This window comes from Anopheles ziemanni, chromosome 2 (genome assembly GCF_943734765.1).
Source record: "Anopheles ziemanni chromosome 2, idAnoZiCoDA_A2_x.2, whole genome shotgun sequence".
In the NCBI taxonomy this organism is placed as follows: domain Eukaryota; kingdom Metazoa; phylum Arthropoda; class Insecta; order Diptera; family Culicidae; genus Anopheles; species Anopheles ziemanni.
Genome location: NC_080705.1, coordinates 34,797,104 through 34,935,440, shown reverse-complemented (window position 1 = coordinate 34,935,440; position 138,337 = coordinate 34,797,104). Strand labels below are relative to the sequence as shown.

The window sequence follows — 138,337 nt, the reverse complement described above, 5'->3', positions numbered from 1 at the left end:
GTTTTTTAACACTTCTTAAATTTTGAAATACTTCACTGAAGGATAAATATAACACGGCATACCGCTTAGAATTTACATCATCCACGAAAGTCACACAAACAATATCGGATCAAATATCCAATCAATTCATCCCCCAAACCATAGATTCCGATTATGCACACTATCATCATGGTGTCAATTAATTTAGTTTTGTTTTACCAGACAACAAAGCATAGTTTTCCAATCGGTATCAAATATTGATGTGCTTTTATTAGTTCGAGTTTGTTTTTTTCGTCTCATCGCTCGAAACATTATCGATTTTGCTCCACTCGACAGAGAGCCGAGTTTTCCATTTTCCTCCTCGGCCAGAAATGTAATCTCTCGAAACATGTGAAATAAAAAGCCGTCTCAACACAAATAACGCGGCTCGCTTTGGGGAAAAAATAATTTGGTTCTCCATGTCATATTCTAAAACCAACAGAACAAACAACGGAAACTCTGATCAGGAAAACTAACAAACGAAAAATGAAAACAAACAATAACCCGAAAAAACATCAACCTCAAAGCAACCAAACCAGACGAATCGGGGAGAAAGAGGCAGAGGGGTTCGGTTAGGGTCGCACACCGGCAAACCTCATGGCCCGTGGTTATCGTCAAAATTCGCCCACCGAGTCTGCGACCATGGGCTCGTTGGCATGTGATTGATGATGACCGGCGGGAGCAAACAAAAGAGCACTCTCGCCGACCGAAAAACCGAGTGAAGGAAGTGGAAAAAACCAATGGAAAATTTCAAAACACATGCCAAATCGAAATGGCCGGAAATCCGTCAGTAGCACTTGGAAGCTTCGGCGGCAAAAACAACAAAAGTTTGCGACCAAAACATGTTCTCCTACCTTCTTTTTTACCCGTTCCACTGGGCAGAACAATATGGGAAACCTTCCCCCGAAGCAATTAGCCCTGTCTGGGTTTGGCGGCCAGGAAGCGCAACAGGATAAAAACGAACGAACGAACTCGATTCGATTCGGTCCGGCTGGAAACGACAAAGCCCCAATGCGCTCCCTCTGACGCTCTCCCGCAAAACCAATGCCCGGACCCTGCCGACGGAAACTATTCCCCTTCCGCTGGGAAAGCTGTGCTTTGTGCATGAAATGCCACAATTTTCCACTCGACCACGCGCAACGCAAAGCAGGATGTTGGGTGTGGGATCATCGTTGGCCACAAATGAAAATGATTCTTGTCACCACGTCATCGGCGGTTCGGTCGACAATCGGAACCGCGTGGAAAACAGATGGCGAATGCAGTTCCACAACGGTGCATTCCGTATGTAAATGGTCACGGTGTTTGTTTGTTTGTTTGTTCGTAAGGAACAGACACCATATGATACACTATTATCCATGATATGGCACATCGTTGACATCGTTGCCAAATGTTAACGTGTAGCATAAATCAATGCCTACATAGATCATGATGATTTATGTGCAACGGTTCCCTTTTTTCCCCGTTTGAAAAAAGAGTTGTTCAAGCTGAAAATAAATCGTTTATTAAAACTCAAGCATCAAGCGCCAAGCAGATAAAAAACGTAGAAATTTTCATTATAATGTTGCCACAAATTCACCTCTAATGCCTCGAAAGTTTGTGTTAAACATAATTATACCATCGCCATCTTCTCAAACGCATCCCTCCGAGCTCCAGTCCGGTCGGTAGAGAGGACTCAATGTTCGAACAAGTTCTTTACATCGTCCGTTCGGCCTCGGAGCAAAAAAGTTCCTAATGAATTGAATCCACTTAGTTCCGAGCGCTTTTGTAGTGATCTGATGTCCAGACGGCGTACGGGGCGATTGTAGTGGTGGTGGTGGTGGTGGTGGTGGTGGTGGTGGTGGTGGTGGTGGTGGTGGTGGTGGTGCAGATCTCTTTCACAGACTCCAACCGGATGAGGAGAATAGGGCTAATTTTTCTTCTGCTACGACATCCTGCACACGAACCCTACGGACCCAAGCGTTTCCTTCAAAGGACGATCGAACGGTTATTATTTTTTTGCGTGCTTTTTGTTCCCCTTCACCGATTCTCTTCATAACCAGCAACGTACGAAAAATGGCCAACTGAGACCACTCTACGTCGGTCGCCAGCAGAAAAAAACCAGCCACGCGTTCGGTCTCCGCGCTAATCGAACTTCCAATGTGGAAAAGTGTGCACGTGATTTGTTTTATTCGCTTTGCACCGTCCGTTGTGTGCGGTGTGGGGAAAAATGGTTGAGTTTCGGTGGAAAAGTTTTACGTGCGAGCCAACGGGAAGGCTGAAGGAATGAACACATTTCGAGAGCCCTTTTTCGGGGCCTTATTTTTGTGACTTCTTTTTTTCTCCCGCGTCCGCGCGCTTGGCTTGGAAAAACTTCTTCCGCAGCCTTTCGTAAACTAGCTGGACAGCCGTTTCGCTCCGAGGCCGGCGCTTTCCATTGCACGAAGCCAGACGAAACCGCAAGCAAACCGTGCGGCCACGGTCACAACGACAAACGTGGACAAATGGAGTGAGCGAGGAGGTAGGGGGGAAAACTGTAACGCAGCTTCCCGAACATTGCGGTTACAACACGGCACCATTTGGATGGCGCCCGCCCCATCGGGTTTTGATGTGGGAACTGAGGGCTGGTGCTGTTTTTTTTTTCTGCAGTCGCAAAACTTTTGCGCTTTAATATTTTATGTTTCTTGTGTAAACAAACTCGTTGTTTCAGTGTTTAGTTCAGTGTTTCATTTTTTCGTCGTTTTTTCTTCTCTTGCCGAATCATTTTTTCCATCCTCTCCAGGGTTATTACTTCGCTTTTTTTTTCGCTCCAGTTTTCCCTTTTCCAGCATCGGTGGCCAATTTTACGACAACAGCAGCCGTAGCTTTCTCTTCCACCCCATCTCAGCGCGCGCACCGCTGCGGCCTAACACTTCGTGGGCCAGCGATTTTTGCGTATGGGATATGCCTGCACACGTTTGCTCGCAGGTAATAAAAGTTGCAGTTTAACTGCAAAACTCGTCGGGCGTCGGGTAATGAAACGAGGGTTCGGGATGGAAACAAACCCCCATCCCCCCCCAGTCCGTTCGCGGGGAAGTTGGCAAAGAAAACAGTGCACGGGAAACAACAGGGCAACAAACAACAACTGGCTCGGGAGGAGGCAACGCTAGCACGCGGCGGTGGTGGTGGTGTTGAGTACGTGTTGTTGTGTACGGTACTGCTTATGTTGCAATAAGCCCCGAGGGGTCGTGAATGCGGCGCGAAGGACGTGTGGCAGTTGCGTAATTATTCATGTAGCTAAAGTTTACTTTGTGAAAAATGTGCTGCACTACCCGAGGTAAGTGCTGGGAAAGTGGGAACATTGTTCGACCAGAGTGAGGTAGGTGAAGGAGGGCACTCACAGCATTAGATAGAGGGGGTGCTTAGAAGACATTCACATTTCGAGTGTCGTGGCTTGAATTTTGAGGAAATCTTTGCCACTTTAAATGTCAGTCTTCTTTCGATTTAAAAGTTGCTAATAAAGGCTTAAAGAGAGTCATTTTTAGGGAAACGCTAATCGAACACGGTGCCAAATCGAAGCTTCTCATCTTCAAGCACATACAAATACCAGCATAAGTCGTAAACGTAACGAACCAAATTGCCAAAGGGTAGCCGGTACGGTGCTCAGCCAGCCCCCGAAGGTACCCAATTAAAAGTTTACGCTGAAAATGCGGAACGGTACCTCTCGGGGAGTCCTTATTAATAAGGCGTTCAATTTCGCTTTGGAAAACAAACATTTCCCAGAATCCTTCCCTTGGCGCGTTTGCCGAGGGGCCGACACCGCCGCCGGTTTCGCAAGGTTTCATCAGTTTAATGAAGTGATAGTCGAGTGTTGCCATTTTCCAGGTTGTTTTCCTCGAGTACACATTGATTGAATTCTAGGTAGACGATTCATTCGGGATGTAGTCGACTTTTCACATCATATTCGTACCACTTGTACATCTGAGAGTTTAATTTTGTTATCGGGGTTCATTGCTCGCTGGTATTTTTCATACTTATCTTTTATCGAGCATAGCTGATATTCATGTTTTCCCCCTTTGGCCTAGATTGCAGCCCAGGCAGGAACCCGGGCTAGCGTAAGAGATCAAAAGTGGTCTTTGTTTAACTTTCCGTTACGCTCGTTGAATTTCCACACCATGAAGGTAAGCAACCAGGCGCCTCCATGTTAAAAATCCAGTGGGAAACTTTTACCGCGCTCTCGCGTCATTTCCATTGCATGACAATTTTCAGCACATCGTTCCCTACCTTGCCAAGGTTGACAGGTTGTTCCGGATTCTTTTTCCCTGTTTCCACACACACATACACACCTACACACTCACTTACTCTGGTCTAACTCGTTGCTTGTGTAAAAATGGCCGCAAGCATCATGAGCATACAACACCATCCATCCGCACACAAACACTCGACGGGAAAGGTAACACAAAGTGACAAAGTGAAAGCTAGCCCGTCCAAGCGAAACCATCTCGCAACGAAGCGGGCGCTGCACCGACGTCGTATCCAAGGCAGCCATTGCGTTACTACCATGAAAGTTGTCACCGTATGGCGCTCGTGTGAAAAACTATTTACCTCGTTTTCTGTTCGTTTGTTTTGTAACTTTCTGTTTCTGCTGCGGAGTAACGAGTTGTTGCGCATTCCGGCACAAACGCAGCCATCAACGTAGTCCCGAGTTAGTTTGTAAAATTTACAGATTGAAAAGTTTTTCCCTAGCACTCATACGCCATGGGAGGAAATGGAGGCGCCTGGTGTATTGTGACCCACTTGATGTTACTGTTTGGGTAACGCGTGACGAGTGACCCGTGGAGTTGTCATCGTTAACCCATCATCATTATCATCATCCACATCCCCGAATGGATTACAATGTTACCCTATTTTCCAATTAAAACACCATCACGACACCAAAATGTGGATGCTGTTTCCACGATGCGCCAGAAAGCTCCGCAAAGCTCATCAAACAGCATTCAGTTGGACAAACAATTGCTACCAAAATCTAGTTATAGAAATTTCGGGCACTAAAACGCGTTGCAGAATGTGCAAAGTTAGAAGCGGATGGAAAAATCAATCTTCATTAATAATAATTATAACGCACCCCCGGCCCGGGAAAAACCTGCTCCGAACAGTGGTCGGGAAACCGCCGTTTTGCACGCCATCATTATCGGATGCTGGGCGGCCGTCGGGTTGCCGAGGGTTACTTCAACCCAACCCCGTAGGGCAACACCTCCCCCATGTATGACTGCACGGAGAGTGTTTTAATTAAATTTTAATTAGCAGCACATCACAATCATCAGAACCACGGGTTCGGCGGCGTTCACGGGAGCGCGCGACACGCTTTTGTGATTCTCGTGCCCCGAAGTTAAGCAAACAAAAACATGCCCTCCACACCGTAGGACGCCACCGGGTGTTTGTGCCTCCCTTTCGCAATCACCATGGTGGGCGCAACGATACAAACGGAAAGCGAACGCTTTTCATCAGCTTCATGGCTCGATGCCGGGCACGATTGTTTCGCACGCAGTAACGAAACCGTTTCGATGGTGCAATCGTGCAGAAAGGACCCAAACAGTCTTGCTGCCCCGTCCAGGCCTCATGCATGTTGTATGTGCGAGCCGCTTCGGTCACCCATTTCGTTGCGTATCGTACTAAACGATAACGCAGACCGGGACCACCGTCAGCAATCTGTCCTGGTTGGGCTTTTTTTTGTGTTCCGAATAAAAAACAATAACAACAACAACAACGAGGTCACTTCCTTCCTTCAGCATCTCATCTGCCGAACACGGGAGGGGGACGCAGCTCGGACGGAGCCGGAATTCCGATGGTCACGATTGCCAATGAATTATTAATTCCCGGTAGCATATTTTCCTTTCCGGTCCAGGTCACTCGCAACGGTAGATGATTGAAGCGGGCTTACGAACCATAAAAGATATTTCGTCCATTCTCCTCCCCGAGGCCGACAATCTTTCTCCCGTGTGCCATGTCTCACGGTGTTATCTTTTCCTTTTAAATTTTTTGCCCGAGCCCAACTCGCCCCGTTTCGTTGTTGCGAAAAGTGAAGGACAGAAATTTTATTTTACTCTACACAGTCACAAATATTAAGTTGGCGCGATCGTTCGTTCGTGTCCTTAATTTTCTTCAGCCACCTTGGTCTTCCCTTGGATGCCTCGAGAGGGTCCTTTTCGACAGCCGACACGTCCTTTGGCGTTGCTACTTCCAAGAAGCGCTACAGCGGAAGTTACGCCAATGCCCCAACCCGGCCGGGTGAGTTCATTTTCTCCGTCTGCGAACGTTTTTCTTTCACCCAATTCGAACGAACGCATATTTCCTGCGCGAAACCGAGCCAAAGCACGACACTGAACCGAACACTTTTTGGGAATAGCTCACCCGGGGCTCAGGTTCAAAAGAATGGTAAGTCAAATTTGATAACGTTGGTAGGTCACTAATTATTTCGGGTGCTTTTTTGTTTTACGGTCAACATTAATTTGGCAGAAGCATTACGTTCCATACCGTTCGCCATTTGAAAATCCCAGCAGAGTTTCGTGCAACGTGTTAGCTGGAAATTTAGGTAAATTATTCTATGCTCGCTGCTTCGCTTGAAATATTGACGAATAAATTTGGGTATTTTAATTTTTCACAAAAAAAGTGGCAGAATATTGACTCACTTTATTTTTTCCCGAACCATTTTATGTAAATTTATTCTGTTCTCTTATTTCCTTTACAACATGTGCATCAAAGTGCAGGCGACAAAACCCCGTCCTGTATTGTGGTGTGCAAAAATAGCGGCATCCAAACGACGGGCAGTTAATTTGAAGAAAGAATGGGAACATTCTTTTCCAAAAGAAAAAAAACCAAAATGACCACACATCCCTTGAACGTTACTCATTATCGCATGCCCACGCTGTTTTCTTTTTATGGGAAAGAAGAAACAAAACACAATAGTGAATACTTTGTCAGCACATTCCTGCCATTAGGCGTCGTTTCGACATTTTTTGTCGGCGGAGCAATATTTCCACAACACTGCACCCATCTTCCAGTAGCATTATTTTCCGCCGCTGTGTTGTATCTGTGGGTGTATGTCAGCAATCCTTGCAACGGAAAAGGCCTCAACTGGCGCTCATTTGGGTTTTCCACCAGTGTAGAACTTCACGCTCATCGTATTCACGTCACCGGACGCAAAGGAAAACGGTTCGCGGTTGGTTTCACTTTTCTTTCACACTTTGCACAGCCTTGCACTGCCACAAAACACTCTGCGCACATTCACACATCCTCATGGCCAGACCACACCGACACACAACACGCAACACTTGGGGCGTGCTTACGGACTCTTTTCACCCCTTCCGCCTTCTTTCACTATGTGTTCCGTTTCAGTGAAACGCCGACACGATGCAAAAGCAAAAAGCACGGTGGCGGCGGTGGTTTCCTTTCCGGTGATGAGGAAATTTCTTCCACGTTCCGGTTTCCGGCTTCCGGGCGGAATGTCGGGCAGTCCCATTGTCTCAGCGTTCGTCGACGATCGTCGCTTCGCGCTTGTCTATTCTTTCCGATTGCGAGCGTTTATATTCGCTACACCGATAGTGCTGCTTTGCACTGCTTGTTTGCTGCATGTTTCACTTGATTTTCCTAGCATTTTTCCATGCTTTGTCGCGACGCGCAGTGTTACGGTTTCTTTCGGTTTTGTGTGGGGTTGTTTTTTTATGAACAAATGTATCACGGTGTCTTCCTTAAGACCACTTTGTAGCCAACAAATTTGAAGGCGCCTCGGTGAAACACCTTTGTGCGCGAACGACGTCTTTTTTGAGTTTATTCCTCGACTGAATCTTATCAGCAAAATAAGTTGGTTGAAAATTGCGGAATTTAATAGCGAAGCAATGTCGTGGTTGTGCAAATGTTTTTTAAATAAACGATTTTCTAACATTTTCATTTGATATTTTGCTTTTTGAAACGTTTTAAAGTGTGAAAAATAGCTTTGTGGTATTTTTAACTGACCATACTATTGTATCAAATGCAATGATTTCATAAGCTTATGACAATCTATTTCCGAAAATGAAAACGGATTCCAGTGAAACGAAACACAATTAGGCTATATTTAAATGGAAAATAATAATAATGTTTCCCCGAACCTTCTTGACTTCGTGGAGGATCATAAATGTCCTTTGCATTTGGCGTGACATCCAAACCACAAGAGAAAATTGACTCGAAAAAAAACTGAACAAACAGCGACCGAAAGAAGAATGGAGTTCCCAAGCAACAAAATTAATACAACAAGATTGAGCACAAATGGCCGTTGGGTATCGATTTTTTCCAAGGGAAAAGCCATAGTCAAACAAAATAAAAAAGCATAAACGCTGCCAAACAATGTCTGCCACGGAAACAAGCGGGGTTTTGGGAATGGGATGGGAGACCGAAAAACGTAGCAGAAAACCTGCTGCAGAACGGAAGAAAGATAATTTGACAGCTACCCCCGGACCGAAGTTCGCTCTACGCGGGCTTAATTTGTTTGTCCAGGAACGTTTAAGTGGGTGAGGAAAAAAAATGCTCCTTCTATTTGTTTGTTTGTGTTTTGCACGGTGAAGAAGGACTACCGCCAATGCTGAAGCTCGTAATGATTTGGTTATGTTGAAAAACATGATCAACAAGTTTTTGGCATCCAAATCCTTTTCTGATTCTCTTTTTTATCTGTAACGATTACGAGCTTCTATAATATGTTTTACATGATCGCAAAGTTTTTTTGATCAACAATCATTTCCATTAATAGCTTTAACCGATACCATAAGCTTCATAAAAAGAATGGAAAATTAATAAGAATCTTGGATGGTTTCTTCTCAAAAAATATTTCTTAAAGCCTTCATGTATTTACTAGAGTATAAAATCAATACCATTTGTCATTCAGTCCATCAAATAAAGTATTTTTATTGTATTAACATTTTTTCATAGTATCAAAGTTTTCGACAATTTCCATGAATTGTCTTGCTCATAGGATTATTTTTACGAGAACATAAGAAAACCCAAACCTATCTTATCGATAATCAGCTTGCACAAAAAACCCTTCCATTGCCGGGAGAGCCAGCGGAAAGGTTCGCTAAGGCTTCATTTCACTTGATCCTGTCGACGGTTTCCGTCCCAGTGTCCCCGAATAGGGAAAATGGCTACATAATACACAATAAAATCATCGATACTATTCAACAGGGAATGCTATTTCTAAATTTGTATTTATGTAGTCACGATGTCGTTGTTTGTCGCATTTTCTTTTCAATCTAAAAAATGTCTGTCCCTCGTGAAAGCATGCCCTTCCTGCGGGCAACAACCACAACGCTCGATGGATGTGCATAAAAAAATATCCGCTACCTCGTTGCGGTATGAAAATTGCGTTGATCCCCTTGAGAGGTATTGTCCATTTTCCGTCGTTTCCAACGTCGGCATGTTTTCCAATTTCCAAAAAAAAAAAATCAATAGTACGGTTTGTTTAGGATCCCTCGGCGGCCTGGGAGCAGTTGCGAACGATGCAAATGATTTTATTTATTGCACCCCCACTGATGATAGGATTGGGAAGGCCATATCGGCAGGCATATGCCACCGTATGTCAAGAAACAACATTCCTATCGTTAGTTAATTATTCACTATATATTGCTTCCAGTTTGTCAGGTGATAAAAAAAACGGAATGTAAAAGGTTTGTCCAATTCGTTTCCCCGTAATCCGGGATCAAGATCACTATCGGTCGTCACGTCCTCCTGGGAAAGTACTGCTTGATGTTCGGAGGGTAGATCCAATTTAAAATACTTCCCTGCACCTCGGACGTGCCTCCCCCATGCCACCAAAATGATGATGATGCTCCGGGGTTTCCTTTTCAGGAGAACTTCAACGTATCCGAAGGAAGGATTCAAAGCGCAGAAAAAACTGTTATCTCTTGAAACCATTCTATCTTTTCCATAAGCTCTCGAAACTATACAATATGCACCGCTTAGGGCATGTTCCAGCGTACCATCCGGAGCCACGCGCCACGGTGAATGCGGGTGTGCGAATTATTCAGATGAAATAAATTTCCACCAGACATTTAGTGCCCTATTACCATAGAAAGTGAACGGATCACGAATCGAATTTCGATCCCGTTTCTCGGGCAAAAGGAACCCATACGTCCGTATCGAGGCAGTGGAACAGAAACAAGATGATGGTGTTCTTTTTCCTCATTCTACCACTTTCCCATAAATTGATCCGATATCGATGAAATAGATAAGTTTCACAGTTTGCCATTCATGGAAGAGATCAAACATTACAATTCATTTTGATTAGTTTCCTCATGATAATATTTCCTTTCATACGATTACAACTCCTTTTGGGATGCAAATTGACTGGATAAGTTTATCCAAAAGAGAAATGGAAAATAATATTGTCAAAAGAAAATTGGCATCAATACCATTCTTTTTTTTTATAGGAATAAAAATGATACATAAATCTACTGAGAAGCGTATTCTGAATATCGTTATTTATTTTGATTTCAAAAGCCTGCTATCATTTAACACTTCAGCAAACAGAAATGAAAACTGCACCAGCATCTTTTGCATTGCTCTCTTTCTGCTAATCGTTTCTCTGCTACAGCTAACAGCAGTACATTTGTAGATTCTTGTAATGTCGCATGTCCACAAGTTGTCTTGCAATGTCGCAGTCCAACACAAACAAACTAACCTATCAAATGAAATGCAGAACACGCAACGCCGAACTTGAAAGTGTTTTAGTAAACAGCAGTAGTCTTTGCAGCGGGTGCACGGAATATTGCCAAGTGCACTCTGCTCTATCTGCAATCAGATGATTCTCTACAATAGCCAGAAGTTGATAAACAAACGCAACGGCCGTGAAAGAAAACTAGAGAACCTAAGCTTCATGAAAGTTTCACTTCTGATTGAGGTTTTGTAATTGCTCATAAACACAATTAAACCAAAGCAAATTTGCATTAAATTGAACTAGAAGCAAAACTTCTAGACCTGTCTCAGTCCATTATGCTACAGGGTATCCAATATGGTTATGTTAATCTTGAGTGGGGTTTATTTTTTATATCAACCCCGAGATTATTCTAGTTTGGATAGAGTTTCACCGCCATTATTCTTCTTTTATGCTTCGAAACTATGGACCCTCCGAGCGTTTGCCTTCTACTTATAATTGCCTTTCGAGGCTCTCCTCTCCGCTCCCCCTCGTGTCGTTGGCTCCCACAAAAACCCTTCTCCGTTTAGCCACTCCGGGGGTTATCCCGCCGGTTACTATTCGCCGGCTTTAATAACAGCTCATCTTTAATGCTTGCGATAATCCAACCCTCTTTCCGTCCGGGAAGCGGGAATGCTTTGTAGCTCCCGGGCGCACCCCCACTGGGAGGGAATGGAAATCCGGGAAAACCATTACAAGATACACACTTTCTTCTTGTCCGATGGTGACGATCTGATCTTTGCACCGTCTCGCACCCCGTCCTTCGGGTGGAAAGCAGCCCATGGGGCGGTCTGCGATACTGTCTGACCCGCTTAGGCTCTGCTGTCCCTTTCACACACCCCCCCCCCTTTCCCCCACTTTTTTCCCCGCCCATACCGACGTCGTCCTACCTTGGATACTAATTAATGCCGGTACCCGTACATGGATTTAATTAACATCGAAACTCACTCCCCCTAATGCCATTACCCCAATGTCGGTAGATGGGCCGGTAAAGGAGGGTGGTGGTGATGGTGCGGGAGGGATTGGGGGTAGGCATTAAACCTCCAGCGAAGAGGAGGCCCATCCGAATGTACCGAAAAACCGATATTATCCAGTGTGGAATAAAATATTCACAAGCTTCCTGCCGACAAACGTCCATCCAAAGTGCAAAGCCCAAGGTTAAAGGTCGGCCAGGGTCCCAGGAAACCCAACCGGTAGGCGAAGGGGCGAAAGGCCTGTGTATATGGATATGTGTGGATTAGCTCCCTGTTTTTGCTCCCTTCCGCCCGTCCGGTCGCTTCATTTCCTGCCGCCCGACCTCAGTCGCTCTCTCTCTCTCTCTTGAGGCCTCGAATTATGTTCAGATTTCAGCCGTAAAGTGAACCGGTTCAAAACGGGCGGAAGGGAAAGATTCCAAGGCAGGCCAGTGGGGGTAAAGCATTAAAATGAAAACGGCAAACGTGGTGCTTGTGTGTAAACGACCAGAATCATTTACATACACCCAGCTGCACACGGGCGGCAAACAGAACGCTGGAAATTCCTGGTCTGCCGATGCCATCGTCGGCAATCTGGAAATTTTCCACCAGATGGTTCGGCCGGTGCTCATCGCGTTCGCTTTCCTCTGCCCCGTGAAACGCAGTGCACCAGCAACTATCTCTCCCCATTGTGAGGGCCGGCGCGGAGCACAACTCTTCGCAATCACCAGTTGCTTGTGCGGGATGCTTCACGTGGTGGAAAACTCCCTTGAAAAGGAGCAGAAACGCCGGTGCACCAGTTGGCAGAAATTATGATTTTCCCTAGGTTCGGTTTTTCACCGTTCAGATACATCACGGTTGGAATAAATTCAGAACGGTTCGCAAAAAAAAGCGAATCCATTTGCAAGCCGCATTTTTAATGCTCTCCAAAATGGAAGAAGAGTTCCGAGGCATTCAATATTGTTCAACTCGGTGCAATTACTTGAGGTTCATTATCTGAATTAAACTACTGCCAGAAGCATAACGAATCTCAATGCGAATTTACCGACGTGAATTTCCTTTCCTCCTTTGAGAGTGAACCATAAAGAAGAAACAAGTCAAGGCGATGCCAGAAGTAAAAAATCAAAAACCGATGAAGTATGGTGGAAATTTTCCCAGGTAGAATAAATTAGGTCGCACATGTCGATCACAACCGCGAAGGCATTAGAAAGCACCACCGGATGGTTGGAAAATCGTAACACGGATAAAGTGGGTGCCCATTTGCGCATGCAGACCATAATCCCGAAACACATCACGAGGCCGACGAGGCACTTTGAGCAGACTCCGCCAGGTGGCACCACCGTTTCCTCCAAACCCGGCAAAGATCGATACGGTGGAAACCGAGTGTCCTGGTCCGGTCGGAAAACGGGAAAAGAGGGGATCTCTTAACGTTTCATCGAGTCCGTGAGCAGCGTGTGCTTTAAAGGTTTCCCCCTGCGCTCCTTCTACTGCGTATGTTTTTGCGCGCGCGTGTGTGTGTGTATATGCGCAAGGCAAGCTATATTTCAAGATGTGTACTGGTTTTCCTTCCTGGGAAGATCAGCTGCACGCCACCCTTCCTAAGCATCGCATGATTCACACATCGCAGCTTCCGAAAAGACTAGGCTTTTCCGAGAGGAACGAACGCCTTGTGCTTGTTCTGGAGATTGCTTTCATTCCCATCACCTACCAAAGACGAAGTATTTTCCCACCATCATGCGAAAAATATTCAGGTGTGCCTATTTGTATTTTCTTTTCGCTGTTTCAACGTTATATTTTCCACATGTTCACGCCACTTTTGGGTTTTCGGTAGACTTTTCCTCTTTGTCACAGCTCACTGCCTACTAGACACCGCACTTTTCCGCTTCCTCTCACTCGCTCGGGCACCATTTTCACCGGTCCACACTGTCACTTTCGCACACCCACTCTCTCACTCAGCTCACCGGGAATCGATTCGGCGAATGCAACAGTTACTCACATTACTCACTGCCGTGGTCGTCGCCGCCTGCTTAGCGTTCCGTTTCCATCACCGTCGCCGTCTTTGTTTGCTTACCTTTTTTTTTGTGCGCCATAGAAAAACTTCAAAAGAAAATCTCGTGGGGAAAAACAGCACAGCGGAAAAAGAAAACGGAAAGAAAAACAAAACTCCGTTGCGTAAGGCGGGAGCGTACAAAAAAAACCATCATAGTTCGAGGAAAACCTTTGGCAGGGGTTTTCCAAAGATAGGAAAACACAAACCTCCCCTCTCGGGTTGGCCACCACCTTTCTTTCCTACCACCTCCCTTTTGCCCAGTCACGTCTCTCATCCCGTCCAACATTCCCGGACCACGTTGACCACGACGTACGTCGATTACGGGAGGAAAATATTGAAAACGTTTTCCACCGAGCGACAGCGCAGAAAAAGGACGACCACTCGCTTCCCTTGGCGATAAGTATCGTATCGGTTTTTGGTGGAAAATTTGCTTCATTTTTTTTTATATTTCTCCTTTGCAGTGGAATGAAAATTAATATCAACCATAAATTGATGAGTTTTATGACCACTGTCCGCGAGCTGAGCTGGTTCCGCCGTTCAGTTTTCCATTCCTTGCTCAGCCCGCTCACGCTGTTGATCTCTGTTCCTCGCTCCCTCTTTTCCCTTACCTCACCCGGTTTTCATCTCCCTGGTGAACGATTTTCATGGCGCTCGCGCTGGAGAAAGGCAAATTGAAACCGTCATAGTTTATTAAGAAATTTACTTCCAGTGCCGAATGATTATTATGAGGTTTTTCTCTTTCGGTTGATTTTACGGTCACCCCGCGGCTTTTCCACCCACCGTGGGGTGTTTCGTGGTACTGGAAGCAGTTGCAAAAATTCGTCCGTCCCTCTGTTCGGTCCATCGACGCCTCGGTTACGGTTGGGCTTCGGAGCAGGGTAATAAACTGGCAACAAGTGCCAACTTGCAGACGTTCTTTCCTCCCGTACCCACCAATTCCCCAAAGACCAGACCCATTTTTCCCGTACCTGCAGACAGCAAATTTCCTTCCAATCCCTCGGAAAGCTATCTTCTACATACACACCGTGGAAAGTGTCAACTGTTGAGAAACCCATACGCCGCTTCGATACTAGCTTAGCATCTCTCTCCCGACCCCTCTCCCTCTCTTCCTTGCTTTTTCTCCCCACTCTCTCATACACACCCGTCCCGTCGAGCTAGTTTAATGCATTTTTAATGAAAATTGATCCCTTCTGGTATGGTACTAACTATTGGTAGCTCCTATCGATGCGTTCGGGTGGTCTCTCGACCTGGATGAGGTCGGTCCTGCTGGCTTTCTGCTGCCTCGATGTCTGGACCTTCCTGTTGAGCCGTTGGTTTCGGTCGAATTCACACTTATTTCGCAACCTTTTACGCACGGATTCACGGCTCCACCAATCTCGATTTTCACTGCACTCGACTTTTATTTCCAATTTATATCATTAATTTTTTGTGCACGGGTGCAGATTCACAATGCCACTACAGAGTGGACACACACACACACGCAACACACTCACCTACACAGGCACAAACACAGACACACACTCGCTCACACACACACACACACTAGCCCGCGCATACACAAACGCGTACACTTCCTCTGGGTCAAGTCTCCTCGAAAGGACGACTTCTTTTTTTTATATATTCCGATTTCACAACGGTGTGTAGTACGGGAAATAAATCACACAACTTCCGCATTCAGCGATGCGCAATTATTACCATAAATAAAATTTTGCCTTCTTCTGCCTACGGTTGCGGGCCGCTGCACAAATGCTTGCTTTTCATCTTCACACGCTTGTGCTCAATTTATTTTGATTAACACTAACCACTTTACTGAAGGCATTATTCACCTCCGCACGCACCTTCCACACTGCCGCTGATATGCTGTGACGAGTATCGACGCACAACTCCTTCAGTTACTACAACGTATCCTTCATGCTGTTGTGGTGGGCAGAAAAGAACAGAAACTTTTTTTTTTATTAAATCAAAATCGACTGTTTCGAAGCTTTGGATGTGTAATAAATATGGTTTCTAAGTTTGAAAATAATTTTGTTTAAATTATATTACATAATCTTTCTGATAGCCGGTTGGCAAAAGCATACATGTTGCTATACAAATGTGATCTTTTAAAATGCAGGCAGTTTTCTATCAATTTTACTCTTTAGTTAAATAATTTTCGACGCACTCTACTCAGCTTATCTGTTTTTCAAACACACGTCCACGAAACTGTAGCCCAACGAAATGAATCACTAGACATATTATACACGCCTTAAATATATTTTGCAAATCACTAGAGGACCTTCTGGTTGGGAAATGGCGTGAAAATTTCCAGAATTTTCAAACTCCACCGATTTTCCTCCATGCAGTCACCAATTGCACCGTGACACTGTGCGCACAGACACGTCAGTAATACATCACCTTCGACACCTGCCACAATCGACGTGGGTCGAGACCGTTACACCTACGCTCACATTTTCACGATTTTCCCAACTGCACCGTTGGGTTTCGTTGGTTCTGTTTTCCAGCATCATGGCGAACTAACTCACGCACGCAAATTTAACTTTACGGAATCTTCTAATGGTGGTAACGTCCAAACAGTCCACTTTAGGTGCTTTGACTTTCTGCCTCAATCCCCATTCCCGGATTCACTTCCTCCCACCCTCCTTCTAATCCTTCCTGCAAGCACCTTCAACTGTGGACCCCTGCGAAAAACGGCCTGTTGATGCTGTTCCTTCCCTCCTTCCCTCCTTCCCTCCTTCCGTTATTGCTGCCCCTTTGCTGGCTGGTATGAGTGAGGAAAATTTACGGAAAAACCGAAAGCGGATGGTGTGATGTTGGCCATACAAAAATTCTAAAGAAACTGAGCACGCTGGGGTCCCGCAGCAGAACGTATCGCCAGGCAGCAGCACTGCACAGCACAGCATTCGCCAGATACCTTTGGCTCCACACCACACGCGCGAAGTCGCAGAACGAAACCGACGGTCGGCTCGGGTTTCCCGATGCGACCGACCGCGTTCGGGACTCACCACCGGGCTGGCAGAATCAACAGCCGTTCGGTGGTGAGTTTGCGCAACTGCTTTCGGAGATGAGAGTTTCGAAAGTAGCGCGAGCGAGCCGTCCCGGAGGCTGCTGAGTGAGGAGGGATTTTTCGAAGGAAGCAATCAAAATGGAATGCTCTTGCTTATCTCTTGGGTAGACGATGTATTTGAATGTTATCTACCGGACATTTGAAGGAAAATAATGTACTACACAGGAATGAGTTGCTGAGGAAACTAATTTGTAAATTTCTTAATTGTTCATTAAATAAATATTCAATTTGTACAAACGCTCTTTTAGGTAAAAAAAAAGAAAGCTTGACGTTTGGCGGGAAATAAGATAATCTTAACGTCCAGTCCAACTTTCACTCATTGATTTAGAAACCTCTCAGTCGCCTTTGCAGCTCCTTTTAAACTCCTCGCAAAGGATACGGAGTGCTTACAAACGTCCGCTCTTTCGAACAATTTTTTCCCTCTCCCTATCGAACTCATTCTCATCAGAACAGATCCACAGAAGCTCCTGCTACTCGTTCAGAACGCAATGTTGACCGGGATCTCGGGATAGAATTTTTCCCGCCTGGGAAAACCCTCCCGCTGCTAAAGCCTAACTGTTCTCGTGCGGAAACAAGGGACTCCAGCCAGCAAAGTTTCTCACCATCCTCGCTAGAACGCCCAAAACACCGGGAACGTGAGCAGTTCCGACTCGGGACATCACGCATGAGGGTGGATTAAAGTTTCCATCTTCTACCGTTGGAGGCTGTTGGCTTCTAACCCCCGTTCTTCCCTTTTTTTTTTGGTGCAGAGCTCGCGCTGCAAACGGTCGGTGAAGGTCAATGTAGTAATTTTAACTCCTACGCAATGGAAGGTAGTCGTCTACATTAAGCTCGAGGGTGAAGTAGCCGCCTCTGACCCGCACCGACCGATTTTTCGACCGTCAGCCGAGCCAGTTATTGACCTAATAACGGCCCACTGTTGGCTAAATGAAGGCACCGACAAAAAAAACACACACACACACACACACAAAAAGGGACAAGTACATTGGCTTCCGAACGGAACGGTTAAATGGTAATGGAAGTGGTACTAACACGTCGGTTTCGGGGACCGAAAAGTAAAAAAGGCAAATAAAAACAGCATCCTGCAAGGGATTACAACGCCAAGGGAAGCAGCATGCCAGAAGAGGGAAAAGAAAACACTAATTTTCTATCATGCCAAAAGGAAAAGAGGGGACGAAAAATAAACGCACACGCTAAACTAATTGCGATAATTAATTTTTACTGCACTTGCCGGTGGAGCCTCGTTCGGGGTTGTTTATCGGCCGCCAAGGGGACGAACAGTGCCCCACGGGAAAGGGGATGCCTAATGTCTTTTTCCCATCGTTGGCGAACGAGGTTGGTGGTTGGTGTAATGGGTTTCAAATCTTTCCCGACCGATGGTGAAGGTGTGAAAAGACTGCTTCTTCGAAGGAACGAACCTCTAAGGGAAAGTTTAATTAAGGGGAACGGTTTAAATAGCTTGTGTTCAAGAGAAAATGTGTAGCTACGAACAAGTCCTTTTTGTACAGCAAAGAAATTACAATGGATTATGGCTTCAAAACTTCTTACATATCGTTAAACAAAGGAGCAAAGTCGAACGAACAACAACCCTTCAATCACATGAGCGTTTCTTCATTTCCAATACGATTCGATTTTCCCGGAAATCGGCAAAAGAAAAAAAAAGAACCAAATCAATCCGTGGATCGCGGAAAATGTCAACATCAGAAACCGTTCGAACGCGGTACGCAAACGCATAAGCATAACGAATATTTAATCGGTCCAATCTCGTACGCTCAATATCTAATCACAATCCCATCCAATCGCATCGCGTTCCACTTGGGCCCGGAACGAGTTCTGCGTCGGAATACAATCCTTGTACCCCCTGTCATCTCTCTCCCTGCCGCTTGTTTGCCTTTCCATACACTGCAGGGAATGGGAACGCCATCATTTCGTGAAAGGTTTCCGACAACTGACTTTCGCAGCTTCGTTTATGGAGTCCGACCGACGCAATCGGGCGCGGAAAGCACGTCACGTTGATTCATAAAAAGGCTTTACAGGAGTATTTCCCAGTATTTTTTTGTTCTGATAACGAATCTCAAGCACTACCACCCAATCAGACATCCTGATTGCGACCGCGATTCGTGAAGCACGAAGAGTTTTCGAAACGACACGTCCGTTGATTGCCGACCGATATCTGACCGTACCGAGGTTCGGACCGTTTTCCAACCCACCTTTATGGTGGGGGCCTTTTATCGATCTGCGGCACTGCCTTGTATCGATTTCGAGCGTAAATGGTGTTGACTGAGGTGCATTTAAGGACCCTCGCCGGAAGAACCGCTCCCCGGAACGGGGCAAACAAATGAAGCACGTCTTTCCAATCGCTCATGGTGTGAACAGTGCGTGTGTGTCGTTGGGCAAACAGGACTCTTGGAAGCAGGAAAAAGCGGGGGAAAACGTACCTCAAGAAGTGCGAACATACGGGACGAAACTTCAATCACTTAAGAGCTTTCCCAGTCATTATGCCTAAGTAAACAGGCCCGGTGACGGGGGATTGGGGAGCAAAGGAAGAGTATGTAAACAAGTGTCCCTTCACTGGCCCACGGTCCTGTCATCCTTATCATGTCCCCACTCTACTGTACGCTTCACTTGTTTGATGTTTTCCAGCGCCATCATCTTCGTCTTCGTCGAGTGGCAGCTTTTTCCCGATAGCTTTTCTCGTAAGAGTATCCATTTTATGAGCCGCTTCTTACAAGGCACGCCTAATTTCTCCCCACAAGTCCTTCATTAGACCGTGTGTCGGTCCGTTGGCCATCATCTGAACCAACCAACCAACCACACACATACCACACACCTCGCGACCTCATTCCGGACCCCATTTCGGTAGCCGTTCGTACATCTTAATCAGATGGCTTGGCTTCGGAGGCAAAAGAAACGTCTACCGGTGGCGGACGGATTTCTACACGTGCCACACGCTGCCTCCTAATTGCCGTGTAAGGAAAGCTGAGGCAAGAGAAAGACAAGGAACGAAATTGTACGGAAGATGGTTGGGCGTTGGGAAGCTTGGGCTCGCTTGGAAGAGGTGTTAAGTAGCAACACAGTAATTACATTCACCCTCAGTACGGGAAAAGCCGGACGAGCAGGTACAGGGGAGGAGGGTGGAAAACTCATGGCCATGCTCGAACGTTTCCATTCCGCACGAACGTGCAACAAGTTCCGGAAAGCCGAACAAGGCAGCTTTTTGTCGGAGGAAGCTCGAAGCTGAAAGTGCTCCGGTTGAAGGTTGGTTTATGGTTATGCACTTTTAGCGATATTTGCTCGATCAATCTAGATTAGCCAATCGTTATTGGATGCATGATTAGTTGGCGTGAACAATAAAGAAAGTCATCATATGAAGGAGCGTGAAGAGAGTCAATATTTTTGACTATCTGCTGGCCTTCTGCAGGACGACGAAGATGTTTATCTTTATCTATACGATAAGTTATATCGAGTCTTGATTTTTATGCATTTTATTCTTCCATATCGTTTTACTAAGCAATTCTAATTAACATTCACATATAAAGTCTGGTATAAAAATTGATAGTTGAAGATACCAACGGAAAAAATAATCTTAAAAAACTAGTTTTTGTATTGGAAAAGATACGTAAGTTTAAGAAAGTTGTAATGAGTATGTGTTTTGCTGTAGATTTTTCAGCTAGTTTTAGAGAAAAAGCCTGATTCTCGCTCATTTCTCAGTCTTAATTCATTTTGCTAATTTAACAAAGTGTATCAGCAGAAAATAAAATATTGTTACTATTGAATAAACCAATTTTTGATTATTTTGATTTAAAATTACTTTACTTTAAATACACTGGCGCCAAGCGCAGGTTACCAAAAATGGCACCATTCGAAGAACCCACCACCACAGTAACACACCTACATCAACCTATAGATGGTATGTTCTTTGATAAAACCATTAAAGGAAGTTTGCGGCACTTCTTTGTTCGACCGCACCCGACTTACGGGTACTTCCTCAACTTGTTTCTTATAAGCCTCGGCTTGCTACTCTACACAGCCATGATGTTCGAGCGTGGGACCAAACTCGTTCGTTGTTTTTTGGCCGGCGCTTCTAATCCTTCCTCTCCCACCGAAAATAGCAGACGAGTTCGTTGTGCTTTCGGGAGCTCGCTTCCGGTTGCTCTTCTCCGGATTTACGGTCGTGGGCTGCATGTGAAACCCGAACCTGTTGAGGGCTGTCTGGGGGCCTTCGCTAACACGAAAAAGAAAGGAAAGTAAACGAACACTTCCACTAAGCCTTCCAACTCAAGCTCCCGCACTCCAGCAGACCATGCCCGTGGTCGATAATTCTTGTTTTGCTATCTTGTCTTTTCCTCCATCTGACCCTTTTTTGTGGGTGCTTAATTTAAAGTTGCGAAGGCACACAAGCTGCTTGCGGCGATGATGAACACATACTCTTATCAAAAATTACCTCACACGACACTGGGATGAGGTCTTCTTGGTGGAGTTGACTTTTCTTTCCGCAAAGTTCGGTTGACACACGCTGTGTTCCACGCGTCGTTGGTCGTAATGCCTTAAAGTAACAGCCCTACTTATTGGGTGCCATGAGTTGCTCTAATGAAAGAATCCTGTACCAGCCCGTCTGGAGTACATTTTCATACAGGTACAAATTAGGCAGCATGTTTCTTGCCTACCGGCAAGCATTTGTTCTGGTTTAAATGGCGTGATGTGTGGAGAACAGTGTTCCCAGTATGAACTTATTTAAACTCTCATTTAAACAAACGTAAACTTATTTGTTATTGGGAAACTCTTTTTCTGTTCAAAATACACCATTTAAATAAAGTGACTTTTTTTACGTAGTCTTTCAAATTCAAATCTGATTTTTTTAAATCATAAATAATTTTTCCTGCATACAATTTAATTTTTTGTAAAATTTGTTCTACTCTCACCACGACAACTTCTCCAAAAGTCATACTTCTTATAATGCAATATATTTTCAAACAAAGTACGATTTTAAAGAATAGAAATACTGAAAACAAATTCTAAAGGAATATAAATATTTGAGAGAAGTCTTGTCTGAAACAAGTAATTTAAAAATGTAGCTTGAAAGCTAACAATATTGAGTAACTTAAAATCGAGAAATGTTAAGCTATATAAACTGATAAAACAAGCGTGATTTAATATTTGATGCTAGAAAATAATCAATAAAAGGAGTATGCAAACAAAGGATTCGATCGAAGGTTCTTAAATCAAGTTTCAGAATTAAGCGTATCCCCACTGAACCAACACAAAACATGGCTCGCGCGCTCGTCCAACAGATTGTCCGCAGGACAGAAATGTTACTTCCTTATCACGGCGACCATGATTCCAATCAAACCGCCATCATTCCTGCGCAAGGGGGCCAATTGTTTGCCAAAACAATAAAATATTGAAACGAGCCGACAAGTCGGGCGTTGGACGTTCGGCTTTGGGAGTTTTGCATGCTTGCGCGAGGCAAGCAGAAGCACAAGAAGTGCGGCTTTTCCACGAGCATGACTCGCGGGTAGTCGTTTCCGTGATACGGTTGGTTTGTTGAGGTTTTCCGAAGGAGACAGGAAAAAAAACACGCCAAATAAAATCGCAACCAAGTGGAGGGGGGCCATTATTTGTTCAATCGAGTGAGAAACGGAGAATAAAATCATTGATCGCATCGTTAGCTACTAGCGAACGGTTTCCCGATGGTCTTGAAGGGTGTGTTTTTCATGCAACTTTACAAGTTTGGTTGTTTTTTTGTTGTTTTCCTGTTCCATTCGGAAGTGTGTGTGTGTTTTTTTTCAACTCTGCCATTCACGAGATAAATCGTTGGCAAGGATGGATATGGATGTGCGGAACGTGACACACAATGCATACGTTCGGTAGCTGAACGTGTCCTTGTAATACTTCACCTTTGCTATATGCACACGCGTCACCATGCTTTCTCACATTTCAGTTCCCTCGCCCGTGCGCTTCTCGTACACGACATAAATCGAAACGTACGCCGTTAAATTCTGTCTCCCGCGTCAAATCTCCGCTTTCCCCACTCACCCCCTTCTTAGTTATTGCTGGAGGGAAAAAGGATTGCAATGGAACGGCAAAAGAAACGGCAAAATAGGGAAAAAAAAGTGGAACCCTCTTTTTGAGCCCGGGAAAATGCGGAGTTTTACAACCACCATGTGTGCATGTGTTGATGGTCGTCTTCAATCGACCTCGACTAACTCGCAGGATGCTAAAAACCCTTCCCCAACTCCATCCCACCCCCCACCATCGTCTTCCATTTTCATCATCATCAACGGGTTTTGAACCGCCACGTGTTGGTGGAGGCGCCAAGTCACGGTTGCAAATGATAAATATTGATTTTGCCCCCGGACGGCCTGCAGGTAAATGAGTTTCCGCGGGGAGTTTCCACGGCAGGAGCGGAAGGCGATGATGATAAGGGGGATAAGGTTCCGTTTCGCTTCTTTTTTTTTGGCATCTCAATTCTATGGCGTTTCCTGTCGATTCCGACTGTTCGACGGTAGGAATTGTTAAAGCTGTTCTGGTGGTGGCTTCTTGCGTACTGCAACACCTCTACCGATGACGTGCCCCTGGTGTACTAGGGATTGAAACCGGCCCCGGTTTCCCATTTTATCAGCTGTTCAGCGGTGCGGAAGAATGGAAACTCCACCGGCTGGGGAGAACTTTAAATCGATCACCCGACCGAACGGTTTTGAAGGATTCCCTGGTCGAAGGGAAAGCGTGGGAGGGCACAGGGGGTGTCACTTTAGGAGTTGTGTTCGCATTGCGGTATCATCTGCTGGTGGCGGTGGTCTCTTCTGCCTACCCTACGGTGTATTCATTATTCATGGCGAAAATTGCACAAAAGCCATGACATGATTATTTAACTAATGTCATACTTTGTGTCAGCGTCGTGTGGAGGATGGGCGGATCCGCTTGCCTGCAGGTTTGGAGCTCACGTTCGGGGTCATGGCACACAATGCCACCGCGTTCGTACGACTGCATCAAGGGAGGATGTATGTATGTACGAACCACCTGCGGGTGGTGCTGCACATACACAATCATTTGTGCTGGAGTTTCGCGAACCCCCCTCGTCACCTTCCAACGGAGCGGTTGTGGTTGGTCTCATCGTTCCGTTGTGCCACCGGCTCTCCCTAGCCCTCCCTGGCCAGGAGTCGCACAAGTCAGCAGGGTGAGAAAGCCGGTTTTCCAACTTCCGTTCTGGTGCTTCTGCCAACGCTCGTTCTCGTGGCACGTTGTCGTAAATTGAAACGTCTTCCTGCACAGACAGCCGACCCGGTTCCAACCCGTTCCAGCTGTTAGTGTCGGGGTTGAGCTCACGGAAGCTACCGACCGTGGGAAGCAAGTTTTTCGCAAGTTTGCCCGAGCGAACAAATCAAGAACGAAGAAATGAAACGGATCCCCGGGTGAGTGGAGCGTGTGCGTGCCACGTCTCCCTAGAGTGAGCGAGCCTGACATCCGCATCCCAGCAGCGAACGATTGAATAAGCTGCTCCCGGGGCTCTCCCGTTGCTCGGGCACACGGTGGTGTGTCCCATCATCCATCCTGCTCGATGATTATTTTCCCCTAAATTATTCATCCTTCAGCTCGGGAGTGTGTGAGTTTGGCCCCGAACAGGATGGCGGTGGTAGATGATGGGACGAGGGTGCTTTGTGATTCCCATGAATTTCTTAATTTTCGACTTTTCTTTTGGCGGGGGAAACAGAATGGAACGTAAACGGCAGCATCAGAGAGATGCCCTCGAACGAGTATCACCAGAAGTTGGTTCTATGCATGGTCGTGAAAGGTTTTAATAGGCACGCGTTTAATGGGTAGCGAAGGAAGTTGTAACGGCTTCCCGCTCTTGACTACCTTATGAATTAATACGGAAGTTGCATTTATTGGGCTTCGCGGACTTTTTGATGACAACGCAAACTAGAAGCCGGACTCCGTTGTCCTGAATGGGTTGTTCGTGGGACGGATTCAGTGAAGTATGTTAAAAAAAATTATTAAATCAAGTTAAGTTTTTAGAAGACGCTTAGGGGTTACCTATGGATATTGATTTGAAAAATGATAGTTATACTATAAAAGGAAAAAATCGGACAAAGTTTCAATTATCAAAATGCGTTTAAAGTAGTTTAAATTAAATATCAATCTTATTGGTAGCGTAATTCTATACTTTACAACACAGTCCACATGCTAGTATCGGTACTTCGTGGAGTAATCTTTCGGTGATACCACTAAACCTCGACCCTTTCTCGCCCCACGGTACACCGTCTCGACGATATCGATCATCTCCTGTTTGTCCTCGAGAGGCCAGTTGATTTTGTTGTTGTTACCCGTCCCCAAATCGATCATGATGTGTTTATTGCGGAAGAAGAACATCACCGTGCAGGGGTCGTACAATTCGTACATCTTGTTGAAATCCGGAACCTTCGTAATGTCCACCAGATAGATGACGGCAAAGTTTTTTACCTTCTCCGCAATGTTGTACAGCACCTCGTCCATCTTCATGCAGGTCGGGTCCCAATCGTGCCCGAAACGGATGACCTAAAGCCGGGGAGGAAAGGGGACTTCAGCATGTTTTGCGATGCTCAATTTGTGTTCCAGAAATTTCTCACTCACCACAACTCGGTCCTCCTCGGAGAGTATTGCCTGGTCCACCTGCCATCCATTGTGTAAATGTGCTAACATATACGACATTTTGCTTTTGTAGTATTAAACTGATCGTGCAAGTGAAAATAGTTCTATAACAATTAATATAAATTAAAAAAGCCGATCGGTTCGCAAGAGAAGCGCGTTATTTAGAAAGTATGTAAACAACTCTGTCGACTGACAGTTCCAGGTGTCATATTTGTTTTGAAATTTCACGTTTGCTCGATTCGAGCAGTCAGGGCTGAATCGAAGATTGATTGAAATCGCTGGAAAATATTAAAATTAAATTAAAAAAAATACCGGATTAGTTTTAATGATTTAGACAGAATTCCTTTGGCATTGCATTTATTTAATCAAAGTTCAAGAAAAGTAAACACGTATCGCGTTCATATAAAGTAAGCTGATAATGAAGATAAAACTCATTTCCATTTTCAAATGATTAATTGATATCACACCACACATTATTTGAGCCCTAGTGGTTTTATCATTGAGGCACAATTACGTTTGCATTGTATTTAATTCATAAATGTTCAAGATAAGTAAACGCGTATCGCATTCGTTTAAAATTAGTTGATAATGTAGATAAAACATGTTCCAATGTTCAAATCCTTGGACCCAGCATTGTTTAGCAGAACTTGCTTTTCCTCCGGCAGAACTTTGAATCCTCCCTCTTCAAGCGTTACTTTGCCACTCCGATAGTCCTTGAAAGTAGGAAGACTTCGTGGGCCGAGAATCGGATCTTCAAAGCGCATGATTTCCAGTGCCGATAGGTCCGCTGCAATAAAAGAAAAGAAACAGTTACTCCTTCCGGAAACGAAAATAAGAACGCTGAAGTTCTCACCTTTGAAGCCGATTTGCTTCGCAACCTTTTCCTTGAGCGTTTTGCTCGTATCGCTGTCCGACAGATTCAGTGTCACCGTAAACAATCCCGACCGCTCGACTGGATTCTCCAGCGTTACCGTCACAAACGGTTTCACTGTAAAGGCGATGAAGGGCACGCCGGGTCGAACCTCTTCTCGCGTCTTTTCCGGTGTGTCATCTTCGTCCGTGTAGCGGAGGGTAAGGTTCTCGAGCTCCAGCGACTTACGCAGATATTCGGCGTTACGCTCCAGCACCTCCCGCTCGTCAAAGGCCAGCGTCGGGTCCATCGCTTGCCTGCCGACCGCTTCCACGCGTTCACGCACCATCTGCGCGAAAGGCATGACACGCTTCTTATACTTATCAAGCATTCGATTGTTAGCCAGCGCGCTCGCAATGTCCTTATTTTCCGGCAGCGCTCCACCTCCGTTATCGTACAGCACGCGCATCGTATCGAGCACGCACAGCTGCCACGGTGGGAACGTTTTGGCCACCCAGATTGTGGCATCACTCGGTTTTACCGGTGGCCCACCAGCCGGAGCCTTTCCTCCTTTACCCACCACCTTCAGTTGGGTGAAGTTCTTCAGCGCCAAACGGAACGAATGGACCGCTTCCATCAGGTAGGCCGAACACTTGATCTTTCCCTCGTCGATAACGCCAACCGACGGCCAGGAGGCGTGCAGGATCGACTGCTTGTTGCCCAGGAGATTGCACCAGATGTGTTCGGCGACATGCGGGCAGATCGGAGCAATCAGCAGAGCCTGCCGGCTAATGAACTCCACCACCAGGTCCACATGCATGCCATCCGCGCCGCACAGCTCCCGGTACTTATCGCGGGCCGTCTGGAACTCGAAAAAGCCCGTTCGAAGTGCCTCCTTGAACAGCATCGCCTCGTAGTGGTCACCCGTTTGCTTGGTCAGGAGGTTCATTTCGCTCGCGAACACCTGATCGTTGAAGGTAGCATCCTTGGGGCCCTTTCGCAGCACCGCCTTCGAGGTGAGCGTTTCCCGCACCCACTCGATGAACGTGTACAGGCGTAGAATACCAGCGTCCGCGTTGGCCACGACAAAGTTAGCATCTTCAATACTATCGCCAGCGTCGGCCAGACAGAGACGAGTGCCGTCCGCGCTGAACTTTGCGATCGACTCGTAGAGCGTGAGGAAGTTTCCTTCGGATTTCGACATCTTGGCCGAATTGAGCAGCAGGTGGCCGTTGCAACGGACGCCGCGGGGCCACTTGGATGGTTCCTTCGGCCAGATGGCAATGTGGTTGTACAGGAAGAACGTCAGATGGTTCTGGATCAGATCCTTTCCGGACACACGCAGATCGACCGGATACCAGTAGTTGAACTCACGCTTTAGCTGCTCCCAAGCATCTCGCTTGACGCGACTCTTGGACGGTGGCTTTGCGTCGGCGAAGAAAATGTAGTCCCACACTTCCGGCGTCATGTCCGCGGCCTTAATGCCCAGTGGGCTCGGGTTTTCCCCGCGGAACGATCCGGCCTGCAGCAGATGCGCCACCGTGTAGAACGCCATGTAGATGGTCGAATCGGACAGCGACTCGATGAGCCACTGTTCGTCCCAAGGCAGCTTCGTGCCGAGACCGTACGTGCGGGAGCAGGCGTACTCGTGCAGCCAGCCGAGACAGTGCTCGAAATTGCGTGCCACCTCGTCGTGGTAGAGTTTCATCGTGCCCAGCAGATCGACCGCCTGCTTCTGCCACACTTCCTCGCCGTAGTTTAGGTACCACTGGTTGCACAGGGCCACCACGCACACATCTCCCGAGCGGGACATGATGGTTTTCTCCGGCTCGTAGTAAACGTCCGCTTCGTTGCGATCGACAAGGTACTGTCGGAGGTCCTTCTTAACGTCCTGCACCTTCTTGCCCTTGTGCTCACCGACCAGCATCACTCCGTCGTAGAAGCCTTTCAGATAGACCAGCTCTTTCGCTTCGATCAGCTTGTCACGATCGTTCTGGCTCTGGATCTTAAACTTATCGTACGCGTACACCGCACAAAGGTTACCCAAACCCGGCACTTCGATGATCGGGATCGGTTGGTACGGCAGCACCATCTCGTCCGTGATGCCATACTTCTCCCGGAACGGTTGCTTTTTCTGCAGATCTACCAGCGCCGCATAGTCATCGGGCGAGTCGGACGGGACAGACGTTACGATTCCCGTGCCCTTGTCCTCTTTGATCGACAGCATCGGCAGCGTGTAGATGGTTTTGTGCGATGTAAGCGGAGCCGAAAGCGCCAACCCCATAATGTCCTGCCCGACCAGCTCGGCGAGTTCCTTTATTTCTCCCTCGACCGCGCTGAATCCCTGGTACGCCATGTTCCGAGCCGCACGGCGTGTACAAATCCACACCTCTTTCTTGACCGTCTCGAACGCGATGTACTTAATGTCCGGGTGCACCCAACAGTTCGTCTGACCATACATCGTCTCCGGACGGAGCGTACCACATACCAGATACACCGGTTGCTTGCTAACAACGGTGGAAAGCTTCTCCGGCAACTTTCCTGTCACTTTCATCTTGATCAACGTGTACTCCTGCGGTCCGACGCCCTCACCCGTTGCACGATCGTGGTCCATGCACGGTTGGCCATCCTTTGGCGAGTAGATGGAGTGACGCTTGCCGTACATAATCTTCCCGCGAGCCCGCAGATGGTTGTACTGCCAGCGCACGAACGAATCGAAGAACGGATTCGCGTCCGTCGTGATAAACGTGCGCCTCCAATCGACATGCGTTCCGAGCGCCTTCAGATCGCTAATTGCAAGTGGAGGAAAATAATCCAACCAGTGGTCGGTGTTGGCAAACTTAGCAATCTCGTCGTCGGTCAGTCCTAAACTTTGCATTATCTGCCACTGAAACTTGGCAGCGCCAGCTTTTGCAGTCGCCTTGCTTTTCTTGCCCTTGCTCTTATCTTTCGGCACCACGTCGCGATCTGCGGGCACTTCAACCACCACCGTGTCCTCGCGGGGAAAGACTGGCGGACAACCGTACAGTTCGATTTCGCGCTTCAGCTTATCGGCGCACGCTTTGATTGGCATGCCGGTGCAGTGGAAGCCGAACGGAAAAAGCACCTGCTTTCCTTTGAGCCGTTGGAAGCGAACGGCAAATTCCGCCTTCGACATGGAGAATGCATGACCAAGATGAAGGCGACCGTTCATGTAGGGAAAGGGGAAGGTGACGAGAAATTTTTCGTCGTCCCGCTTGCGTGGCTGTTTCGGTGCATCCGCATCGTACACTTTGTCGCGCTGCCAGCGCTCCTGTACTTCCCGTTCGATTTTCTGCAGGTATTCTACCTTGAAAGTTCCCTTCCTTTCGTTCGCCTGGAATGTAAAAGGGTGATGATATCGCTGCTCTAAATTGCATCATGCAGTAAAGTGCATTGTTACTCACCATCGTGGCCGGTTTACGGAATGATGTGTACGGCTAGCAGATGCATGCGATGTTTCGCAAAAACGGAACAGACGGATCTGACAGCTTGACTGAAAGACCAAGGTTCATTAAACCAAGCAACCTTGCTTACGACCAAGGTTAGATGAACAAGCTTCAACATTTTGGTAACAATTTGATATCACAGTTGAAGTATATTTTTTGATATTTTTTTCGCCAATTTAACGATCGACCCCCCAAATGAAGGTCTTGTTTGAGAAAATCGTAAGGGAAGTAGGTTGAAAACCATGGTTTGATTTTAAGAACAAAATAGCTAATTTGATAGTTACTTTGCATTTCCTGAACTGATTTGGAGAGCACCAAACTCGTGTTATCATCATGTACTGCTTAAGAAATAACTTAAATAGTCCCGTTTCGTACGCCACATGTTGCCCAATTAAAATATCAACTCAGAAAGCAGTTTTCATTGCTATTCGATTTGTTTTATTCGATCATATTTTTCCGAAGCTTGTGTTATGTGGTTTTCTTACACTCCGCTGTTCTCGCGCACCCACTTGCGAACGGCAGCGACACGAGAGTACACTCCCGGATATCCGGCCTTGGCACAGCCGTATCCCCAGGACACGACGCCGACCAGCTTGCCCTCAGTTACCAACGGGCCACCGGAATCACCCTGGCAGGCATCCTTGCCTCCCTGCTTGTATCCGGCGCACAGCATGCGGTCAGTAACTCCTCCGAACGATTCGTAGGCGTTGTCGCACTCCTTCTGGTTCACCGTAGGCACATTGGCAGCTCGCAGAACTTCATTAGACTCGCTGGCGCTCTGGGTGTTACCCCATCCGGACACGGTCGTAAGGGTGCCATCCTCAACCTCCTCGTCCTGTTCCGGAAGAGCGACCGGCTGAACTGATTCACTGAAGGTGACCTCGCTCTCCAATTCCAGCATCGAGAAATCGTAGTCGATCGTGGCAGAGTTGTATCCTGGATGCATGACGACGCGCTTTACAGGGACCACAGTACCTCCGGTAGCGTGCTTTGAAGATCCGTATCGCACGGACAGGGCGGACTCAGGGGCTCCGAATGTGCAGTGAGCGGCAGTCAGCACCCACTTGCTGTTCAGGACGGAACCACCGCAGTTGTGACGATTGTAGTACTGTAGAGACACCTGATACGGAGCCTCGGACACGTCGATCTCGAATCCACCGACGACACGTTGTCCACCGACGGCATATCGTGGCCGTGCGAAGAATCTCGGCAGAGGTTGAATAAGGCGGTTCTGGGCCTCAACGCTGACGGCCACCACGGCCAAGAGGGCTAGTGCAGCTGCAATCTTGATCGACATCTTGTCCTACTACTCGTATACCGTTTGTCCGGAATATGCTGCGTATATATAGCAGCAGCAAATGTTGTCAATGGCAGTGAACTTCAGGCTTATCTGATAATGGTATCAATCAGAGATCATAAGAACTTACGGTTTTAGCGATTCTTTCAATCAATAGCACTTGAGACAGGTAATATAAAAAAATGTTTGTCCGATAAGCGATTGATTAACCACTTCATGTCTGGGAAGGAAGCAGGTACATCTTCGACTGAAGGCTGATAACCTTCTTGGGCTAGCATATCTTTCAATTCATGGCCATCGTGCTTAGTCAACTTCGTCTCCATTAATCATCCACTTAAAACTAGGTTTGCGAAGAGACTTAAAGAATTTTTGGATCAGCGAAAAGTGCAAATATTTAGCCAGTATGTTTGATGAGGAGAATTATTTCCATCTTGAAATCATCAAATGGGTATCTTCCTCACTCCACTCGAATCGTCCCGCTCGGAAAGTACTATTTTAGTACTAATCAAATTTTTCTTTTAATGATAAGATGTTCGCTAGTATCGCATGAGACCAGAAATCATATTCAAGTTTGATAATAAATGTTGTCCATTATATGAAAAATAAAATTACCAAAGCTTTACAGGGGATCCTTGAATTGAAGCATAGGATTGGTTGTAATCTTGCATAAAGGAGCTGGAGAAACCTCCTCACTACACCAGCGAATGAGAATAAGTTTCGTGGATATTTCTTTTGCGACAATTCCAAGGCTATCTGTCCCTTGCAAGTGTTTCCAATATTATAGGTTTTTATTTTATCCTTACAAGGACGTTGTTTAGCAACCGTTACTACTGTCAGGTCCTAGTGTGCTGTTTTAATTTCCTTCTGTCAGATTAAAAAGCGTGAAAACAAAAATACCGCAAAATCAAATCTGTCCTCTGTTGTGCAAGCTCGAATTGTTGTATCCCCCGCTGTGGAAAAACAAACGAAGTAAAAGGGATGGTATTTACAATGTTCAATACCGCGGCAAGACACGCCGCTTCGAATATTGCTATAAGCAACAGGCTGCTAATAAAGGTCGCCTCTGTAGTTAATTTACAGCCGTCCCGAGGTGCTGGTAAATGGTTCCCGGATGAGGAGTTTATTGGTCAGTTCAAGGGCCCAGTCATGTACCCGGACCAGGTGACATCGCGCTGGAAGTTGCCGCCCTGGAACAGCAAGATTGCGCCGGTAGAGAAGACGGTTCGAAACCTTACTCTCAACTTTGGCCCCCAACATCCGGCGGCACACGGAGTGCTGCGGTTGGTCCTCGAGCTAGACGGCGAAACGGTGATGCGGGCGGATCCGCACATTGGGCTGCTGCATCGCGGGACCGAGAAGCTGATCGAGTACAAAACCTATACCCAGGCGCTGCCTTACTTCGATCGTCTTGACTACGTGTCGATGATGTGCAACGAGCAGTGTTACTCGCTCGCCGTTGAGAAGCTGCTCAACATCGATGTTCCTCTGCGGGCCAAGTACATACGGGTGCTGTTCGGTGAAATCACTCGTATCCTAAACCACATTATGGCCGTCGGAACGCACGCCCTCGACATCGGTGCCCTCACACCGTTCTTTTGGTTGTTCGAGGAGCGCGAAAAGATGATGGAGTTCTACGAGCGTGTCTCCGGTGCACGCATGCATGCAGCTTACATCCGTCCAGGCGGTGTGTTTCTGGATTTGCCGCTCGGTCTGCTCGACGACATACACGAGTTCGCGGCCAAGTTTGGCGAGCGGTTGGACGAAGTTGAGGACGTGCTGACGACCAACCGGATCTGGGTGCAGCGCACGGTCGACATCGGCGTCGTGTCGGCAGAAGATGCTCTCAACTATGGCTTCAGCGGCGTGATGCTGCGCGGTTCCGGCATCAAGTGGGATCTACGTAAGGCGCAACCCTACGACGCGTACAATCTGGTCGAGTTCGACGTGCCGATCGGCACTAAAGGCGACTGCTACGATCGCTACCTATGCCGGGTGGAGGAGATGCGCCAGTCGCTTCGTATCATCAACCAGTGCCTGAATCAGATGCCGGCCGGGGAAATCAAGACGGACGACGCAAAACTGACGCCACCCTCGCGTGCCGAGATGAAAACCTCCATGGAAGCGCTTATTCATCACTTCAAACTGTTCACGCAAGGATATCAGGTTCCACCGGGTGCTACCTACACCGCGATCGAGGCGCCCAAGGGAGAGTTCGGCGTCTACCTGGTGTCGGATGGCTCAAGCCGACCGTACCGGTGCAAGATCAAGGCACCAGGTTTCGCCCACTTGGCCGCGCTCGATAAAATCGGTCGCCATCACATGCTAGCCGATGTGGTCGCCATAATCGGCACGCTGGACGTTGTGTTTGGTGAGATCGACCGTTAAACTAGCGTAAAATGAGTGAATAACTGCTTCATATTCTCCTACTCGTCTTAACGATCACGGTCTGCAGTCCAAATAGGCGGGTTTCAAAAAGATCCCAAACCTTAATTGTCATTTTTTATTGAAGCCTAAATGAATCCGTATACCATTTTCATTTTAAATAATAATTATACTTTATTTGAGTATCTTTATGTCTAGTAGTCTTCATAAAAATGTTCCTTAGACTCCAGTGTTCTCGCGTACCCAGTCGCGAACACTGGCCACTCGAGAATATACTCCCGGATATCCGGGCATGGCACAGCCGTATCCCCACGATACAACTCCAACCAGCTTCCCTTCTGCAACCAACGGACCACCGGAGTCTCCCTGGCACGCATCCTTGCCTCCCTGCTTGTATCCGGCGCACAGCATTCGATCGGTAACGCCTTCGTGTATAGCGTATGCATCGACACATTCCTGTTGATTCACAGTGGGCACATTGGCTGCCCGCAGAACTTCGTTTGATTCGCTATCACTCTGGGTATTTCCCCATCCGGACACGGTGGTTAGAGTTCCATCCTCAATGGATTCATCTTGCTCTGGAAGAGCGACCGGCTGAACCAATTCACTGAAGATGACTTCACCCTCCAATTCCAGCAACGAGAAATCGTAGTCAATCGTTGTGGGGTTATATCCTGGGTGCTCAATGACCCGTTTTACAGCAACCACAGTACCACCGAAGGCGTGCAAAGAAGATCCGTATCGTACGGACAAGGCGGACAGAGGTACTTGAAAGGTGCAGTGAGCGGCAGTCATAATCCACTTGTTGTTCAGGACGGATCCACCGCAGCCGTGATTCTCGAAAAACCGTAGGGATACTTGATACGGAGCCTCGGCCACGTCGATCTCGAACCCTCCGACGACACGTTGCCCGCCGGTGGTGTACCTTAGTCGAGGTAAGAAACGACTCTTATTCTCAACACTAACAACCACCACCGCCAGGAGAACTAAAACCGCTGCGATCTTGAACGACATCTTGGCCGAGTACTTGTATGTCGAATGAGTTAAAAGTGCTGGCTATATATAGGTGTTCAACCAGAAGCGCCGAATTTCCCTTCAACCCAAATGAACTGATAGTGGAACAAATTATTTCCCCATGCATTACCGATGTAGGTCAGTGGTATAATCTGGTGGCTTATCGAATTTTGGGATCTGCTTTTTCGATTCCGGTTTTTTCGAGCTTGAACTCCGTTTGGCCGATAGTACAACTTTTACGACATCGTTATCTAAAGCGATTTCGTTCGACTAGTTTTTAGCATTGAACGGAACGATTACTATCGTATCTATTGATAACATTTTGTCAAGGATATCATGACTATTATAGTTTCATACATGACATTCAACATAAAGGTTTCTGTCCGCTACATGGCAGCTGTCTTTTCAAGGCAACTTAAATGCGTAGCATAAATAGCACATTACAGAAATTGTTACCTAAAACATTCAAAGTTCTCATCAAATGTCTAAACTAGCATTTTGATTAAGTTGCGATACCCAATTGGTTGGCCTGCAAAAAGAAAAAAGTAAATATACTTTTATAGAATGAAATAAATCTTCCTTTTTTGTCGCTTATCAGCTCGAGCAACCAGATAAAGTGGACAAAACGCTACAGTTTCTTAAAAACTTTCCAATTAAATGCTGAAATTCGATTAACGCAATTTTCATCTAAATTTTGCATATTATTAAGTTTAAGTATGGGATTTTGAAGAGCCGCATCAAGATAGCCATCTATAAGTCGTGATGACTTCGAATTTTCCTTGTGGTGTTGTGCTAACTTTTTATCCCTGTGTCCTGAGAAATGTTCTATCATTTCTTTCTCCCGTTCCCAATCTCCTTTTTGTGCGACTTATTCTGTGTATGGTTGCCACTTTCAACGTGTAGAGTCATTTCGTGACCTTGGTGTTATTCTTGACTCCAGGCTTACTTTCAACCTGCGCTATGAAGCGGTCCTAAGTAAAGGTTTCAAAACTTTAGGCCTGATCAGACATCTGCCTCAAGGCTTCCAGGATCCTCTTTGTTTAAAAGCCCTGTATTGTGCTCATGGACATTTTTCCCAACCAAATCATTGATAAGATGCACAAGTTAAGCTGAAGACCGATGTTTTATTTTATTGGTACAATTTTTTCGCCGGCGAATTTTTTCAACTCCTTTGGGATCGTTTAAACTCCACTGTTTTCGCGCACCCACTCACGGACGACAGCGACACGGGAATATACTCCAGGGTATCCAGGCTCGGCACATCCGTATCCCCAGGACACGACTCCGACCAGTTTGCCCTCTGCAACCAACGGACCACCGGAATCACCTTGGCAGGCATCCTTTCCGCCGTGCTTGTATCCGGCGCACAGCATGCTATCGGTGATTCCTCCGAAATCCTTGTATGCCTGGTCACACTCCTGCTGGTTGACGGTGGGAACGTTGGCAGCTCGCAATACAGCGTTGGACTCGGCGGCACTCTGGGTGTTACCCCATCCGGAGACGATCGTCAGAGTTCCATCCTCAACGGGTTCATCCTGCTCCGGAAGAGCGACCGGCTGCACGACATCACTGAAGGATAGCTCACCCTCCAGTTCCAGGAGCGCAAAATCGAAATCGGTAGTCTCTGAATCGTAGTTCGGGTGTTGGACGACATTTGACACCTGCACCACCGTACCACCGGAAGCGTGCCTGGAAGATCCGAGGCGCACGGTCAGGAGGGAAAGGACTATACCGTCCGTGCAGTGAGCGGCAGTCAGGATCCACTTGTTGTTCAGCACAGATCCACCACAGCGGTGACTATTGAAGTACTGCAGAGACACCTGATACGGAGTCTCGGACACGTCGATCTCGAACCCACCGACGATACGGGCACCTCCAAGGTTGGGATAGCTCGGGCGGGGCAGGTATCTCGGTAGTGGCCGCACATGTGCCTGAGCACAAGCGATCACCGCAGCCAGGATGGATAGAAGAACTACGATCTTGAACGACATCTTGTCCGAAACTGGTATGCTGGATCATCGGAACGTGCCGTCTATATAAAGGTCTCAATCCACTCGATTGCTTCAAGAGAGATTATCTGATAACAATCGGTTTCCACTTATCCTGGCACACCTCAGTTCTGGCATTAGATGTTCTTTACTGAATAATGCTCGAGCTGGAAAGTGTGTATAGCCACACGTTTTTTCCATCAAGGAGGTATTCTCGTCATGAAATAACTCTATTGGAATCGTAAATCTCGAAGATGGGAAAAACAAGACGTGATAACTGTTTCAATCAATACGCTATTTGTGAAATACTATGTAAGCATGACGAGGGAGGGGCGTAGAAAAGGAGTAAGAAATTTGCGTCGGAAAAGTATAGAAGTTTAGAATATGTTTAGTACTCACACTGTATTAACAATTGCATGTAATGATGAAGTGGCTTAGTCTAACTCAGTAAACGTGACTATTTTTACAAACCATTGCTGTACAACATACATGGTGTTCTACGTAGTGATAACCGAATGTTTTTTCCATATCTCTATAATTCCTTTTTGAATATTAAACCAACATTCCGCTCAATTTGCTAGACTACTTTGTGAAGATTATATTCTCATTATTTTTCAATCTAAACAGTTTCGGGTTGAATAGCAGCTATTTACTTGTTTAGTGTTGGCAATGGCGATCAGCTCCTTTACCCTGAACATAAACCCCAATTTGAACTAATTTCACTCTAGTCAATTGAGAAAACTAAGCTTTACCAATAACATAACAGAGACTTCACACATATTTTATTTATTATCATGGCCATTATCTCTTAACCAGAGTTTCTTCAAGTTCGCAATATAAAAAAGTCTTACTTGATAAAATTATTTGTTCGTGTTGTTATGTGACTTATTTTACAAAATTACTTGACGAATTTTCAACTTTGTTTTGAAGTGTATTTAATTATTTCGTATGTTTTGCTCAACTATTTGTTTCTTTGGAGATACCATAAGGTGTAAATATAACGAAGTCTTTTAGGGATTTGTTCCATTTGGTTCAATTAAGATTGTAGCACAATGAACAATAGAAAATTTCAATTGAAAATCAGAAAAATTGAAAAAAGATTTGTTTTCATAAAAATAATTAAATTTATATGAAAATGAATGTTTATTTGTACCGCTAAAAATTAACATCGGCTGAGCCAATCTTGAATATGTCTTCGAATGACTTGTTCCTTTTTATCCAAGATTTAGAAAAAAGAAAAAATTCCCTGAGGAAAAGCTGAAAATGGGGAAGACAAGATTTTAATCAGATCAAATTGCGAAAATTCCAGATCCAATGGTTCATGGAGCCTGAGGGCTCTACAATCCCACTTGGTTAGTATGTTTTACAATGAATTCACAAAAAGCTACTCATGTTCTTTTCTTTCTAAAACACAAACTTCATATCATATTGGCCCATATTGTGTAAGGCATTCAAAACATGTATTAATGTCGAGTTTTTAAGTTCAGTGACATCGATCAAACAAGTTCACAAGTACGTCGCCATCGCATTGAAGGAGATGAGATAAGTATCAAATGAGCCGATACGTTATTGAGCATCCCGTAGTTAGTATTGTTCTATTAAAGTGTTCAGCTTATCATATTTGAAGAATGGTTGAAGAATGCACGAAGGACTCTTGAGTCAGGAGTACAGCAAACTCCAACAAAAACCACAACTAACAAGAGTCTGCATATAAGTAGCAATCTATTGGCTGAAATTCATATCCCAGCTTCAAATCGTCAAATTGGAGATGTTCTGCATCGTGAATAGTATTATTATGCCCAAAATCTATGGGTCTTTCCTTAAGTTCAAATGATTAGTTTATTTTTTTTATCAAATTTTAGCATATTACTAATGTTGGACAAGGCGAATTTCGCTAGGTCAGCTTGTTCTGAATATGTTTACAGCTGTTAGAACAATTAGTACATTTGTAGTTATTGAGTCATCGCTTTTTAAACGCAGGTCATTAAAATCCAGAAAAAATGTAGGTTAACAATCGTTTAATTTATAAATATCTTTTTTTCTTCGAATAGTTGCTTTTCCCATTAAAAATCATTTAAACTCCACTGTTTTCGCGCACCCACTCACGGACGACAGCGACACGAGAGTATACGCCAGGGTATCCAGGCTTGGCACATCCATATCCCCAGGATACGACTCCGACCAGCTTGCCCTCGGCAACCAACGGGCCACCGGAATCTCCCTGGCAGGCGTCCTTTCCACCGTGTTTGTATCCGGCGCACAGCATACTATCGGTGATTCCTCCGAAAGACTTGTATGCCTGGTCACACTCCTGCTGGTTGACGGTGGGCACGTTGGCAGCTCGCAGTACAGCGTTGGACTCGGCGGCACTCTGGGTGTTACCCCATCCGGAGACGATCGTCAGAGTTCCATCCTCAACGGGTTCATCCTGCTCCGGAAGAGCGACCGGCTGCACGACATCACTGAAGGATAGCTCACCCTCCAGTTCCAGGAGCGCAAAATCGAAATCGGTAGTCTCTGAATCGTAGTTCGGGTGTTGGACGACATTTGCCACCTTCACCACTGTTCCACCGGAAGCGTGCTTGGAAGATCCGAGGCGCACTGCCAGGGCGGAAAGGGATATACCATCCGTGCAGTGAGCCGCAGTCAGGATCCACTTGTTGTTCAGCACGGATCCACCGCAACGGTGGCTATTGATGTACTGCAGAGACACCTGATACGGAGTCTCGGACACGTCGATCTCGAACCCACCGACGATACGAGCACCTCCAAGGTTGGGATAGCTCGGGCGGGGCAGGTATCTCGGTAGTGGCCGCACCAAGTGACTCCTCAGACTAGCATGTGCCTGAGCACAAGCGATCACCGCAGCCAGGATGGATAGGAGAACTACGATCTTGAACGACATCTTGTCCGAAACTGGTATGCTGGATCATCGGAACGTGCCATCTATATAAAGGTCTCAATCCACTCGAATGCTTCAAGAAGGATTATCTGATAACAGCCTGTGTCCACTTATCCTGGCACACCTCAGTTCTGGCATTAGATGTTCTTTGCTGAATGATGCTTGAGCTGGAAAGTGTGTATAGCCACACGTTTTTTCCATCAAAGAGGTATTCACGTCATAAAATAACTCTATTGGAATCGTAAATCTTGGGGATGGGAATAACAACACGTAATAGCTTTTCCAATCAAAATAGTATTTTTTAAATACTATGTAAGCGTGTCGACGGATGGACGTAGAAAAGGAGTAAGAAAGCCGCGTCGAAAAAGTATAGAAGTTTAGAATATGTTTAGTACTCACACTGTATTAACAATTGCATGTAATGATGAAGTGACTTAGTCTAACTCGGTAAACGAGACTATTTTTACAATAGTAGTACAAACCATTGCTGTACAACATAAGTACATGGTGTTCCACGTAGTGATAACCGAATATTTTTCCTTTGTTTATAACTTTATCATTCTTTTTCAAATATTAAACCAAGCTTCATTCGTTAGAACACTTTATGTAGATTATATTTCTCATTATTACTCAATCTAAACCGTTTCGGGTGGAATATCAACTAGTTTATGGCTTACTTACTAATTTAATGTGGGCTGAACCAATCGTGAAGATGTCTCCGGATGATTTGTTCCTTTTTATCCAAGATTTAGAAAAAAAGAAAATAATTTAAATTCTCTAACGAAAAGCTGTTTTTTATGGAAGGTGGACAAGATTTCATCAGATCAAATTGCGAAACTTCCAGATCCAATGGTTCATGGAACCTGAGGACTCTACAATCCCACTTGGTTAGTATGTTTTACAATGAATTCACAAAAAGCTCCTCATTTTACTTTTGAAGGAGATTAGATAAGTATCAAATGAGCCGGTACGTTGTTGAGCATCCCGTAGTTTTTATTTTTCTATTTAAGTTTTCAGCTTATCACATTTGAAGAATGGTTGAAAAATTTACGAAAGGCCTCTTGAGTCATGAGTACAGCAAGCCCCAAAAACCACCAGTAACAAGAGTCTGCATATAAGTAGCAATCTGAGATGTTCTGCATCGTGAATAGTATTATTATGCCCAGAATCTAAAGATCTTCCCTGAAGTTCAATTGATTAGCTTTTTTTTATTTTTTCAATTTTAGCATATTATTAATGTTGGACAAGGCGAAGTTCGTTAGGTCAGCTTGTTTTGAATATGTTTACAGCTGTTAGAACAGTTAGAACATTTGTAGTTATTGAGTCATCGCTTTTGAACGCAGATCATTAAAATCCAGAAAAAATGTAGGTTAACAATCGTTTAATTTATAAATATCTTTTTTTCTTCGAATAGTTGCTTTTCCCATTAAAAATCATTTAAACTCCACTGTTTTCGCGCACCCACTCACGGACGACAGCGACACGAGAGTATACGCCAGGGTATCCAGGCTTGGCACATCCATATCCCCAGGATACGACTCCGACCAGCTTGCCCTCGGCAACCAACGGGCCACCGGAATCTCCCTGGCAGGCGTCCTTTCCACCGTGTTTGTATCCGGCGCACAGCATACTATCGGTGATTCCTCCGAAAGACTTGTATGCCTGGTCACACTCCTGCTGGTTGACGGTGGGCACGTTGGCAGCTCGCAGTACAGCGTTGGACTCGGCGGCACTCTGGGTGTTACCCCATCCGGAGACGATCGTCAGAGTTCCATCCTCAACGGGTTCATCCTGCTCCGGAAGAGCGACCGGCTGCACGACATCACTGAAGGATAGCTCACCCTCCAGTTCCAGGAGCGCAAAATCGAAATCGGTAGTCTCTGAATTGTAGTTCGGGTGTTGGACGACATTTGCCACCTTCACCACCGTTCCACCGGAAGCGTGTCTGGAAGATCCGAGGCGCACGGCCAGGGCGGAAAGGGATATACCATCCGTGCAGTGAGCGGCAGTCAGGATCCACTTGTTGTTCAGCACGGATCCACCGCAACGGTGGCTATTGACATACTGCAAAGACACCTGATACGGAGTCTCGGACACGTCGATCTCGAACCCACCGACGATACGGGCACCTCCAAGGTTGGGATAGCTCGGGCGGGGCAGGTATCTCGGTAGTGGCCGCACCAAATGACTCCTCGGACTAGCATGTGCCTGAGCACAAGCGATCACCGCAGCCAGGATGGATAGGAGAACTACGATCTTGAACGACATGTTGTCCGAAACTGGTATGCTGGATCATCGGAACGTGCCATCTATATAAAGGTCTCAATCCACTCGAATGCTTCAAGAAGGATTATCTGATAAAGATCTGTGTCCACTTATCCTGGCACACCTCAGTTCTGGCATTCTTTGATTCAATGATGCTTGAATTAGAAAGTGTATATGTCCACACGTTTTTTTCCGTCATGGAGGTATTCACGTCATCAAATAACTTTTTTAGAATCGTAAATCTTGAAGGTGGGAAAAACAAAACGTGGTAACATTTTCAATCAAAATAATATTTATTACACACTATGGGACCACGTCGATGGAGGGTCGTAGAACAGGAGTAAAAATATTTTTAGTAAGTTTAGAGTGTTTTTAGTACACTTTATTAACAATTATTTGTGAATATTTGCGAATTGATGAAGTGGCTTAGTCTAACTCGGTAAACGAGACTTATTTTTTACAAAATATTGCTGTACAACATACATGGCGTTCAATGTAGTGATAACCGAATGTTTTTTCATGGAATGTATCGCTATAATTACTTGTTAAATATTTAAACAAGATTCAACTCAATTCGTTGCAACACTTTTTGAAGATGATAGTTTTTATTATGTTTCAATCTAACCAGTTTCGGGTAGAAAAGCAGCTTGTTTATGCCATAGGCATGTCCGAGATAGGGATGCTGGATTGCTCACCAGCTCTGGAGAGGTGGTTGAAAGATGGAGGCAGCACTTCAAAGAGCACCTAAAGGGGGACATAATGAATTGGAACATGGACGCGGAAGTCTTGGGGCAGCTGGACACGATGACGATTATCCAGTCCCATCTCAAGTCGTGATGCGTGATGCGAAAACTTAAATGCAACCGAGCTGCGGTTGATGATCAGCTCTCTGGTGAGTTCTTCCAGCAGAAAAGGGAAAGCCTAGTTCTAGTGATGTATCTGGTGATAGGCAAAGTTTAGGATAAGAATGAACTGCCCCAGGACTGGATGACTGATGTCGTTGTATCAGTCTTGAAAAAAGGGGACAGACTACGAGAATTTCCGAGATTTTCTCCTCCAAGAATCTCCTTCTTCTTCTGAGAACTTCTGGTCCAACGGTTCGGTCCTCTGGCTGAAAACTTTGTAGGAGAGTACCAAGCCAATTTCATGGAGGGACCCTCGACAACTGATCAGCTATACACGCTCCGGCAGATTTTACAAAAATGCCATGAGTACAACTGCAGGATACATCACGTCTTCATTGACTTCAAGGCCTCCTATGATAGCATTGAATGACAACAGCTGTGGATGCTGATGAAGGAGTTTCAGTTTCCGAACAAGCTGATAAGGCTGTGTAGGGCGACTATGGGCAATCCCTGTGCTCCGTAAGGGTCGATGATGTCGCGTCCTTTCAGTTTGCTTCCCACAGAGGACAGAGGCAAGGCGATTGCCTTTCATGTATCCTGTACAACGTGACCTTAGAAGATGTGATAGGGCGAGTAGACATCGACACGAAAAGTTTCATCTTCAGGAGCTCCATTAAACTCCTGGGCAAGGACAACAAGAGGACGGCTGTGGAAACGCAGAAGTTTTGTAATCATTTGGTCATCACTTTCTTACAAAGATCATAAACAACCAGAAAAAAATGTATGTTAACAGTCGTTTAATTTATAAATATCAGTTGTTCTTCGAATAGTTGCTACGTTCCATTAATAATCATTTAAACTCCGCTCTTCTCTCGTACCCAATCGCGAACACTGGCCACGCGAGAGTATACGCCAGGGTATCCAGGTTTGGCACATCCGTATCCCCAGGACACGACTCCGACCAGCTTGCCCTCTGCAACCAGCGGGCCACCGGAATCTCCCTGGCAGGCATCCTTTCCACCGTGTTTGTATCCGGCACACAGCATGTGGTCGGTAATTCCTCCGAAAGCCGTGTATGCCAGGTCACACTCCTGCTGGTTGACGGTGGGCACGTTGGCAGCTCGCAATACAGCGTTGGACTCGGCGGCACTCTGGGTGTTACCCCATCCGGAAACGGTCGTCAGAGTTCCATCCTCAACGGGTTCACCCTGCTCGGGAAGAGCGACCGGCTGCACGACATCGCTGAAGGACAGCTCACCTTGCAGCTCCAGGAGCGCAAAGTCGAAATCGGTAGTCTCTGGATCGTATTTCGGATGTTGGAAGATATTCGCAATGCGCAACACCGTTCCACCGGAAGCGTGTCTGGAAGATCCGAGGCGCACGGCCAAGGCGGTCGGTACTAACACGCTGTCGGTACAGTGAGCGGCAGTCAGGACCCACTTGCTGTTCAGCACGGATCCACCGCAGCGGTGACTCTTGAAGTACTGCAGAGACACCTGATACGGAGTTTCGGAAACGTCGATCTCGAGCCCTCCGACGATACGAGCGCCTACACGTCCAGGATAGCTCGGGCGAGGCAGGTATCTCGGTAGTGGTCGCACCGAACGACTTCTCGGACCAATTTGAGCCTGAGCACAAGCGATCACCGCAGCCAGAAGGGATAGCAGAACTACGATCTTGAACGACATCTTTTCCGAAACTGGTATGCTGGATCATCGGAACGTGCCATCTATATAAAGGTCTCAATCCACTCGACTTTTTCAAGAAGGATCTGATAACGGTATGTGTCTTCTTATCATCGTACACCTCAGTTCTGGTATTAGATGTTCTTTACTGAATGATGCTTGGGCTAGAAAGTGTGTATGTCCACACTTTGTTCCCATAAAGAAGGTTTTTACCCATTTTAACATTTTTATTGGAATCGTAAATCTTGAAGGTGGGAAAAACAAAACGTCATGGCGTTCTCATTCAAAATGTGATTCATCACTTAGATTGTAAACAACTCGACGAAGGGATGTTGTGTTCGATGGCGTAAACTGTGCCTGAGGTAAACAAGCTGCGTCGGGCAAAAGACATATAAGTTTAAAATATTTTAAATAACGATACTTTATTAACAGTTTCAGCTAACGATGCGGCGCCTTAGTCTTACTCGCTCGTCGCCGCGTAGGAATCGAAGAAGCCAACCTCTCGCCTCTTATTTACAATCACAATCCCAACCATCGCAGCGATACACTTTCGGTATGTACAAAACACATTCTTCAGCCGTCCATCATTTTATGGCGCCACCAAAGCCACCAAGCTCCTCCAGGACCGCGGGTAACGATCGGTGTTTCTTACCACTAAGTACAAATGAAGCGGAAGAGAGTACGTGCGTTGCGTTGGCTCAGTTGTGGTTATGGCCAAAGGTGAGCGGGCTCGGCAGGTGCTTGGATTTTTTCCGCTCGATCAGCTCGGCCAGCGTTTCCCGGTGCTGCTGATGGCTGATGTAACCGAGCGAACCCGACCCCACGGTGACCCCGTTCGGTCCGTGGATGTACCCGAGCGAACCGGACCCCAGCGCAATGGGGCCGTGGTTCTTGGTCAGCAGTGGCGATCGCTGATCGTTGTGCTGGGCTCCGAAGCGCGGATTGAAGGTGGACGACAGTTGGGGCAGCTGGGGAAGCGGAGGAGCGAACCCGGTCGGGCCGTACAGGGGATCGTACGGCGTGGGGAACCGGTTGAAGTAGGGCGTGACCGAAGTGTACGGTGGGGTGCGGGTGGACGGACCACGGAAGGCCGCCGAACCGTGCAGCAGATGCTGCTGCTGATGATGCAGCTCGCGTTCGCGCTCCTCGGCGTGGAACTCCATGACGGCGTACTGCTTCAGGATGCGTCCGTCGGCGATGTAGGTTTCCTCGCCGTCCAGACTCAGGTGGTTCCCGCTCAGGAAGGGAAACGGTGAGCCATAGTTGGAGTACTGAAAGAGGTTTCCGTTGAACAGGCTCGCCGGCTTGAGGGGCGACACGACGCCCGTGGTTTGGTGAGTGTGGCCGTAGGGCGTGAAGGATGATGCCCGGGAGGAGGGCGCGTAGAATGCCGGCCCGGAGGAGTAGGTGGTCGTCGTCGGGCGGGCAAAGTACACGGAGGGATCGGTGACGGTCAGCAAAGGATCGCTCAGATCGATGACGAGGCGTTTCTGCTTGATTCCTTTCGCCGAAGCACCGAGGTGGCAGGCAGGACCCAAAAGGAACAGGAGAAAGCAAGTCGCTAACGGTGGCTTGCGGGCGTAAAGGGAAAAACAGGGAAAAATAAAAGGAAACGCATGAAACGGATAAACCATTGAAGAAGCAGATAGTTGTAAATGTCGACCATAAAACCGTTTGCTTACACAACTGTTTGTCGGAACGAAGCGCGAGATAATAAACGTTTTCTATTGCACGCCCATTAAATTGCCGTCTTGCGATTGCCATGCGCTGGGGCAATAATATAAAATGTCAATGTCAACACCGTAAAGTGCACCGATGGGCGTTGCATTGGGCTTGGTTGTATTAGAAATGGGCTGTTAGGTTAGAAACCAAAGGTTGTTGCTTAGCGAACTAAGCTATTGAAGTAAGTTGTTGTTAATATAACTACTAAACCTTAGCAGTGCGAGGCTATCTCGTAACATTCATATGGTGCATTAAGTAAGAATCGTATTTTTTCATGTATAACATCAACTGTTTCATTCACATTTTGATATTCCTTCATTCGTTGATTGTTTCAAAAAATTGGAATGGTTCTATACGCTGGGAATAATTTGACTGTTATTTGTTCATTAATACCGTTTTCTGAAAAAACAGTGGTCAGCATACATTTCCCAAAAAGGGCCAGATGAACAAAAGAACCATAAATGCGATACTAACTGCTTTGAATGGAGTATCAACTTTCTATATAGTAAAGTTACATAAAGGATACATATAACTAGATAAGATATTTGAAATTGTATAGTTTAAATTTTTTAAAAATTTTCGTTGACTTTGGGACTTTTTCAACAGTTAAATTTTGGTTTGTTGTATGCTTTAATTTTATTTAGTTGTACTTGAAATTAATCTTCGACTCAAATTAAATGACAATATATTGGTTTTAATGGCGTACTCTCAGTAATTAAAATAACCCAGCTTCGAGAAGTTTTCACTATTGTCAGCCAGGTTTTATTCCGTAATTGAGTTAAACATTGCATTCTAGCTATTTTGGATGCAAATTTTATAACAATCAATAATCCAAATACGATATACAAGTCGATATGTAAAGAAGTCTAACAAAAAGTATGCTAGGCAGTCTCCTGGTATTGAACACCTCGTTCAACAATTCTAGTCTTAATTTTTGCGGAAAAACAAGCGTGACGCCGTAAAAAAGTCCGAAAAGATTTGGGATGGGTTTTTCGTATGTAGTAATAAAATGTTCATACGCGCCAGATAAAATCAGTTGGCAAGCCGTATTTAGCCCGCGGGCCGGACTTTGCCAATCCCTGGTCTAAAAGTAAAATGTGGACTTAAAGGCTCCTTCAACGAGAAGCAGACTTATGCAAAATGACTTGTTTTGTTCTGCCTGTTGCGGACAAAAAGTTTTGCAAAAAAGCCTGTTGTGCAAAAAGCACTGTTTGTGACACAAACGAGATGATATGACCGAAGCCATCGAAAGCGCAATTAACTCCGATAAGGGTCTTCAATCAGTTTTGGTTGTAATATAGCTACATTTCTTTAAAAAGAAGAATTCTCACAATAATGTTATTTCTAGAAAATCGAATCAAAAACATTTGTGTGGTGTTATGCAAAGATGATTTACTACTCATGAAGAATTTTCGTTATAGAAATAGTGGTAAAGTAATAACTAGCATGTAAAAAAGCTCATCATAGCATTTCCTTAATTGATTGGCTCAAGGATACGTCTTCCTGTTTCAAATTATTTGATTTTTGTTTTATTATATGTTTTATTCTCTTATTATGTTTTTCCGTATTTTTTTCATTACTTTTTGAGTAGTAATGTAAGGAAAAGTAATGAATTAGTCATGATATTCAATATTAGACTGTTTTCACCCTTTTTTTGATTCATATTAACTACGCTGAATATGCTCATTCACCTAATTAGAACACAAATATTGATGATTGTACACAATGGTGTAAAAATAAGCGTATGATTACGTCAAAAGGCGTGAAAAGTCCTCCGTGGAGCAGAACATCTTTTACAGAGTTTACATTTCCATTCCTGAGCCTAAAGCATGCTCAGTGTTGTATCATTTTCCATAGTTTATTTTTAGAAAGGTTATAGATGGATTCAATCGCTCCACCGCACTCGACGTCCTCTTACTACATCGGTGTTGATGCTCAACGGAACGGCCAGAACCATTGAACAATACCGAAGCCGTACCGAGCCCGTCAGTAAGGCAAAGCACGCCCCATGTGTGTACATTCGATAGCATCAGGCAGAAACCGAAGCCAAACGCGAACGTGCCTCCCCAATGGCATGGAAAATCGGAAACCATCGCAACGATTTCCACGGATTTCATCGGTCTCCGGTGGGTACCGTCATCATCAACATCGGTTGATTTCTGAGATCAAATATCGCATCATCCGATCGCATGTCGGCATTCGAGCGCCATCGAGCGAACGTTTCACATCTTCATTTGCGGCCGTTCCGACACATCGGGCCGGAATCTATGAAGAGATTCCATTGTGGATTCCCCGGCGGATCGCGGGGTGCGCCTTCGACGTACGTGCACTTGACTTTTCATCCGATCCGTCCGTCTACTCGGGGCCGGGGATGGTAAATCACGACGACGGGCGATGGGCATGTTTGCTGCCGTTTGCACTTCTTGCCACTGCAATTACGTCTAATGAGATGATTGTTAAATGGAAGCGATACATCGGTTCCTGATAGTGACCCGGCGGCACCCAAAAAACCCCGTCGATGGGTGCGATATGAGCGCCATGGAATTCCGCTAGCAACGTACGTGACGGTCGGGGATTCGGTCGAAATCGATGCCTACGGAGTGGATATCATCTGTGCCACATTATCTTCCCTCGGGTGGGCAAGTTATGGGGCTCTAATGTGAAGTCAAGTGTCATTTATGGTTCCATTCATTCATCCGGCGGTTTCGAAAGCTCTTGCAGCAACGTTGACTTCCTTTGGCATCGTCTGGAGTTTTTTGCACAACTGCCTTTGAATGGATCCATAAAACCAAATGACTCTAAATTATTAGTTCAGAAATTGGCACAGGCTTGCGGATTACAAATCAATCTACATTAGTGTGAAATTTGAAATAATATTTTCACTAACAGCGCGCCATAGAAACAAGTGAACCTTTAAATTGGTTCCATTTAAATGATGTCAAGTTTGCCCAACCAATTCTTGGCCATTAACGCCATATTTTCCGCGCTTCAAAGTGGCATTGGGCCGAAATAGTACCTCCAAATGTTGAGCTGTTGCCCAATCCGACGAGGTGCGATTCGAATTGGTCACAAATTTGCAAAATTTTACGGCAAGGACCCCCTGGGACGCGCGGTTCCATTTAGCGCCGCAAATCTGGCCCAATTTCAATTATGCTCCCTAATCCCTCGTTAAGCCCGCCGGAGGATCGGCCGCTCTCTCTGTCTCTTTGTCTCTTTGTCTCTGTCTCTTTGGTTGAACCAAAACGAAACCGCGTTGTCGCGTGCAAAAATTGCGTGCCCCGGGCTCTGATGCCCGTCGTCGATGTGATTAACTTTGATTGACTATTTCAACACACGCTCCGTTAAGCGCGGAGTTTTACTTTCGTTTCGTTTAGAGCCCGTAGTCGGCTGTAGGTTGACTCCACACTCTCACACCGCGCTGGATGCTGACCACTCGAAGTGGGAATCTCGGACGGGGTGCAGAATATGTCCATTCACCGGCCGAACTGACCCCAACTCACGCTTTTCGGATGATTGGCTTCTGGGCACCAATTAAGGGTTGTGTCGAAAAAACAGTAGCCACCGAAGCACGTAAAGAAGCACGCACGCACGACTTCTGTCACTTTGGCGAATCCTTTCCCGGTCGATGGGAACACACACACACACATGATCATTCTCCTTGTCTTCCCTCGGGGGAGGGATAATTAAGCTGACGGGAAAACATTTAGATTCGCACATTTGACATGCGGCCGAAGGGGAATTTTTTTCGATGCTACCGCGTGCGCACCTGTGCGCGTTTGATGCGTTTCCCGACGCGTGAATCGGTGGGCACGGAGGAAGCGGTGTGGGAAAACGTGACCCATGGGAGGAGACGATGAAAAAAAAAAAAAATTAACCGTCTCACAAAACCTCGATTAGCATCATCCGTTTTGAATTGCAGGTTTTCGGTTTTTGTTTTTCGTGCAATTACAAACGTTGGTCCACGAATGTACCTTATTTGTCGGATTATAGCGAGCACGCAACTGTTCGCACCAATGTTGCAGAGGTAGGAAAAAAAATAGTTAAGGAGTGAAGTAGAATTGCAAGATAAGTTGGTCCCTCAAATTCAACAAGAAATTCATTTGGATTTGATTAATCACAATAACATTAATCAGCCATAGGTTTTCTCTCTGTACTTATGTGCTTTATCCGCTTTAAAATTTGACATCAACAATGTGTTTGATATGGGACCGTTTATTTGCAAAAGCCTAGTGTTCAATGAAGTTTTCTTGTATCTGTAGAATAAAAGAAAAGCATCTGGCTTTAAGCTTATTTTTGTAAAACATTCTTCTCGTAGTCGCGAATACCAATGTATAATTTATTTTTGAATAACTCTTAAACGGCGTAATATAAATCAAACATAAACAATGTTTGTTTTAGAATTAAAAGTGCATGTCAAATTACGTTTTTCATTTTTTGCTGGTTTTTTTCGAGAAACAATGGAAACATTTCCAAAGATCACTCCGCTTAAAAGTCGTCATTTTTTAACATTTTTCTGATCTGTACATTTAATTTCAATGTTTGTCTTCTAGCCGCTTTTAGCACGTTTTATTCCAATGTGATACTTTTGTATCTTGTTTCCAGTTGCTCAAATAGGCAACGTGTTTTCCTATCTATGTATACTACAAAGTATTCTCTAGATCTTCAATTATTAACTGGCATCAGAGATATTAAATGACACAAGCCATTTAAGTGAAATGGAAGGTTGAACGATTGAGACGAAGACAGTGAGCTCACTACCAGTCAAAGCCATTTTCTGGGTACAAAAGTTGCCCACTATAATTGGCAACATACGGTACTTCAAAGGAGATGCCTTCAATCCGGCGCGTAAACGATCGGTTTTACCGTCCGATTATCCGAACGGCAGCACAATTGGACCACTTTCATTCATCAACAGTCCGCGGTCCAGAAATACTGGTTCCGTGGCGTCTAGTCGATCAAGTTGCCCCTCGTTCTCGGGCCTCTCCCTTCCCTTTTCCGTTCATCAGCAGCAAACCCCGAAGGCCTGAGGGATGGTGCCCGGTTTTCTGTAAACTTTTCTCTCTCTCCCCTCCCCTTTCGGGCTCCTTTCTGGTTTTGTGGCCCTTTCTACTCCACACTGACCCAGTGCCCGCGGTGACCAGGCCCCAGCCGCGCGGTGAGTGATTCAGGTGAGCGCTTGGGCGTCCAGCCCGGGCCCCCGGGAGCCTCGCTCGAACTGGGTCGGCCCGATCGAGACGCGTGCGCGCTTGGGCCCGTCGTTGCGTAACGTAATTCAATTTATCGGTACGCACGCGGCCCTCCCGTCGATCCTCCTGTTTTCCCGGGCGAAAGTGCGACCCCCGTCGCGGTGGACGCCCGATCGTATCGGAATCTGCAGATTCATTGGCCGGGCGCGAGCATATAAGGACGACCTCCGCCCCGTTTGGGTGGTTTTCGGACGCGAAGAACCTTTTCACGCCTGCGGTGAACCGGCCCATGGGTTGACATGGCCGGGCTTATGTCAGCGCGTCGTCGCCGTCGTTGCCGTCGGTTTTAATGTTCTTACGACAGCGGACAGCGAGACCGATGACCGCCGATCAACGTCGGACGGGTTAATCAGCCTAGCGAGCCGGTTTGCTTGTCGCTCCGGTCCAACCTGCCGGTTCAGCGCCGTCTCGGTAGACGGTTTCTTTTCTTCTCTCGCTTCCAAAGCTGTTTGCTTAACGCACGGCCGGCCACTCCCTGCGGGTCAGCAAAATCACCGCCATTCGCTCCGGTTTCGGCTTTCGTGGCGGCTTTCTTGAGGTGAAATGCATGCAGCTGACGCAAACTGACCGTACACAACGCTGCACTCTGTCCTCTGCACTCTGGTCTTGGCGTCGGTCGATTTTAATAAATTGTCCTCCGTGCGTGAAAACCGAACCGACCGAGACCCCGGCACGCGGTGGGAAATGTGTCACGTAAATCACCTCCTGGGAGTTTCCCTGCCGGCCAGGACACCCATGCCCATGCGTGCCGGTGATGAATGTACCGCCGAACGGTGTAAGGTTACGTGATGGTAACACATATATGCACGAGCCAACCTTCTCTCCCGTATCTCGGATTTCGCTCGATGGCGGCGCGTGGTAGATCTGCGTGCGTTAAAATAAAACAACCCTACTTGTTGGAACTAGAAATGTCCGCAGGGCACGGGGCCGGGACACATATAAACCTAATGGTATTTTATTTGTTTTTCCTCGCAATTCAATCGAAATGGCCAAGGTTTGGATCGAGGCCATGCGTTGTGTAATTCGCACGGGGAATACTAATCAATCACAATTCGTGCGAGCAAACATTGTAAACGTTCTATACGGTGCGGGATTATTATTATTGACACATTTTAATAATTTTACTTTAACGTAACCGTTTCAATATTTACAAACTGGCCGATGGGTATTTATTTATCCATAGCGCCATCGAAAATCAGCCCGTCGTACTGATTGGAGCCTATTATCAGCTCGTTACTCAACGATTGCCAGCCAACACTTTAAACGGTAAGCTTTGGTAAATAAATCGTTCGATGCAGCAAAAGTGACCCGTTGAAGAGACGTTTAAAATGCCGCCCTTCCCCTACCCCAAACGATAATGATACAATGTAATTTAATCCACCGCACCAAACGGATGGAGTAAACCGACGTGCTCTCGTCGTTTGGTGAACGAAACGATAAAAATAATCAATACCCTAAAGGGCCACGAGCCCTTCCAGTGCAGTTGTGAAGGGATTTTTATCGACTCCTTCCCTCCCGATGCTGGGGACGCGAACCCAAGGCTTCATTTTCGAGCAGCACTGGAGCGTAATTTGCCAGAGGCGACCACGACGGAGCTATCGATGATCTCCGATTCATCGATACTTGTTTACTGATTCGAATCAAATTCGTTTGTTTCGTTTCGTTGTTTATGCTCCACTGGTGTCTCGTTATCTCCCGCCGGCGATTGACCGCAATCCCTCAAGTGGATGCCAACGCGATAAATTAGATGCAACCGACCGGACGACGCCAGGGATGGGTGATGGTTGGATTTTTTAAACGAAGTTTTATGCTTTTGCCGTAATTTCTACTTGGTTGGGAATTAAAGCGCAAACCAGCGGAGGGGTTCATGGTTTTTGGGTCATTGAGGCATCAAATTTAATTACCAATTATTAAGCTAACCACACTCACAAGCACTCTTCTTTTGCCGTTTTTAATCCAACGACATTCCATGGGGTTATGCATGCGATTTGAAGCATGGAATGCTTATTAAATAATTAATGTATCCAGTCATCATGGTCATCCATAACATTGAACCGTTTCAACCACTGGAAAAAAACACCAAAGCATGAACAAAATTGGCAAATTGTCCTACTGATTCGTGACACATAGTGGTTCAATGTTGTCCGTGGCATTTTCTTGCCGTTAGAGTTTATGTTTATTGCTCTCAAAAACTCATCGATGCATCCTTCAAAACGAATTCCTGAGGTCTGTCCCCCCTCATCAAACGAATCTCGCAGATGCCAACACGTACAAAGTATGGACTGTAAATTTCCTTGTCAACATCCGTTCGCTTCAAACCATCGGTCTTACGTTTATCACCTGCTTGCATTCGGTTACGCTCCAGCGACACCAATGTCACTGCCAGTGGCCATATGCCGAAAGGCACAAAAAATGGCACTCTCTCCTTCTTTCGACACCTTCACCTTCAGCGGCCAAGGGGGGGCAGTATTTACACATTTCGGATGTGCCGCCGAATTGGACTGCGGGGTGATTTATCGACGACCAGCCATCATTCGCTCGCACGTTTCGATAGGACGGGTGAAAAACACGTTCCGAACGCAAGTGGCAACATCGTCTCCCGTGTCGTGCTGCGATTGGAAATGGAAAGATTCGAACGCCAACGGAAACACTCAAGGAAAGGCAAAACGACCCCCGAAGCGATGCTCCAGTCGTCATCGTCGTCGAATGACTTATTAACGGACGGAGCAAACACTTGGCACTGAATGTGTTGCCAGCCGATGTTTGCTGGTGTGATCGATGCATGTTGACAGCCCTCTGACATGATTAGCATACACACATACATTCGCACTTCCGGTAGTATGTTGTGTGATGCCCGGAAAGGAGCCTACGAATCCTCACGGTAAACTCCTACCACCTCAAAGGAAGATGAAAATTGGATGTTGTTCCGGGAAGAAGGTGAATAAATTATGCGGTTTAAAGTGGAGTGTTTCTGCCCGCCGTGAATCACTCTCAACGTATTTTGATTATAACGATTTCCTCGAATCGAATCGTGCAACAATTTGAAATCAATCATTGAAATTTAGTAGTTTCTAGGAACTGGCGTGGTTGATGAGAACGATGTTTTGTTAATTTGTTTCATTATGTTTCACATTATTCTGGGTTTTTTTTAAATAACATGTTAGATAAACTGAGCTTTGGGAAAATATTCCTCTAATTTCCACTCTATCAGGGGCGGACCATAGGGTAAGCAAACAAAACAGCTGCTTGAGGCCCCGAGCTTGCAAGAACCCCGTCCTTTTGGCCTCTTTTTTCAAATTTTAACGTATGAATTATTTTGATTATTTTGAGACTAAGTTGATTGCTTTATCAAATGCGTAATTAGTTTGTGAACTTTTTGAAATTTTTTGTGAAGAATATGAAATTGTGAGAACGCTTATCTGAATTGTGATTTTGATGCAGAGAAGGTGCCGTGTTTTTAAAGAGATCTGTGTAAAGATTTTACTAAAGATGAGAAACATTCTCAGAACAGTTCAAGGATAATGGACATGAATTATCAAAAGTAATATCCTGCACATTTCCCAATGAAGTAATATTACTTAACATTGTTTTTACTTTTTTCTTTTTCAAATATTTCACGATTATCAACTTTAATCCGACTATAAAAATATCGAATTAAAAAGCAAAACAAAAGAATTAGTCGTCAATTTGGTTCGCCGAAAAAGATATACGAGGAAAATGATTCTCTGTTAACATGTTTGATTGTTTCGCATGAAATAAAGCTTTGAAAACCAGGCTTTTAGCAATGAAATCTTTTCAATGGAATAACGTTAAGGAAAATTGTGATTTAATCTAAATTTGATACCTTAAAAATGTGTGGTTTTATCTAAATTAAAATGTAACAAGTTTTGATATAATAAATTGCATTGCATTTTTTGGGGCCTCTAACTAGAATGTATGTGTTTGGAACCATGCCCTTTATTTCTCGGTACTCGGGCATAAGACATAATTCAAGCAATATGTTTCGAACCAGTTTTTGATTCTTAAAAAGCCTTGTTAGTTTTTAGAAAAATATTTCATTTTTACTTTTGGAATATGGACCCGTTTAACTGGTATTTTTCATGTATGATAACTAAGATCTAGATTTTTTAAACTAGTTTTTGGAGTTTATTTTAAGGATGTTTTGGATTCCACACATTGGATGTAATGCTATTACTCATGTGAAATGGGCATTTTATTTAAATGTCCTCGAGTCTAAAGAAGGGAAAAACCCAACAACATATTGCGTGACTTCGGATGGCAGGTACCGGACCTTTCTAAATCCGTCCGGTACCTAGTTCTACCGTGAATAATGTTGTGTTATTTAAAAAAGAAACTATTTAATGCTGGCATTAAATCCCCTCGCCGAAATTGAATATGTTGCAATAACTATTCCAAAATTAGATGAAACTAATTTTACATTTTAATTTATCTTTCACCTCCATCAGGCCACGGCGTGACCCAAAGGGCCAACGGCTGGAAACACGTGGTAGCGAAGAGCGGCCCTATTTATTTATCCCTTTGCTGCATCACCGGATCAAGATACGCGCGCCATCGTTAGACGAAGCTAAATTGGAACAGCATTAACACTCGCCCTGTGGCCCTGCAATTGTATCTTTGCATCTTTTCCATTGGACCAATTTGCCTTTCACCCCCAGTTCTATTTGCGTCCGTTTGCTTTGCGGCTGCTGCATCGACTCGGTTCTACGGGCATTCTATAGTAACCGAACCTCGAAGGTACGACCCGAAGATTGGTCGGATCCGATGCATCCATATAAACACGCACCCTCGCACACGTGAAGCATAAGCCCCGAAATGGGTTCGTGCAACATCAAATTACAGCACCACCCACTCTTCGCTTCGGGGGAGCCCAGAACCGCAGCAGTGACACTTCATTATGGTCCCGGTGCAATGGTAGATAAAATCCTGACACGTACCACGTTTACCGAAAGCAGGGACACTCGGCTGTCTGACTCGCTCAATAATATATCGGATTAATAATAACCACGAGCCCTACCCCTGAGTCACGAGGCAACGTAAGGGCTGCTCGGAGGACATGACCCGTGGGAGAATTGTGGCGAACTGCCGACAATGTTCCTTCGGCCCATCGCAGAACGGCCCATGATTTATGGCCGTTCGTCGCTTGATCGACGCTGATCATGTTCGCGCGATAGCTTTATATGATTCCCATTATGCTATTTGTAGTGCCCGAAGCGGAGCGGCATCTCAAGCTCGCCTGTCAGCAACCGCATCAACGCTAAAGGTGCGATTGAACATTTTATAACACCGACATGGCTCGTCTTGAGGTGGTGTTATTGTAACTTTTTTTTTGCTGGGTTCGTCTTCTTCAACGGTTGGAATTACCATTATGAAAAGCCTAGCGAGATGATCTTGGAGCTTGTGGTGAGGAGACGTTCGAGCCGAACGGTAGCGGGCAGCAGGGGAAGATGTAGAGTAGAACCGACGAGGCAGGTAGGGCAGACGGCAGTGCAGCTGACAAGTTCTTCGTGAGGACACACAAGACACCGATCTTAAGCTTCTTGTTTGCTTTTCAACACGACCTTTGTGGGGTAATTTTTCTTTCCGAAGCGGTTTCCGAAGCAAAGTTCAGGCACAGATCTGGCACAGAATTGGTTCACTGGTCAGTCAGCATCGGTTTGAACCGTACTTCCGTCCATTACCAGCGTGTATACACAATTGTCTTCACTTGAGAGCACACACACGCGTTATGCAGTTACGAAACCATTCGCCAAAAAATCAGCCAATTTTAGGTTCGCACTTGCCGGATGCCACCGCCGGTTTCACGCACGTTCTCACGGGCATCTGCACGAGCGTCTCGCACTCTACATCCAAGCCAGCAAACAGCTTCAGTCCAGACTGCGCGCGCGAGTTCGAGCCCGCACTAAAGGCTAGACGTACAAATTTGCACTGAAAACATCCGACCGAAACAAGTTCACTTTATAATAGTTAAACCGCTCGGCATTTAGTCCACTGCCTCCCATCCCCGCCCGTTCGGTGCTTCACATTTTGAGCTTTACCTCTGAGAAGCCCATGGTGCCCCCTACTCCTTTTCGGAGGATCGAATCGAACGAAGATCGTGTCTGGCGCGCGCAGGATCTGGTGTGCCGAACGCTGACGGGGAGGAGAGGGCGTGAGTCCAGCAGTGACTTTTGTTTTATTTGCTCTGTCGGTAACTGTTCGGTGTTTCTTGTTTTTCCTCTTCTTTTTCTCCTTTAGCGCCACCCCAATGGGGGCCACCTGCCCGCTTGGCTGAGAAGACTTGCACTTTCGAGAGCGCGCGCGCGCCCGCGAACCCGGCATGATCACGACCGGCGACACGATCGGGCACCACGATCGGCTCGGGTTCGGCTGCTGCGAGCGCGCACAAGAGTTCTTCGTTGGCCCAGCACAGACGCCCGCCAAAAACCCCGCGATCCACTCGTCAGCTGTTTTTTTACGCGGGTTCGTCGCTTGCCCGGACCCGTGCCTCGTTGAAGTCTTTCATTCATCGATCGCTCGCAAGGCGGTCACTCTTTTGGTTTTGTGCTTTATTTTTCACTCTCGCCCACTTTTCTTTCGCACGCCAATTCGACGGACAGACCTTTCGGCGCGGGCATTGTATGGCTATTATTATTATTGCAATGAAAAAAAGGAACACACCAAACAACAACTATAAACGCCCGCCCTTCTGATCGGTTTTCGCCGTTCGAGCGATCGCGATTCCCGCTGGAACCGGGCGTCGTGCGGCCGGCGCTCCGGGAACGACAAATGATGATTATGATTATTGAATTGCTGCTCCCCCTCCCCTGCCCTCTTTCCCACTCCATCCGCTTCTTTTTCGGTACGACCAGCAGAATTTTCTTTCGTGCCCGTTTTTTTCTATGATTTTCGGGATTACAAAACGCCGATCGAACGGGCACGATCGGCTGTAAAGGTCGTGCTTCCTTGCAATTACCTTCGATCTGCCTCATCGGGCCCATTAGCTCCCGTGGCTAATAAAATCAGTCGGCGGTTGGAAAATAATATTCAATTTGGCGATTAAATTAAGCTCCATTTTAATGGAAAAGAATGGGTATTTCGTGTGTTTGTGTACTGAACACATTCTACCGCTAATGTTAAGGATCAGCAACGGTCAAAGCTTTTCCCCTCACACTATTATCGGTTGGGAAAGCGTCAAGCCTAACCCTAGTCGCAACGCTACTGAATAATGGTCCTCTTTAACGGCCACCCCAGCAGAGGCGATAAAAAAGTCAGCTCCAGTTTTAAATACTCCGCGATAGATTTATTGCAACCCCGCTCCGCGCCTCGCGTGGCCAAGGGGACGATTACCATCGCCAACCGATCGCCACCCTGATGGACTAATTCGACCCGAACGGACGGCTTCCCCAGCCCAGCCCTGTGAAGGTTTGGGTGCAGCAGAAATAATCTACAGCGACAACCACGGGGGTAAAAGACACCCAATCCAAGCCCGGCGTGAGAAAAAATGGCTTCGACATTGGCTGCCTCTGACTTGCCGACCATCTTCTCCCTTTGTGGAGCGCGATGACTTTCCGCGCCAAAGGTGAGGTGAGAAAAAAACGCGGTTGATAGGGGGATCGAAGGCGGGAGGGATGCTTTTCTGTCACGGTCGGATGCCTTTGACACGTGCATTGCGTCGCTAGGTCGTGGGCCGGCAGGTGGAAACAATCTCTCCAAGGTGAGCAGAAAGCAATTCGGTTGCGGTATTCGAAAAATGCACCATACGTTGGGATGAGTGCGGGTGCGCATGGGAATGTTTGGGGTCGGGTCAGGGTTTGATCACTCGCACGTGATAATTCTGTTGCTAATGTCGTTTCCAGGAAGAACTTGTAATCTCCATACACATTAAGAAGTGTCGGTATCTTTGCTCAGACGGACGAAAATTAAATTATTCTCCGATACGGGTCAATGGAAGCACAACATCGTTAGATTGTTATTTCTTATTTCAGCACCATTCATCCGAGCTTCATCAACCTACATCGTCCCACGGGGCATAGCCCCGCGTCCCTTTTTCGACTCCTGTTCCTAAACAAAGTAACACTCACATACTTTGTTGAAAAACTCGATGAATATATTAAACGAGTCCCACGCACCGGGGGTTTTTCTGCAGCCCTTTCTTTCCGCAAAAAAAAGGTATGCAAATATTTTCTCACTTGTCTCATTTTCTTCTTGGGCACATATGCCACATGAGCAGTTCCAATTAAAAGCCAAACCATTGCCATTGACATTAGACGTACCCAAAGCAAACAAACTATCGTCGGCCGGGTTCGTCGGTCCAGTAAAACTCGCAACAGAACGCTCGCAAAACAAAAAGTAAAATAAAACACAATTAAAAGTTTTGCAACCCACAACGCCACACACACACGTCAAGAAAAAAGGAAACGGTTAAATTAACTACCGAAAATTGGCACTGGCGGTGAGGTCGGTTGCGGATTAGATCGAATTGATTTTTGAGCCATTTTCGAACGACATTAGAGTCGCCGCCGGTGTGGTGGGTCCCTTGACCAGATGTCACCATCTGTTATTTTTCTTTTGGTTTTTTGGCACAACCAGCACTATCGCGGGCGGCGCAAAGGTCATCCGTTTCGACGGGCGGCGATGGTGCCATGGCGTCTGCGGGAAGACAAAATCCTTTCGCCCGCCGCAAGTCGGTTGCTTTAGCTCTGGCGGGGCCAGGTCAATTACCGCCGGCCGGTGGTCTTGTGTGCCATTTTTTTTCTTCTTCTTCTTCTGTTTCTTCATAACGGCCATTGTAAATGTTATCCAAACCGCGGCAAACAATTGTTCGTGCCAAAAAGATAGCCAGCATGCGAGCGTTCCGAGGAGAAAAACAAAGGTGGGTGGTAAGTAATAAAACCGTTCTGGTGGAGACCGGAGAAGGAGTGTGTTTCTAATTGAAGTTGGGGCTTAATGAAATCTCCATGAAATAATTAGAAAGCCGTAGAAGTTGCGATATTTATAAGATGATTTAGTTTGATAGTGTCTAATCGGTGTTGAAATTTTTAAAGTAATTTATGCAACTTCAACAGAAAGACTGTAAACGGTACATTAGTAATTAGTAATAATAACTGGAATTATCATTAGTTATTTTGATGGTTGATGGTTGATAATTGAGAACAACAACGTCTATATGCAATCATATACACAATACTGAGAGATCATTTGTAGAAAAACATGAGAAAATGAAAAGTGTTCATCATTTAGGTTGAAATTGTAAATTTTCTAGGTGACAAATATTTAATTCATTGAGTTCAGGTATAAATAAAGTAATATGACCGATAAAATGGTTAGTAAAGACTAAGTTTAGATCATATTAAAATAGATTAAAAATTATTTTTGTTTATTTGATGTCGATGTGATTCGTAAGATGTCTCTTTTGTGACAATGTAAATGAACTTGGCAGCTATTGTAAAACTGCGTAAGTCTCTATTTATTTTTATTTAGTTATTTTACTGTAGTAACATACTTTTGAGGTCATATATTGTTTGCCAAGTCTGACCCAAAAAAGTTTTTGTTTGGATCAACAAATTTTAAATATATCAAATGTAATGCAAAAGTCACTAAGCTTCCGAACAACGTGTATGTCAGGTTATTTTCAACTTGATCCCATCTGCTTTAAATTGTTTCATTCATGTTACATAACTTTTAGATTTAACATGACTTGAACGATGCCGTAGAAACGTGATGTACAATGTGTAATTAATTCAAATCTATAATTCCTTAATTCTTACATCTCAAATGCTCCATAATGCCAAGAAAAATCCTACCCATAACGGTGTTAAATGGACCTTTGATGGGAACAATTTCATGGCTTAGCGATTGCTCGCTTTGCTGAGGCTCACCCCTCCGCTCTCCTCCGCTCATGAACAAACGCCCTCCGGTTGGAAGCGACCGCAGCTCGTCTAGTTTGGTCGCGTAAAAGGCAATAAAAAAAACCCCGGACCGTTCCCTGCAACGACTACCGCACTTAGCCGGAGGGCGCCAAAGCCAAAGGGGAGGGGGAGTGGGGCAATAGGGGGCAGGTAGTAGCAGCATCCGATCATGGTATGAAGAATTTATTGCTCCGATGAATCCACCGGCGACAGGACAGGCCGGCTCGGACGGCTTAGGTTGCGCGTCTCCTTGATGGCTTCAAGGTAGGGAGGAGCCACACTAAGATGGGTGTATTTATTTCTTGACTTTTTCAGTAGCGCCTCGTCGTCGTCGACGGGGGTTTTTCCAAAACAATTCTACCAGACGAAAGGGAATGCGTTTGGGTCGGCTCCATCCGACAATCTAATTTGGCCAGTACGACGACGGACCACGAATGAAAGCGTCTCCAAAGAGCCTCCGAGATCGGTGGGAAAAACGACACAGTCGAGATCGATTCATAGTCGAAGTCGGCCAATCGCTTTTGGGCAGGGATGGTGTGGACCAGTTTTTTTTTTCTAGTTGCGTTTTCTTTCCCTCCAACGAACGTGGTTTTTGTTTCAGCGTCTAGCGTCTCTTCTGTTGGATTATGTTTTGTTTAGCACGGGGTTGTTTTGGTCACATCCACCCATTTGCTGCATCATGCATGCACCCATCGCCCTTCCCCCCCCCCCCCCTCCCGCATCCTTCTTTGATGGCCCCTAGGGCGGTAAAAGGGTCTTAAGTTAAGCACCGCGTCATGCACGGTGACCTTTTACGTCGCCGTCATCCGAAGTAGGGCCACTCGGTGCGGATACTGTTCCAGTGCGGCGTCCCTTCAAACTCGCGTTCCATATGTGTAACGATCTGTGTATGAGAAATGGAGAGCAACAGAAAAAAACAGAGCTGAACTAACTAACGACACCCGATGGATCACCCGATTTCGGACCAAAGGGGCCAAAGGGCCAAAGGGCGTGCTCGGAGGGCGAAGCTCAAGGCATCGGAAAAGGGAATTAGAAAGAAATTATGAACTCTCAAGGCTGCACCGTCAATTACCGCTCCGGTTAGTGCAAGGGCCACCCTTCTCAATCCCTATTGTTCGGGGTTGTTTGGAGGTCGACGCCGAACGCCAACGATGATCGACGACGGTTGCAAACGGGAGCGACAACATCTTACCAAAGGGGTGTTGCTGTATTCTGTATTTTTGAGCCTCCATCAGCCACCTTTTCCCAAACATGGCGCTGAAGGGCCAGCGCTGGACACGTGCGCGCGTTTGTGAACGGTGCTAGGCAAATTTGTTCGATCCCTTAAACGCCTATCGACGGGCTGGCCGTTTATGGGTGGACAATGAGAAAAGACCAAAACCGCCAACGAACACGTGTTTGTCGTCGGAGGGAAAGAGATTTAAAATGGGAAAAACATTCAACAGTGTCAGCACCATGTAGTATCATTTTTTTACCGAGTCTCTCCACCAAAAGACAACGCCCTTTCGAGGTGGGTTTGTTGCGTGCGCTAAGCCACTGTTGCATGCCTTAACACTCCGAACGCTTTCAGCTTAGCTGTTTTTGAATCTATTTCCATCGATACAAATGCTGGCAGAAGGATTTACGCCTTTACGCGTGTCTTAGCATTTGTCTTTCCCTTCGCTGTACGCGCTTGTCTTTCCCTTCCGTCGTGTCTCTTATTTGAGTACTTCAGCAAGTTTTCATCGTTTTAGGCATTCCCATCCTTCCCAGAACCGGGACACCCGCTGCGTTAGTTTAATCTATCAATTTGATGATCCTTTCTCAAACCGAACACACACCGGAAGGGCGAAAGAGGTTCACTTTGCTAAACTCGGGAGATTTCGGCAAAGGCAAGGATATTTGTTTTCCACCCACGTGGGCATCAGCATGTCCACGAGGGCAGGATGTTGTTAGAAGGCTTCAACGATGGCTCGGGCAACATCCGCTGTGCCTAAAGCGTACAAATCGCGTAAGGGAATTGTTTTACATGAAAATAAATGTTTGCCCGGAACGCATACGAGAAAGTATTTACTCTACAGTAACTAGGAAAAAAAGGAGTGGGAAAGTTTTATGCAAAGACAAATTTACATTTCTCCACCCTTTAGCTTAGCCGCTGATTTTTCCTCGACACTCTTCTCTTAAAGCATCCTTCAAATGGCGGCCCTTAGAAAAGCTTTCAAGCGCCGCGTCACGGTTCGTTTGGCCTGTGTTTGGGTTATTTGTTTTCCGTCGCCTTCGGGAACAACGCGTTGTGGGCGTCGACGGCATCGAGCCGAGACTCGACGCGCGAACACGCGGCTGTATCCACCGTTTTGCCTTAACGCCACCTTTCGACGAAGAAAAACATCGCCAATTTTCAATTTTGCATTAATAACAATATTCGATCGCATCGCGCCATTGCTTGGGGAACGACGGTTTTGGCACGATCTAGACCGCCTCCGGTGAATGGCATTTTTCGCTCCCTAGAGCAGGGGTCGCCAAGTCCAGCTAATTGATTTTATCCAGCCCGCAATAAAATTTTAGTGCTTCATACAAAAAATCCATCTTAATTCTTATCGGTTTGTCAGGTTTGTTTTTGAAACCAAAATGAAGATTAAAAGTGTTCAACGAGTTGCTCAACAACAGGTGGAATTCTCTTATACTTTTTGTTAGGCTTTTTCGGTAAAAGAGTAAATGAGGCCCCGGGCTAGATTCTCCTCTTCCTACTGGTTCACATTAAGCACCTGAAGCTATGCAAAGCGCGAAGTTTAACTGGCGTACTCTCTGAGTAACAAAAATAGCTCAACTTCGATAAGTTTCCAATATTGCGAGCCTTATTTTAGTTCGTATTGGTATTGAAATAGTATTCCTTGAATGTAGCTATTCTAGATGCAAAGTAAACGAGATATTGCCGTCGGATTTCTGACGAAACTCACGACACCAGGAAATTTGAGAACGATCGTGCCAAATATTTTAGCTTATATCATTGTTATTTTAGCTTTTATCACTTTGCTATTTAGAAAGTTGATATTCTACTCAAAAGGGTTTAGGACTACTTTGAAAAAAAATAAATAATTGCTTAAGGTATCCGGGCCGCGCTTTCGATTTCTCTTTAATCATCTGGCCCTTTTTTGGAAATCGTGTGCCGACCCCTGCCCTAAGGTGTCATTTCATCACGGGAAATTCATCACGAATCGGGCAAAAAAGTGACTTTTGAGTTGAGGTGTCAGCGGGAATGGTTTTGTGTGTATGTGTGTGTGTTTGTTCGGAACAAAAAACTTCCAGCTTCCATGAGGTGCGCCGATTGGAAAGGGATTATTTCCAAAGAAAACCTGAAACATCCGCCCCGATCGTTGGAGGGAAAACGTTGATAAATTATTAATTTGTCTGCCAACCTAATTGTCGGCAGCTTGGCGAAGGGCTCTCCGGTTCGGAGGAAATGGCATTACAGGCAGCTCAACGGAAGCCGTGTGATGTGCGATGTTGTTGAAATGTTGCCACTTCCAGCTGCAGCCCTTGCGAGCCGCCCCTTTATGTCAACACCTACACACGGGTTCGTGCGGACCGGTGAACACGATTTTCAACTTTAGTTCGGCTGAGGCGGGTGGACGGGGGACTCGAAAACATCATCAGGTGCGAGTAGTGATTGCTTTGACGAAGGACTCACAAAGTTGAGGTTCTTCAATGGCATGCCTTTGTCGGATGGCCTGCTTTGGTGCTTGTGAAATCCAGTGGAAAGCATCCCCTTGTTCATGTTTGATGCAGATATCGAATCCAAGCAAGCTGGAGGTGTGTTTGGTAGAAAAGTAGAACACTCGACAATCTCAAACAACTACCTAAAGTCAAAAGGTTATTTCATCAGAGCTTATGCAAACCAGTGCTACCAGAAACGCATCGGCAATGGCGACATCTTAACCGGTGTAATTTAATGCTTCATTTAATAAAACCCACTTAGGGCGCGCACTCCAGAAGACACCCAGCTGGCATCGCGCGGAGGAGTGCGAAATTATGTTCCACCCAAACGCGCGAGCATCACTTCCATGGCCCAGGTCACAACTTCAAAGCGAAAACCACTTCGAGAGGGTTTGTCATGGAAATGGTCGCCAGAAGCGCGCGATAGTTGAAGCGTTTCCGCGGTATCCAACGCGAGCTGTATGGCAACGGCTCGCGGAAGCCACATCTAAACTAAGCCCGAAGGCGGCTGGTGGATGGGCCCGGACCACCGGAACGTCGGGGTTGGATCACTATCTGCCAATCTTCGCATCCATATCTGCATCGCCCCAAAACCCAATCCGTTGCTCGTTCACGGTAATTTACCTTTTGGAACTATTTTGACGCGTATGTTTTGTTTTTAGTTTGCCGCTGCTTTTCCGCGAAACGAAATTAAAAACCCCAAACCGAGCGTTGAGCGAAGGATACGCTGGATTCCCGTAGAAATGAACGTTCGGAGCATCGGAGATAGGAACACATGGAGCCATAATTACGCAACGAGCATATGAATGGAGGCAATGCAATCCCCATTTCGGCCCGGTTAGTAATTAGTGGAAGCAAATAGGCGGTAATTAAACGATGCGAGGGAGTGCTTTTTTTTTGGTGCTCACTTTTGTAGTCAGTGTTTTTGTTCATCCCTCAAAATACACGCACTGCAATTTCATGCGAACGACGTGGATGAGTTGGGAGCCTGATTAATCCGTTGTGTTGTGTTGTGCATACTCTTTGATCCGTAATTGATTAAATGTCCGATTACTCTTGTTTCCCCCAGCAATGCCCAGATGCACATGGCGGTTTACCGAACGTCAAATATGTGTTTGTGTTGATGTCACTTGATTATAGTCCTTTATGCTGCAATGCAAATGTTTTAATATTGTATTCTACTGGAACATAGTAAAATTGTTTCCATTTCACGTTTCTCATGTTGATAATATGGACATTGAATGATTTTTCACTTCACACTTCAATGATGGTTAAATGTATTTCCTGAGTTCCTTGTATCGAATCTTTTCGTAAGTGTAAAATTACTAAGTTTGTTTGGTACTAGAAAGTTAAAATAATAGTAGCATACATTATATATGTACAAGAGGACCGACTATCCACGTACAAAAAAGGAAAAAAAACTCTTGTAAGCCCTTAATGGGCAGGCATGAGCAAGAGGTCGTTACGTCAAGAAGACGATACATTTTAAATAGCTAGAAATCGAAAATGGTTTAGTAAATAACTTAATGGAATAAATTACAAATAACATGTATGTGACTATAATTTAACTGCGATGAAAGTGATATTGAAAAAATGATTGTTCAAGCTTTAAGCAATATTAACAAAAATCTTTTTAAAATCTAAAACTTTACTTAATTATTATACATACTGCATATGATGATTTTTCAAAACGAAGAAACATAACGGCGTAACAATTCGGAGGCGTTGTTCTATAAAGATGGTATTACATAAGAATAAAAAACGTTTATTTTAAATAGTAAATGTAAGCTAGTGGTTAATATTGCTATTTTTTTATTTTCTTTCTTTCTGGGGACTTTAACTTTAAATTGGATTACATATAATGATGATTCAAACAATATTTGATAAAAATAGTAACATGTAACAATAACATCAAACAGTGAAAAAAGCTACTTCAACTGTAGGCTTTGATTTAATGAATACATTTGGTTGGTTTATTATTATTATCATTGTGTTTCTTTTACTTTTACTTACTCAACCAGTGTAATAGATGTGTTTTTTCTCACTCACGTTGAGCTAGTATTTATCACATTTCGTCTAAAAGTCATCGGCTATGAGCCAGACTCGCGGAGATAATAAGCACATTAGTCGACGCAGGAGATCGCGAGCTTATCGGAGGGAATTAATAAAATGAGCTTCAAAGGCTAAACCCTTTTACGCACCACCTAGGGTCCGGTCCTTCGTAAGGGCAGATGTTGTGCAACACGAAGTCATACGGCCGGCCATGATTAGCCCAGCCAGCATTCACTCCGTGACTTCGCCCGATCGTTGCGTCCGTCAAGAAGGGTCTTTTGCGATCGTGCCAACCGATCCCCCGACGCCAAGACGCCTGGTCTGGTCGTGGCTCGCGAAAGTTCGTTGATTTATTCTGCTTAATTATTGCGCACCCAATTGGCTGGACGGCGGGGAGGCGATCGGTTTTCCATACGCACACGATGTGGCGCAGAACGTGGGCACCACACCTTGCGACGGTTCCGTGGCGATGGCGGACAAGTGTCTCGTCTGACCTTCGCCTTTCGTCTTGTCAATCCCTTCAGGGTGCGACCAATAAATCCCGTTCCCACAGAGGTGACAAGTTTTCCCAAAACATTCCACCGAAAACCCCCGGGCAGCAGGTGGTTTGGGTGTTAAAAATCCCATACCTCGTTATGCTTTCGGTTTCCCAACCGTTGACTTCACCTTTTTTTTTCCTTCTCTCTTGCAGTAGAAGGTAAAACTCATCAAAGTAACTACCGGAATCGGTGTCACTCCGGCGTACTGGAAGGATGATCATGCCGGGCGGAAAGTGCCCGCCGGCCAACTGGACCACAACGACCGTGTAGTTCAAGTTCACCGTCCAAGCGTCCGGACGGGGCGGGCCGGGCGCTTTCTTTGCACAAATCGCTCGTAACCGCTGGCAGGCATCGATCAAACTGAGCCACCGTGGCGCGTCCGCCATTGCGCAACCGGTTGCCGAATTCGATCCGCCCCACACCACCCGGTGTGTTCGAATCCGGTTGACGCGGTTTAGCGGCTTCATAAATAATGCACGAACAATTCGACAAGCATCACCCAGCGGTGGCAAACGGGGTGGACACGGCGGAGGTAAGGGAAAGCAAAGCGATCGGATGTGATCTTGATCTTCGGTTAATTGCCCGCCCGACACGAGCCAGCTATCACAAAACGGTAACGAGTCGATCGTAAAAGTACAAACAAAATCGAAGGCAACAAGAGGTGAGTGAGAAGAGTAAAGGACTCGATGGTTCGTTCTTCATTTTGTCCGGCCGTCGAAATCTAACGGACGGCTTGATTGGCTTCCCGTAACCTATTTTTCCGCCTCAAATTGTGCCAGAGGAAAATAGTGCAAGACCTTCGCGTTACCCAGTACTACCTTCCGAAGGAGTTTCGCGTGTCGTATGTCGTAATACATTCGTTCGATGCTTTTACCCGAGATTAGGTGCCGGCATTGCCAGCGACGCTCGTTAGTTGGCCCGCAGCTGTATGCCCTCATCACCTGCAGCTATATCGTGTCATCGGAAGAAAAACTCTTGGGAAACCTCAACGGAGCTAGGGTTCTGATACTTCCATTTATCCATTTCGCAACACCGGTTCGTTATTAAGCTGTGTGTGATTTTTCCCTTCTTTTCCAGACCGTGTGTCCACCGTGGGTCACTCCAGTTCACCCGGTTCACCCAATATCAGATACCCACTGCACAAGGGTCATTAGCATGCGATTTTAGATGTACGTTGACATTTCGACGAATCGAACCACCGAACGGTCACGACTTTTCAATTAGACCGTGGCCACCGTAGCCCTCTGACCCTTTTCCCGGGGTAAGAAAAAAACCGTAACACTCTCGCCACGGAGTCGCCAAGTCCCCGAAAACCCCGAATGGCGAATAAGTTCCACCTTGGAACACATGTTGCCCCAGTGCTCGGTATCGAGTAAGGGAGAAGGAAAAGCAAAAAGTGTCTACCAACAAGGTAGGCGAGGAAAACAAATTCTTCCCCCCTCGAGGGGCCTGGCCGTGGTCTTCGATGGTGGCGAAAGATGGAGAAATTACTTGTCGCGCTGGGATCAGATAAAAAAGAGCGGACCACGTCCGTCGGTCGGGAAGGTACGGTTGGCTTTCATTCGGTCAATATTTACACTCTCGAGAACTACCGGGCCAATTGTGTGTGTGTGTGTGTGTGTGTGTGTGTGTGTGTGTGTGTGTGTGTGTGTGTGTGTGTGTGTGTGTTTGTGTGTATGTCGTTTTTCTTCCTTCCATTCTGAGGCGGTCGGAAAATATTGAACCTTCATGTCGGTGGCGCACGTTTACGATGGCAGGCACTGATTTGAGGCGACAGTTTGTAGCAACAAGACATTACATGCTTGGGAAACATTTATTTACCGTCCCAGTTGGTCTCATAAATATTTGTTGAGTAAACACATTCAAGCTGGATAGCGTTTGAAACTCTCGGAACGTAATTTCCACTCGTGAACACAGGCTGGAGAAAATTATTTTAAGAATAAAACACTTAAAATCTTACCCAATCGCACAGTTTCGGAATTGTAGTAGTAAAATACAGCGTTCACTTCCACAAATAACTACATTTATGTTTCTCTTGCTTGTAACTTATCGTATATAATCTTAAAACACACACTACCCTCCCAGAGGATAGCGTGCTGCTTGCTTCCGTGAAGTAGGAAAAGCTCTACATTTTCATCATATTGTGATTGATTTGTTTCGTAAGCTTATCAAACATTGACTCGACAGCCTCATCATCATCTGCGTTAGTCGGGAGCGGACTTCATCCCTTTTCCATTACGAGGCTTGGCCCCGTCTAACAATCTCATTAATTTTCGTTGTTTTCCACTTGCTTTTACGCGTGTCCGCTCACCGGTTCGGCTTCCAAAACGTGGCTGTGTGGAGGATCGAGGAGAAAAAGTTTCGAAACATATATATCCTTTATTTTCCTGTATGCTTATCACCGATGACGGTTCTGACTTTTAGCAAACTTATATAACTCTTATACTGTTTTCCCAAATCCATCATGCGAATGAATCGAACCATCCGAGTTTTGCAGTCTCTGCTGCACCTGTTTTTTACTTTTATTAATTTTTGTTTTTTAAGAAAACTTTCAAAATGCACTTTAATTGGTTCCCCGTTCCTTACAGTCTTTGTAATTTTCCTATTCCTCCCTCCCCAGCACAGCCTTCCAGCATTACACGTTGCGGTACACCTTCGGCTTGCCGGATGAGACACATTAAAAATGGGTAACACAATGTGTCCCAGTGTAAACACGGATTGAATAAAATTCTTAAATCGATAACCATCGCCCATTATTCCCGTGGCCCACTTGCTTCCTTAATCTGTAAACCTTTGCAACACCATTACACTGTCAACGATTTAGTTTTCTCTTTCCGACTGCAACCGATGGCGCAGTTGCAATTTCCAATTTTGTGTTTCAACAGCCGATCGAGAGCAACATCATTAAACATTTAGATACACCTGTTTTGTTTTTTTTTTTGTTTCAAATAGTTTCTTTAGTGCTCAGTGAAGAGAACAACAGACACCATCGAGTACCATCTAATGGCACCTCTAAAGCAGGGGTCAATTTAAAAGGTTACAGTGACCAAATGTTTTAATTAGTTTTGTACTCTTGCAGTACAATTTAGCTTAGCTAACCCACTCTTGGAATGGAACGGTAAATGTTTCGGCTTATCTAAATCTCTACAGTGAGATACAACGTTCGTGCCGTCAATTTCCTAGCGGAGTTTTCGATCCCGTTTTGAACAGGACTAGTTTCATCGAGCGATGCAGACACCGGGTGTTCCCCGCTGTGGGAATTGCACTAGTTTTGCCAGTGGTTTTTGGTTGACATGACATCGGAAATTACATGTGCGTTGTGCAACCAAGGCCGCGCAAAGCAAAATACTGGATGAATGGGATGAAATCCTTCCTTTCTATCTCACCATATTGCATTTCGTGAAACGGGAATCCTTTCCTTTTGATCTGAACTTTTCCATCGCGACGAGTTCGCGTGGAGGAAATGCGACGTAAAAAGTTGTTTCTGGATGTAGTTTCTAACTTAGAACGACAGCATCAAACTGGGAATGGACGAAGCTGATGTGCGGAAATTTGTTTTTCGTATTCCACGGTCCCCTTAATGCCAGCGCCAGCCACCAGGGTTGGGGGGGATGAGCGGCCCATGATTGACATCCGAATATCCTTTCTAGAGTATCGGGGGCACGATGTCGTGTTTGTCGTCCTCGTCGCTCACGTACATACGCGTCAGGTCGGACGCAACGGATGCTGTCTCGCAGGCGCTGGAATGGTGGGGAAAAACAAGGAAAGGTAAAGGGGTTAAAAACAGGGAGGCAGACTAGTGAAAAACGTTCCAATTGCCAAGGTGTTGGAGTGATTAACACCAGTCGCACAAACACACACTTTTACAATCAATTAGGGAAACATTATTTTACAATCCTTCTGCTTCCAGCGTCCGGCGGTGGAAACACGATCAGCAATCAATTATGCTTATGCTTGCGAGCCCGTAAATCACATCGCGTTCAACACGACCGAACCCTGCTACTTGCGGGCTCGATCGTGGAGTCAATCGAATTATTGGAAATAAATCACCATTAAATGAACATTTCAATCCGCGCATGAAACAACATCGGTCACTTCTGGACGTCTGGTTGGAACTCATTCGTTCTTGACTTTGCGAGGGAAGGTCCACTGGGGAAGGGCGGTGGAAAAAACGGTACCTAAACGGACCAACGAGCATGTCCGTCCGATCGATCATTTGACGCGTGAAACGCCACGTGTGATAAATGTGTTTTGATCTCCCCGGAGCTGAAGCGAAAAAATGTTACTTTATGTGAAAGCAAACCCATGTTATGTGAGTCACCACCGAGGGAGGGGGGGTAGGGCCTTCGGAGGCACAGGGGGCTGCGAGGCTGACCTTACACGACGTTACATTGAAGCGAACGGGGCGGCCAATTGCCGAGCTCAAACTGAACTGTTTGGCCGCCCATGTTTGGCCTTCTCGTGCGTGCAGCATAAGACACGTGGCCGGGTAAAACACAAGCAAAGCGAACCGCCGTTCCGACTGGCGGCCACCGCGGCCGAATCGATTCGCACTGGAAAATTGCTCCTCGAGCGAATAGTTTACCCTCGGGCTGATAGTAGGCAGGCGAACTGGCGAACGAAATTCTTGGCCATCGGGAAACCTACCTGACGACGTCGTGCTCCTCCAGCACCGGCACCTCCGAGCAGTCGAGCCCATCGTCGTCCTCCGCCAGCTCGCCGTCGCCGTCGCCGTCGTTTGTCTCGACGATGATCGAAAGGTCGTGCAGCATTTTCGTCGGAACGACCGACTTGCCGGCCAGCGCGGCACTCGGGTGCGTGACGTTTGGCGTCTCGGTGACCTTTGCAGGGCCGGGCAGGTCTAGCTTGCGCTTGCTGCGGAAGCATCGCCGGGCAAATGGGGGAGAGAAGAGAACACAAATCGGATTACAATTAACGCACGCGTTCCGGATCAATCGAAGCAATTAATGGCGCGGATAATGGACCGACTCCCAAAGGAGAGCCAAAATTTCTTCCACAGAAATGAGATACGATTGCCCTTGGTTCGCCTAAATCCCGATTATCGGAACAGGACCACCCCACTTGTGCGCAAGGACGCATCAATTACACTAATGAGTATCCTCCCGTGCGAGCCACCACCCATCACTCATAACTCCTCAAATGTTTCCCTTTCGCCAGCCTACCTTTGGGCTGCCTTGTTTCGCATTACGACGTCCAACCAGTTGCTCGCAATTGCTGGGGCGGCAAATCTGTTTTATGTCGATGAGATGGGGGATGAAAAGATATAGGGAAACGTTATCAATCGCTGGCCCATGGGAAGGGGGCGCAAAGTTTGGCAGCTGGCATTATTTGACGGCATGGTGATAAATGATTGTCTAATAGCGGGCTGAGGGATAAACGGGAGACTCGGGTGAGCGTGGATCCTTCGCCCACGACAAAATGAATGATGAGCTCCGGATAGGTCTAATAGATTAATAAGGTACTTGTTGTTGTGCAAAGTTGTAAGAATATTTGGTACAAAAATCCCTCGCTAGACGAGCTAGAGTTTTCTCGAAAGAAAAATTATCCATTACAAGATGATAAACTAACTTATTCAATAACAAACAAACCTATGCAATTTTAAAAACTTTGTGACTGACTAAAACTGAGAAACATTTCGCTCAGTAGAAGATTATTTCAATGAATAACTGGTTTTGCTAAGGATGTTTCAATGCACTGGTTAGACATCTTATTGAGTGCAGCCAAATATGTAATTTAAGATTAATGAACCACCATATAAATAACTGAATTAAATTGAAAATTTCTTTAATGCAAATTTGATAAAACTAAGATATCATAAACAAGAGTATAAGACATTTAATATTCAACAATAAAGTGGTCTATAAACGCAACTGAATAAAAACAATATCTCCATCATAAATCTGAAATGAGAATCTAAAATGCATTAGTTATGAATGTGCTGCCGTCAAGCAACGCCAGCTGGTTAATCAATGAAACAATGTTCTTATTAGAAATGATTACCAATTACGAAAAACATATTAGTCAATGGTAGAATGTGCATAAAAAACTGGAATATAAATTTTGAAGTGCAAAAAAAAACAAATAAACGCCGTATTCAGATTGACAAAACGAACATGGAACACTAACTAACGAACAAAACTGAAGATAATTTTGAAATGAACGTTTTAAGCGCAGCCGAACGATCCTCGATCCTCCCACACCCACCCCACGCAAATGTGAGGCGAGCCGCGAGGCAGCACCGGCGGCGCGTCCTAAAACGTCAACTGAAAGTAGTTAACCTTAGGGTATGACACTTGGCTAACTGGACCTTGATAATCCAAAGTTCTCTAACCGCGAATCGGTTGGCGGGCAAGGGTCGGCCTTTGGTTGCTTTTCCATCGAGAGCACTTGGTCGAGGTACTTGAGATCGAACTTAAGAATCGCTGCAAGGGGAAAATGGCAGGCATATCAGTAGAAAAGAGAGAAAGAGAGAGAGAGAGAAGGGAAGAGAGAGAGAGATAAAGAGAAAGATAGAGAGAAAAAAGAGAGTGAAAGTAGAAAAAAATGGAAAATAAATAGCAGTAGCGTAGAAGTGTAGCGTCCACCAGGCAGGATGAAGAAAAAATAGATAAAAAAGATATCAGATTAAATTGTCCGCTGAAACACTTGATCTGGCTTCGATCCACCCGACCGGATTTCCGACGGCTTACATTTATCCAGCGGTCCCAGCTTCAGCGCAATGTTGTACAGGATGTCGGCGGTCCAGAACTCGGGGATGCGGACGAACATCTTCTTTGCGTCGGCCGGCAGATGGAACCCGAGCTTGTGAAGCAGCAGAATAAACGGCTGGTAGGACAGTATCGCAAACTGATCCTGATTCCACGGTACCACTGGGATAGATTGCTTTTTCACTGCAGACAAAATAGAACATCCGAGTATAAATGATGCGGTTTTCGAACCGCCATGTGACGCAAACGGCAGAAATGATGTCAACTTACAAATGCAATGGTACGAAACGGGCTCCATGACAACCGCACCGGTGATCCCGCCAACTCCGGCCGCGTTGTTAATGCCGGTGCTCAGCTGATTCAGCCGCACGTAGCAACAATCTAGTAGCCCCTTCTGCAGCCAGGCGATCAGCTTGCCCCGGTTTTCCTTCTGCAAGCGATCCCGCAACACCTGTATGTCGTCGATCGCCTTCGAGGTGGACGCCTTTGGTTCCACGCCGTCGTCCTTCGGCGTGTCGCCCGACGCGACCGAGAGGGCCGGCGTGAGCACGTTGCGCTCGTGGCCCGGATTTTCCACCTTCATCAGCTCGTCGTACTGGGCGCGCGTCACAATGTCCTGCTCGAGCAGCTGCTCGATGATCGAGAGCCGCGTCTTCGGCTGGTTGCCGTTCTCCTGGAAGAGCTTCAGTATGTCCGCCACCAGGCACTTGCTCTGGCGGCATTGGACGTAGTACCAGTGCAGGGAGTCTTTCTCCTCCTGCGTCCAGGTGGCGAGCCGGTGATTGCCGGAAAGGAGCTGCGTACCGATCGCGTCCGGGAGCGTGTTGGAGAGCGTCTTCGGAGCCGGTTGCGGTGTGTTGATGAACTTGTGAATCACGTACTCGATCAAATCGGACCAATCCTAAAGGAGGGCGCTTTTAGACATCACCTTTTCTTTTACACACACACACACATCCTGGCCGATACTTACATCGCACAGCTCATACTCCGTTTCCCAGATCTGGGAGTACGTTTTCAGTATGCTCGGCTGGAACAGCACATTGATCTGTTCCAAGTCTCCGCCCACATGGTGCATCATCGTAAAAATGCAATCATTTACAAACGCGCCATTCTCGCGGAAGTCCTCCAGCAGCAACCCGTACTGGTGCATAATTTCTACCGTCGCAAATCTAATCGTCGAACGTTAGGAGGTTAAACCAGGGGGATCAGTGCACCTTGGGGGATGGAAAAACTTACTGCTTGATATGGCACAGCATATCCTCGGGGGCGCCTTCGCCCGTCTGCTCCCGGACACTGTCGAGCAGCACCAGCAGCGTGTGGTTGGTGACGATCAGGTCCTGCAGGTACTGGCGGCTCTGGATGCTGGGGTTATAGCATCGCAGCAGCAGCACGAACAGGCTCCGCAAATCCTGCGTGGCACTTATCTGCAGCTGCAGGAGCTTGAGCTTTTCTTTGTCCTCCTGTAATTGGCATGTGTTGCAAATAAATAAACGAGCCACTCGTGCCCCCTTCCCGCATTCCCGACCGGATGGAATGTAATTCCTTCCACATAAAGCATAATCCTCCAAAGCCTTACCGTTGAAAGGTGCGTGCTCTTTTTGTACGTATCGAGCGCTTGCAGAAACTCGCGTATTGCCGTAACAACCTGTACAGGATTTTGCCACCGGGCAGTGAAAGAAAAACAAGAATCCATTAGAAGCTCCACTAGGGAAACACATTGAGTCCAAATCTCACCAGATGAATCCTTCGCAGGCACGGCTTAATGTCCATCTCAGCGGTTCTGCTGAGCTGCTCGAGCTGCTCGCATAGCATCACGCCCTCGAACGTCAGGTAGCTGATAATGTCGAAGCACAGCACGGTGTTGATGTGCTCCAGGTCGAGCTCCAGCTGGGTAGCAAACTTCAGGAAGTACGTGACCAGCCAGAAGAAGTGCGACGTATCGATTTGTATTTGCTGGGCGAGTGGAATGAGGGAGGGAAAGTGACGTTTTTCAGAATTAATTTTCTGTTTTCACTAGAAATTTGGATATAATTGAATACATGCGTCCTTTCTAACGACAGACGAATGAAACTTTTGAAGCACAAAATCTCTCCAATAAATTAAATTAAAATATTTTCCGTGTTGCAAATGTCATGGCAATGAAATACATTTTTTCCAAAGGCATGAATTTTATCATCAAAATTTCAATACTGTTCGAAAACGCCTTGTTCTTAATAAATGTTTGTTTTGTTTATCACATCATTGTAGGACAATTTTGTATTTAGAAGATATACATATTTTGATCCATGCACATTCTTTATCGTATGTTCAAGTTTATGTAACAAAATGTATTGTAAATGAAATGTATTTGTTTACTTTATTTATTGAAGGAACTACTTGAACGAAGGAAAGATAATTTGTCCGCTATTATGTTCTGGTTTTCAAAGGAGTACAAACTATTATAATCTTTGACATTTTAATTATGGTCCATTTATGGTAGAGTAAATGTATGTAAAACGTCGTTGTAAAGTGAGCGTTTATGATTTCATACCAATTGAAAGAAAGTGCGCAAGATAATTCGTAAAACGCTGTGTGCCCCGCTGGAAGAACCAACGGAAATGCATATCCTCCGTATTTACCGTAATGACCCTGCGTAATGGTGCCGGCACCTAACCTCGGCAGCGACCACTTACCAAGTCCGACAGCAATTGCATGTGCAGCTCCTGCACCAGATGGCCGTATCCTTTGAGCAGAAAATCGACCGTGAACTCTTTCAGGATGTGCGAAATGTCGTCGTCGGTCGGGACGTGGTGCATCAGGCCCTTCATAGTGATGCTGGTCGGGGTATGAAGCATATGGTTGGTTGGTATGAGTGGGCGTAGGTCAGGGCGGAAAAGGAAAAGTGTACACGCGGAATACCTACATGTTGCTCTTGGCACGCTTCACCAGCTTCTTCCGGCGAAGCTCCTTCTTTTCCTGCGCCGACACCGGATTCCGCTGCTTGTTGGCCGCATTGAAGCGTTGCTTCTGGTTCGTCGGCGGCTTCTGGTGCATGGGCTTACGGTGCGGGCAATCGTCTTCGTTACTCGACGTCGAGATGGACTCCTTCTCGACCTGCGTCCCGTAGCCGCAGTCGGAGTTTTCCGACAGCATCTGGCCCTGCTTTTGCTGCTGTGGCTGTTGCTGTTGCTGCTGGGTTGTCGCTCCCGAGCTGGGAGTGTTCTGCTGTTGCTGCCGTTGGTTCGGCGGTGATTGGTTCTGCTGCAATTGACTCGCGGCCAGTTCCTGCTCGATCGAACCCAATCCATTTTCCGATCCCTCGCTGCCGTCGACCGACTGCAGGTCCTTGGTCGGGCTGTCCAGGGGCAGCGGTTGCGCAGCGAACGTTACTCCACCTGTACCCATCGAGTCAAGGCCCTTACCGCACTTGGACTTTTTGGTCTGCAACAAAAAAGTTAATAAATTAAAAACCCAGCACAGTGCGAACGAGAACATACGAAATTTCGGCCAACTTCCTGCGCGTCTGAGTGACCGCCCGGGGTCCTCCCGTGGTCACCATGGTGGTGTCGCGGTCCGGAGAACGCCGATGACGGCTTGCTGCTACCGCCGCAGCTGCTGCCGAGGCTGTTGCTGCCGCTCCCGGTGCTGCTGCCCCCGCACCCGCTGCTGCAGCTGCCGCCCGGCGAAACCGACCCCTGGTGGTACAGCTGGTGCGACTTGATCGCGCGCGACAGTATGATCTGCGTCGGGTAGTCGGCCACCATGCGCGTCCCCTGGCCGGACGGCTCGCACGAACACTCCTTGCTCATGGTCGATGGCATCTTGCCACTGCCTAAAATGCAAATAGCGTTCATAAGTCCTGTGGCCGGTTCAATGTTGTCGGTGGGTCGGTGCTGCTTCCGCCGCTGCCGTTGCGGCGCGGAAACGAACCGTCCCCAGGGCGGCCGTGGACATTCACCATTGTCGGACGAGTCGGACGTCGGGTCGGAGGTGAGCATCGGGCTCGAGTCGCCGCTGCACTGCTTCGGCGGCGAGGTGTTGCTCTCGTTGTCCTCCGAGCTCTCGGACAGCGTCGACTCGAACCACAGGTTCAGCAGCTTCTGCAGCGTGCTGATGTGCTGATCCTTGTACATCAGCGCCACCAGCTGCGCCATCGTGACGCCCCAGTAGGCCCGCTGCGGGCAGGACATCAGGTAGATCAGCAGCTTGTCGATGCTCTGCGTGAACAGGTTCCAGATGATCTGGTTCTGGAAGGAGGTATTGTGCGCGGCATGCGAACCCCCCGGGCCCATCTCCGGCACGTGCAGGATGTTGCGCAGCAGCAGCAGACAGTTGTTGACGCTGTCGCACTGCTGCAGCGAGAGCTTCGAGTCGCGCTCCAGGTTGCCCTTCATGTAGTCGATGACCGCCTTGGTCGACTTCCAGTCGGTGAACGCTTCCTTGCTCGTGATCAGCAGCTTGTTCAGCTCGAAGATCGTGTGCCGGCCGATCTCGGACGAGGACACCAGGTCCACCGGCAGCAGACACTCGATCGGCACGGTCAGGTTGACCAGCAGCCGGATCGTGGTGTCGACGATCTTCGCATCCTTCGCGTTCACCAGCAGCGGCAGGATGTCGTTCTTGACATTCTGCCCGAACCCGATCGCCCGGCGGAACGTTCGCAGGGTCGCATCCTCCACCGCTAGCTTGCAGATGATCTCCTCCAGCGTGACCAAGCAGTCCTCACTCACTTTGTACACATCGCCGACGTAGCTGCCCAGCGAGCCGAACGTGCTGTTGATCTGCGGGTTCGCTAGCAGCCATTCCATGCTTCAACCTGTGTTCCGTTCACACGGCTCCGTGGCGAAGATGATGGTAATGGGAAAAGGGAAGCTTCTCGTCAAGCCTCTTGCTTATGACGATGAGATGATCGGTTGGTGATATGAGAAGGGTTTCGTTTTCCCGACCTTTCTAGGCGTCCTTCGCCGGGTAATTTATACGTGAGTGGGAGAAAAAACTATGGGAGCAAGGATGTGTTTGATGGAAACGAGGTTTAGCATCCATTCGGTCCGTTTGCTAAAAGAAATTGACGAAAGAAAAGGTGAAAATAGAACCAAAACAAACAAAAACGGAATGTAAAGCATTATACTAAAACCAGTATTTTGAACATGGAAAATATATTTATATTCAGACACATCAACCGTTTGACGTAACACGAGTTTGGTGTTAGAGCTAGCACTTCACTTTCCACTGCCCCAACCACCTTACCTTGCCGGTTATTTTTAGTATCTATGAGATCTAAATTTATTGCCAACGTTCAAAATTTCATCTCGAATGTTTCTTTCAGGCGCACGGTTGTAACAAATGAAACATATAACGTTAATGCCAAATCTTACGTCATACACTTTAAGGTAAGGTCTCTTCACAGAATAAAACAAGTAACTTAGAAAGCTGTACACTGGAGGAAACAAAACTAGCACCACCCTGTTTTTTGCCAATATTTTTTAAATTCCAATAATACCGGAGCTTTATCCAGTTTGGCACGTTATTTCAATCAGTTTCACAACTTTCTAGTGGATTACGATCGTATTAATGTGGACTAATAACGTTAAAGCCAAATAATTCATGAAACGGGGAGGAAATAAAAATAGCACCACTTTGGTTGTTTGTTAATAACGTTAAAGCCAAATAATTCATGAAACGGGGAGGAAATAAAAATAGCACCACTTTGGTTGTTTGTTCAGCAATTGAAGATATTTCAAGAAAGAATAATTTAAGATGGGTTTACAAGATATAAGTAGTTAGTATGAAACCCAAACTATAGAAATTAAATTTTATTAGTCGTGTGTTCTTTGATTTTTCAAGTCATTTAGAAGAATTGGGTCAGGAACAGCATCGCTTCGTTAAAACCGAGCTAAACATCAATACTGACCATGGTACAGCTCTCTATTTCCTGAAAACTGGTCTTGAAAATTTTCCGATTACATACTTGTTTCCTCCAGTGTAGGAAGGACTTATGTGCTACGTTGGAACATATTGTGACTCAGTGTCGCTCACATCACTGAGCGAGAAAGTGTAGATAACAGTTCCTCGCGCCCGTTCCTCGCAGGTAAGCTAGCATAGATTGATAACAGAGTGCCGATGTGTGCATATAATCGATAATATGAAGCACAGAGCTTAGTTAGTCAATTTCCACCCCCAATGGATGCCAACCCACTGTTACGTTAACGCACATTGACCTTTTTTCGGTGGAATAGTACTCCTCCAGGAACTTTGTGAAACCTTACCAGCGTAGCTAATCCTGTTCCACCGTTTTCCATTTCATTTCCGTTCCCGTGTATCGATGGCCAATACAGAGTCAATTCTTGTGGGTTTATACTACAGAGCACATGGCATTGCGAAGTTGGCAACGTGTCTATATAGCTGGTGCTAGGCAAAATAAAAAAAAACTAACCACAGTAGAAGAATTATTGCGAGCATTGGAGCACAATAATTTAATCATCCTATCGGAATATGTATATTTTCGCTTTCCATGACCTCCGGATTATTCCATGAATTTGGACTGACCAAGCCCAATCGAGTTTACGCCTGCTTCTTTTCGCATAAATTGCCACCCGCATGGCACTTTTTACTTTTACCATCAAATGTGCTAACAATAATGTGTAGGGCGGTCGTTGGTGAGTTTCCGCTTTTCCGGTACGAAAGTTTCTTTTCGACGCAACGACGGGAAAAGAATCTCGGCAGAAACTTTCTTCTTTCACACTCTACTCTTTGTTGCTAGGTTCCAAGAATTCATCAACGACCGAGATTCCGAGCAACAATCCGCCAGGGTGGTGGTGTTGTTCAGCAACTTGACAAGAGCTGAAATTAACCACCGCCTGCTCGGTCGGCATCCAAATAAAGCAACCCGATGGTGTCCGCTAACAACTTCCGGAGGACAATTTGATTGGCTTCAGTACTCGTGGAAAGTTCCTGCCCTCTCGGAGGGACAGGCAAACAGGTGACCCTTTCATTTTATCCCGGTGCACGCTTTCATCCCACTTGATCACGTTGGTGGACGGAAAATAGCAACAGATGATGTCGGGCAACACTTTTTCTGCCCTCTCGTGAGCCTCGTGTTACGATAGGAAACTTGCTGTCAGCACCTGCAATGAAAAATTTTAGCCAAGGAAAAACAAGCAGGCGTGGGGGCATTCATGCCAAAGTTGAAAATATGCTCAGAGCTCTTTTAGAACCAGGAGAAGAATTAAAATACTTCTTTTATTGTGGCAATACTGTCCGTGGCGTTTAATTTTTTCCTTCAGTTTCGCTTGCTTTCTACCACAAAGAGAAAACTTTCAAATGTCACCCTGTCACCACTGGAAGCTGTTGTTTGTGAGCGGTGCTTTATTTCCCTTTTGTCGCTAAATATGAGTTGAACCTAGGCAACGGGCACGTTTCGATGCAATTAGACTGGCTGTGTAACGGTAGAACAATTTTTACAGCTTCCGTTTACTAAGAGCATATGCATGTATGTAATCACCTTGTCCTGGTTGCTATGATGAAGGTAGGTTCTGGGACAAAACGGTCCTGAAACGACACATGGAAAATGCTATGGAATTTCGTTTTTTCCAACAAATCTCATTTTTCCATGACAATACGATGTATTCTGAAACAGTTCCCTATCAAACATCATTCGGTTTAACGGGACCGTATGCATCTATGAAAAAATAGTAAACGTTTTTGTTTCTCTCAATTGTTTCTGTTTCAGTACTATTGAGTCATACTGTAGGTCACAAAGATAACCTCCTTCCACATTCCCATGCAATCATTGCTTTTCTGACATTTGCATGTCTAATCCTCAAACAGTCAAGTATGATTTTCTAGTAAATATTGCACTTATTTGATCCTACATTCGCACATAGAATACAGCAAACTGTAACAAAAACTGTTTGCAATTTTGCATCAAACCTGTAGCTCGTTGAAATAAATTCTGGACAATTCAACCAGCTTATATTAGCACTCAGTTGGTAACTCAAGGGTTCGAGAAAAAAGTATTATGAAGCATATAAAGTTTCACGTTTAGATCGACTTTGCTCGTGTTGTTCTGAGAGAGTGAGATATCCACAACATAGCAAAAAGTTTAAAGTTAAAATATTAAAGCACTTTCCCACAACGCCGTATTAATTTCATCAGGAAACGGACTGGGGACGCACAAAAAAACCCTCCTGGTGTATGTAATGGGCTCGTGTATGCTAATTGACGAAGATAAGTTTTCACAATGTACTCCAAAATAAACATAAAACAGCTACAGATGTAATTAATGTTCTTCAAGAACCCTATCCTTGGATCTAATTTTTCCCTCCTTTTTTGTACTGCAAAATTGGTTTCATACATGCAAGCTATAAATAATACTTCGTTTCCCAGAGAAAAGCTCTTTCTTATGCAACTGAATATAAACACGTCAGGATGATTGACGTCACGTTGATGGGTAATGAAAATGTATTGGTTGGTAAATACTTTTCACGACAGCATGATGTACTCAGTAATTGTTTTTCTAATCACATGGGAGGTGGAAACCATTACCTTCCTAACGCACCTCTTCTTCACCCCCAGCCACCACCACCACACCATAAATGATCAATTTTACGCATTTAATAGAGAACATCAACCTTTGGTTAAAGGACAAATTAACAAACTTTGACCAATAAATCACCAATAGGATCAATAAATTGTCAGCAAGAGACCAGTTCCTAATTTTTGCCATTTGCGCGAGAAATAAATTATCTACCAACCGCAGACCGCGTCTCGTATCGTTCGGAGAAAGGAGACTGTATTTCCCTTCTTCTTTTCTCCCACCTCTGCCCTTCCATTCCTTCCAGTGGGATGAATCGATATCGGTGTCCGCTTCTGCCCACAGGCCAAACCACATTTATGCGTAACCGTCCAGCCCAGTTTGGGCGATGATGCCGAAGGAAGGAGGGCGGATGTGTGTCACGTTTTTGCTACAGTCGCCGGTCGTCGGTCGCCCTATCGATGCTAATGGTGGCCGAAGCACCCATTCCGAATGACACCGATCGCCGAACGATGGAAGGCAGGCGGGGAACAAGTGGGCATTCGGGGGTGCCGCCATGTGGAAGATGCTGAGCAACTGTCTTGCCATATCCTGTGGCCGGCATTGTTCTACACAGTTTTCGTAATGTCGGGTTTGATTTTCTTTGAATATCTTTTGCATCTATGCATGACCGTGTGAATTTCGGCTTGCAACAATTTGTGTAAGAAAGGGACATGACAGCCTGTCTGTCTGTGTCCATTGGACTGGGTTTTTAAACAGTTGGACTTTTCTACATTGTCATTGTATTGTATCCGTCAATTTTCAGCTTCTTTCTCATCGTTGATCTGTAAAGGATCATGTTTTTAAAAATACCATACTATTTTTTTCATTTCCTTGCACAATTATTGCCTGCAGCACGAACGGAAACAACTTCGAAGTCAACCAGTTGATTACGCCCAGCACCGGCAAGGTGACGCAATGAAAAAGGTTAAGAGCGCAAAAGCAACAATCGTTTGTTTGAATTTATAAAATTGTCCAGCACCATAACCTCAAATGAAATTAGCGGAATCCTGCTAACAACTTTAGCTGTGGCTTCCATTTTCCGTCCAGGATGTCGGTCGTTCAGTCAAGCGATTCCATTTGCATTTTTTCGTTTTCCTTCCCCTTCAGGAGAGCAAGGAAGGGCTATAAAAGGACCTCGTAGGAAATCTAAAGGGAATTATTGTTGCGTAAAGCCAGCGGCAACTTTTCCGCCTACACAGTCGGTGGTGGAATGTAAAAAAATGACTTATTTTTTACTTTTTAACTTCTGTTGAAAACATTCCTGTTGGTCGTAGGATGATATAAATGAATCGTAACATGCAGATATATCCTTTGAAGTGTGTCGATGTTAAAATAGAAAACTGTTGGCAAAAACAGCCAATTTTAGACAGGTTGGAAAACTGCAACATTATTTCTTTTTAATTTCAAAGAAGAAAACGACCGTTAGCAGTTTCATCCCCACGAAGGGACAGATGATTTCAGAAAAGTAACAACATCATTGTTTGTTTCAAAACGTTAGTTTAAAATTTTATTTTGTTTTGTCTACCGCTAAGAACCTCTTTTTATTTTTAGTTTATCTTTTTCCTGTGCAGTCTGTTTCCTCCCAACAGAAATAAGCAAAATAATTTAGTAAATGTACAAGATCGTTAAAAAACCTTTTTCTCAAATTCAGCTTTAGGTTATGAACGTAAAAACGTTTGTTCCTGAAAAGATTTCAAACTAGCTCTTAATGGTTAATTGGTTTATTGACATACATCAACTTTACCGTTTAATTTTTGAAATCCAAGCAACATTTAAAGGCTGAATGCTTTATAACGTTACTTGAAATCTATGAAAGAATAGGATGTAATTACGAATAGTTGTAGATTTATTTGCATGATTAAAATCATTTGTTAACCACTAAAAGTGACTCGTTTTCTTCGGAACAATCCATCCATTAGTAACAGTCGTTCGTTACACAACCGATCGAACGCTCGTGCAAATACGCACGGAATGGTTGTAGAAAACGTGCCTAGTGGCGGCTCCTCCACCACTGAAAACACTAGGCCAGACATGTGCACTTACCTGCATTTGCTTCCACTTCACCGGAGAGGGTTTGTGTTTGTGTAGTAGGCACCACCGGGGACGTATCGATGTTAATGGCGTCGTCGGATATTCTCCGACCGTCGCCTTTGTGTTATAGCTGTTTGCGTCCTGCTACCCTTACTCCGCTGGCCGATGACGTTAGAACCGTTTGTGTTCACTACTTTTCACTAAGCACAAGCGACGGCAGTCTATTGCGCCCTATCTATTTTCCCAAGGGAAAGGAAAACTGGCCGACCAAGGGGGAGGAGGACGGTCGCTGCGTCCACGCACTGGTGCACGTTTTGTTTGCCGTCGAGACTTGATAAGGTTTCACCGTTGCCGTCGGATGATCGATTGTGAGCGCGTTCGAACGTAACCGTCGTCGTCGGAACGACTAACTGTGGAACTGCTAGTGTACACTCCTCCGTGGACATACAGACACACACAGTGTGCAACGTGATTCCACACCACCTCCACTGTCACCTCGCACTTCTCGTTGACCCCGTTGAGTGATTTGATCTAACCGATCTTTTCGCTCGCTTCCACGACTATCTCGTGGTGGACGTAGTGGATTTGATAATCCCACTTTGTTTTTTTTTTCTTATTGTGTGTTAGTAGCTGCACGAGATGCCGTCGGCGTAAAGCGATTCATTAGAACTGCACCGCACGCATATGCATATAACGATGCGCTCAAGGTGAAATGCACCGCACAAACACAATCACTTGCATCTACGATGGTTGAGGGGAGCTCTGCTACTACGACGCACTTCAAATGCACTTTCGTATTAAACTATTTGCCTCGGTTGCCAGCGCACACAACACTTGCTGAGCCCGGTTCGCCGAAGGGCGTGTATCGTTATTGCACTTTCCGTGTATAAATTGAAACAGCATTTTTCAAACGGGTTTATCCCCCGGATTAACGTTCACTTGAAAATTATCTTTATATTATTAAATCTCAAAATCACCCCTAGAACACTGTTCTCAAACAAGCCTTAACCTTGCCGTGTGTTTCTGCTTCCGCTTCGGACGACGTGCGATGCGCAACTGACGGCCTAGTGAAGCAACCGGATACGGCAAACAAGTCAACTGCTGGAGTGCTGGAGAAATTCTACACGCAACCGTCAGCGATGGTCGGTTGAAATTGAATGACGACCGTTCGGGTACGGGATCCCGAACGGTTCGAGCGTTTCCGGCCGGAGGATAATGTACACGGAACCAAGGATTGTGTGCGAGAGAGTGCGACAGCTTATGGAAAACCAAGCAACACTAGAGGCGCGCGGGCATCCGCCAGCCAGCCAGCCAGCCGGAAGCCTAACCAAAGGTTTGAGCGAGAGAGCGCCATACAGGACGCAATAGGAATAATCCGGTGGCCTATTTACGTATCGCCCTAGAGAGTTCTTGATCGGTTAAACAATATGTTTTAATGAGAAAATATGAAATATTTTAAAAAATAATTCCATAAACCAATTTTACAGAAGGATTTGTTTTTACAATCTTTATATTGCAGTTAAATATCATATTCACTGAAAAGTATTCTACCGCCACGGAGACAACAATTAACATTAGGACATTTTGGAAACTATCCTTTAATAATTTCTTCCGGTTTAGGTTAATGCTGTGCCTGTCTCATCGTTACTTATAAAAAGTAACAAGAACTGATAAATTCAAAATAAATAACTTACTAAAAAAATTACTACGATATTTACGACTGACATTGTTATTAAAAATACCTTTTTTTGATTTTAAGCGCCTTCGTGTATGAAAGTACACTCATTAAAATAATAAAAATATGTTTTACTCAAACTGTTGGTTACGTAAAAAAACATTTCAAATGTGAAAACCGAAAGAGTGGGGTAAGAAGCTCAGAGCTTTAGCTATTCCGAAATTCTTTACCAACACTCATTACTTTCTTTCTTCATCCGCTCATTTGTGCATCGTAATGTTTGCATAATTTGGACAATCCGTAATGTTTTATTCAGTCGTCGGACTGCGGTTTAAAATTCCAGTACCTTCGATACTTGGTCTGGAGATCAACTTTATTCTACTACTATTAGCAAATGCAAATACAGGCACAATGGGATTGCTACCGTTTTGAGCCTCGTATCCTACGATGGCAGAGGACAGTAACGGCACCAACCCGCAAGCCGTATGGCCAGCATCCGATGTACGATGTACATAACCCGATGCGTATACAAAACATAACGCCCAACACACCGAACACGGTCCGCACCAATACCGCCCCAACGCCGGCCTGTGTTCGAATGAAGCACGTGGGCCGGCAACGTGCGATCGGGCAAGTTCATGTTTCTGATCGCCATACCCCAACCGCGTCTGCCCCCTTGCCAACCGGTTCCTACGACTCGAGCGATACGAAACCCGAGCCGAAGATTGTATACATGGGCGTAAAGTTGGCTGGGAAACTTACCCACTGTCATTGTACACAGCCAGAGTGGGTGGCGGGTGTTGCTGGGATCCTGGCGGGTGGTTGCCGCCAGTAGGCTCCATCACGCACACACATTTGCACGTGCGGGCCGAGCCAAAAGAAAATGAAAACAACCTGAGCGACGGCAACTTTTAGACCGCAACCGGGAAAAACCATGCTGCCATGGCACATGGCAGTGACAACAGCAGAGCTTCAGGAACGACCGACCGACGGGCGAGACGGAACCCAGTGCAACACCCCTCCCTGTTGCAACACGGACCGTATCTTGCGGAGTAACGCCCAAGATAACAATCCCTCCCCAGACATTTCCCGGCAACGTGGGACACGTTTCTCCAAAGTAATCCTGTAAATGTAAACATCTCGAGCGAGGTCTATCCCAACTCGCACGACGGGGCGCTGAAGGAGTTCCGTTGGCTTCACCGCATGGCATCAACCCCACACGGGAGGGATGGGTTACATCACCGTAAGGAACTTCCGAAACAGACACTGCCGGCGGTCACCGCGGTCCTGTTACGTGGAAAACCACTTCTCCGACGACCACGCGTAAACTTGTCACACGTAGTCGTTTTTACACTTTTTAACTTCTGGAATATAATGAAAACAAACAATTAAATAAAGTAACCAAGGGGAGGGTCGATGGAAAATTGTTGCCTTAAAAAAAACGTGGTGCGCACGTTTCTGCCAAAGGTCGGTTAAACTTTGCGCAAGCTTGGAAAGTCCGTATTTAGTCCTGAAGTAAAATTATCAACTAACCACGTGTTCAACGGGACCTGTTTGATCCATGAAAGTTCCTCAGCACGATGCGGCCATGAGTTGGTAAATTAAGAGGTCGAATATAGTTTTACCAGCTTTCAAAGGATCCACACGAAGCATGGAAAAACTCCCTCACGACATGCGATACTGAGAAGAATCCGTTGGGGCGCAGGGAAACAACAATCTTGGAGAGTTGACAGTGAAGATGTCGAAACAGTATCAGCATTTGTGGAAAATGAAATGCAAGCGTTAGCATGAACAAACCGATTCTGTTAGATTGTTTACAGAAATATTTCGAGGAGAAAAGAACCGGAAAAAAACCCGCCATTCAGTCAACATCTGCATACCGAACGGAGACGGCCCTCAGGAGTCCTGTCTGCGATAGACACACATCGGATGGGGCCGGATGTTTGTTCGCACATTTGTTTGTTCGTGGAACCCATCGTAATCATAACAAATCGGTTTCGAGAGGGATCAATCCCGGGGTCGGTGCGCACCAATAGCCAATTCTCAGTTCGTTCGGAAAAGATATCGGCAATCGGAGACGAATGGCATAATCGAATCTCGGCACTGTGGGTCAACAATAAGAACAATAGAACAGGGAAAAAAAAAACAAATTGAAGAACATACTCCTCGTGGAAACCGTGGTTGTTGTTGGAAGCGATTTTAATCCCTCACCCAAACAGTTCGGTTTGCAAAGAGCGGTAATGGAAAAAAGGAAAATTCAAACAAGTTTTCCATTTTCATACACCTCCGCGATGCCGATAAAAGGTCAACATGGTAGGACAACTCTGATGGGGATGGGGTTTGTGCGATGTTTGATTTCAAAAGAGCGCGAGAACCGATTTTCTAAAGATTGATTCAGCGGAAATTGTATTTACGGACTATTTGTGGGACGTGATATTGAACCCTTGAACCCTGTCCGAGGCGAAGCTGGAAGTTGAGTTGTATCTTATGAATCTTTCGACTAGATACATGCAAAGAGATTGACAATAAAACCAGATACCGCCTCTATTTTGTGCACCATTTTTTTGCAATATTTAAATCCTCCATCTCATGTTCGACTGTTATGACTTTTAAGACTAAATTTTATAAATCAATCAACGAAAAGAAGTATGAAAATGTTTAAAAAAGTTTATCGATAAAATTTCTAATATTTTATTTATTGATTATTTTTATGTAATTTTACTATTAAGAAAGATGATACTCCATTCAAAAAGGTAATACTTTTAAAATATTAAATGATCGTTTATCTGGCCCGCGCTTTCGGATTCCTTTTAATAATTTGACCCTTGTTTAGGACATGTATGCCGACCCCTGCTCTTCTGCGTTAAATCATATTCATAAGTGAGTAAACAATTGGTGTCATGCCGTTTTTTTTATCAAAAACTGCCTTACGGACAGCACTTTGTGGGCAGGTGCGCTGTCGTGGTGGAAGAACCAGTCCCCTATGCGCCACAGATCCGTCGTTTTCGTCCGGAAATTTTTCCTTAACATCTTCAAATCTCCCGGGTACAAGTTGCAGTTCACCGTCCATCCTGGAAGAACAAACTCTGAACAAGATTGTTGGCGCCCAGGACGAGGTTGGTCTTCAATGGCACTCGCTCATGTAACTTTTTCTCCGATTCGGAAAAAATCGTTACACTGAAAAAATTCTCGTGGTCGAGCGGATGCACTCACAGCGACAAAACTTTCAATACTGATCAAGGAAAGGCTAGGGTTCAAAAATCAAAAATTAAACCCGAACCCATATTCCGCCTCCCCTCTCTGCTACCCAATTCCCGTTACTTTTGGGTCTCTCCTCGTATGCGAATTAACCATGCTGATGAGGGTTAAAAAGAATTTACGAAACTCTGGGACATATGAAAAACTGAATCAAACAGAAAATTAAATGGTATTTGTTGTGGTTGTTTCGGAATTCATTGTAATTTGATTGTCTTCCTATTTCAACGTTTTCACAAACATTCGACAAAGGGATAAGCAGCATAAAACATTTCATTGCTGAAAAATACCGCCTCCCCATTCGATCCATCGTTCATGTGCGCCCACTGCGCTTGGATACTGTTCGATTCGCGTGCTCGTGCGCGATTCCTGCTGCGATATCCAATCAGCGATTTACTTGCACTTGAGCTCTTCTCGTCAAGCATCGGTGCACCAAACTCCCATCGCACGGCATCCCACGCTAGACCTTACTTTAGTTTACTTGAACTCAACGAACGACAAAAAGTTCATTAATACAATTTCATGGCGAGGGCGCGTCTGCTAGTTGAACGGTAGGAATGATTGGATTTTTGCAAAATAATATAAAGCAAAGTCCCGACAACCGTTGCCAACTGCTACCATCCCAAAACGGAGGTAGAATCAGTGAACGGAAACTGCAGGGAGTAGTGTGGGATTCTTTGGAACGATTTTCTGCAGGAATTTTCACGTACGTGGGGGATGTCAGTGTTTATTCTTTTCTGGAGAAATATTGGAAAACACCGATAACGATTGGCGCTGCGTGGGAGCTGTTCGGGAAACTGCTGGAAAGAAATTAGAACGTAATTTACACTTCGCTTCCCCCACGAAGATTAATTCCCCTAAGGCGTTATCATGCGAAGAAATGTACCTTTTTCCTATTAATCTATGTACTAACGGTGAGCTTTTCCGATTTAGTAAAATCTTCCATATAGTCTCCAACCGATCGTAGTGAGTGACCGAAAAAAAGAGGGAAAAAGGAAAACCATTTCTTGAAACCCCATAATTAATGACCATTAGACCTCAACCAGCGCTCAGTTGGCGAGAGCGACTCATTGGATAGCTTTCCCAAATTGGTCACATCGAAGGGCTGAAGATTCATTAAAAAACTGCCAACCCGATTCGTCGAAGGAAATCATTCGATTCGTTTCACGCGAAGCACACTTCATCAACTTCTTCCGCCCGAGAGTAGAACAATATCGAGTGCAATAAAATTTAATTACTAGAACGTCGACACAATAATTACGGCCGTCATCCGGGACAAGCAATCATCAAGAGGCTCAAGAGTGAATGTAAAACTACAGTGTTGTTCTTTTTTTATTCAGTTTTGTTCGTCGTATCTTGTTCAGTTAGGTTGCAAGGTAGAAAGAAATAATAACTTTATAGTTTTACACGTGTGACTTTCTCTATCAGATGCCAACATTGAATGTATATATATATATATAGACGTTTTCCGTTTCTATTTCTCTATGCTCGATACTAATACATGATTTCTTTCTCACTCCTTCCATGCTGTATTCCATCACGTTTTCTTTTGCGATCTCTCTTTAGAGAAGTAATAATAATTATATAATAGTAATCGTAATAGTATCAATAATTCTATCGTTTTTCTAAAGTCTCTCTTGAAATTGCTCCATTTAACTTTTCGCATCTGTCGAATGTCTTGGAATCTATTGCAATGTAAATATTCATATCCCTTTATAGCGAAACCCTCCGAACAGAAACACGCGTCTCGGGCACATTCATGCGCGTGTGCTCTTCCTACTCTCTGTAACCAAGCAAGTTTAAGCAAGTCTGTAACCAACCAAGTTTAAAAGGGTAGAACAGAAAAATAGAGTTTTTTATGCGAAAATTAAAGAAGAAAAATAGGAAAACAAAATAACAAAAAAAACTACGCTTAAATACTCATACAGTTTTCAGCGTCACCTTCAACAACTGGCAACCGGGAACGCCTATCCGGCTCCTATTCGCATTTGTTCTTTACCGTGATCATGATCTGGTTCGTTTGGTGGATCAGGTACAGGGCACTTACGAAAACGGCATTAGCCCTACTCGCGATGCAGATGGGAAGAAAAGAGAGGAAAATAGTTGTTTTCAAACAATATGGTACACATTAAGATGCACAATTTTTCAACTCGGTTGTGATATACTTACTCGCCTTCCTTGAAGTATTCCTTCAAGGTGGTACTGAACTTTTTGGAATACTTCACAAACTCCTTCTTTCGCTGCTCAACCGCCTGCTTCCCGGACGATCCGGGTATGAAGCCGACCACCTCATTGACCGCATCGAGCAGCTTTTTAATGGCACTAGCTATTTCTCTGTTTGTAAGAAAAAAAATTGACGGAAAAAGGGTGTATGTTATCAAGTTCCATTCGCTCCCAACTGCCAGGATTTATATCATAACATTTTGATCAAGAATGACTACCTAGTGTAGATGTTTTATGCCATCTGTTTGGGAAACGTTTGTTGAATTGTTACTGAATACGAGATACTAATCGCCGGGAAAGAGATTTATGAAATAGAAAACATAATTCATCTTGGGCATGTGAATGAACTTTTTGGATATCCATCTTAAGTTTAAATTTTCACTCATCTCAATCAAATATAGGGCGCCGGATGACAGATTTTACATTAAATTTGAAGCAGATTGTTTCTCTTTTTTGCTTACCAAAGTTAGGATAAATAACTAACCAGTTAATTGTGTAAGGTATCAGAAAAAAAAGCATTTCTAGATGCGACGATGTTGAACTAAGAGAGCAAGCGGATGGAGTGTTTTGCAGTTCGGTATTTTTTATGAAGAGTTGAAAAGCAATTCGACACCCTTGAACTTAAAAAAAACAGGTCTTTATCCACATTATCGGTACAGTTACAACCATCAGGGCATTGTAAACTTTGAATTGAATTTAATATTGATACCGAATTGAAAACTATGGTTGGGTATCTTTAAACATCATTAGAAAAATGGTTGGACAGGAGGACAGTTTGTTTCGTTTTTTGATACGTAATCTGCATCTATGAAAATCAAAGTAAACTGGATTCTGTATAGTTCTTATAATTTGCTTATAACATTCAAAATGCCCTATCAGAATTTATAGATTTTGCAAAGAGGTTTAACAATGCCCTGATGGATTTAACAGTGACCTAATCAGGCTACAAGGATACACTCAATTTGCTTAAGCTTCAATTGAAAAATCCTGCAAACTACTAGCCGAGTGCTCGCTTAGCACTTAGCGCTTAGCTCAATATCGTTGCATTTAGTAAAACCTGGGTATGTTTTTCCGATACTTAATACAATAAACTTTCCAGTGCTATCACGTTTAATATGAATATTGTGACACAAAGATAGGAAAAAACTTAATAATTTTGCGGCAAAAATTCTTCACGCCCTCTATATAAAAAAAATAGAAAATAATATGTCGCACACATTTCATTTCCGGTAATTTTCAAATTACATATCTGTATGGTTTAACAGCAAAAACCGAAATCGACATTACGTTTATATATTCACAATTGTTACCGTCCCTTTCGAGCAGTTATTCTAGTTTTAGATTCAACTTTTGTTCATATTTAAGAAAATTTGCAGAGAAATTTTACATTTCATGAGCCACGTTTGATTAATTGGCATTGTAAAACAATAATTTTTGCATACTTTACTGCTCTTTGATCGTCCAAAAAGGGCATTTTAAAAATATTTGTGTTTGTTTGATTCGAAATGCTTTCGCAATATGATCGTGCGCCGCTGATAAATATTTTATAAGTCAACAAACCACCTTCATAATGAAAACACGCAACACAATTAGCAGCGCGCAGTGTTTGCGGTTTAATTAATCGGCAGCTCGGACACCCCTCGATACCGAGAGGTGACGCTTCCTTTCACTTATTACTCACTTTATTGTTTCCAGGAATGTTTTCCGATCCGCTATCTCGTCCGGAATTCGGCTCAGGATTCGTTTGAGAGCCGCGGACTTTTTGTTCAGCTCCTGGAATGCATCTTCCGTCCGGTTCAGTCGATATTCGATTACTGTTGGGGGGACGGGACATTGAGGGAATTATACTCAGTATAGTTTGCTTTTTTACTTTTCCACTACACATTGCCTTACAATCCGTATCTGTGGCCGCACCCTGCAGTCTGAGGATGCTCTCGTTCATGTTGACATTGATGTCGCCCTTCTTGATGATGCCCATGACCAGATCGTACGTCAAACCCGGATGGCTCTGTTCTGCTTTGGTCAGGGCGGCCCGCAACGTCTGCGAAGCGACAACATCGCGCCGTTCCAGCTGAAAAAGGTAAAATCCAACAATCAAACAGAGAAACCATTATGCAACGGTTGTGACCGCTTGTGGCCATCAAACGAACGGTTACAGGCGGATGAATCCGCGATCGTTCCATCCACATCCAGCCATTTAACAGCCCATAAACTATCTACAAATAGGGGTCCATTAGTGTCGCAAACCAACCGGTAGCGGTCCGGTCGAAATGATTCGTTCGTACGGACGGAAATCGATAAAACGTACTGGATTTCAAATGCCCCCCATGCAACAGTGCATTTTATCTCGCCGAGTGTTGGGACAAGCTTTCATCAACACAGCGCACCTCAAGCTTCCTCCTGCTTCGCCAATCGATTAGCGATGAAAAGTGAATCGTAAACACTACCACATCCTGGTAATGGGGCTCCATGCCAAGCTTCCGAGCCGCAATAGGAAACCTGTTCCGACCTGCAGTCGGTCGCGCGCTTCGGAAGGAAAGCAGGAAGGAAAAAAGTGGTTTATGCAAAATGTACATCGAGCGCGATCGATGGCGATCGCGGACGCCGAGGCGACGACTTTGGCGTTAGAGGCTCTAAAACAAGAAAGACGGCTTTCCCTGCGTCGTGGTTTCCCCTTTTCTGCTTGATCAGTACCGTGGCCAATCGCGCAGCGCGTCCGCTTCCAATGCGCGAGACCACGGCACCCTGGAGGAAGTAACCTGGTGGGAAATGTGTTACGATCGTGTTGACATTTCAGTGTACCGTCCCGTTTTTTTCCCCCTTCCGCACTCCCGCAGCCCAGCGCTTACCTGCGACAGTATTGGCCGTATCAGAATCGGAAGCACCAGGGATGTTACGACTGGCGCATCATCTCCCATTGTCATTGCTTGTGGTTTTACACGATGCTGAAATTCGGTCGATCGGTTTGACGGGTGAATATCGGATCTCGTGCGTGGAAGATACCCACGTCGCTCTGCCGGACACTATGAATCACCACCAACCCCTTTTGCCCGGAACCGTGAGGAACACACAATTTTCCACACTGCCTTGACGAGGCCAAACTGCACACAAGAAAAACTAAAATGATGTTTCACTTATCGCAACATACGATGGCAGCCTACGGTTGGGCATTTAGGAAATATAGCGCAAATTCGGCACATTTAACACAGATAACCACATCCACGCCACTTCCCACATGCACAGCGCTTGCACGGACTTCACACGATCTTTGTTTTACACACCAATTTTTCACTGTAAAATGTTTTCTGTTTCTCGAAACCTGCACGTAAATATATTAGGAATATCTGACACATCGACAACAAAGAGACCTCTCGTAGAGGTGGTTTCCGTTTTTGTTTTGACAACCCACCTTACTGTCAATCCCGATAAAGTGTCAAAATTTCAAACTTGTTTGAAAATTGTTATGCTCAAACTTTTTTGAAAATTGTTCAGCCACAGCCGTTCGATCGAATGAAGGTTGATAAATGTTTTTTAGGTTTACAAATTTATTGCCATTTATAGGAATATTGTATTTGTATGTATAACATAAAATACATCGGACAGCGGGTTTTGATTCATTTTCGAATATCAAGATAAACACAAGAAGCTGTGATGATCCAACCTCTTGAAGCAATCTCTGTAATCTTGGGTTTAACGGGCAAGCAAATATCGTCAATATTCTTTGACTACAAAAGCGTGTGATTTCTTGCGATTTGACCATAAGCTGTTAGCAGGTGAACAAATCAAGACGAAACTGTTACCACTTGATTCCATAGAACAGGTGTTTAGGAATCGTTTCTCATACATGACCCCTTGTTACATGTGAACACGTGTTGAATCTTGAACTATAAATCACATCGTGAATAAGAATCGTTTGTGCAAGTACACCATAGCGACACAATGGTTGATGAAACAGTCGAGTTTCTTTCGGTGTTTCTTGAAGAGATGAAACGCTGGGAGTGCTTGTGGGTTCCAGAAGAATTCTATACAGCCGAAGAACACCGGGACGCATGGAATGCCATGATTGGAGTTTATGAAAAGTTTGATGTAGATGCGACAGAAGAAATGGTGCTGGAGAAAGTAGAATGTATAAAACAGTTGTACTGGCATGAACGCCAAAAAGTGCTTAAATCAGAACAATTTGGTGATGGCAAAATTTACAAACCCAGCTTGTGGTATTACAACCAATTAAAGGTTTTTGAAAAAGAAATAGATCTTCCTATGATAGATTTCACTGAATCGATGGATACGGAGTGAACGAAACGATGGATGGTATATAGCCTAAAGAGACCAGGTATGGCCTTATAATATGAACTATGGCGTATTAGCCATTTGTTGAAGTGATATTAAAAATGAATACTACGAAACAATCCATTTTTTGTTTATCCAGGGATGTATGTGTAACATTATGTGTATTAACAGTTTCCAACATAAAATATAAGCTATAAAACTTGAACTATGAATATGTTTTAATAAAACAATAAATTGTTTCTGCAACTGTGTATAACGCTTTTTTATATTCTGCACGGATTAAATGTAAATTGATGCTTTATTTAAATTAGTTTACTGGATGAAATTGAACAAAACTCCGTAACACTTTCGTTAGAGAATAAAACAAACTAGCAATTGAATATTACCTTTTTACAGATACGTAATTTATTGATTTTATCGATAAAATTACGAACAGATAAATGAATGAAAAATGGTTAAGTTAAGAATAGACACAATAGTTACAAATATCTATATCCTCTGCCGCTTCTTTGTCCTCCTCGAACTTCCCTTCTTCTGGAAACAAGATCGTTCATGGTACTTTCAGCCTCCGTATACTCCATTTAGTCTATTCCGCTGGCCACGGAAATGGCCAGATGGTTCAAATCAACGTACGTTGGTATGATCAGCTGCAGAACTCTGAACGCAGATATCGTAGAGGACCTCGATATCGATGCAGAAGGTTTCATCCGTATATTCGTATTTTTTATCCGTATCCGACAGTATCGGAAACCTTCGTGTGTAAAATGTATTCATTGTAAGGTCCGGATATTCGGAATTAGCTGGAAACCTTGCGAACAATTGCAACCTTCGGCCCCCTTGCAAACGATATCCAACACGGAGTCGACCAGCTCGGCATATCCTTTAGCTAAGTTGTTACCGGCACCGGACTAACCGAACGCAAAGTTCTCCGGACCGAATACTTGCCCATATGGACTAGCACGTATGGAATCCTTCGTGCCCGGCTCGAGATGAACCAGTATGGCGCACGGAAATTGTTTTCCGGACGACGATTCGTTATATTTAATTCCCTCCAACTGCATGTCCGTATTTCCAATAGATAGTGAGCATGGATCAATGCCGTGCTAGTTGGAAATCACCTTCCAAAACATGGCCTCATCCTGGTTGCCACATTGTCCGGCCTGAAGGTGAACTATTTCGTACATCTTTCCAAACTACATGCATAGAAATCAAAATTGCATTCTCTGTTTAATCTCACTTCATCGCTTTTGAAGCTAAAACTTATCTACTTACCAAGTTCTTTCCACCTGGAAAAGAGAGCAGATAAAGAAAAAAAATGTGAATGTGACCAATTTGCTGATTTATTTCAAGATTATATGAAAGACGGTATAACCTTACTGTACCTTTTATAAATTCAACTTTCCGCGAACCACCGAAACCAGCGAACAAGATCAGGGGTTTTTCAATCGATTTGTAACGATTGCATTCTTGACAAATCATGTTGAACAATTCCAAAAACGTGCAACGCAGCGGCGAAGAAATCAACCCAGTGTTATATATTGTTAGTTCAGTTGTCACAACAAAGCACCCGAGAAAGGCGAACGATAATCGCACATTTCGGCTTGAAGAATAGAAAATGCGTTGTTGTTTTCCCATCGTAGGTGTTTAAGCGTAAAAGTTTTATTGTTATCCGAGTATAAGTTCACTTGATTTAGAATCGATACTCTTCCCTGCTCGCAGTGGCATGTAAGTGTGATGGGAAAAGTCAACGTTGCCCAAATCAAAACATAACCTTAAATCATGCAGAATGTTGACCTCTGAAGCGCAAATGTGTGTTCTACAAATTGTTCCTACACGGTTCCTTCGATTTTAGGAGGAATTTCCGTTCGCCTCAGTTCCGCGACTCTATCAGCGATAGCGAAGAGGAAGATCTTGGCCTGCTGGCGGAGCCGTACGTGGAAACGGATCCCGACATAGTGGAGCTATTCGACGGAGATATACAGTTGGTCATAGGAAACGTGTACGACATGGCAAACGACGCTTATACCTCCGATTCCGAGCCGCAAGCTCCGCATTACTCGCCCGACATGAGCGAAAGTGATAACGACAGTAGCGATATCGTCAGCGATAGTCAATTCGTACAAAGCACACCTTCCAGTTCGGACGACGAAGATGAAGACGACGATGACGACGACGATGATGATGACGACGATGATGGTAGAGGTGGTGCGGGTGGGATGGCGGGTGAGTCGAGTAGACCAAAAACACGATCTACAGATGAAACGAAAGGTGCTGGTACATCAGAAGAGCAACCTCTCCGTCGAGCAATAGACGATTACGATGAAGAGATGGAGGAGGATGAAGTGGTGAAAGCTATCATTGCCGAAATCAAGAAACCACGGTCCAAACCACCGGACATAAAGACGGACGACTATGTGGTAGATCTTTCGTTCCATCCGCTCGAAGATATACTGGCCATCGGAACGTCGGTAGGTGATGTACTGATATACAAGTATACGAACGAGGAAAACACACTAGCCGCTACGCACGAGCTGCACACGAAAGCGATTCGTGGGGTAGAATTTACCCGCGATGGCAGTGGCCTCATCTCAACCGGCCGGGAACGTTCGATCCTGCTGTCGGATATTGAAACGGGCAAGCTGAAGTGGTTCGTCGATGATGCTCATGAAGAACCCGTCTATTCAATGTGCATTACCGGGGAGCATACGTTTGCAACCGGTGATGAAGATGGCTCGCTAAAGCTGTGGGATGTGCGCCAAAAGGATGCCGTATTTTTGGTGAGACCGGTCGAAGATTTCATTTCTTCCATCCTAACGAGTCAACAGCAACAGAAGTACCTGCTGTTGACAAGCGGGGACGGTTATCTCACAACGCTCAACATTGCGCAGAGGTTAGCCATGGTGGATGGAATTGCTATGTGAACATTTGGTGATTTTATGTTACTTCATTTTAGGAAGCTGTACGTCCAATCGGAACCGTATGAAGAAGAGATGAACTGCATGGCTACGTTTAAGCGCGATACTAAGCTAGTGGTCGGCACCTCAAAAGGCAACTTCTACACGTACAATTGGGGTCAGTTTGCGTACCACTGTGACGCTTTCGTTGGTCCACTGGCATGTGCCAATCGGATGGTGCCCGTTACGGAACAGATTGCCGTTACGGCCGGTGAGGATGGTATCATTCGCGCGATGCATGTCGTTCCCGGGCGAGTGCTCGGCATTGTCGGCCAGCACTCAATGGCCATCGAGACGCTGGACATTAGCGGATCCGGAGAGTTGATCGCCACCAGCTCGCATGACAACGACGTGCGATTTTGGAACATCAAATACTTTGAAGACTTCGACGATATCAAGTACAACAGCAAGCCGGACAAGCGGGCACTCAAACACAATCTGCCATCGTCGCAGCGTACCAATGCGAAGGATTTCTTCGCGGATCTAGATGCGTAAACTGTGTGGTGCCCTTAAGTCAGAGCCAATATGGTAATTCTTTTAAAAAGGCCGACATAAGCTAAAAGTTTAGCTGCGGCAACCGCACTACTTCTTCTCTCCAGGGCTGGAAGTTACTCGTTATGTTTATGTAAAATATTGCGATTATTTAAAGTGTAATAAACTTAAACATATTGTCATTAAGAATATTATTTTAGATAATTTCGTTGTCGGTTAATAAACTACAATAATTTAAAACTACAGCACAATCAAGGTCGATACAAAGAGCCGATGTGACATTCTTTTTCTAAAAACCTTGAACCTGGTGGACGTCAAAAAAAGCACCTGCATTCTCGTGTTTATTTTGACGTCGGCATCCATTGTATGTCCCAAACAGCAAGGAAAAAGGACGAATAACAACAAGAACCACACCGCAAATAGCAATAACAACACCTATCCTTCCGTTCTCCAACTAAAGCGTATCCTCAACCACATCCAAATTGCGACAGTGAAGTTTTGTTCGGTCGACTCTTTCGCGCTTCCGGTGAGAAAAAATCTTGCAACTCGGCACAAGCAGGACAACCGGTGACGCTCGCGGCTGTGCGGATGTAGTGTGAATTATCGTCTGCCGAAAGAAAACCGATGCCTGCTGCGTTGAAATATGCAAAAGTGCACCTGCACTCGCGTGCCGAACGCGTGCAATCCAGACCAACGCATCTAGTATCCTTCTTCTGCCGCAGCGGTTCGATGTAGTGTGGACGACTGCTGCTCTGTCTCTGCGCACTACACCCGCTTTCCACACGCTCCTGGTCCTGGTTTATTTTTCCTGCAATATTTTGTTTTCCCATTGGCACCGGTTGTGTCGTCGTTGCACTCTGGAGTGTGGAAAACAGTCCAGGGTGTCCATTGTTCCTTATAGCAATCCGTTCCCTTCTGCCGGTCAAATTCTCTTCTCCATTTCCTTTCCCCACTAGACTGTCCAGTGAAAGTGGCCTTTAATCAAAGGGTGGTGAGCGGTGGAAAAAGTTTTTCTTTTAAAGCAAGGAAGAAAACTAGCACTATGATAACTTTCCGCCTGTCTAGCAGCGTGTACGCGTATGCGGCGTACCTGGCGCTAATGGTGTGGTTCCTGTGGCCCGGTCGGTTTGCCAGCCTGTACGAGTACATCGAGGGCGAAAATATCTACGATCAGCTGATACGGAAGACGACCAAAAACATCTCCCTAATGCGTAATGGCCTCCGGTGTGATTACAGTGAGGTGATTGAGGAAAATCTCGCCCTCTTCCGGCCACCGTTTACGGAGGATATCATCAACAATAACGTGCGGATCGGGGGCGAGTACTATCCGGAAGATTGCCTTCCGAGTTTTAGCACGGCCATCATCGTACCCTACCGGCAGCGCGAGCGGCAGCTGAATCAGTTTCTGATCTACATGCACAACTACTTGCGCCGGCAGCGGATCCACTATCGCATATTTATCATCGAGCAGTACGACCCTAAACCGTTCAACCGGGCCAAACTGTTCAACATCGGTGCCCTAATCGCAATGGGTATGGACTACCCGTGCCTGGTACTGCACGACGTCGACCTTATGCCGATGAGTCTCGGCAATATGTACGCCTGCTCGCGTAAACCGCGCCACATGAGCTCGAGCCTCGACGAGTTCCGGTACAATCTACCCTACCGTGGACTGTTCGGCGGTGCGGTGGCCATTGAGTCCAGCGTGTTCCTGAACGTGAACGGCATGTCGAATATGTTCAGTGGCTGGGGCGGTGAGGACGACGATCTGTACGCGCGGCTGCAGAACAAGCAGATTGAAATTTGCCGTTTCAGCCCGGCGTACAGTCAGTACACGATGCTGCCGCACCGCAAGGAAACACCGAACAAGGACCGGGTGGTATTCCTAAAGAATGGCAAGCTGCGCTACCATACCGATGGACTCAACTCGCTGGTCTACAAACAGGTCGGGTTTAAACTGCACAACCTTTTCACACACGTGTTGGTTGAGACATAAGGTTGAACAATTCAATCCGATCTCCCGGGGATGGAAGGATGAGGATCATTGAAGATCTTTTTTTTATCTATTTAGCTTCGTTGTTTGTATTGATACCCTTTCTAAGCGGTCACTATCGAGGGTTTGTTTCAACGCAGCAAAGGTGCTTTTCTTCATAAGCTATTTAGAGTACATTTATTCCGTCAAACTTATTACGTAAGCATTTAATATTTAAACTTGTTAAATCAAAGTTGAAATTTTCATCTAGGAAAAAATAACACGCGTTTCCTTATGCAAGCCATATGCTTTTTATTACGTTGCAATCTTTTTTTTGTACGAGCTAAGGTTAAGGTATACGTTGAATGCTGCTGGTGATCGATTCGTCCCAAGTCAGGGTTTTATGAAGTAAATAAGTAAATATTGCCTTAAAAGATAAAAGAGACATTAACAAAAGCAACAACAACAACAACAACAACAACACAATGTTACATCGCAAACTTTACGATTAAACTCACTTTGCCGATAGATAGATAAAGCGTCATATGTGTGCGTGTGTATTTGCAGAGGGAAAAGTACGTAAAACAATACCAAAAAAGGAACATCGCATTAGGTGCGCTGCATAAGTCATCCGTTTTAAGTGCATGCATGTTGCCGCAAGTATAATGTTATGTTATTAATTTTTTAACCTTCCATTTCTACGCGAGCATTGCAACACATACCGTTTACTATTTATTCCCACTAGGGGTAGACGATCCAACGGGCGGTGCGAAAGATAGAAGCTAGTTGAAGACTCCTTCAAGAATAGATTTTAAGTAGGTACTATTACAATTCCAGCTAGATGCCTGTGGTGAAGAGAAGGGCGGGTTCGCATTGGTCCAGAGCGAGTGGGAGCGTGGGGGAGCAATTTTGGGAAGTGTGAATCATCCGGCCGATTAAGAATCTTCCCGGGCTGTGGGAGCGAGTGAATAAGAAGTACACATACAAAATTATTTGCGTGATAATACAATATGACGGCGGGGTGGGGTGAATATGAGCAATTTTAGAACGAAATTAGGCTACATTTCCGAATTACAAATAACCTTCAATACAAGGAGAGCGTGCCGAGCGAACTTGTGCATGTGATTTGCAATAAAATTTAGCATTGTACTTAGTGAATTTAATAAATCAAATTTAATCTATTCAAATTAATCTATGCGTTTAAACGTCTATTGTTAAACCGTATTGTTAAACGGCCAGCTGTTGAAAGAATAACGTATTTTCGCTTTTGTAACATTTAAGTCTTAAATCACAAATATTGCATGGAAAATAAGCGACGGTTTTATACTCGGAAATTAGTTTTACTACTTCTTTTCCACAACCCCTGGATTAACATGAAGTTAAAATTGTCTTCTGGTACGGGATACTTATTTATTGAGTTTTGCTGAGAGTCAAAACAACAAACTTAACTGTGTGTAACACCAACAAGCTAAAACGAGTTGCAAAAATATTGCTAAAAATATAAGAAAATGAATTTTATAAGCTTTAAGGAACCGAAGTAGGTTTTTAAAAATCAAAATTAGCCTAATATTCTTTCAGTTCATCAAACCGGATACGGTACTTTTTTTGGTTTTCGTTTAATCACAAATTTGTTGGCTAGCAGTTTTTAGCTAAAATGTTGTATTTACAAGATTTATTACCGAACTTTGATCGACGGAAACAGCACCACGTCGTGCCGGTCCTCAGTGGATAAACGTCGTGATAAAGTGTAAAATTCTAAACATAGTCACTCTTACAACCCGTTCACCTCCGTCGTTTCGATATTCTTTATCGCCTAGTGTCGTGGCATGCAGCGGTCCATTCACGAAATGATGTAGTGACGAACTATCGGAACCACGTCCCCCAACCCGATTCCTATAAATCACACCACCCGTGTCCTAGGTGTCAACGAAGACTATCACGTGCTTTTCTGCGCGCGCGCGCGCAAGTAGCTGGTGGTGTACCTTGGACCGGGATGAGTTTTCTCTCGTGCTTTTTTCCGGCTTCACGGCGAAAGGCGAGAGATTTTCCATAATTCACTCCGTTTCGGCATCGGCCGGCGAAGGGAGAGATGCCACTTAACGATGCAGCGACGATGCACGTCGCTGCCAGAAGAAGTCGTCCGTGCGCAATCGACGCGCCAAGACACGTTCCGGTTGGCGCACGACGCGTGAGTGCATGTTAAGGGTGCACGAAACGGTTTGTTGAGGATACGCGATAGAAACACACAAGGCGGTGTGACCGTGTCCTGGATGTGTTTGGAAGAATCAAGGAACTCCGGCGTGAATTATCGCACCAGGGTAATTAATTTTTATTAATCGCTTTCCAGTTAGTGGCGTGATTTATGAATCGTGCCGTCGTGGTCGACCAGCGAGAGTAGCCCATTCGGGACGGTTCCTTCCCCCCTTGGACTCCGGGACTGCGTGTGCGCTACTGCACGGTTTCCTTCCGACGATCGTCGGACTCATTTAGAACGATGACTGATGAGGAGGTATTTGCTTTGATGCTCGGTGTAACACCTTTGCCACGTGTGAGATCGTGAGAACGTTATCCGCTCAACGCTCATTTGGGGCTTTTCCGGAAGATGAGGATCACTTTAACGGTGCATCAATTTGTTAATCCTTACAAAGGTAATTAAATGTTTTACCCGCATAAATGCGATACCTCTGGCGCGTGTTCATTAGTCGGAGTTGGCCATGGAACGTTGCGTGTAACGTATCAATCTCTGTCCGTGCCGATCGGAATCGGAATGATTTGTTCGCAGTTTTATTGCCGTATTACACGGTAAGGTGCATTCCAGGGAACCGGTGCCCGAAGAGAGCGAGAATTGAATACAAACCCAGTCCTCCAATGATGTGGCCAGCCTCGGTTGCACGCGTTATCCGGTGAATTATGAGCTTATGATTGATGCGGTTCGGCGTGGTCATGGTTGTCCCGGTGGGGCCAAAACCAACCTTCCCTTCTCCCTGGACTCCTGGTCCTGTGGTGCCTTATTGGATGAAATAAATGGACCAGTTTGCTGTGGCAAAACATACGATAATGTACCGGGCGCTGCAGGGGATTATGTTCTTTGTGCAGTCATTTGAAAATTTTATGGCAATCAGATTACGATTCACCAACACTCTCGCGCGGGTTCACCGCGCCATCCAATTGGGAGACCAATAATTTTTCTGTTTTGCCACCCTCAAGCCAACGAACCATTTGTAATCTTGGAGTACGCACCACCCCGCCTCATAAGTGAGATACTTCAACGCAGCGATCGAGTAGACAACTTTATTACCCGCCGGGGATTACGATGAGGAATAGGTCGTCTGCGTGGCCTCTGGTGGTACATTCCTTACGCTGAGACATAGAGCTATCAAAATTTTACCAAACGTTACCCCGCTGCCCCGATCCATCCCGCGGGTGTCTGGATTCCCTCTCCGAGAAGAAAGGGAATATGTTAAAGTCCCCAAACCCCGTGCACCAGTGGAGGATAAAGAACATGCATTACCATAACTAAAGGCATCAAACAGACGCAAACAACGGTCGGGAGGGGAAAAGGCAATGCACACAGCGGTGAGCGGCGACCAACGAGCATGTTCGCGTCTGGCGTATGGTGGTCAAGATTTTGAAGGGCATCCATCCCGGAGCGCCATTTTAACCGATTGTGCACCCACGCGCCATCGCAATGTCTGGATGTCCACGCTGTGTGTGTCATGGTTCGCCACCATTCCGCCACCATTTCTCCTCGTAAATATGGTGTCCGGGACGTCGGTTCCAGATATCCCGGTCCTCGAGAAAGTCACCGCGCCCGGAGGTGGAGGGTAAAATTGAATCATCGACCAGTTCTACGGGAACCGGGTGTGTTGTTGCGGTGGTTTCCAGATTAAAGTCGCCATTGTGGAAACGGGAAACTGGAAGCGTGTCCCGCGCAAAGAGCCCAGGACCTCAGGGCCAGACAACAATGAATAGAGGGAAGCAGATAGGACACGTCCAAAGCCTGCTAGACCAGCGAAACCGGTCGGCAGGGGCTTATGACTAGTGTACCGTGTTATTGTTACGGTTACGATCTTGTTTATTTGTTAATTTATTTATGAAGAAATCGCTCTCCTACGGTGGACGAGCCGCCGAAGGGGCGATCGTCGGCGCGCTGGTTAGTTTCCCGCTGGCCAAGCGTATCGGTACGGGATGGGTTCTTGATTGTGGTTTGTGCTACCGCAGCTCCCGTCGATCACGTCGAGTGTTTGCTGCGGTAGTAAAATCCATATTTTAGTAGCAGTATGATAATCGCGAGCCGGGGAGGGGGAGCGACTCCTCGCGAACGGGCCGACGACATTCGATCGACGGTTCGATGTTCCAACCATTCGGACATGCTGCCACCGGATATTACACCGGGTGAACCTCTCCTCCGCACATTTCCTCTTCTCTCTACAGACCGTAGGAAACGTGATTGGAATACATCGGATTTAAATCTGTTTCTAGTTACAAGCGAACCCAAGGGGTGGAAGCTGTGCTACGATCATAAATTAGTAGGGTAGCCAACGTCGTCGTTTGCATACGTTACTACTCATTGACAAATCATTCGATCGTATGCAGTATAGGGTAAAGGAGGGAAGGGCGGAGTGTTGTGACTCGACAGACGGTTTACATATACGAGTTTCATTCAAGGATGTGCTCAGGATGGAGTTTGTATTGCACAAGTACTGGTCTAGAGTTTTCATCAAGTGTACTTCGCTATATGAAATGGATGAGGACGCTGTTAAGGCCTGTAGGAGTATTGAGACAAATCAGAAGACATTTTAGTTTTCAATATGACAAACTTTAACGGGTTAATCTAGCAAAGCTTACTGCTCTACATTAAAAACACTAAACTAGTTAAAAATAAAAGTCAAATTTACAATATGTATTGAAAATTAAGAAATATCGACCTACTTTAAAAAAATAAATCAGGATTTAAGTGTGTTGGGAGATCAAATTACAGTAAAACTCTTCTGCATTATGTAAGAGCTCCTTGGATTTGATCGAAAAACTCAATCTTTGATAATTTTGAATACATTTTCCTGAAAGTTCCAAATTTCTTATTTTCGTTCAATTTATTATTTTAAGTAATTTTGGTGTTAAGCTTCAATAAAAATGAAAAATCGTGTTAGGACCTCGGATGGGTAATTTAAGCAATATTAGACGTCGGCTTAAAACTGCTTTGCGGGGTATTTCTGATGGAAATTCCCGTTCGAAGACGGTATTTAGCACTAACCAACCTACCAACAGGTTGATGCAATGAAATTCGTAACCTTTTGGCTGGCTTTTTGCAAGGTTTCGACGGTCCTGTCATTAGCCCAGTCCCCAATCTCTACCCTAGGGTCGGACACCGCTGAACCAATAAACAGGCGTTGATAATTTATAATTGATCAATTGATCGTACAAAGTGTCGAAAACGGTGCCATAGGGCTGGAATCGAAGCTGTGACGGTGCCGTATAGACAATGGCACGGCAAAATGTCGGATCGCATTAATTTCGTCATCGATTTGCCGCTACACCCTCCCTCCGTTTGAAGTGCATTCGATCCCCGCTGCTTGAGATGAAATGGAATTTCATTATCACACGGCAGCCAGCAAAACCCGTGGCCGAAGGTTATGGGCTGTGTTGACTTTGTCCCCCTTCGGTTGGCGCTCGTGCAGTTGAGAGGTTGCAGGGTTTACTCAGGCGGCGCCAATGGCACTCGGAGGCCCGCGAACCTTCCCAACCCGGCCGGGAGATGCGTAGGTGTTTCGGAACGGATCGAATCGTTTTATGTTTTTATTTAGCGATCGGTCGCCGTAGCGAAGTGTTTTTTTTATTCTGTCTTCCCCACTCTGCAGAGTAATATTTTTTGCAACGATCACCGCAGAACCGGAGTTACTGGTTTACTACGATGTCAAAACCACGGGCCGGGTGAATAATAACTACTAAAACACCTCCAGAACAATGGTCCATCTGTCAAAGTGTTTTGTTGCACTCCAAGCGCCACGGCGCACCTTTCCAGTTGCAGTTGCGACTCACCTGTTGGGAGTTTGCCTATCTTTTTTTTATTCCTTCCCTCCAACCGGCTTCAACATCTCTGTTCCGGGCATGGGAATGTTTCCTTTTTTAATGTCCCAGACAGGCCAGCGTACCGACCAAACCTGGTGTTTACGGCAATCGATCGTCTATCGATCGACGGATGGGAGGAATTGTTAAGCGCGGCTCAGGTTGAAGTTGGACACAAAGTTAATAATAAACCGAAACGCCGAAACGCGCATCGAGGAAGGTTGAAACCTGAGAACACCTCGTGTGTTGTCACACGGCAGGGAGTCTGCAGACGACTCCTCGTCAATGTTTCTGGTACCTAAGTGTTGAGGACTGGCCGATTCTCGAACCAACGCACCACGGGGTAGGTGCGCACTGCGTTGGCTTTAATGTGTACTACAAAGTGCGGCTTACGTACATGACTCAGCGTTCAGCCCTGGTATAACCCCGTGGACGAGTGCTCAAGAAAACGCTGGTGTGGAATTGACGGGCTCCAGAATTCTAATCGACAATCGAGGCGACGGCATCGCGGCGACGGCTGTCATACAGTCTGCGCACCGTGAGTCGAATCTCTGCGCCAAAACGTGTCACTGTCAGCGAAAAACCGCAACCCTGGCTCCCATTAGCAGCCGGGAGCGGATCAACCTTTCTGCGCTCCATTGACAATTATTCAAATTCAAACCGTAATTGAAAAATAATTGTCTCGTCTCGATCGACCCCGCGATCGATCGCTTTTTATGAGTCACCCCCGGGAGGGGTTGCTTGCGAGGACCTGTCAGATGGTGAGAGTTTTTGGAGGACCCCGTGAACCGATCGTCCGGAGTCTTCTACGATCCCCTCGGGTGCACTCGCTTCGCTTTGATTTATGCTCTAATTAAAACGCGTACGCATCATTAATTCGAGCACGCCTTGTTGATCGGTCCGCGGGGTTTCAGTTCCCGGCAGGAAGATCCCAGCCAGCGATGCTCTTTCCCGCTCCTCGTCGTCTGGTAACGTTTAGTGCGGGTGACGTTTTTAAACGAACGACTCGACGGAGTGATCTATGGTTCGCCGGTGTCGACGCGCGCAACACGCACTGTCGTTCCCCGCCGTTTGGCCCCGGAATAAATGAATCGAAAATAAAAGTGATGGAAGTTTGCCACCCGCTCCGCCATGGTGCGTTCCCTTTTTGGGCAACTGCAACTTCTACGGCACGGTGGTCCGTCCGTGAGCCTGACGTCGGTGTGTCGGCTTGGTCGGCCGCCCAAGACTGTGGGGCTAAGGAAATAGACAACAAAATACTTATTTGTCGGCACCACCCGCTGCGTTTGCAGTTAAGTTGTCGACCGATGTGCGTCCCCGGCAGAAACACCGTTGCCTTCCTGTTCGAAACCAAATTAAATCAATTAGCAAATGGCTCTGAAGATGATGAATTTTAATAAACGAATGGTTCTTTTCGATTGCTTGCGCTTTTATCGATTGTTGGAGGAATATTAGAACGCCCATTAGATAAATATATAAATAAATGGAAATCCTCCCATTTGTGCATTATAAAAATCAATTTTTCGATTTGGAGGCACATTTAAAATATTGGATCCAATATAGACAACATTTTCAAAGCGATTTCTGTTGAGCCGAAGCCTTTCAAAATGAATAAAAAACCCATTACACCATATAAACCTAATTCCAAGATAAGGCGCCCGTTGGGAAAACTAACTAGCAGAAAAAAACGAACCAACAAATAAAACAAAATGTGATACTAATTTCGCAACACTCCACGTTTGGCGCTGCACGAATCAACCCCCCTCCCGCCTGCACCACCCTACGATCGGGCTCACCAATTAACATAATGAAAATAATGGTCGCGATTATTAGTCATAATAAATCGGCCTTAAAGACCTAATGCGCGCGCACCCAAGAGCGATTTTTATTCGTCGTCGCGATTTCGTCGCGTTGAGCTGTTAACGATTTTTGCATCGCACCCCGGCAAAACAGCCATCGCACAAACAAACAAACAAACCGGCCCCGAACAACGGACGGGCGCAGAAAATCAGATTTATGAAAATCTGTCCCGTCGCCAAATTGACGAGACACCTTGCCCCAAAACTGCGCCTTTGGAGCGCTTAGCGGTAGTGGAAGGCGACTCGCGATCGCCAGCGCGCTGCCTTTTTGCGCCATTTGCTAAGCGCATGAAATATGAATGAATATTCTTGTGCACGCGTGTGTGTGTGTGTGGGGATGGATGGTTGGGGAGGGCTTTGGAGTCAAATGGAACGGGACGTGTCCCGGTACGGACGGCGTAAACCCGTACGGCACGGCCTCCCATCCTCGTTAGCTGATCGGCGGGACCATAATAATAATTTAGAGGCGATTTGGAGGCGAAATTAAACGGAAAGAAATCAATGTCAGCGGGTGCGAAGGGTAAGCGGAGTGCAAAGCACAAAGACGAGGGAGAAGAAAAAATAATAATAGATAGACCCCGTTAAGAAAACGTCCATTCAGTCCACGCGCGCGTCGCACCGACGATCTGTCAGCAACCTGTTAATGTTTTCGGACAGTCGCGCATTTGGCGCCACTTGACTGCTGCGATGGCAGACCGTTTTGATCAGGTTTGACATATGCGCCGGTCCATGCACACCGGGCCTGGCACGAGTCATTCATTTTTTTCCCCCTACCCCACCAGATCCCTTACCATCGACCACGAAAGACCAAGACGTTGTTCAGCGCGAGGCACATGTATCCATTGGTCGGTTGGGCCGATTGTTTCATTCGTTCGGTACGGCCGGTAGTCGCCCGGAGGTCATAGCGTGGGCGTAGCTGCATTCAGTCTATGTACATGGTTCTTGCCCGCCCCGCTAAGACCAACGCTGGACCCGTTTGATGTTGCGTATTTCGACACGTACTGGACTGGATAAACGGGAGGCGTATTTTTGCGTCCAATTTTTACTAAATCTGTCTTCTTTTGTTGTAGAGTATCTCAAACCTGTCATCGCTAGACAGCGCAGGGCCTAGGAGCGTCTTTCGTAGAAGAATCACACCTTGTCGGGTGAATTCAAGTGAGTCTGGGATTTAAGGAATATTTTTCGACGAGTTACCTCCACATGGCATATTTGAATTCCAAATAAGACGTTCGGAATAATGGATCTAGTTGACCAGAGGAGGGCGAATGGGCCTTTTGCATTACTATTTCCGGTGTTCCAGAATGTACAGCTGGTAACGTCTCTGTATACATCTGCGAGTTTGACTTCCTGCTCGTGAACAAGTAATCTTGAATTATTCATCAATTTAAAGTTCTTCACCGATTTCATTTGTGAAGGACGTGCGGATTTGTTGGAGAACAGGGATAATTTATTTCTTTATATTCTCTTCATGTGTTTGGCATATAATAAAATTCCAAAATACCAAAGACACACTAGCTTCGTGACCTCCGACCGAAGTAATCCCAAAATAGGATCTTACTCTCAAAGCCTTGCAAATCCCAACGAACCTGTCACGATGGGAACCAGTCTTCGCAGGAAATGACGCAACACGCCATATAGGCTCGTAATCTTTATTAGATTCACCATGTAACTGCACCGGTTGGTGGTCGTAAAACCAATGGCCATCAACCTTATCGCACGTACACGCGTTTTGATGTACTTCCAGCTCCGGACCAGGACTCGCGTTCGATCTGCGTGAGCTCGTCCTTCGTCAAAAACCTGTCCCAAAGCCAATGTGATCAGTTGCCACCTTGCAGGCCCACACGGGCGATGGCACGGATACCTTCACCGAGGGGCACATTGGAGCCTCCGCAGCTCCGGGTTCGGTGAGTGTGTGAACATGTTTACAACCTTTGGGGAACCGGAGGGTAAAAAATCTCACATTCCCAGCTGACTGAGCAAACTGAACGATCGCGTCGTAAAACGATCGCATCACCGACGCATTAAATGGCCTCTCGTTCACCGTGTTTCATTGATCATTACTGAGGTATCGGGAGGCGGCAGGCGTGCGCACGCGCGCGCCCGTGTTGCAGAACAAGGTTTAAGAAGCGGGCAAATAAAAGCACGCTGAAGCGACGGCCCCAAACCGCGTGATTCGCGTGGCCCATCGACGCCGGTGGTCCCCATTCGGTGGACCATTTGGCGGGGCCATTTGTTTCGGTTTTACGAGTTATTATATTTCGTACAACTATTAGCGTTATGGCCGTTACACCCAGCCGAGCCAGCGAACTGGCACTCCTCGCTTCGTCGGTGCCGAAGGTCATCATCACTTGACGCCTTCCCGATCATTCCTCGAAATCCCCAGCCCATCTTTCGACTCTCCCCATTCCACCCCTTTCCATTTCCTTGACTCGTTGGTCAATTCGGAAATCACGCACGCCTCTCGGAAGATGCGTTCGTGGGCCAACCCGCTTGCGGTGGTTAGGTGGGGTCTTTTACTTTGCGCTCTTCCCATCCCTCTCGATTGACTCCGAATTCAGCTTCGAGTGCCAAGCACGGTAGCATAATGACGGCATCCCATTTTTCTGGCGGGCGTGTGTTTGGGTTTTGGTGTGAAGCGGCCTGGCGAACGGCGAACGCACTTGAGCCCACGTTCGAGGAGGGCCTCTTCAGGTGGCACCTTCAGGATGATGCCAGCAGCTACCGAGTGGTTCGATCGGATTCGAGTGTCACCGTGACGATCATGTTTCAATTTTGATACAACAGTCGTATGTGTTGTTTTTTTACTTCATGTGCCTTTTCATAAGTCAATTAATATGTGTCGAAACGGTGGATCGAATGATCGATCGTTGTCGGAATGTATGCATTTAGGTCGCAAAGGGAATTAAGTTATCCTCTCCCATTGGGCATATCATTTATGGGTGGTGTTGCTTTTTAATTGTGGCGCAATTGATTTTCACTTTCAAAGGCTTGTTTTTCTCTTTAAAATAATTAGTTATAAAGCTCGTTGCATTTTGTTAAACACAAAAACATTTTATTATCATTTCTTTAGTTTCCACTTATTTCTCTTCACTTTGTTCAGACCAATGAACTTTGAGTTTTTTGTCAGCATCTTCCCCAAAACCCACAAACACATGTTTTTCGCATTATATACATCCTTAATAAACTCATTTATTACAACACTTCCCGTGGTTCGGTGCAAAGAGTCCCCACTGCTTGTAGCAAGTGTATAAAAATCCGTGTCTTCACGGCACGAAAACAATTCATTTGCTGCAGACAACACTGTAAAAACACCTCCATCGTTCCGCGCGGCACGAGGCGGAACCGCAAGATGGCTGACAAAATAAAAAACGAAGTAAACAAATTAAAAACAAATAAGAAAATCAATCCAGCAAGGTAAAAGATAACGATAAACCGCCAGAAATGTGGTTGAAAATCGGAAAGAAAAGATCCCTCAAGCTCAACTACCAAATTGGTCGCGCTTAATGATGACATAAATAAGCGACACCATTTGCCCATAAGCGACCGATACGAAAGCGGGCCTGCCCGATTAGTATGCACCCCCGAGCGGACAATGGCGGTCCCGAAAGGTTATTTAGGCAAACAGATGTCATGATAAATCTTCCGGACAGTGCTTCCAAATGGGTGCCGTGGAGTATCAGGCAGGTCGCTTGTTTTGGAAGTGTTGGTGTTTTGGCTTTGGGGCGAACGTTCGGCAGAAATTTGGCAGTAACAAGTGACTTCATCAGATGACAAGTGTCGTCGTCGTCTTTGGACCTTTCCGATGCAGCATTTGCATATTCCCACCTGCAACGACGCGCCCGCATGGGAAACGGCGTGACCGGGCGACACATGTATTCATCGTCATTCGTCTGCCTGTTTGGACATCGATCTGTAGCGTCGGACTGCGGAGACTGGGAAATACCTGCTGCAACTCAAGACCTATCAATAACTCATCCGGGGCGACCAGTGTTTTCTTGGACAACCCGCTACGAGCGGAATGGACGCGTGGGCGCTTCTGGCGACGTACGACTTATTGTGGATCGCGCTCGACGAGTCGACGATCGAAACCTGTTGCCACGACCGCTCACGGAGAATTTGTTCTAGTGGACCTGCCCAAGGTAACCGTAGAGTCTGTGGAAGATACGGGACAGGAAGCTCCCATTTCAACACACCACCAACAGTCGTTCTAATGTCGTGTCCAGGCCATGTTTTGCGTGAAAGTCACGACCACCGTCGGATGACTCGTCGAACGAGCGCTCGACATAAAAATCGCTAATTTATCGAGACGGAATAAATAATGAGTGTAGATTTGAAATTAAATAATATTTTATTTCACTTTAATTGATACTATAAATGAATTTACGATACCACCGGATTGTGCTGCGTGGAATAAATTAGTTGTTCCATTTCTCAAGGGTCTGTTACATTGTGGGCGCCGTAGGACCTTGTAGGTAGAGAATCGACGTGGATCACTTTCATTTACCATTAATGATGCAAACGATTTCCTTCACGATGCTGTTTCCCGATCACGGCGCAAGGTTGTTGATGCGTTTTACACTTGTCGTAAATTCGTTTTCCACGGAACGCTCCTTCGCAGTCGTTCGTTCACCTGACCATCCGGTGGTGGGTGGCTCCGGTCAAGTGCAGTCCTGGGCGACAAATTTCCTTCCATTAAGACCACTATCACGGTTCCCGGACCGGCGGGAAACGAGCTGCATGAGATCACCAACGTGCGCACGCCATGGCACCTTGGCATTTCGGGGTCTGCCGCCTGCCGCCGGTCGGGAATGTAACCTAATCTCCGCCTCGGCCACGGGCCGGGTTGTTAATGCGTGCCTTCGGGGGGCTCCCACAAGGCTCGTCGATTTCGGGCTCGATCGTTTTGGGCTGGGCCGGTGCCTGATTTTATTACGCCCGCAGTAAGCGTCCGATCGGTGGTCGATTGGTGTTGGTTGGTTTTTTTTTCCGTGGGTTCCACCCGCTTATGAGTTTTATGTGCCCCACTCGTCAATTTACAGCTCATCGTCACCCTCGCGCGCTAATGGCGTTGTCCGGTCGGGCCGGATCGAGTTGCGATCTAATGGGACGCGATAAGATGGAAGAACGCGCGTTTTAATTAAGCTTGTTCGGAGGTCGTACTGCCTTTGACTGAAGCGCTTAATTTTGTCTAGGAGGGAAAACCTACTGGTGAGGGAATAATAGAGCACGGCACAGGCCCGGAACAACAGCAGCAAGTTGCAAATTACCTGACCGATGCAAAGGAAAACCATTTTCTTACTGACCTAATGGTGAAGAGTTTCGATACTTCGACAGCTACGTTACAAGATGAGTCAACAGAACGGGCCATGTTTGGTCAGTAGAATCAAACATTGCACAAATGAAGCACTCAACGATTTAAGATCAAACAACTCGTACGAACATCTTTTCCCGAGGCAGTATATAAACGCACGCGATGCCTGTTTCGAATCAGTTCAGATCGAACACCTGATAAAGAAAATGATCAGCAAAGTTGTCATATCTTTCTTCGCGATAATCGCCTTAGTGCAGGTAATTGAAAGTCTACTGAAGGCGCGGAAAACCGCATCAAACATTAATTGAAAACTTCTTTTCTTAAAAAAGCTGGCTGAGGCCGCGAAGACGGTCGCTGAATGCGAAAAGCAGATGCCATCATCGTTGAAAGGGCGGCTGTGTGAACTTCGTCAGTACAAAATCATCGATGGCCAGGATATGGATAAGCACATGGACTGCGTCATGAAAACCATAGGATTTGTCGACAAGGATGGTCGCGGAGATGTACGTGGTCTACGCAAAGTCCGTTCCGCAAAGGATATTATGTTTCGAATTCTCCCCTTATTTTTCAGTACCACAAGCTGATCAAGCCTCTAAATGCCATCGAGAAGCATAAGAAGCACGACTTCAACCTGGAGACTTGTATGGGAAAAACGTTTCGACTACCGAACGCAGGCAGCCGAGCGAACGCATTCTACAAGTGCATGCTGCAGTCCGATTCGGCGGAGTCGTTCAAGAAGGTGTTCGATCTGACCGAGCTGATCCTGGCGGGCAAACTTTCGGCAGGTGCTCAGTACGACAACAAAGCGGCCAACATGATGAAGAAAATTGATGCGAAAATTTGCAAGTAATTTAGAGCAGCAATGTTTGATGGAAGTCAGTCGTCAGACTAATAAATTGCATAATGGTGGTGGATACTAAAAATGGATGTGATGGTTTGAAATGATTTTTTGAAAGAATTTAAGATACAAACACATCATAGATAGAAAAAGAAGAATTCGAAGCATGTTAACGTTTAACAGTTTTGCTCTAAGGAGTTGAGAAGGTTTCTTATTTGAACCTTAAATGACATAGGATGAAATCATTTGCTTTGGTTTTTCATGTGGTATTTTTCCCACGCCCAAGTGTTTTTGTTTCATATCAAGGTGATAATGTATTTTTTTATATGTGTTTCTCCAGTTTTTGTATTTATTCATTATTCATAAAATGCACATTTGAATTGGACAATTAACAAAAGTACAGGTTTAAATGTATCAATTGATACATCTTACTATTTTTGCTTTAAAATAGCTTAAAGATATTTCTATTGATGAGAATTGATTTATAGTAGTTGACTTTTATTTGCTTTGAAATGTAGATAAAGGTTTGATAAAATATTTGTTCAGCTTTCTCTCGGGATGAATACCATCTGCTAAATACCTTGCGTCAGTGTATTCATTCAACACAAGCTGTACAAACAACAATTACAGTTTTATTTATACAAAAAGCTATAAAAACCTGTCTTCTTTCCAACAAGTAGCCAGTATAACTACAACCATGTTTCATAAGGTTTTTTTCATCTTTCTGTTAGCGTTTTGCTGTATTATTATTGCTGAGGTAGTTTATAGTGTTACGATTAATAGTCTTTTATATGATGATTACAAAAAACTTTTCAATTCTATTCCAATTTATAGTCTGCAAGAACAGTGAAACAATGCGAGAAACAGATGCCAGCTTCTTTGAAAGGACGGTTATGTGAAATTCGTCAGTATAAAATCTTCGATGGTTTGGATATGGAAAAACACATTGAGTGTGTGATGAACGCATTAGGATTTCTTGATGAAGAAGGTTTCGGAGACGTACGGTTTGATCATTTCAGTTAGTTTTCAGATTGTCTCTTATTTTGATTATTTCTATCATACTTTTTCTTCAGTATCACTCGTTGTATGAGCCTCTGAACGCGATCAAAGAGGACGCTCGACATGGATTTAACCTGGAGAACTGCGTAGCATCAACGCTTGAGCTATCGAACACGGCAAAACGGGCGCATGGTTTCTACAAGTGCATGCTGACATCAACATCCTCGGATGGGTTTAAGAAGGTGTTTGATTTGACTGAACTTATAAAAGCTGGGAAGCTGCCCCAGGGTTCTAAGTACAGCAAGAAAGTAGACACAATGATGAAAAATATCGATAAGAAAGTATGTCAATAATGTCAATGTACATAGAAAATAATAAACATCTTGAATTCAAATCTGGGCCTTATCTTATCTGAATTAATAAAAAATATGATATCCAAAAAATATAATACTTGCAATTGCATTCAACTCAAGCGATTTTTCAACGGTGGGCAAAAAATTTGGAGATCACCATACGTGTTCATACATGTTTCATATCGTTCTAGCCGATGATTTTCTAGGTTTTTTTTTTCCTTGAAAGATAAGAATACGCAAATATCAAATGTCTGGTTTTGACCCTTTAGTATAAACAACCTGGAAAAACCAATAGTTACCTCCATTTCCCGTGAAATTTGCAAAATGTTTGAGGTTGCTTTCAAAAAAAGACTGTTTGGCATGATATGGAAAATGGTCGGTTTGCTGACTTTCATGGACAAACAGAAAAAAGCCCATCGATCAATAGTTATCTAGCTAATGTTGGAATTGACCATTTTGAATTTATTATATGCGATATGCATGAGTCATACTTTTTTTATTGTTGTTTATTAAACATTACAGCTTATTGTAGCAACACCACGATCACCACGAATATCACGAAAAGAACAACGGACATAACTGCACTAGAGATACTTCAAGTTCAAGTCTAATTGTGTTATGAAAACTTGAATAAATAAATAATATCCTTGTAGCAGCTAGCTAAATATTTTTGCAACGCTACAAGACCAGTTGGTTTTGTTATCGATGATGCATATAAAACACCTTCGCGTAACGTTCGATGGCATAAGGTGAAACATCTTGAAGGTGAAGTGAAATCAAAATGATGAAAAATATCTTCATAGCGTTCGGTCTAGTCTGGTGCATGGTTTTACTAGTACAGGTAATTTTTTATAAATCTTTCACAACGATATAGCAAAAAACTTATCAACTCCTGCTACCGTCCGTAGGCGGGAAAGCCCAAAACTGTAGAAGAATGTGAGAAAAATATTCCGGCTTCGTTGAAGAATCGCATCTGCGAGCTGCGCCAGTATCAGACGGACAGCTCGCCGGACATGGACAAGCATATGCAGTGCGTCCTGGAGGTGGTTGGTTTCGTGGACGAAATGGGCAATGTTGAGGTTTGTAGTTCTTCCTTGAAGTCAGCCTGGAACAACTGGCCGCGATCATAACCATTGAATTGTGGTTTCTTCCTCCCAGTTCCAAGAGCTTCTGGGTGTACTGAAAGTAGTCGATTCCTCCGGTGATCACGCTGCCAACATCAAGAAGTGCGTCGCAGAGGCTTCCAGCGTCCTGACGTCCAGTCAGAAGGCGAACGCTTTCTATACGTGCTTTTTGGGAACCAGCTCGGCGTCAGGATTCAAGAAAGCGGTCGACTACGTGGAGCTTCTGCGCGCTGGAAAGCTGAAGGCAGGTTCTCCCTTCAACTTTGGCATCGTGCAGGGTTTGATCAAGGAAATTGACGATGGATTGTGCAAGTAGAAGTGTGAAGAACGCAATAATGGCACGCCTTGGCTAAATAAAAATTGACGACGAATCTCATAATCATATGATACGCAAAAAGACGTGTTTCAGTTCATTCGTCTCCCATGGTTACGGTCTCTCGTTGGTTTATAGGGCATTTACTTTGACATTTATTTGTCAAATCCATGTGACCGTCACTACTGCATCTAAATCAACAAGACCTCATTGATAGTTTACGTTTGATCTATGATTAGAACATCAGTTGTTCTATTTACAGAACGTAAGCTGTTGTGTGGTGTGTTGTCCACAATCTCGCTCGAGACTTCAGTCGTTTCCCGTAGGTGCACGAAGTTGGACATACCCTTGAGAATGGGGAGTTTTAGTCGGAACATCACAGTTGCAGTTCTTAGCCTGGTGCAGTTGTTCCACTTGGCCCCGATTTGCAACGCACAAACGGTGACGGATTGTCTCCGGCGGGTTCCGGAGTCGTCGCGTGGAAAAATTTGCGACATCCGGCAGTATCACGTTACGGCGAGAGGAGATGATGCCGATCGGTACCTTAGCTGTGCCTTGGCAGCAATCCGATTCGTCGGAGAGGATGGTTCGGTTCAGGTAAGAGGTAGCAACAAACAAAAATAGGAGACAGGTTTGTTATGTCGAGCAACCCGTTTTCCGTTACCCATCCGCAGAGAAATGTTCTCCTATCGGCACTGGATGAGGTCGAAACGCACGATGGCGTGTATACGGACAGCGTTGACGCTTGTCTATCGAAAACGCGGAAGTTAACCGGGACCGAGCGTCCGGGTGCGTTTTTCGCCTGCATGCTTGCGACGGAGTCGGCACAGAACTTCAAAGATGCGCTGGAACTGCAGGAACTGAAGGTTGGTGGGCAGTGGACCGAAGGGGAAGCGTTTGATGGGGCCAGGGTGCACCAGTTGGTGCAGGAAGTGAACAGAAAGCTGCAGTGTAAATAAAATTGTCAATTGGTTGTGAGGTGTGGACCTTGAATATGAGTATCTAGAGCTTATCTTTAATGATTAAAGTTTTTGGCATTCATTAATTTCATTCTTATTCAAATCTACATCACTCCGATTTCTCATCTCGAGCGGCATCTTGACATTAATTCCAAAATAGTATCGTTTAAAATTCGATTAATCCTGCCACTCCCGAGACCATTTTATTGGCCGACCACTCCTTTCCGATAGGAAAATCTTTTCTTCAGCCGTGATCTCGCGGCGCGTTATAATCCGCCTTACGTCTCGGACCAGCACCAGCAGGTGTCATCTTAGGACGTAATGGTCTTAACGACGCTACAGCGCGAAGATACACAACCCCCGTCTGAGGGTGAGGCATCACCCAGGGCATGCAGATGGACCATTTTTATTGGCTCAATTAAATGTCACTTCGGGCGGTGTATGCCTTTTGCGCAAAAATACGATCCCGAGTGGCACGGCGTCCCCTTTCGATCCTTTCCACCGTTTGGCGCAATCTGGAGGAGAAGAATTCGAGTGTGAATGCAACGCAATCGTGTACTATCATGCGCTAGAAGCCCGAAGCGACTGGGAAGCGCAATTGCTGGCGTTAATCTACTGCCCTTCCCGTACGTGCTTTCCCCGACCTGCAGGCTGCCATCGAGTTGGGAAATAAATATATAAATAATCTATTTTCGTAGGTGTTACCATTGCCCCTCGTTTTTCGCGACGATGGCGACGCGCCTACGCGCCCTGTCGGGAAGTGTTGGGAGCTTTTCTTTATTTTAATTGAAAAATACTACGATGGTCCACGGCTCGCTAGTAGCTTGCTTCGGGCTTTTTATCGCTACTCCTGCCGCTCCACAACGTAAGGGAGTTGGTATCCCGCTGCAATCATCCTATGCTATGCGTTCCCTCCACGCACCCTTCCCGCGAGCTCCCGCCGAGCCGTTCGCCTAGGAGGCGCCAATTTAAATTTCATGAAAATAAATGACTCGCTATCCACTATCTCAATCCGGGGCGCTGCAATTGTGCAGTTGCAGTCCAGTGTGCACTCAGGTGCACTCACTGGAGTGGCGATATACAAGTGGCCTTGCTCCTTCAACCGACCAACCGGACCATTGTTTGTATCCCGGCATTGCGTGGACAGATGGAGTAGGAAAAGCAAAAGCTTGTCCCTGCACTTACCAGCCTCGCCTTCGCCAACCCTGCCCGCTTAATCGTGTGTCATAAAAATCAATTCTTCGCACTTAATTACCGTGCACTGCTCGGGCGTTGTGCTGTTCTGGAACCACCTGAACGTCTAGGTTGAATTTATCTATTTATTTTTTAATTGAAAACTGAGTTTTATAGTTTATTTTAGCCCTCGAGAGTTCTCCGCTCGTAGCTTCCGCGCCAATGCCCCTGAGATGAACCACCTGAGTTTGCGGAAGGTTTGTCGGCAAACAGCGGCGTCGTCGGGGGTTGCAATGGTTCGATAATAAAATTCCAACCTGTGTCGCGAAAAGTGTGCGAGTGCTGGACAGTTTAAGAGTGCGCATTAAATCCGCCCACTTTTATTTTGAGAAAAAAAACTGCGAATGAAATACACCATCGTCATAAATGTCAGATTGCGAACGCACAGGGCTGTCACCGTCCAAGGTTGTGCTGATCGCAAGTCGAAGATGTTGGGAGAGAGATATGGAAAATAATAAATTATTTAAAGTAAAGTAAGCTAATGGAAAGAAAATAAAAATAGTTTTATTACACTTGTCGACCGGATAACTTCAGGCGAGGTACGAGGTTGCTAATATCGTAGTATTCGACCGGTAGGGCGTTGTTGATCGTCGCACCGTTCCTTATCCAGGGCCAAAATCTGATGCTTAACCTGATCACGATTGTAGGGCAGATTTTGCAACAGGTAGGACAGGTTGCCGGAACGAACTTCCCGAAAATCGAACGCTTCCTTAAACAGTTCTTTACTACCGCTATGCAGCAGGCAAGCGTACATTCGAAGGGCTCGTTTGTTGACGACCTGTTCTTGGAGTAAATCGTTGACACATTCCATGATGTGAGCCTCAGAGGTATCGGTCGAAACTGCAGCCTTTGCAAAGTCTTGGATGATCTCGACCTCCTAAAACAGATGGAGTTAATCAAGGGTTGGTCAAATGGTGCAAATTGGAGCTTACGTTGATTAACCCCTCAGCAGTAAGGTAGCGAAAGCCTCGAAAAACACAACTGATGTGAGCTTCCATGGCGTCCGTTTGGTTGCTTATTTCATAGGCTCGTATGTGGCAGATATCGTTCCACAGATCTTCGCCCATTTGTAGCTCGCAAAACTCGATCACCGTCTGATTGGGTTTACGAACCGCAAACTCCTACAAGAAACACTTGAGTTGGGAAAATATTCGACAACGAATTTAGTTTTGAAGTACCTTTTGATCGTAGAGGTTCTGCAACACGGATGGATCTCGTAGAAAGAGTTGAAAGTAGGCGTTCGAGTGATTGGAAAAGAGTGTTTCGAACGCCTCATAAACTTCGTCGGAGGAGTTGTTCACTAGGTCGCTACTCTGCGTCTCGTTAACGAACAGTTGCACTGATTCTTCATCCAGAGACATCCATTTTCTATACTCTTTGAACTGTTCTTCTAAGACTCGCGGCTGCAAAACGCGCGTCACTGTTATGAGTTTTTGATTTTATTTTTCAAAACACATTCTTACCATAAATGTTCCCTCCCTCGGATCGTAAAACCCCACTTTCTCCAGGACACACTTGACAAAGTCCGGTGCTCGGTCCGTCCGGTGGAGGTAACGCTGGCTAGTGCCCAACCAGTCGGTCACATCTTGTTCACGATCACCGCTCTGTTTGCTCGCAAACCGTTCGAAGCAGCGCAAGTGCGCAAACAGTGTATCATCCGGTGATAATGCAACGGATCCGCCGTCGGTGCCCGCCGAGTGCACGTTGTGCTCGTTTTGCGTCTCCAACTGATGATCACCGTGGACGGAGCTTATCAGTAGAAGAAGAAATAGCACTGGTTCCAGTTGCACTACGCGCTGCATCACTGAACTGTACCAAATGGAACTGCATCGAATACTGGCTAGAGTGTAGGCTTTGACGAAGCATTCAAGTGTTGGATATCTCGCATCGTGCATGATGGATTGATAAAAAATACATTTCATACTGTATTTGTTTCAGAATGTTTATATGTAATTAATATAGAATGAAATATGTATAACTGGCAGTTCTATCTTTATGATAGTAAACGGTTATTTTGAACTAGGGTATTGGTGCCATCAGTGGCTAGTTTAGTCATGTAACTAACATGATGATGTAATTTATATGTAGCAAACAATAAAATTATAATTTTACTTATTCTTATAAATTATCTAAACACTATTATTCTTCTGAAATATTTTATTTCTTTCTAGCCAGTTGTTCCTATAATGGTGGTATGGTTCCCATAGTTGTGATATCGAATACGAATAGTGGTAACAATACAAAAAAAAATGGAAATGATTGATTATACTCCGACTGCAATTAGCATTAATTCCTTATAGAAATCATGAAATTCCTCATTAATTCCTAAAGAATTGACCATTTCAAAACAATTTTATTGGAAAATATTGGTTTTCAAGGCCCTTTATCACGGAGTAGGAAAATTTATCTTTTGAACACTCCGTAGAAGATCAAATAATATTTCATGTTAGGACTAATAACGGTATTGTATTTATTTCTTCGTAGAGCTAATATTTTCCCCCCATTATGGGACCGTTTACGCTACATTGATTTTAAATACGAAAATTTAACAGTTGAGCTGGGTGTCTCGCATTTATATTAGTTTGTGCATAATTTTATTAGAATTTCCCCCTTCAAGAAGCGTGCGTTCAACGGACGATAATTATTTCTAATGGGTTTTGCTGTTGTTTTCCGATTGGATAACAGCTAATGTAGTTCGGTGTGAAAACTGCACTTAATCAACTATTGCTACAGATTACGCTGCCCGGTATTGGGCTCGAGTCGTGCCGGAAGGTTCCGGTCACGCTCGAAGATATACCTAGCGGTGGTCACTCTCACGCTGTATGACGATTTGGACCCAAGAAAGTTTGCCTATGCACCACTTATGGCGCGTCTCATAGAACAGCGATGACTCGCTTTTCGACTATCGTGGAAAAGTGCGCGACCAAGGGAAGTTGGTAAAACAAAAAACAACAGCACCAACAATGGCCAAACCTGCCCTTGCAATGGCGAGAAGGCAATGGAGGAAGTTGCTTGCGATACGCGGTGTGCGATCCTTCCACGTGATATCCGTGGGAAATCGGTGCACGGCCAAAGCGCCGGCTGGTACGAAGCGTAGGAAAACCGCGATCCGCGCGCACGATGCGCGAATCGGTGTAGTGATAATTAAAAAAACAACACCTCTAGTTTGGCCACCCCGCGGGATATGATAGGGTCAAAGCCGAACCTGAACCGTTTCGGTTTTGTTTTCGGTTGGGGAAAAGATCGGTGAAAACGGTGCGACCTGGGATGGGTCTTTCGCGGTTTCGCATCACAAAGCAAGCGACCGGAGAGGCCGGTGGTGGTGGTGGGACGCGAAAGTCGTGCCGGCCCGATTAGCGGTTCTCGCGGGCTCGCGGATTTGTATAAAATTTTTCATAATTTTTTGTCTCAATCGCGTTGGGGAACCATTTTTTGTTTTCGGCAAACACGGAAGAAGGACCGGGAATCGCTCACGGAGGGCTCTACTTTCTTCGCGTGCGCCGTTGTGTTGATTGACGGGTTTTTGTTTTTCTCTCTCCTCACCACGCGCTGGGATGATTCCTCCCCTCTCCCTTTGTCGATGGGTTTAATTGGTTTTTTGTTTGTATACTTCAGGATAAATATCGTGCGATTCGATGGGCAATTCGGGATACGGTTTTCGGAAATTGAATTATCGCGATCTTTTGATTTGGATAGAGACCTGGCTCCCGGTTGTGCCTGGAGGTTTTTTTCTTTTGGGCCAAAAATGGGGTATTGTGTTGTGTCTTAATTATAGATGAAAGGAAAAATAGGAAAATTGATCGAAATTAATTACCAAGAAATGAATTTCTATTTTAAATCTCGGTTGAAACCCATCTCTTGAAAAAAAACTTAAACTCAAATTAAACAGTGATAACCAGTGATAAAAATTAGGGTATAATTATAGTTTTACCCCAGATTTATTAGTAATCGAATATGAGACAACATTAAAAGAAAATGGTTAATGATAATAGTATACTAATTAATGAGTTGAACGTAATTGTTATTGACAATTGGAATTATAAATCAATTGAAATGCTTTTAATGAATTTTATTACATGCTAAATGGTTTTCTTTTGACCGAGTTAAGGTCCAGTAGACTCTAGATGATTCGCGAGCGATTGAGGCACAGAAAATGCATAGCACGTTCAAAGGTAAAAATGCAAATGAACATTCGGTTTAGACATCCAATAGAAAATGAAATTTAGTGTCCGACTCTGAAACACGAGTTAAAGTTGCATTTCCAACAAACAAATCCAAAAAATTAAATAAACTTTTTATGATCGCGCATCCTTTAACGAACAAGGACTCCCAGACGCACTAGATTGAGTGTGGTGAGAACATGAACAAGCTGATGGGAAAAGTGTAATTCGAACTCGAACATCCTGTACCGTTGTGGACGCACGTGGACGCAAGAAGAAACAGGCCACGCCATATTGGCCGCATGTTTGTGCCTGACGCAGTATAGCGCGCCTATTGTTGTGTGTACTTTCCCACATCACACATCACGCAAACCCTCGTCGGGTGTCCGATCGTGAATGGAGACCTCGTGCGGGAGACACACGGTAGGCTGGGCGCTGGTAAACACCGGGAAGTCCTGCGCGAGACGTCGGGTGGAGTCACAGATCTAGATGAGGGTTAGGCCCGGGTGCCCGACCGTTGACCGCCGGTTGGGTCGGTGACTTACAAGTCGAATTAACCCGCAAAGGCACGGGGTGCGCGGGGAACGCTCGAGAGACGGGCGGTCACCGTCGAGGTCCCAGCATGGGGGCCCCTTGACCGGGACGATTTCGTAACACGGGTTGCACCCGGAGACGGCACGTCGGCCACATTTTATCTAAGCGGCCCTCGGACACATCAGGCCTCGCAGAACGCTGTGATGCGCGCGGTCAAACTCCACGCAGGACGGATGGTCGACACAACCGGCACCATTCATTTTCGGCTCGGCGGGGATACATGTATTTGGGATCGGTGCGGGGTGAGTGAGTGAAAAATAATCGTAAAATTAAATAAAACCACTGCACCGGTTGCCGCATTCGATGCCGTAGTGGGTTTTCTTGTCGTTTTTTTCTGGTGCCGACAGAATGCACCTCGCGATGAAGCGCAACGCAACGTATGACCTCCTGGTGTTTGTGGGGACGAGAAAAAAAATCAAACCACATAGACGCCGCACGGAATCGAGTGATGTACGATTTATTTTTTCTCCACGGGCTCTAAGTTTAGTATGATAGCTGGGTAAATATGGACGGCAAAATAAGTGCAATGCCTGCCCGCTTTCGAGCAGGATTTGTTGTGTTTGGTTTGAGCGCTCCTTATGCACCCGACAACGAAACAACTTTGGAAATGGGGCGCACCTTCTCGAGGGACATCGCCCGGACGGTGGGAAATATGCAAACCGCACATTCCGGGTGAATTTGTGTGAATATAGAAATAAACACACAATTCGCGATACACACTCCATATTATGCAATCGTATGAACTAACTTTACTCCGAACGATCAAAACCGAACCTTAATCCTTCCATTTCAATAGAAACGCCAAGAACATCATAAATAGATCCCTATTGGATTGATTAGATGATAGATTTTTTTTTCTTTGCCTCCATCTTCAATCAAAGACAGATCAATCAAAGTCGCGTGCGCCGCGTGGCTTAGGTCATTCATCATCGTACTGACCACTTGGTATCGTCCGAAACCGATAAACCTTCCAAACATTAAATTTATCAAACTCGCCAACCTAGGTTTATCACTTCGGAGAAAAGAAGCGGTAGGAAGCATCACCTACCATTCCTAGCTATCGTCTTTCCTTTCCTCGTTCTACGAATGTAAATGTGAAGCAGTTTGTTGGTGTGTACCTAAGAAATGTTGTTTTTTTCGCGTGCAAATACACAAAACTTAGCGCACGATGATAAGAACGGTTCGGTGTACGATACTTATCGAGTGTAAACGTTGCCAGCTAGACAGCGTAGCGTCTTAGAATCGCCGCAAACACCACCGTGAAAGATAGAGGCCACCACGATGGGGACGTTTAAAGGGATTCCCAGACGACGGCCGTAGTCACCGTGGCGTTAAGCTGATAAAGCATAAGCGATATGAAACACTCATGCTGAATACTACGTAGTTTGTTATATCAGTTGAGTTATGTATAATAATTTTTATGATAACCTAATTGTCTAAATTGTTTAAAAGTCAATTTTTATTATTTTTCGAATAGAATATTTCGTTTCATAATAAATTTAAAGGATGAAGCAACTGCTGTGCAAAGTAACTAGCTGAAAGTTTTGGTAACATTACCCAAAAAATACAAAGAATAAGAGAAATCCAGTTATTTTATAGGCCTGATAATGTTTACCATTATTGTTCAGTTAGCTGTGAGTGAAAGTTTAACAATTTTTACAATTTGAATTGATGCTGCAATGTGTTTTATGTAATGCCTTCATTTAGAGGTTTCCATCTCATCTATCAATTTTTGAATGTCTTAAATCTCTGACAACTAAACAGACTGTAAAATGTTACTGATTTAGGAAATTTAAAAACTATTCAAAATAAGATGAATGAATGATAAATATTGCATGTTATCTCATCACTTCTGGTAATCGGTAGTAATAAAAAGGACAATATTCTCTATCACAACCGCTCAGAATTCACTTGCTCCCGTTTCGGCCGGGAAGTGCTCTTGAATGGAGGCGATAATCTTTTCCCGCTAGCTTCTCGCACTATCACCCAAAACCATCTCCACCCTTCGCGCGTTGAAAAGAAAAACTGAACCCGTTTGCAAACGGGTCAATTTTAATTCGTTTTCATCCCGATCTCAAGCGCGCCCCGTCTCGAGACGTGTAGACCGGTAAGTAAGCTAATAAATTGAAACCGTATCTTCCCGGCAAGGGGTCACGTTTCGCGCGTGGACAAAAAAAAAATAACCGGGGCGCAACTGGTGCGCAGCCACCCCGCATGGGGGCGCGGTTCAGCTCGGGGCGCGCACACTGGCACTGCCCGCTCGGCACCAGGGGTCCATTAATCAGTTCGGTTTTGATAATTTTGTTTACACATTTTCTGCATACATCCGCAGATTCCCAACCTGGACGGGGAAGGAGGCGGCTGGACCAAAGTGTCGCAGAACGTTATTTAATGCCTCCCAGCGGCCAGGGTTGGTCCCGCTGGCCGATGCAGGGGATGACGATGACAACGTCTGCAAATGATCGCTCTCGGTGAACTGCGAGTGAGATAGTGAGGAAATGTGGGGAAAAGGGGGCTCGAGCGCGGGATTCCTCGAGGTATGAAGAAGGTGTAATGGAGCTGATAGGAGTGCGCAGTTGTCCCTGGCTCGGAGAGTGGTCCGGTGAGGCGTCGTCCAATTCTGTCCCCAGAGGCCGATGCAATATGATCTCGCACGCCGCAACCGACCGAAAGCTCAGTGCCCACCATCACTTGACATCAAAATGCTTTTAATTAATTAGCGTTTAGGGGAAGCCGGGCGGCACTAGCCGGGCTGTATGCGCCTATGCTCGCCCTTATGTGTACTCACACACACACTCACGCCCGGTGCACCGGCACCAAAGTGCACCCAGAGTGCACCCGGACGAGAATCGGCCAGAAGCGGCAGTTGCAGCTGCGCAAAAAGAAAACGACGGCCTACAGACCTTGGTCGTCCGACTCCGGGAAGGAAACTGGATCGACCAGTTGGGGCGTCACCGGCGGACCTTATGGGCCGGCAGCGTCCCGGCGGTGCCGCGTTGCCAGTCGCGTAATCCATTTATCACGTCCCGGTTCACGTTTGCCAGAATCGCTGCCCCGAAGTGGGAGGAAAAAATGGAAAGAGCTTCTGATAGTGCCGGAAGGGAAGCTCTTGCCACTTGGACCCTATCCCTCTTATCGGCTAAAACCGGTTCGACAAAGGGACCGTTGAGTGAGATCCGACGGCAGGGTTCGAGATAAGTGGGTACCTCGAGGGCAAGTGTTGGAAGACGCACATGCTCGGTGGATGAAGTTGTGGGAGACTATCTAGAATTCTATTCTCCAAAATTTTAGACTATGTAGTGCTTTCTAGACAAGCAAATTCCTAAGCACTTCAAAGTATTTGAAGTCCCGGTTGGCATCAACCTTTCTCACGGCTAATTGATCAATTAGGGGGCCGACGTTTCCCACCGAGAGCTGCTCCCCAACCCGGCGGGAGTAGCGGACACTGATCCCATCGTCGTTCGATCGTTGACACTGATCCCCGACACAACATTCCACTTGTTCAATCGGATGTTTGACTACCTCCAAAAAAATGCGTTCCCCTCTGGGCAGCAAATGGAGCCTCTGGATCTCACAGAGCTTTTGGGAAGGCAAATGTGAGTCATCGAGCGCACGGCGACTGCGAACTGGTTTAACGGTGATTGAGGGATTAGCAAAAACACCTTCCGTGGCGAATGGGACGTCGCTCCCGGTCGGGAAATTGGCACAAAATGAACGTTTTGCTAATCCAATTTTAGCACGTTTGTTTTGCGAAACCGTTATTCCACAGTCCAAACCAACTTGATTTTCAAGAGAACTATTTTTCGAGGATCTTGTTCTTTACTGCCAACCATTCTTTCAGTTCAACTCCGTATTTCCAGAATATCTTACAGTTACATGTGTATGTTGAAATTGGCATCATAAGAGACTCGTTTTGAGATATTTGCTACTAGCTCTACTCTAATAAACTTCTTTCTTCACACGGGCATAAGAAGTTTAGTAACTCTAAACATTTGTACATGTAATTTCCCTCAAGACACCCAATCGGGAGCGTGTGACGACGGCCGGATCAATATAATTAAGATCGTGACCTGTCATCGAGCAATATTACAATCACATTCCTTTCTTCGTCTCACCGAGATTCGCCTTGGCATCTCGGGTATCCAACGCCACCATTCGCTCTCCTCCCCAAAAACCCGGAATCCTTCTCCCCAAATATTTTAACCACGGAGTGTTGCACGGAGGTGCAACCGATCTCCATAAAACTTTCCCAGGACCCTGTGCCGACTCGCGGGACGCTCATCGATCTTGCGCATCGATTAATCTCGGTGTGAACAAACTTCACCACGCGAGGCGAGACAAAGAGAGATGTAGCATGTTAAAAGCAGCAGAAAGAAACAGGCCGCTACGATATCGTCGCATGCGAGACCTCCCAGCGGGGAAAGGCTCGATTCGATTACGTCCTAGACGGGCCCGCCGGGATCAACCTGATGAACGTTTGGTTTCGGAGGTTCCCAGCCGACGCCACCGCCGTGATCATGAAAGTGATCTACTTTTCGTGCTTTTTCGAGCGGAGAGCGGGTGGAAGGGCAGGTCGGTAGGGCGATTATGATGATCAATTATGCAAAACGCAACCGATCGCGTTGAGAAAGCATGAGCGAGTGGGGCGGGCTGCAGTAAGCGGACTATCTTGTCCACATCGTTGGGGTAGATAAATTCGTGGATCGCGAGTCAGCCAAGCTTGAGCACGAGCATTCTCCGAAAGCTCAGCAACGCACTGCCCCCGAAGATTAGTGTCAAGCGTGTCGGTTGGTTTTTTGGAGGCTTCGATCGGAGGAGGAGCGAGTTCGGACATCGATCGTCAGGAGTTCGAGTTTGTTTACTGGGAGCACCATCATCTGATGAAATTGACTTGGTGATACACACGTCGAACGTGTTGTCGTCGGTGCCGGCGTCATGTTGTCAGTTTCGGTTAGCCACAGCGGCAAAGCCTTGGGAGCGCTGAAATGTGGACAGACCTGTGGGAAATACGAAAGTATTGTCGTTTAGGCTGCGACTTGCTTGGTAATAAACAGTTTGGAATGAAAGTGATATGTTTAAGACTGTTTAAGAGGATCAGAAGATCGTACCGATTGGTTCTCAATGGGAATTTCTTTTTTCAAGTAGGTGCACGCTGTAGACTTAACGTGCATATCTATGATTCCGTAAATTAGGTTCATGTTTACATCGCAGTTCACAATGGAATCAGTCCGTGCTCCACTTGTGACCAATTCATCACGTTGATTGTGTGAAATAATTTACCTAACTCAGCAAATCATATTTATTCATTTGCGGACACAAACTCACCTAGCCTTCGAGGCCGCTTCCTGCCTAGAATGAAACCCTGTTACCCTGAGCCAGAAGAACATTAACACGGAGCCTTTCGGTAGACCGCCAATTTAGCTTCGCGTGGAGGCAACGTCAACCACTACGGCGCGGGACGGCGGTGCAAACGCGATCATAAATCAAACTCACCCGGCGACATAATCTACGCCAGGGCCTGTGGTCGCGTGCGCTGCTCGCGCTAGCCATATATTTGTTTACTAATTAAATAGACCTACTAAGCAACTGTAAATCAAGCAAGTGAGGCAAAAACGCACGGCCTACCCAGACCGTCCAGTGTGCGCCTATCGCGATCCGATTAGTCGATGTTTGAGTGGAAGATAGGACGTAGAAAAAAAGTAAATCGTTAAAGAAATGTGCCGCAAATCGGAACGATATCACAGCTAATCAATTGACATATTTAAAAACGGTGCCGAATCCAAGTCCGCCGCAGAAGGGTTGGGCATCGCGGCGCCGCCTCGGGGTGCGTCGTCTCGGAAGTGCACGGTTTGAAGTGCGCGAGCAGATAACTAATTTATAATTTATATTTATCATTGCCAGGCACGCAATTACATCGTTCGTGTAGATGTAAGCGGACAGATAGAAGGTATGCAAATATCATAAACCGCCCCAAACTTCGACCGCTTGGCCACTGGGCTTCGATATCGCGCAAGATAATGCGGCCTACCGCTGCTAGTTCTGTACAGAAGGCACAAATCATTCGACGGACAGCGATCGGGTGGTCGATTTATTGACCACCCCGAATCGGTGATTTCTTCGTAGTAGGAACGACGACTCGCGACCACTCCTTGCCAAACGGACTAGCTTGTTATCGTGGCAGGCCAATGAACCTTCCAGTGGGAAAGCAGCTGTCCCTTCAAGATGGGCTCGGCCGTCCCATTTGTGAACGTCTTCCAAAGCGGCACGCGTTTGGGTGATAATTAAATCGACTTATATTTCACTCCTGCGACACGTGGCACCAAGGTACAAAGTGTTTTCCGGGTAAGGATGAGTAGCATAGGAATAGAAGCCTAGTGGTGGAGCGTTTGTTTGGAAGCGCTGACTCACTTGCACCCCAGAAGGTAGGGTCTGGACAAGCGGGCGCCATAAAGTACTTCCGCATATCGTTACGTTCACCCTGGTTGATTTTGATCATGGTGGTTCTAGATAGCGAATTTCTTTTAACATACTCACCAAGCATAGATGGGAGAAGGGTGGGCGTGCTTAACGTTCTCCACTTTGTGTCTCCCAAATAATGTAGCAATGGTTTAAATAGAGAATCTAGTTCAAAGTTCATTTCTTCATTTGCATCATTTTTATGCGAGAACTAAAACAAGAACACAGGGTTGAGTTGCAACAAACTTCATTCTCTGTTATATTGATCCAAAAAGCAAGTAATCCGATGGGTTTTCAATATGCCGCAAGGTCTCCAGCATCTATTTAGCAAACTGTGGCATCAGCTTTGGCCACCTCTGCCGCTACCGAAGCTGGATCATATACCTTGCCTTGTACCAGGTAAGCATAGTTGGCGGAACGAACCTCGCGGAAGTCGAAAGCTTTCTTGAAATCTTCCTTCATTTCGCTGTTAACCAGACACGTGTAGTAATCATAGGCCCTGCCACCTCTACATTTTAAAAGGGTCAATTTAACATTCCCCTCGAGGTCGCCTTTGTTGACGAGTTTGAAGTCCCGAACGATTTCATCAACCTGGATTAATAAATTGAGATTACTTTTCAGCGTAAGCAAGAAAGATTTAAAAGTTTCCCAAAACGAGCTCATCAACTTACATTTATACCATTTTCGTTCATGTAGCGAAGTCCTCGGAAAATGCAATCGATGGAGTCCTTCAACTGTGCGCTTCCGGTGAGTTCGTACTGCCGAGCCTTGCACAGGTCGTCCTTGTTGCTGTCCCCATAAACGCGCTTCTCGCAGTACGCAAAGTAGGACTCTCCTTTTTTCTTTATGCTTGGATCTGCGGCGTAAATCTTTGCCACTCCTTCGACGGTGCCATGGTAAAGCTGTCGTATTACACCAACAAAACGGTTGTGAACTGGCAAGTAGGCGTTGTACACATCAGCACAACTACCACTGCCGGCGTTGAGTTCAGAAACTGCCTGCTTGAACTGCGCCACTTCATCATCGTTGGCTCCGATGATCGATCTATAGGCTTCATGTTGGGTGATGATTCTGTTGGACTGATGATATAATATTACTCACAAGAAGTTCATCAAAATTAGATAGAAATCGTACCCTAAACTCTTTATCCTTGCCATCGTACACTCCTAAACCTTCGAGGGCGCACTTGGTGTAGCACTGGGTTATCGCATCGTTGGGTTCCAGCTTAAACTGGTGCCAATTGGTGATGTATTCAGCTCGGCTAGGTCCGGATGGAAGGTTATCCTCCTGACATCTGGTATAGATAAAAAGGGCTTGCTCGGGATTTAACGCCTTCCACTGGCCTTGAGCCTGTAAACAAACGTAGTGTGACACAGTTGAAAATATTATGATCTATCAACTTACATTTGCTCCGTGGGCAATAAAAAGCGCACACAAAATCACAATTCCGATCATTGTTGAATCTACGAGATGCTAGCAAAGCAACCCACTGGTGATTGCAACCGACAGTATACCGGTTTTATACTCAACCGTGTCCTGCTCAACGATTGAGAGCGTACACCTGTTGCACGTTAGTAACAATGATTAATTAGATGTTGAACTTCCCTTCTGCTTGCTCTGAGAGTAGACTTGAAGTGACAAGAATAAATATAACGAACAATACGGGCTGTACATGTTTGGATTCTAACATCAGTTTTGCAACTTTGTTTGCTGGTCTACTTTATGTATCTTGATGTAGATCGAATGAGAGTTGCTTCAGTTCTTGTAAAGATGATTGAATCTGATATATCTAAACTGACTAAGTATTAATTGAGTTAGTTTTTTCATCAATCCTGTAGAGCGGATGTATTGTCTAACTCCGTTCTTCTTCTTCTTGGCGTAACGACCTCTTGGTCATGCCTGCCCTTTAAGGGGTTACGAGACTTGTTTCCCTGTTGTACGTGGATAGTCAGTCCTCTCGTATAGGGGAGGGTCCGGTCTCGGTTGGGATTCGAACCCACGCCGTCGAGGTGGTGAGCCTCGGCGCTCATGGACCGATTTTCTAACCGGCGCTTCCGCTCGGCTGTCGCGGACCCCCATCTGGACATTATCTGGAGAATAATTTAAAATAATACTATAGTTAAAGGACGCTTTGATTTCTTTAACAATTTCCGACTGACTTAAGATTCCGATTTATTTTCCGATTATTTCAATAAATCCATTGCCTATATGATGCGAAAGGTAATTCGCATTTCCTTTTCCATTATTTGCATGATTTAGTAAATGAACTCTTCAGAAATTCAAACAAATTAGCTAATCAATCTAAAACAGTTAAAAAATATCGCTTCTTTTTGTTCATTATGGAATCTAAGTCCTAAACGGCGTGTGCATTGGATACTAGTTTTTAAAAATAGTTTTCTTCGCTAAATTCTTTTTTCTTGGAATAAATTCAAATCTACTCTATGGTTAAAAGAGATGGTCACATAATGCATTTAAAATCATTCTAATTATTCAATCCTTCAATTAATTTGGATTGGATGCGATTAGGAAAACAATTTACACGGGTATCAATGCACTATTTTACCGGTGGTTCGTGAATCAAAAGCACTTTGAAAAAACGAACGATCAAACGAAAACATATTCTAACGAAGCTTTAAATTTGAATATTAACAATGATGGACAATATCAGTATAACAAAAAAATTAAAGAAAAATCAAAGAATACCAAAATGAGTACCGTACCAAAATGAGTACCGTACCAAAATGAGTACGAGTATAATACCGGTCTTTACATTTGGTCTTAGGTTTTCACCCTAGGGTTCCCTTAAGCTCGGGGCCCACGTGACTACTCAGTCCGCTCATACGTCGATCTGCCACTGGAGATGCCTCAGCGCATATTAGCCGTGTTTTAACAGGTGTCCGCACTTCAATCCTTTTTGTCAAATTGAACTGTTTTGAAAATCTTTGAATGAAATATTGTTTAACGTTTTTCAGTTTGGTAATTTACTAAACATGATAATGTATTTTCAAATTCAAATTTTTATTTGCCTTTTCTACTTTTTATTATTGCTTTGCTGCACGGATAACATAACATTACCATTTTCAACTAATTAGCAAACCTTAGCGTCAGCTTTAGCCATTTCTTCCTTCACCTTGGCGTGATCGTAGACGTTTCCTACCACTAAATAGGAATAATCTACCGAGCGGATCTCTCGAAAATCGAACGCATTTTTGAACTCTTCCTTGACATCGCTCCGCAGAAGGCAGGAATAAAAATCGTACGCTGTATCACCTGAACATTTCGAGAGTACCGATCGCACTTGAGACTCGAGGTTGGCTTTGTTAACCAGTTTGAAGTCGCGAACAATTTCATCAGGCTGTAATAAAAGGCATGGAATAAGCAAGGGATAGGAAAATGTTCAAATATTTCTCAAAAGCACTTACATTAAATCCATTCTCATTGATGTATCTAAATCCTCGGAAGATGCAATCGATTGCCTGCTTCAATTCGTTGCTTCCGGTCAGCTCGTACTTCCGAGCTTTACACTCATCTTTCTTATTTTTGCCTTTCCAGGCCCGCTTCGCACAGTACTCCATAAACGATTCGCCTTTCCGCTTTACATTCGGATCCGCTTCATAGATCTTGGCAGCTACGGCCGAAACACTCAGGTAGACTAGTTGACTGACATCGTGGAACTGTTTGAGCACCGGCAAGTACGTGTTGAACACATCAGTGCAACTACCACTGCCGACTTTAAGAGAAGCAACCGCCGCTTTGTACCTGGCCACTTCATCATCCTTGGCTCCAGTGAACGCCTTGAACGCTTCATGTTGTATGGTGATTCTTTTGGACTGTTATGGAAAGTGTGAAGATCTATAATGGTCTGGGAAATAGTGGCGACCTCCAACTAGCATACCCGGAACTTTTTGGCCAGTGGATCGTAAAGCTGAATACCCTCCAGTACACACTTAGCAAAGCAGTGGGTCGTTTCGTCATTGGGCTCCAGCTGCCACTGTATCCAATTCTTCACATAGGCTGCTCTTTTAGGTCCGGCGGGCAGATTATCCTCGAAGCAACGCGAATAGACGAACCGCATTTGCTCCGGATCCAGCGCATTCCAGGCGGCAGCAGTCTAAAACAAATTCCTATGTTCGTAATTCAACAACTTTGATAGAATAGGATAAGAGGGTTACTCTTACATGAGCTGCGAGATTTAAACTCGAAAGTGCAAGTAGGATTGTTCCTGATGTAATCATTGTTACAGACTGTTCACTCAAAGCTTGCAAGGGAGAGTTTATATTGGTTCGCGATCATCTGTTGTACGATATTCCAGAGCCACTGATCAAACCTATACGTTCCTGCATTTCAATCCACTTTGTTTGAACAATCAGTCGCAGATGGACAAAGCAAATATAGCATTCCTTTCTCTTATATCGTTTACCTCTGGTGACGGGTTGTTTGTTCGTTCGCCACGTTTCCTCTAGTGAAGGTCATTTGTCTCTGCTATAGACATTTTGCAAAATGATCAACTCCCCAGCACGTTCGGTTTTCGCAAAACCCTCACGGGGACTGATAACGAAAACAGGTGATTTCCTGCCACGCCTCTCTCGTAACAACGGTCAGGTGGGAAATCGATTGATCTTCCTGCGATCCGCCCCCGGGGCCAATCACTTCGTTAGCATTAATTAGCAATAAATTTGTCAAAGAAGCGGCTCTCGCAGTCCGTGAGAGTGGCTTTTCTCCGGTGCGGCGTAAACAGTAGCGATCGATAAGAAACCGCTTTCCGCGTGAAGTCGGGTATGTGTGACGCCATGACGCCGTGGGAGGGGATGCTGAGAAAACCTGGAGACGACAGCGATTTATGATTATTAATTTCCCTCCGAGTTGCCCTCCGGCAGCGAAAGGGACGGTCTTCCAAAAAGGAGAAATAATAAAATGTGGGACGGCAGAAACAGCTGTAAAAGAGTAACACTAGCGTCGGTAACCATCTTCCATCTGGTGCGGAGTGATTGTTGTCCATGTTTTCCCACTCGACCGTTGAACGACCGTTACCGTTTCGCATGCAAAAATCTGTGCCGAATCTTCGGTGCCACGCTTCGCATAAATTGCCACCCGGCTTCCGCCTCGGGCCAGGAGGAAGCAACAATGGGCACAATCGGAAACACGGACACGGAACTAATCCCCAGGAAACGGTTGGCGCGTAATCCTTTCCGAGCGTGCCGGCTCAAGGCCACCTTGCCGCGCGGGAAAAACAGGTTCCGAGTGCTCGAATCACATCCACTTTGCACCAAAGCTAATTAAATATTGCTCGTCAACCAGTGGCCACCGCCTGCCGGGAGGGTGGAAAAGCGTCCTCCCATCCGGGGGTGAAGGGCGAATTTTTGCACCGACCTGATACGAGGGAACGAAGCAAAAAGGGGAAGGATCGAATGCACCAGCGTTCGCACACTCACCGTAGTGCGCGTTCCGGTAATCAACCCCTAAATTGGACGGAAGCTGTTTCTGAAAGGTGGCAAACGGTCAGGCGTATGGTTTGCTTATGTAAACGGCCACGATTGAACAAAAAAAAAGGATAAAAGGGGAAAGAAACAGCAGCGTTAGAACATATTGAATTCCTGCTAACCTCCAGTCAACCAACCGTCGAACAACCGCGGTTCAGGTCGACACTCTTATCCCGATGATTCACAAACCAACCATCCCGACATGGCGGTGACGTTCGGTTCGAACGTTGGTGATCATCCCTTTTGCCTGCTTGCGGGGTGAGCCCTCTCATCCCCTTACGGAAGGGTGTGTGCCGAGGGATAACGCTTGTAACGCGGGATGGACCGAAAAAAAATAATAAAACCATGATGCGTGCATGCGTCTGCGAAATGCAAACACTTGGACGCGCCCGGCATCATCCTGGCATCGCTGGGAAAAGACCATTTTAATGGCATCCGAATAAAGCAAAAAAAAAAAAAATAGGGAGGAAAACCATCAATCCCCGCGTGGAACACGGAGCGGGGCGAAAGAACCGTTAAAAGTTTATCCCATCGCACGCGTTCCACGCTTCCGGATGACGCTCAATGCAGCGGAAGCGGCGAAATGTGAGAAAAGTACACCAACACCGGCTGCGCCTTAAATAGAGCCATAAACGGTTGAGGAGTTAAAGCGAGCGTTCGGGTGGGAAGCGTACGGTGGAAAACTCCCAGGGACCGGGGAATTTATTCCACCGAAGAGGGGAAAGGACGTCGACTATTTGTCGTCGGGTTTGGTGCCGAGGAACCTGCAGTACACAGCCGTCGACGAGGTGGACGTTTTTTCGGCGTTCGAGATGCGCGGGATCCGATTTGAGGCCGCGCGTCGTTTAATGGGGTGAAAACATAGTGCTTCTCCGGGTGATGGTGATTGTGGTGGGAAGAGGAATTGATTCCGGTAGCGGCTGCTCGATTAGGGGCCCTTCGTTAGCGCTGGTTGAAGGGCATATGTTGATTTTCGACAATACGGTCCGTTAAAAGGTCGTTGTTTGGTGTACTTAAAGTTAAAATGAAATGGTGTCGCGGCGAGGGCCGATTGGGTGAGAAAGAATCCAAAGTTTATGATGATTTGCGTTGGTTGATGGACAGCCAATAATAGGAAAGGCATTAATTGCTATGTTTCATAATTACTACTCGTACTAAATAGAGTAGTACATAAT

The 138,337-nt window shown here is 45.5% G+C and overlaps 21 protein-coding genes and 1 pseudogene across 23 annotated transcripts; 7 read left to right on the top strand and 15 right to left on the bottom strand.

Moving 5' to 3' along the window:
* Nucleotides 1-24,887: 24,887 nt before the first annotated feature.
* On the bottom strand, nt 24,888-25,545 carry LOC131291240 (thioredoxin-like protein 4A). Its single transcript, XM_058320428.1, has 2 exons — nt 25,371-25,545; nt 24,888-25,295 (listed from the first exon to the last, which is right to left on the bottom strand). The coding sequence occupies exons 1-2, from the start codon at nt 25,446-25,448 to the stop codon at nt 24,945-24,947; spliced, it is 429 nt and encodes a 142-aa protein (XP_058176411.1). The 5' UTR covers nt 25,449-25,545; the 3' UTR covers nt 24,888-24,944.
* A 257-nt stretch (nt 25,546-25,802) lies between these two features.
* Nucleotides 25,803-29,719, bottom strand: LOC131284723 (leucine--tRNA ligase, cytoplasmic). Its single transcript, XM_058313588.1, has 3 exons — nt 29,664-29,719; nt 26,242-29,593; nt 25,803-26,175 (listed from the first exon to the last, which is right to left on the bottom strand). Exons 1-3 carry the CDS (start codon nt 29,664-29,666, stop codon nt 25,967-25,969), a joined length of 3,564 nt encoding a protein of 1,187 aa, XP_058169571.1. The 5' UTR covers nt 29,667-29,719; the 3' UTR covers nt 25,803-25,966.
* Nucleotides 29,720-30,186: 467 nt separating this feature from the next.
* On the bottom strand, nt 30,187-31,002 carry LOC131284746 (trypsin-1-like). Its single transcript, XM_058313610.1, has one exon. It carries the CDS (start codon nt 31,000-31,002, stop codon nt 30,187-30,189), a length of 816 nt encoding a protein of 271 aa, XP_058169593.1.
* Nucleotides 31,003-31,980: 978 nt separating this feature from the next.
* Nucleotides 31,981-33,387, top strand: LOC131284735 (NADH dehydrogenase [ubiquinone] iron-sulfur protein 2, mitochondrial-like). The gene has a single exon (XM_058313599.1). The coding sequence runs from the start codon at nt 31,981-31,983 to the stop codon at nt 33,385-33,387; it is 1,407 nt and encodes a 468-aa protein (XP_058169582.1).
* A 216-nt stretch (nt 33,388-33,603) lies between these two features.
* On the bottom strand, nt 33,604-34,398 carry LOC131284757 (trypsin-3-like). Its single transcript, XM_058313619.1, has one exon. It carries the CDS (start codon nt 34,396-34,398, stop codon nt 33,604-33,606), a length of 795 nt encoding a protein of 264 aa, XP_058169602.1.
* Nucleotides 34,399-35,579: 1,181 nt separating this feature from the next.
* On the bottom strand, nt 35,580-36,389 carry LOC131281804 (trypsin-3-like). The gene has a single exon (XM_058311157.1). The coding sequence runs from the start codon at nt 36,387-36,389 to the stop codon at nt 35,580-35,582; it is 810 nt and encodes a 269-aa protein (XP_058167140.1).
* Nucleotides 36,390-38,460: 2,071 nt separating this feature from the next.
* Nucleotides 38,461-39,291, bottom strand: LOC131282023 (trypsin-3-like). Its single transcript, XM_058311405.1, has 2 exons — nt 39,222-39,291; nt 38,461-39,152 (listed from the first exon to the last, which is right to left on the bottom strand). Exons 1-2 carry the CDS (start codon nt 39,289-39,291, stop codon nt 38,461-38,463), a joined length of 762 nt encoding a protein of 253 aa, XP_058167388.1.
* Nucleotides 39,292-40,725: 1,434 nt separating this feature from the next.
* On the bottom strand, nt 40,726-41,556 carry LOC131281137 (trypsin-3-like). The gene is made up of 2 exons (XM_058310393.1): nt 41,487-41,556; nt 40,726-41,417 (listed from the first exon to the last, which is right to left on the bottom strand). Exons 1-2 carry the CDS (start codon nt 41,554-41,556, stop codon nt 40,726-40,728), a joined length of 762 nt encoding a protein of 253 aa, XP_058166376.1.
* Nucleotides 41,557-43,252: 1,696 nt separating this feature from the next.
* Nucleotides 43,253-44,086, bottom strand: LOC131286378 (trypsin-3-like). Of its 2 annotated transcripts, XM_058315335.1 has the most exons (2): nt 44,005-44,086; nt 43,253-43,947 (listed from the first exon to the last, which is right to left on the bottom strand). In XM_058315335.1, the coding sequence occupies exons 1-2, from the start codon at nt 44,084-44,086 to the stop codon at nt 43,253-43,255; spliced, it is 777 nt and encodes a 258-aa protein (XP_058171318.1). The 2 variants fall into 2 exon arrangements, with proteins under 2 accessions (XP_058171318.1, XP_058171311.1); XM_058315328.1 differs by having other exon boundaries at nt 43,253-44,086.
* A 695-nt stretch (nt 44,087-44,781) lies between these two features.
* LOC131293487 (uncharacterized) lies at nt 44,782-67,629 on the bottom strand. The gene is made up of 2 exons (XM_058321564.1): nt 67,450-67,629; nt 44,782-45,654 (listed from the first exon to the last, which is right to left on the bottom strand). Exons 1-2 carry the CDS (start codon nt 67,627-67,629, stop codon nt 44,782-44,784), a joined length of 1,053 nt encoding a protein of 350 aa, XP_058177547.1.
* Nucleotides 67,630-70,889: 3,260 nt separating this feature from the next.
* On the bottom strand, nt 70,890-78,758 carry LOC131281295 (protein timeless). Its single transcript, XM_058310572.1, has 14 exons — nt 77,909-78,758; nt 77,448-77,782; nt 76,874-77,391; nt 76,644-76,785; nt 75,706-75,924; nt 75,548-75,616; nt 75,208-75,431; nt 74,942-75,140; nt 74,242-74,872; nt 73,954-74,154; nt 73,572-73,686; nt 72,427-72,492; nt 71,891-72,118; nt 70,890-70,983 (listed from the first exon to the last, which is right to left on the bottom strand). The coding sequence occupies exons 1-14, from the start codon at nt 78,756-78,758 to the stop codon at nt 70,890-70,892; spliced, it is 3,891 nt and encodes a 1,296-aa protein (XP_058166555.1).
* Nucleotides 78,759-90,802: 12,044 nt separating this feature from the next.
* LOC131286793 (programmed cell death protein 10) lies at nt 90,803-95,034 on the bottom strand. Of its 2 annotated transcripts, none has more exons than XM_058315796.1 (5): nt 94,559-95,034; nt 93,603-93,780; nt 93,391-93,523; nt 91,656-91,820; nt 90,803-91,552 (listed from the first exon to the last, which is right to left on the bottom strand). In XM_058315796.1, the coding sequence occupies exons 1-5, from the start codon at nt 94,631-94,633 to the stop codon at nt 91,465-91,467; spliced, it is 639 nt and encodes a 212-aa protein (XP_058171779.1). In that variant the 5' UTR covers nt 94,634-95,034; the 3' UTR covers nt 90,803-91,464. The 2 variants fall into 2 exon arrangements, with proteins under 2 accessions (XP_058171779.1, XP_058171787.1); XM_058315804.1 differs by having other exon boundaries at nt 90,803-91,549.
* Nucleotides 95,035-96,580: 1,546 nt separating this feature from the next.
* On the bottom strand, nt 96,581-97,183 carry LOC131293486 (tubulin beta-1 chain-like; annotated as a pseudogene).
* A 378-nt stretch (nt 97,184-97,561) lies between these two features.
* LOC131285396 (WD repeat-containing protein 55 homolog) lies at nt 97,562-99,627 on the top strand. The gene is made up of 4 exons (XM_058314255.1): nt 97,562-97,724; nt 97,852-98,201; nt 98,268-98,889; nt 98,953-99,627. Coding segments are annotated over exons 1-4 (1,470 nt in total). The 5' UTR covers nt 97,562-97,722; the 3' UTR covers nt 99,449-99,627.
* Nucleotides 99,628-100,063: 436 nt separating this feature from the next.
* LOC131285226 (beta-1,4-galactosyltransferase 2) lies at nt 100,064-101,885 on the top strand. Its single transcript, XM_058314084.1, has one exon. The coding sequence runs from the start codon at nt 100,488-100,490 to the stop codon at nt 101,439-101,441; it is 954 nt and encodes a 317-aa protein (XP_058170067.1). The 5' UTR covers nt 100,064-100,487; the 3' UTR covers nt 101,442-101,885.
* A 12,974-nt stretch (nt 101,886-114,859) lies between these two features.
* On the top strand, nt 114,860-115,527 carry LOC131294886 (37 kDa salivary gland allergen Aed a 2-like). The gene is made up of 3 exons (XM_058322938.1): nt 114,860-114,910; nt 114,983-115,156; nt 115,225-115,527. Exons 1-3 carry the CDS (start codon nt 114,860-114,862, stop codon nt 115,501-115,503), a joined length of 504 nt encoding a protein of 167 aa, XP_058178921.1. The 3' UTR covers nt 115,504-115,527.
* Nucleotides 115,528-116,188: 661 nt separating this feature from the next.
* Nucleotides 116,189-116,843, top strand: LOC131293485 (37 kDa salivary gland allergen Aed a 2-like). Its single transcript, XM_058321563.1, has 3 exons — nt 116,189-116,200; nt 116,326-116,490; nt 116,565-116,843. Exons 1-3 carry the CDS (start codon nt 116,189-116,191, stop codon nt 116,841-116,843), a joined length of 456 nt encoding a protein of 151 aa, XP_058177546.1.
* Nucleotides 116,844-117,624: 781 nt separating this feature from the next.
* On the top strand, nt 117,625-118,283 carry LOC131293484 (uncharacterized). Its single transcript, XM_058321562.1, has 3 exons — nt 117,625-117,684; nt 117,752-117,922; nt 118,002-118,283. The coding sequence occupies exons 1-3, from the start codon at nt 117,625-117,627 to the stop codon at nt 118,281-118,283; spliced, it is 513 nt and encodes a 170-aa protein (XP_058177545.1).
* Nucleotides 118,284-118,634: 351 nt separating this feature from the next.
* LOC131293483 (uncharacterized) lies at nt 118,635-119,239 on the top strand. The gene is made up of 2 exons (XM_058321561.1): nt 118,635-118,877; nt 118,955-119,239. The coding sequence occupies exons 1-2, from the start codon at nt 118,635-118,637 to the stop codon at nt 119,237-119,239; spliced, it is 528 nt and encodes a 175-aa protein (XP_058177544.1).
* A 1,783-nt stretch (nt 119,240-121,022) lies between these two features.
* LOC131293482 (37 kDa salivary gland allergen Aed a 2-like) lies at nt 121,023-131,722 on the bottom strand. The gene is made up of 8 exons (XM_058321559.1): nt 131,635-131,722; nt 130,335-130,399; nt 130,089-130,223; nt 127,551-127,702; nt 121,936-122,281; nt 121,651-121,875; nt 121,405-121,593; nt 121,023-121,349 (listed from the first exon to the last, which is right to left on the bottom strand). Exons 1-8 carry the CDS (start codon nt 131,720-131,722, stop codon nt 121,023-121,025), a joined length of 1,527 nt encoding a protein of 508 aa, XP_058177542.1.
* A 274-nt stretch (nt 131,723-131,996) lies between these two features.
* On the bottom strand, nt 131,997-133,137 carry LOC131293481 (37 kDa salivary gland allergen Aed a 2-like). The gene is made up of 4 exons (XM_058321558.1): nt 133,126-133,137; nt 132,817-133,074; nt 132,354-132,761; nt 131,997-132,273 (listed from the first exon to the last, which is right to left on the bottom strand). The coding sequence occupies exons 1-4, from the start codon at nt 133,135-133,137 to the stop codon at nt 132,007-132,009; spliced, it is 945 nt and encodes a 314-aa protein (XP_058177541.1). The 3' UTR covers nt 131,997-132,006.
* A 1,633-nt stretch (nt 133,138-134,770) lies between these two features.
* LOC131293480 (37 kDa salivary gland allergen Aed a 2-like) lies at nt 134,771-135,757 on the bottom strand. Its single transcript, XM_058321557.1, has 3 exons — nt 135,578-135,757; nt 135,105-135,512; nt 134,771-135,037 (listed from the first exon to the last, which is right to left on the bottom strand). The coding sequence occupies exons 1-3, from the start codon at nt 135,755-135,757 to the stop codon at nt 134,771-134,773; spliced, it is 855 nt and encodes a 284-aa protein (XP_058177540.1).
* Nucleotides 135,758-138,337: the final 2,580 nt, after the last annotated feature.

Coding starts and splice junctions, on each gene's coding strand:
- LOC131291240 (XM_058320428.1), bottom strand. CDS start 25,448: ATGTCGTATATGTTAGCACATTTACACAATGGATGGCAGGTGGACCAG. Junction 25,296..25,370: donor CCGAGGAGGACCGAGTTGTG/GTGAGTGAGAAA, acceptor CCCCGGCTTTAG/GTCATCCGTTTCGGGCACGA.
- LOC131284723 (XM_058313588.1), bottom strand. Junction 26,176..26,241: donor GAAGCAAATCGGCTTCAAAG/GTGAGAACTTCA, acceptor CTTTTATTGCAG/CGGACCTATCGGCACTGGAA.
- LOC131284746 (XM_058313610.1), bottom strand. CDS start 31,002: ATGTCGATCAAGATTGCAGCTGCACTAGCCCTCTTGGCCGTGGTGGCC.
- LOC131284735 (XM_058313599.1), top strand. CDS start 31,981: ATGGTATTTACAATGTTCAATACCGCGGCAAGACACGCCGCTTCGAAT.
- LOC131284757 (XM_058313619.1), bottom strand. CDS start 34,398: ATGTCGTTCAAGATCGCAGCGGTTTTAGTTCTCCTGGCGGTGGTGGTT.
- LOC131281804 (XM_058311157.1), bottom strand. CDS start 36,389: ATGTCGTTCAAGATCGTAGTTCTTCTATCCATCCTGGCTGCGGTGATC.
- LOC131282023 (XM_058311405.1), bottom strand. CDS start 39,291: ATGTCGTTCAAGATCGTAGTTCTCCTATCCATCCTGGCTGCGGTGATC. Junction 39,153..39,221: donor TTGTGCTCAGGCACATGCTA/GTCTGAGGAGTC, acceptor CCAACCTTGGAG/GTGCTCGTATCGTCGGTGGG.
- LOC131281137 (XM_058310393.1), bottom strand. CDS start 41,556: ATGTCGTTCAAGATCGTAGTTCTCCTATCCATCCTGGCTGCGGTGATC. Junction 41,418..41,486: donor TTGTGCTCAGGCACATGCTA/GTCCGAGGAGTC, acceptor CCAACCTTGGAG/GTGCCCGTATCGTCGGTGGG.
- LOC131286378 (XM_058315328.1), bottom strand. CDS start 44,086: ATGTCGTTCAAGATCGTAGTTCTGCTATCCCTTCTGGCTGCGGTGATC.
- LOC131293487 (XM_058321564.1), bottom strand. CDS start 67,629: ATGGCGGACGCGCCACGGTGGCTCAGTTTGATCGATGCCTGCCAGCGG. Junction 45,655..67,449: donor CCGGCATGATCATCCTTCCA/GTACGCCGGAGT, acceptor TACGCCCGCAAG/CCACCGTTAGCGACTTGCTT.
- LOC131281295 (XM_058310572.1), bottom strand. CDS start 78,758: ATGGAATGGCTGCTAGCGAACCCGCAGATCAACAGCACGTTCGGCTCG. Junction 73,687..73,953: donor GCTGGGACCGCTGGATAAAT/GTAAGCCGTCGG, acceptor TTCCCCTTGCAG/CGATTCTTAAGTTCGATCTC. Junction 72,493..73,571: donor GAGAACTTTGGATTATCAAG/GTCCAGTTAGCC, acceptor GACATAAAACAG/ATTTGCCGCCCCAGCAATTG.
- LOC131286793 (XM_058315796.1), bottom strand. CDS start 94,633: ATGACAATGGGAGATGATGCGCCAGTCGTAACATCCCTGGTGCTTCCG. Junction 93,524..93,602: donor TGCGGCCACAGATACGGATT/GTAAGGCAATGT, acceptor TCCCCCCAACAG/TAATCGAATATCGACTGAAC. Junction 91,821..93,390: donor ACATTCCTGGAAACAATAAA/GTGAGTAATAAG, acceptor TCTTACAAACAG/AGAAATAGCTAGTGCCATTA.
- LOC131285396 (XM_058314255.1), top strand. Junction 98,202..98,267: donor TGACGACGATGATGGTAGAG/GTGGTGCGGGTG, acceptor ATGAAACGAAAG/GTGCTGGTACATCAGAAGAG. Junction 98,890..98,952: donor ACGCTCAACATTGCGCAGAG/GTTAGCCATGGT, acceptor ACTTCATTTTAG/GAAGCTGTACGTCCAATCGG.
- LOC131285226 (XM_058314084.1), top strand. CDS start 100,488: ATGATAACTTTCCGCCTGTCTAGCAGCGTGTACGCGTATGCGGCGTAC.
- LOC131294886 (XM_058322938.1), top strand. CDS start 114,860: ATGATCAGCAAAGTTGTCATATCTTTCTTCGCGATAATCGCCTTAGTG. Junction 114,911..114,982: donor CGATAATCGCCTTAGTGCAG/GTAATTGAAAGT, acceptor TTCTTAAAAAAG/CTGGCTGAGGCCGCGAAGAC. Junction 115,157..115,224: donor ACAAGGATGGTCGCGGAGAT/GTACGTGGTCTA, acceptor CTTATTTTTCAG/TACCACAAGCTGATCAAGCC.
- LOC131293485 (XM_058321563.1), top strand. Junction 116,491..116,564: donor ATGAAGAAGGTTTCGGAGAC/GTACGGTTTGAT, acceptor CTTTTTCTTCAG/TATCACTCGTTGTATGAGCC.
- LOC131293484 (XM_058321562.1), top strand. CDS start 117,625: ATGATGAAAAATATCTTCATAGCGTTCGGTCTAGTCTGGTGCATGGTT. Junction 117,685..117,751: donor GCATGGTTTTACTAGTACAG/GTAATTTTTTAT, acceptor TACCGTCCGTAG/GCGGGAAAGCCCAAAACTGT. Junction 117,923..118,001: donor ACGAAATGGGCAATGTTGAG/GTTTGTAGTTCT, acceptor TCTTCCTCCCAG/TTCCAAGAGCTTCTGGGTGT.
- LOC131293483 (XM_058321561.1), top strand. CDS start 118,635: ATGGGGAGTTTTAGTCGGAACATCACAGTTGCAGTTCTTAGCCTGGTG. Junction 118,878..118,954: donor GAGAGGATGGTTCGGTTCAG/GTAAGAGGTAGC, acceptor ACCCATCCGCAG/AGAAATGTTCTCCTATCGGC.
- LOC131293482 (XM_058321559.1), bottom strand. CDS start 131,722: ATGATCAAAATCAACCAGGGTGAACGTAACGATATGCGGAAGTACTTT. Junction 122,282..127,550: donor CAGGTTGGGAATCTGCGGAT/GTATGCAGAAAA, acceptor CATTTGGTACAG/TTCAGTGATGCAGCGCGTAG. Junction 121,594..121,650: donor AGAACCTCTACGATCAAAAG/GTACTTCAAAAC, acceptor TGTTTCTTGTAG/GAGTTTGCGGTTCGTAAACC.
- LOC131293481 (XM_058321558.1), bottom strand. Junction 132,762..132,816: donor GCAAGGATAAAGAGTTTAGG/GTACGATTTCTA, acceptor TTATATCATCAG/TCCAACAGAATCATCACCCA. Junction 132,274..132,353: donor TGAACGAAAATGGTATAAAT/GTAAGTTGATGA, acceptor TTATTAATCCAG/GTTGATGAAATCGTTCGGGA.
- LOC131293480 (XM_058321557.1), bottom strand. CDS start 135,757: ATGCGGTTCGTCTATTCGCGTTGCTTCGAGGATAATCTGCCCGCCGGA. Junction 135,513..135,577: donor CACTGGCCAAAAAGTTCCGG/GTATGCTAGTTG, acceptor TTTCCATAACAG/TCCAAAAGAATCACCATACA. Junction 135,038..135,104: donor TCAATGAGAATGGATTTAAT/GTAAGTGCTTTT, acceptor CTTTTATTACAG/CCTGATGAAATTGTTCGCGA.